At 43.9% G+C, this 129,755-nt stretch overlaps 1 protein-coding gene across 1 annotated transcript; it reads right to left on the reverse strand.

Annotated features, from left to right (window-relative positions):
• Nucleotides 1–11,292: 11,292 nt before the first annotated feature.
• LOC128726249 (poly(rC)-binding protein 3) lies at nt 11,293–118,468 on the reverse strand. Its single transcript, XM_053820046.1, has 11 exons — nt 118,022–118,468; nt 57,658–58,004; nt 37,798–37,854; nt 34,729–34,845; nt 34,501–34,597; nt 34,239–34,402; nt 29,316–29,435; nt 28,154–28,285; nt 26,188–26,281; nt 25,690–25,966; nt 11,293–12,002 (listed from the first exon to the last, which is right to left on the reverse strand). The coding sequence occupies exons 2-11, from the start codon at nt 57,736–57,738 to the stop codon at nt 11,918–11,920; spliced, it is 1,224 nt and encodes a 407-aa protein (XP_053676021.1). The 5' UTR covers nt 57,739–58,004; nt 118,022–118,468; the 3' UTR covers nt 11,293–11,917.
• Nucleotides 118,469–129,755: the final 11,287 nt, after the last annotated feature.

Here is a 129,755-nt window from a genome sequence, read left to right on the forward strand (position 1 = left end):
TCTTCGGTCTTCTGATGAGAGTTACTTCAATTTCTTCAACATCCCCTTGCCCTCAATCTGCTGAGCAGCTACATCAGGTCTATTTTTTGCATGAATTGCATATATATATATTTACTTTTTATAGATTTGTATATGTGTATATATTCAATTTCTATATATTTAATTTATCATTTTCACTAAACCCCTTCGCCATGGCCACTAGTAGGGACCCGTTTGCCCCTTTTCCTTCATTTGACACCTTCTTCTCCCTTAATTGCCCTAGACTGTATACGATAAGTATAAAACATTTCAATTAAATGTAAAGCTTCATTTCTTTCTCTCCTTTCTGTGTGGTTGCTCTTTTTGTTTTTGTCTTTTATTTGTTGTAAATCATGACGAGACTCAACCATACACGATGACTCAAAATACTGTCTCATTGCGATTTGTTGCTGTGTACATGTGTGTTGCTTTCGTTTTTTTTCTTCTTCTTATTATGTTTCCCCTCGTGTTGATCGGATTTGTACAATTTTCGCTTTTGGTGGCGAAAGTGTACGACCACGCAACGTTTGATTCAACCAAAGATTAACCTGCTCAAGTAGTAACAATGGGAGCACAGCGGTGGAGTGAAATGAAAATATACTCCACGACTTTCAATCGATCCCCGTCCAGCCGAATGGAATCCTGCAAATGGATCATGGAGAGCTTCCCGAGGATCATCGGCGATCGCACTGAGCAAGGAGGCGCAATGTGAATGTTTCATTTGATTCAAAAGTTGAGCGGAAGGAAACAATTAACGAACGTGTGTGATCGGAAGCTGCTGTTAATAGCCTACCCCCAATTGCTTTATACATTGAAACCTTGTGTTCTTCCACCGCGTTCTCCGTTATTTTATGAGTTTTCGAGTCAAGAGCCAAGAGTAAAACGTAGAGCAATCAGTCTGCTTTGCTGATTTGTTTGAAAGCAATTGAAAACGAACAACCCCAACCGACTAAATGATAGAAAAGAAAAAAAACAAACGGTGAAATAGATACGAAGTTTATTCAAATAGAACACAAAAAAATATTATAAAGGATAATGATAACACTACGCTTATATTGTTCATATGTTCTCCGCATTTCGGAGGCTTACTTACACGAAGGAGTAAAATATAATAACACAAGCAAACGAATCATTCTTAAAAAAAAAAACGCTACCGTCGAGTCCACTGAAATAATAAGCGGTAGTTAGCGTCTTGAAACTCGACATGACTGTTCGTTTCTCTACGATAAGGATATGCGATTCACGAGAAGATATTTGCCGTGTTGCTCAAGGTCAAGTGAAGCGAAGTAAAGCACCCCACATCGCATGGTTTTCTCATAGCGGTGGGAGCGAAATTTTGAAATCAATCAGTCTCATTCCCTCGTCGCGGGTGGCTTGTATTACCTTTAGCCTTTTAGTAGTTAAGATCGTTTCGGGGGAGAGAGCGGAATCTACGCGCATTCAGATTACAAATGGAGCGACATGATTTTGGCATACGATTTACCTTGGAAATGGCGTTACACCTAGTTGAATACAAACGTAATCCTAATGCCGAGGATCGAGAGATCGAACATCGGATCCCGAGCATTTTTAATCCGAAAACGTGTTTTTCTTATGCTAAACAAAATCTTCGGATAAAATGAGAGCTTTACTTTTCCACGGTCAATTCGCTCATGTATATATATATATGTATGGATGCTTTATCGATTTTGTTTTGTTTCAGAAGCATCATTTCTTAAACGACGCTTTCCTCTTCGGGATTATAGTATGTGTTTGCAAAAGGTGTCCTAATTAAATTGTATTTAATTTTATAACAAAAGATTTATAAAGAGTAACCTATTAACACAAACACTAAAGGCGTAATGTTTAATTTGGCATACATTTTTGTCACATTTCTGTTCGCTCTTGGTTGTTTTTTTTATTTCTCTTCGTTTCGTCAATGAGCAATTATACTTCTTCTGTTCTATGTGACACCTAACAGCTATAAATGGTCTGGAATGACTGTAACTTCCAATACCGCAAACGGCTCCAATGCTCTTCGACTATCTTCTTTTTTGTCTTCTACCTCCACCCCGGGAACAGTCGTAAATCTCGTCGTAGTGGGAAAGGATGGGCGGGCCAATGTAAGTTCTAAGAACATAATCGAGTCAAGCATTGTCGTTTGATGATTTTTTTTCCTTCTTTCATTCCAAAGCAATCTTACTTCATAAATCAATAAACCGAAGTTTGAAGGGCATGGCAGCTTGATCATGACCCTTGTTTTTTTTTAGCCGCACAAGTGATCGTGCACGTGTTGCTCTAGACTGTTTGGAGGAGCAGATTAGAGTGCTCTCTTGTCTATTCTAACGCGATGTAGTGTATGTAATCGACGTCCTCTCGTCAATGGGTCGCCTAATCTAGAGAGCCTGCGGTTATCATCCTAGCGCCTATATCGACTGCGGGATGATTTCTACACCTAAACTGTATGGCGCGATGTGTGTTTAAATGTGTGTCGGAAAAAACGTTCAAGCAGTTCAAACGGCGCTAACGAAGGCATTCAACAAAACGATCGTGAAAATGAAGCCGCCAAAGGATCGAGTCCTTCAAAAATTAAGCTACAATATTACAACGTTTGGAAACTAGAGCCACACACACACACATACACACGTTTTAAAAAACGATGCTTACGATCGCCTAATGCGATCAAGATTCTGCTAGCGAAAGGGCGCAACCTTTTCGTAAGTGGGTACCACCCACCGCCACGTGGTTGGATCCGCCGCGATCGGGCGTGACAATGGTGGTGAATCAAACAACTAATACACATAAAGGGACGTGGTTTAGATATGCTCGCCTGGTGGTGATTGCGCGTACGAGCCGATGTTTGGTTTTGCTGGCGATTCAGTGTTGCTTGAATGGGCATGTGTTAGGTGTGAATGAGTGTTTTTGTTTTGTTGGTTTGTCCTTGTTTTGTTGTTGTTGTTGTTGTTGGCGAATAGCAATAGTAAGTATTGCTTTGTGAGAACGGTGGATGTTCGCTTGTGTTCATGAGTTTGCTTCGTCTGCTGTTCAGCAACGGAAAGGAAAGATTTATAAGGATGCCAACAGCAGCAACGGAACGTTGTGGAAGTTTGCACATCCCTAATCGATGTACTAGTCTTGGCAAATGGTCGCAACGGGTGCCAAAATTCTGTTGTGTTCATACTAAGATATATTTGAACAACGCGCATGGAAAAAAAGGAGAATAAAAAGCTGGTGTTTTAGCATTAGAAAGCATTAACCGCAATATTAGACAACCCATTATGATGTGAATAATGCGTTTTAAGCACGAAATGCTTTATTTTTGCAAAACGCAACTCACATTTCGGTTCCGGGTTTGTTGGATAGTGTATCATTTTTGTTTTCTTCTCAATTTTAGCTAGCCCAAAACAAGCACGAATTGCCGAGGAAATAGACGCGTTTGCAAAGCGTTTACTGCGTTTGGGAACATGGCAAGAAATGCTCACGCGGCTTCAGGTTTACATTTACGCGGATGTGAAGCACAAGGAAGAGAGGCACAGTTTGATTTAAAACATTTCAAACAATCAAAAGCGATTGGAGGTGACCTGCATTCCAATCTCGTTTTGTTTTTGTTATAACAAACATAATTACCGCGATCGCTTCCAATACGGGGCGTATTCGATCGCAGTACCACCATGTATAGCAAACGTGAGTGAGAAGTTGAATTTTTTGGAACCGTGTGGAACGAAAAATGGTAAAACATTGATCTCCATGCAACATTTGCGGTTATGTACCGAGTGATGGAGGATGAATCTGTGTTGTTCAAGTGCTTTTCTTTTGTGTATCTCCAGTGTCCAGTATTTGTTTGCAACGTAACATATCATTTGCTCCCGTTCTCACGTTCTCTATCATGATTTAGCCTCGTCTCGCCACATTACGGCCACGGTCAAGATTCACACTCACTTCATCGAGATCTTTCCTTGTAAAGCAGCAGCAGCAGCAGCGGCGCTATTCATACACACTCTCTTTACCGTCCGTGTCCCACTAAGCTCTGCTCGTAATGGAGTATTTTTGTTTTATGTTCCAGTTCATCAATTTGACTTCCATCTTGTTCGTTACATCTACCACTAAAATCACAGCCCTTTATGCGTTTTTAGTGAAAAAACGAAATCAATGTAAAAATTCATCACATGTCTCACTTATAATCATCATACTTCATGAGTGTTTTGTTTTGCATCAATTGAGCGTTTTAGTGTATATGTGTTGTATGTGTTGTCTGTTATGTTGTGTCTACGCGTTTTGTTTGCCTGCTGCTCCCGAAAATCCAAAATGCTGTATAGAAATCCCTTTTGCTCTTGTTGCGAATCCTCTCTTTACTGCCCTTGCTACGAAGCACTGCAAATTCACGAACCTAATTTCAAATGCCAAAAGTTATTAACCCTTATTCTTCTACATTCTACGTTGTCTAAGCATCAGAAATAAAAAAAGAAAACAAAACACAACTTAAATTTATAAAAGTCAATAAATTTGACGAAAAACAGCCAACTTAATTGCATTAAAAGTTAAAAATACGTGACATCATTGAGCACAACGGTCCAACCGCAATATCCGCCACAAAACGTGTCTTTAACCTATATATCCCTAACCAAATGTGTTTGCTTTCCAACCCTTGCTGTTGAGGCTTTCGATGGGTTCTGCGCTCTCCGCGGTTCCGAATCGCCTGCAGTGCATTTATGCTGTACGTTTTGGGGTTCGTTTCCCTTCGCTCGCAATGTACGTGTCGAATTTGTGTGCGTGTAAGAGTATGAATGGCTGATGATGATTTTCATGAATTTTTCTTTGGTTATTGATCCCTTTGTCGAGTACCTTAACAATTTATTGTTGTCTCAAGTGTTTGTCTCCGCTTACTGCTTATGTCTGCGCGCCATTTGCTCATCGCCACCAGCAGTCGTGCGTGCTTGCTTTCTTTGCTAGCTTTTTGCCCGGTCCTACACGCTATGTAAATCTTACACGCTAATGAGATGTGTTATTACTTGCGTTAGTTACAAATCAATTCAATTACATACACGGCATGCCACGTGCTCCATTGTACCTCGGTATGCCGCACGTACGTTTGGTAATGTAAACGTTCATTCGTCGTAACAGTTGGATTGTTTGCTATGCTACCGTTTTATATGTGTGTTTGTTTGTCCCCTGTTTTGGACGACTATAGAATATGCTTACTGCAGCGCGGTACGAAATTCGCAACTGTGTTATATCGTTTATATCAATTATTAGCTATCCTGACGACACACGCACACGGACACACACATCTATCAACAGTTGTGATCGTAGAAAAAATAATAATAAAGAACTCGATATGCAAACGGCAATTGTGTCTTTTATCTTACATCATCCCATTCCCCATCCCCCGTGAGCTATTGCTTCAAGTTATACAAATTAGTTACACTATGCTATGCTATACGTATGCTGCAGCCGCAGTGACTTGTGTCTGTGAAATGTGAGATAGTATCCTTACGATTTTTCACCATCAACCGCAGGTCCTCCCGGTTTCATATGCAGTGCGATCGTACTAGCACGATGGCACGGCATGGCGCGAATGCTCTATCTTTTAGCTAAACATCGATATATGTATATTTTAACCGCACATGTACCGGCTTGTACCCAGCATTAAACGTTTGTTCTCCTATGTCAACTGTTCTTTTTTCTTTTTCTCGCAGTTGGGACGCTGCAAAGCTCTTACGATTGATTGACATGATTGGTTCCGTGCAACTTGCAGCCAAACGTGGCTTGTCGAAGAAATGTGGTCGCTAAAACTGCGGCCCTACCGTACTGAATTTCAATCATGGCGCTCACTAGGGCAACATCGTTTGTAGCTATCTTTGTGTTGTTTTTTTGTCATGCTCAATTCGATTAACTATTGCTATTTTTCTTTTAATCTGGATCCGTTGTTTTATTTTTTTGCCTGGTGCATTCACATTCATGGAACAGTAAGTGTGTGAGTGTATGTGTGTGAGTATGGGTATTTTCTCGTAAATAGTGGATTTAAAAACTGGTGCGTATTAAACAACAAATTTGACTGATACTAGCTCGCAACTTTTGTAATAATTTTGTCAAATCGGTGCGCGTGTACGAATTGCCAGAAAAAAACACTCAAGTGTACGTTTGTTATAATTATTGCTTTTCGATTAAATTCTTTCGATAGGATTATCCTGATGCATCTTCTCCACCGTTACCGTTATTTGATTCGGAAGTGGCCGTCGAACACCATGCGTTTGTGGTGCTATACCTGTTATCGCGGATTGTCAGTGTCGTGTCAGTGACCCGGTTTCTTTATTTCCTCGCGTTGCAGCACATTCAACAAAATGGAGAGAAAAAAAGGACACGATGCGAACGGAATCTACCACGTAATCTACCTACGGATTAAGATACGCTAACAATATGGCGTTTCAACTTGAGAACAAAACAGAGAACTCCGAAGCGTGAATTCACAAACGATTGAAACAAGGAAATAGCTAGAGTACAGGCAAGCGTAACAATTACCAAATGTTAACGCCGAAACGCTGCTCGAAATTGTTAAATAACCCACTGACTGATCTAAGGATCACCACAAATCAAGCTTTAAGCTTTCGATATGCTTTTACGAACTGTTCTGAGTCCTTTGCTTTCGCTGTCCTTTTGGCCACGTGATATATAGATAGAGTGTATGTGTGTACGGGAAACGTATGCATATGAGGTTAGAAAGAAAAAAAGAATGCAAAGGAAAAGAAAAAGAAAGAGAGACCGCGTGGAGGATAGCCGAAATCCGTCGGATAAGGTATATGATATGATATTATTTGTGTTTGCTTTCTTCGTGTAAAGTTTTATTAATGTTACTTCGGTTGTGTACAAGAGATTATAAAATAGGTCATTCCGTTCTGCGTGTGGGGACTTGAATCAGTAATCATGGATATGCTATATGTCGTCGGTTTTTGGATGCGACGAAGTTGAATGTTGGCAACGCGCGTTGTGATGGCCCTCTGCTTCCCCATCAATCGAGCCCACGAGTCTACGCGTCTAAATGGTTATATAAATGGTTATTACAAGGCATAAGACTTCTAGTTTTAAGATTACAACATTAAATAAATTCGTTCACTACTCTTGAGCCATTTATCGGGAAAAAGGGGAGGAGGTTTTGGGGGTATAGTGCGTGCAAACACATTAGTATAAATTCATAAATTTCAATCTAATCCAACACTAATATTATATGTATAATATACCATTTCTCTCTCTCTCTCTCTTTCTGGATTGCGTACGCTCACGCGCACATTGCATTGTCACGTTATTTCTATACTTATAGCGTTGTAACCGCCGCAAATATCATGCAGAGCGGGCACGCGTGCTTTGAGAGTAACATCGTAATTTTAACCCTGTTTTCCAGACATCGAAAATTCGACAGGTTCCGGACCTGAATGATTGTTTTCCTTGTAACACTTGATGCCGTTCCGCGCCATACTTCACACTACTTTTTTTTTAATCCGTTTTAGCTTCCTGCGTACCACCCTGAAGCATTCGACAGCAGGACGCAGTGTCCTAGTGAAGGGATTCACAGGATGATGCCCCTTCTCTTTGCTGCCACATCTACATTTAATTTGGCAGACATACCACAAACACACAATAGTATCGAAATCGAATCTCGTCTGAGCGCTCCCCACCGCACGCAGGACTGACTATTCAGCTACGAGTAAATAAAAAAAGTCATGAAAGCCTTGGCTCTAAGCATAGCAAGGTAGGCCATGTCGTTACGACGTGCTCTCAATTGAGTGTGGTGGACATTCCTCATTTTTTGCTATGCTACTACAAGCGGCGTTAACTAAAAACTGAACAGGGTTCACGAAATAGCTAAATAAACTTGTCTTTGTTTATGTCATTTTTCTAAACGAGATACGTTCCAATTCTGCCCTAGCCGAATGTCTCTTCGATTTGTGCTACTTGTCATCAACAAGAACAGGCAAGGTGAAGGGCAAGCTTGGGAGGTTCGGAGGGAGAAAGGGGAGGGGAGTGGGGTGGTCGGTATTTAAATGTGTGGTAGAAGATCTGGACAAAAGAGAGCATCGGGATCGGTATCTCGACAGATCCTCCCCCATACGCAGCCATTGAATGTCATTGAAAGTCTTAGCTTTGCTTAGCAGGCCTTGACCGTACACCGGTTACTGCGCCATTTAAGAAGAAGAAGGAGATCTGTAAGCATCGAGGGGATGAGATCACCGCATCGATGCCAGCAATAGAAAGATGCATGGTGTCATTTATTCTGGCTTGAGAAAATTGCAGAGCTTTCGGCAAGTTTCGCCATTCGGTACACCTCATTGCGAGGCAAGAAATACAAACAAAGCATTACGGTACCAGCTGCTTTGTATCATGAATCCATGAGAAATGTTGATTGCAGAGATAGATGATCTTCTACTATAAATGATCTTCGATCAGTCATATCTATGAAATTGGTGCCTGATCGAGAACATCAAATACCATTGATTTTTCAGAACGTGGTTTACTCAATTTGTGGAGCAAAAGTGGAAATGACCGACCATTCGATAAGAGCCTAAGCCATTGTATTCCACTAAAAAGCATTTCCAAGCAGGACATGGAAATGATCGGTAATGAATGAACCATCATTATTGTTTCAAAAGAAAGAAGAAGTAGTCCAATGCACTGTTCCAATATGCATCGTAGCATTTTGAAATGATATCAAGCTTGCCAAGCTACACAGGTTTTTCTCAGGCTGTACACATGATGATGAAGATCACAGGACAATGCTCAGCTGATAGAGCCATAAGCCCTCTAAGCTCGATGAAGGCATGGTTGAGTAGTGAGAATTGCTCAAAACTGTAGCATCAAGTATGGCAACTGGAGGAAAGCTATGGAGCGGCATATGGGAAAGCCTGTACGAGTGGACCTTTATCCCTATACGCAAACAAGTTCAAGTCTTTTAGCTACAGAACACTCATTTTTACATAATCAACTATTTCCCTTCTCCTTCAGAATGTTTTTTGTTTCTAACATCGTATGCGCGCATCGCTATTATCCTGGCAATTTGCTTCGCTCTAGACTACTGTATATATTTGCGGTGCAGTTCGGCGCAGAGTTTCAGTTGATTCCTCCATCATGGCGGAACGAGCTAGGGAGTTTTAGCTAAGGGATGTTGTAGTTAGTAACGGAGGGAAGGAAACACATATTTGCGCAACTGAATAATACTTCCAGTCGACTGCCGTAACCCCGCTTCCGCTCACTTGTGGCTATTTCTATTTACTTTTAATTATTTTTTGGCACTTACGTTTCATTTAAGTATTTTAAGTTTTTGCGAAAAGTCCCACATCCTCTCTTTCTCTTTCTCGCTCTCTTTTCTCTTTAACATTTCCAAAATACTACTACTCCTCGTCATTCGCACGTACTGTAACACACGTGTCGGGCTTCTCTGTTAGCTACACACCTGCTCTCTTGCAACCACGTCGGGAGCGTGCCGCTGGCCGCACGGATTAGATTGATACTGGGTTGCACAGCAAACCACAAACCGGCGGACGAAGAGATAAATATTAGAAACGTTCGATAAGGCGGCATTTGGTGCCGATAAAACATCATTCGCGATCGCGGGCATTGGAAGCATTCAACACAGAAAGAGAACGCCTTTTGTTTCGTTTGGAAATACTTAGGTGATAACGCATTGGGGAGGCTAATTAATACGAGAGTCGAAGGTCCTGTTTCTTCCCTTGCTAGCTTAGTGCGCCTCGCAATACGCAATAGACGTAACATAATGTTCTCGTTTTCAGGGGAGAAGTGATGTTTACCAACAAAAACTTTAACAATCTCAGAGCATTGCAAATGTCTTTTTTTTTGTCTTACACGTTAAACGCTAACACTATTAGCTCGTTTTGTTTTTGTTTCGTGAATAAAGCATAACAAAGTAAAATCACGAAAGTAAAAATAAAAAAAAAAACCCCTAATTCGTATCCTAATCGAGCAATTTGTTTTTAATTAATTTAATTAGTTGTACTAACAATTCTTGCTTTGCTTTTTTGTTTCAATAAAAAAAGAGAGAGTAAAACGTAAGCCGAATCACGAATAACGTTCACTTTGAACGCTTGGGAACCGTTCGATTTTTTTCGTTTGTGGTGTTTGGCGAACGACGCACAACGTCGAAATGCTCGCATGATGATGCCGGGTTCCCTCTTACGGCTTGGTTGGCTGCGTTCTGCATAAAAATTGCACGGGATATGTTTTTTGTTGTTGCCTTCATCGCGATATGGGTTATTCTTCCAACGTTTTGTTTCTCTTTTCCTTCACCCCCATTCAACAAAACGATTTTAACGATTTTCCTGATTTTTGAGCAACGTTTCAAGTGATTCATCGTATACTGTTGCTTTCGGTTGCAGCACTTGTTTCGCTACACATTTTTTTTATGCGGTAGAGACGTTCCCCTACATCCGAAACGTACGCCACATCGTTTTCTTGACAAGGATTCCCAAACCCCGTCCGCAAGCCAAATATTCACGCGATCACGGATCGAATGAGGATCATCTTTGTACACACACGCGCGCGCGCGCTACTACTACCTACGTAGCATTGCTTTGCATTTCCTAATGATACATATTACAATGTGTGTATGTGTGTGTTTGTGTATTGTTTTATATGTCTTTTCTAAATGCTTCTCGAAGCAACAACAACAAACGAAAAATTACATCACAAAATACAAAACAAAAACCTATCCGTTACTAGCGACAAACTAAAAGAACCACACAGTGAACGCCATGATCTAAAAAGGAAACCTACATAACCGCGTTGCTACTATACTCGTCGTTCCGTGTGTTACGCGCGTGTTCGTTCTCGCTTGATCGAGCATGTTTCCGAATACCGTACTACTTTAAAGCCAGCGTGAGAACCTGGAACTAAATCCCAAAGTGCTACTTTTCTATTTGCATTTGGCCCTAGGTTCAACAGTCTAATGTTTGGGATGTGGACAAAATAAACTAAAAAAGAAAGGGTAAAAAAAACATGTAAGGGAAGGCGAAACAAATCACTAAAAAACCCCTTTCTTCCTTACAATCGATCCTAGAATAATTGAACTACGTGATAGATGTAATGTAAAACTTCGCTCTCTTTTGTTCTCCCATCTCTCGGCGTCGATATGAAGAGCTTGCTTTCTTTTACTGTTCTTTTTCTCTCTCTCTCGTTTTCAACTGTCTTAACGACTGTTTCACATATTCACTAGTGGCTTAGCGCGTACGAATTCTCCTTTTACGAGAATGGGCATGGTTGGTGCGTGATCAATCACTCTTTCTCTCGATCGTACGATTTCTAGCATGCTAGCAGCCTTTTCTCGTTACGCTAATCTTTTTTTTTTGATTTTCTTCCTTAAAACCGCTTAGCTTAACTTTCGCATGTTGCCCTTAACCTGCTGCTCGTAGTAGTAGGGCGTCCAGGTCGACCGCCTGAAGACGATCGGTTCCAATCCTTGCTAGCGTGCCGCCACACAACACCATCCATCTGGTTCCTCGTTGTTGTCGGACCCTGTCCACCTTCGTTCTCCGTTCCGTCCTACGCATCCATCCCGCCGCCCATTGCATTCTCCTCGCGCTTCCCCGGTGGTGGCCGGTGGGTTGCAGCATTACTTCCGGTCCAGGTTCAGGCCGTAACGCAGAAAGGGGAAGGCGACGGTGCCGACGGCCTGCGGCATGCCGTTGTAACCGAGGCTGGCGGCCGAACCGGGTCCAGAGGCGGCTGCCGCTGCTGCTGCTGCCGCTGCCGCCGCCGCTACGGCGTTCCCGTTCCGTACGCCGGCAGCGGCCGCGGCGGCCATGCTGGATGCCGCCGCCATCGGTCGAAGGACACCACCACCGCCGCTGGTACCACCACTGCCATTGCTACCACCATCACCACTTCTAAAGCTGAGAGGGAGAAGAGAGCGAAAGTTTTAATGGATCGGCGCTTTCACGATGTGATTCGGGGTGATGTAGTGATAGCCCGGGATTGGCATTCCGGCTGTTTCCATCGAAATTCTGAAAGTAGAACGTTTAATGGGAACGTACGTGGCGTTTTGCGAAAGTAGATGTTAAGCGTGTGAGTGTGTATTTGTGTGTGTTTGTATGTGGGTGTGTTACAGGGTTTGTTTGAGCGGTTGGAATTGAGAGCGCGACAGATTTTGAATTTGGCGTGATTTGTTTGGTTTTTTTTGTTTGTTTTCGATCGGGTGGGTTTAGAAGAGTAAGAATTGAGGGAAGATATAATCGAGACGCATGTAAATATTTGCAGCAAATTTCAATGCGGGGTATTTTTTTTTTAACATGAGTGCACGTATCGGAACAAGGAAAGAAACGGACAGGTGGGACAGAGGGGACAAAGGTATATAAAAGAGAGATAATAGAAAGAAGAGAAAGAGATAGAAAGAGAGAGAGAGAGAGAAAGAGAGAGAGAAAAAGAGAAAAAATGATATTTATATATTTATATTGGTATTTATAAAATTGAAAATATTGCAAAATGGCAGCGCTCACACACACAGACTGATCACTCTCTGAATGCAAATCAGCATATCTTCGGTAATGAGGAGGTGAAGAAATCGCGAGTACTGGTTTAGCTAAGTCGTGAGGCCAGTTATGTTTCGAGAATCTTGAGGACGCGGTCGTTACGATGCGTTTTATGCGATACTAAAACGCAATTAGTTTGCAGCACGGCATATCGATATTGCTGTATTATGGTCTCTGATTCAATTTCGAGCGGTAAAACAAAAATATGTGTGTACACGAAGAAAGAAAACGCACGATCAATAACACATTTTGGCTCTTTTTCTCATACAACTAATTTGGTTTTGATTTTGGTGTATTTTTTTTTGTTAAGGAAAACGGTGAATTGTGAACGTCTATTCTTGCAAGATCGGAAAATCAAATGGATCGCAAATGGCTGCATCTATATCTATGCCTATATAGCCGTTTCTAAGAATCGAGAAAATGGTTTTAAAAAAGCTCGCTACTACAGAAACATAACAAGGGGGCGGCGCGCGCGCGCTGGCAAACGTAAGAAAAATGAGATCAAAACAAAAATGCACTGAGCACTTTGGAAGAGATTAACGGTTTGCATAGCAAGTAGAGTTTGAGAAAAAAAAAGCTATCGTCTGGGAGAGTGGAGTGGAGCATATTGGAATGCATTGTACAGAGTATTTTTATTTTTGGATTGTGTGTTGTTCCCATTAACGTACCGCTGTTGTAAAACCAAAAAAAAAAACTTCGAAAGCATTGAAACCACGAAACTACCGCGCGGCGTGTGGTACACGCACAGATACGGTACCGTGCGTAAAGAAATGGGATAAAATGTGTTGCGGCACAAAATAAAATCGTATAATAATCACCCCGAAAGTTTAACGAAGTAATAAAGTGGGAGCACCGATTTGGGTAGGTAAGAATTGCTGATATCATTGCGAAGGGGTATAGGGAAACACAAACGACTAAATAAAAGAAAAGGCGCCAAAAATTGTCGCCAGGAGTCAAAAACGCAATGTAAAAGTAAAACGCAAAAGTAAATCAACCCTAAAGGAGCTAATAGAGTGTGCCACCTAGATTTGAGCTAAAAGGAGCTTTTTAAGCACACGTACGCGCGCGCGCGCGAACACATACACACACACACATATTTATATAAATAAGTAGGGGGAAAAAAATTATGGTAGAAACAGCGCGGAAGAATGATATGACGACGACGACTGCGGTGTAAAACACGAAGGCGGGATATTATTACGATGGTTTTTTTTTTGGTATTGGCTTTTAGAGAGCGAGGGCGGGCTAGGTTTGGTCGTGGTGGTGGTCGTGATAATAGCGTTTTGGCACAAATAAACGCCTAAGGAGGACTAAGTAAGAAAAACTGTTAGAGGGTACATAATGAAAAATCAAACACACTACATTTCATACGTACTGTGGGAGGGAAAATTGAAAAAAATAAAACAGCTGAGAGCCATCTAGAAAAAAGAGGAAGTTTGTGTATGTGTGGTGGAAAAAGAACACTAATTAAGGGTATTAGTAGCAGAGAGAAGAAAGAAGGAAAAGGATTATCATAAGCAGTAAGAAAGTACAGGGATAACACAAAACTGCGAGCAGCGATATGTGGTAACAAACTAAAAAAAAAGGGTTTGAAACAAAACGCTATCAAAAATTTAGCAAGTAGGAAAGCGGAAGGAAATACGTACCAAAAAAAAAAAAAACAATAAAATAAAGGAACAACAGAACAGATTGCACATAATTGAGTTCTTACCAGAGAGGAACGGTTCGTGATTACTTTTGGTGGGGTATATCAGAGCGGTTTTTTTTGGTTTGTTGCGTGGTTGTTGGTTTGCAAATTATTGCTTTTTTTATGTCATGGTTGTTGTTTTTTTTTTCGTTTAATTTAGTTTGGCGATCGGTATTTTTGGACGGTTGGACATACGGTGGTTTTGTGGTTATATGGTTGTGGCACATTCATTGTATTGGTTGGTTGGACGAGGGATGCTGTTGGTTGCACGCTGTATAAAAATAGGGAAAAGGAAACGAAACGACACGGTATGCTTTCGCAAACATTTGTCACGTATTTGCGCGCCACACACTTTTTGGTTGCGAATTATGAAGTTAATGATGGTGGCTGGGTAATGATCAAATCATACAAAAAAGGTGTAAAACAGGCAGGTTGGTGGCACAGGACGCGTGAATGGGGCCGCGCCCGATAAGAATTTAATTGGAATATGTTATATTAGCAAAAAAAACCTGCCTTCAGTCGGCGCTTTGTACCCGGGACGATGTTGTTGTTTAAACATGCTTAGTTTCAGTACGAACAATGGCGCGACTTAGTGTTGTTATTTAACGCTAATCTTAATTTATCGACTCATGCTACCAAAAAAAAAAACAAGACCAACTGTTATTAGATAGGCGCTTTGGAACAAATTAGACACGTGATACGAACAATTATTTTACTTTCGTTCTGATGGAGCAAATTTTTCTGAACACCTGAAGCACCCCAACATCGTCGTGTTGGGCTTTTTTTTATTCATCATATAGGTTCATTGTCCATCCTCTGGAGCATAATGGATGTCGTAAGCAACTCGTTTGTTTAATGTAACGTTTGGGGAAGAAGACTATTTAATGACTCCATTCGCGGGGGTTGAGTTTGATGCAAATGTTCAACGACTTTCTCGGTTGTAATGTTGAGCGCTAATGAGGAGGGGTAAAAGGGAGCCGCATGAAAGCAGGACAAACAAACAAAAAAAAATAACAACAATCAAACAAACACACACGGGAAATGATGTTTTGATTTGCTTGCGCGTTACGGCGTTCGGCACAAAATCGGAATGATCCTACTTTTGGTGGGGCCAGCTCCGGGTTTCGGATCGTGTGTGAGGTGAGGTAGTTTTTGCTGGGTGAGAGAAAGGTGCCCCTCTTCTTCTTCTTACACGTTCGGAGTCGTTTTCCGGAGGATGTTAATCGCAGGATGTATGGTTTTTTGGATGCATGGAATTGGCTCTTTTGGTGGCGTACGGATACCGTCGTCTGCCCAGCAAACAACTCATCTCGTGCGGCGAGCTAGCTAGATAATGAAGGAGGTGTTGGTGTTATATAGCGCAGAAATGTAGGAATGTTGCTGTTTTCTGACCATGATGAGCAGGGAGCAGGAGCTTCCGGGTGGTATAGAGTTGGAATTTAGTATGGCACACAAAAGCGGCCGATCGTGAGTGGCTTGCGTGTTGGTTCAAACGAGGAAAGAGGAAAGTAAGCAGGCAAACACGGAAGGGGAGGTCGGTTTTGATGCATTTATGCCCGCTTTGGTGGTCGAATTGGCTTTTCATAGCATGGTGATGAACACGTGGATGGTGTGATGGCGATGGAAAAGGCATAGTGAGTGTTGTATAGCATTAGGTAGTGGTGTCCCTTTTCCAGTGGTGATGGATCGTGGATTAATTCTTTATCACACTACACTCGCACACTAAACACACATACACACACACTCGCGCGCACACACATACACACACGCAGACATAAGGATACGTTTACAATTTGGCCATTGGACATGTAGTAGCACTGGTGTAATATGTTGGATATTTGTCAAAAAAAGGCTTTTTTTATGTGCAAGGAGGCACGGCGGTGTGTTTGGTTGGTGTAGAAGAGGGAGAGAGAGAGAGAAAGAGAGAGTCAGAGAGAGAGAGAGAGAGCGGTTCGGAACGGTCGGAGTAGTGGTGGACTGAATGAGGAGATGACGTTTAGGATATTCCCATTTGGTTCGTTGAAGAAGGCGAATTTGCATTTTTGGTTATCCCACGCTGATGACGCCAAGGAAAAACGATGCACGCTGGACGACGAAGCTTTTGGCTGAAATTGGAGTTACATTAGTGCGCTTTGTTTTCATGTTGCTGTTGTTGTTGTTGTTGCTGTTCTCTGGAGTGATCGATGCACGCACTCGGCGTGGGGGAGAGCGAAAAAAAAAACCCCATCCTGCGAGTTTTAGTGAAGAGAAACACTTTTGTAACCCTGACCAAATAAAAGCGCGTTCGGTTTTACTCGACTTAACTCAAAATCTATCCTTTTATTTGTTATTAATTTCCTTCAGTTTTGTTGCATTTTCCATCGGTTACACATTATTATTGGAAGTCGATATTTGTGGGAGATTGGGGGGTGAAGGAAGGGAAGGGCGGGAGAAAGATGCTCACTTTAAACGTTATACAAATTTGCTTTACCGATGACCTACTTGTCTTGCTGATAGATAAGACAGTGTGAGAGGTGGTACAGCCTCCTGATCTACGCATGGATTGAGTTTACACCACACCACACCACGCATCACAATCCTTTACTGCAACGATACACACATTACATCATTTCGAACCGTAGCGGTTTCGGTTGAAACATTTACGAACTTGAGACTGAGAAAAACAGTAACTGCTGTGTGTAATACAAATACTATATGCTAGATGTCAAGAGTGTGTGATATACTTTTTTTTGGTACGCAAAAGGATAATACGTAAACGTGATCTATTACTTTACTCTAGGACTGTATATGTGTTGGCCTGGCTTAAGGTCATTTGCTTTTACAGCATTCGATTATGCGAATAGTCTTGCTGTTTGGTCAGTTATGACACACTTAGACGTATGTATGTGTTATTTGCTTACATTGGTGTGAACGTGTATGGGAGCTTAAACTGGAGTGATTTGCAAAATCAAGAGTATCGTTTGCTGATAGTTGTTGTAATCATGGACACATCTTTATAAGCTACTACTGAAACGCCTCAATGCTACCGTTTGCGCATAATATGTCCGTCTGCTCATTCTACACACTAATCGAATCTCTTATTAACGGGGGGGAAGAAGTAGAGCTAGCAGAGTAAGCAGTGTGTACTAGAGAACTTGCGAAATAAAATAAAACATTACATTTCTGTTGCTTCTTCATACACATAATGTTAAAAATAATAACGCTGGTTACATTTGTATTCATACGCTAAGTGAATGTTACAAAGTTTTCCGAGCTCATTCCCTTTTTTTTTGCAAACAATCGTGTCCTCTCATCCCTCATTTCGTTGCTAACATTTCCTGAAACATATTCTTGCCCGTACTACCCTGCGTTGCATACTTGAATATTACCTTTGCAAACTACCGCGTGATACATAAAAATATGTATCTCGCCTCATTTTGTATATGTATAGCAAATTTATGGTAGCTTTCATAGACAGCTTTTTGACAATGTATTGCGCCGCATGTCATTGTATGATTTTAACGCTGAAGAAGAAGAGCCAAATTAGCTCAACACAGCTCATCAAACTGAATTGAACGTTAATTTTACCGTAGCTGATGATTTATGCCAACAAAACATGCACTAAAAAATGTAAAAACTAAAAATTTCCATCGTTCTATCATGCAATAAATCAGATACGCAATGTTTGTATCACGGATTAGAATAGAATAAATCACAGAAAATGTTATCAACGAATCGAAATGTTACACGATGAAATGCAAACGATATGTGGTTAAAACAAGTTTGCTATTGTGTCGAGTTCCCAGCATCAATTGCATATTATAGCATCGTAATCTTTATCTTCACGTTGCTCCAATTAACACAACAAAGTTTGATTAGTCCGACGATATTAACACAAGCGCAACCGTATGTGTTCGTTTTGTGACAAGAGAAATTCTGTGGAAATTTGTACTTTTCCTCCGAGTGGTGCACATTTTCCAGATTAAATGATAGTAAGTTTAGAGAAGGGTTTCAAGTAGTATAACAAAAAAATCACGAATGGGTCTGCTCTAGATGCCTGGTAATACATAAACGATAAAGTTAGCGTGATAAAAACCGACTTTATTAGAAGCCGATACGGCAACAGCGGGGTGGCAAAATGAAGTTACGTGTAACTATTTTTTACTTAAATTTTCGTTTGTTACATGCTGCTTTTTCAGATGTCTTGCAATAGCTCGTTTAAAGTATCTAGCACACTTCCGCTGGAAAGCACAATCTGTTGCCAGTGGAACATAATGTTTGAACAACACTTTTCCGGTGCTGGATCATTTCTTATCGTCGAATACGTTCATCATTTGAAGAGAGCATAGCAAGTTACGAAGAAAACATAAGCTACATTAACTGACTATCTAACGCTGCATCGTTTGTCAGCTTAACTTAGCAGAGCGAATTCATTATTCCATCGACAATTGGATGGAGCTTTTCTAAACAAATAAACGATTCCCAAAAGGAAGTACCGTGGTTCCATTTATGCAGGCAAGATGATGATGGTAGTAATTTTGCGCGTTTAGCGTTTTAGAAGAGATTCTAATTTCGGAATTCACTTGGAATCGGTTTGTGCCTGGTAAAACCGCAGTTGATGTAATAATGTCCTCGTTGATCCCGATGGCATGGCAAATCCGAATATTTTGGCTGTGACTACTTATGTACGCCATGAAAAAGCATCGAGAATTCGGTCACTCATCAGTTGAACACGGTTCGAGAACACAGCCAACAAAAAGATGAGTGAAGAGAAATGCCAAAGTGTACCTCCTCGTGGTTTACGCTCGATAATCTCAAGATACCAATGTTGCATGCACATTTTCTGTTCAACTGGGGGAAGCACGAAAATTCCAGGCAGCGCTTAAATTGCGATGGGATACATTAACCCATTTGGCTCTGCACCGCCATGCCGGCATGCCGAATGTGACCATCGGGCCCAATTTATAGCGGATTCTGCCAGCCCAAAATAGGACACGGTATCCCCTCCAAAACGAGAACCAGAAACGCAGTTGCAAATCTAATTCAAATTGCGATCAAGAGCTGAGGCCGACGGCGACGAATGGTCGATGGGATTGGCCGATGGGACCGAATTCTATCTTTTTGCTTCATTTTACTCCCTTTTTCGCAATGCCGCGAGCCTCTGTGATCAGCGATTGTGAGGAGAAGCGAGACACACGAATGTCTTTTTCTCCCGTGCATTTGACAGACTGACTGATTGGGGCTGACTCGCGCGCGTCTTTCGTCGTCGTCGTCGTCAGGAACACTATGTGTGGTGAGTGCAAGAGTGCAAGTGCAAAATAGCTAACGCAAAAACTAACACCACTAAAAATAGCCGCAACAGTAATCTGAAATTAAAATTCGAATCGGTTCCGTGCTCGCGGGGTTTCGCGCGGTCTTGGTGTGATAGAGGGTAGAGGTACAAAAAACCTCCCCATACACGACGCGGTACAACATTGCAGCGAATCCTTCTCGCGGTTCTATGCACATTTTTGATGCTGCATTTCTCCATTCGTCGATAAGGGATGGTGGTGCATTTGGCGATCTGAGAGAGCGATAGAGAGAGCGCGCTGGGTGACATGGCTCGTCTTCGAATGTATTCTACTCCGCCTAGCAATCGTCTTCTATCTATTCATCCATCCATGGATTCCATATCCCCCCCAGGTTTTCCTTTGCTTGCCAATATCTGTGATTAAAAGAAATTACGTTTTCGGGTTCTCGACAAGAAGGTCCTCACCGCTCCGGTACACAACTCCATCAACACCGGAGTTTGTGTTTGGATCCCAGACAGACGACAAGCAGCCTATTTTTAGTGGCCGCAGCTGCTAAACTGCGAGCACGCCAGCCAGGAGAAAAAGTGACGGTACAAAACTAATGACAAATTTGCAGATGGTTTAAAATTAATCCATCGCCACAGAATCGGGTACTGCGCTGAAAAAGGGCATACACAACGCGGTTACAGCATCAATCTACCACCACCGGGATTTTCGCGTCGCTGTCTTTCGTTGAAGCGACGACCGCCGAGAGTGTGCACACACATTCGATGCAACTCTCGATGGTGCCCCGTGCTATTCCCATCCTTCGCTGCTGCTGGTGCTGCTGCTGCAGGCTCAGAGGGAAAGCGTAACCCTTTGTGCGGTTTCTGCCAACCGAGCTCGCTTGAAATATGTTTGTGTTCACGGATTGTGTCGCGTGAGGCATTCGCGAACTTTGTTGGCAATCCGCGCCAACAAGCAGGATATATTCCCTATATGTGACGAAAATAACACGCAAGAGTAAGCCAACGGGAGCCCTTTCTCTTTGCGAGATGTCTGCGATGCTGAGGGAGGCAGGTAGGTTGCAAGAACGACGATGGGAAAAGTTGTTGTTTAAGAGAGTATTGTTAAAATCAAGCTTTTTTAAAATCGTTATCGAATAAGCGCCTAAAAATAAAACATCACCATCTTCACCATTTCGCTGGGCTAGGCAGCAGCGAACGGAGAAGCACGAAATATCCTCGAAACGTTTTGCGGAAACACACATTTTTCTGTCGAAGTAGCTTTCTCTCTTTCTCCAGGCAACCATTGGCACCCGTTTTGCCGTAGGCGGGTGAAACAACGATTGCGTCAAAAATAAAATTAAAAAAAAAACCCCTGGGAAACATTCCAAAAAAGATATTCCATTTGTTTCTAAAATCGAAAGCGTATTAAGCCTGTAGTAAGTGTAGGATACATTTCTGTTGTTGCTGCTAGCATGTTTTAGAGCTTCTTTGCTCTCTTTCGACCCTAACGTAAAATTGGTTTTGATAGCCACTAACTGGGAAAAAAACATTGCGTAAAAAATAAAAAAAAACCTCCTGCCTATGCCTCATTTTGTTTGTTTGTTTGAAATAAAACTAGAATAGACTGTTAAAAAATGTCTCCCCCTTTTCCCTAATGTTGCACGAATTCATTGGACCAAAGCGTTTGGTGTGTACACATTTGCTTAGAATATTGCGGGATGGGGGGAGCGAGGATTGTGTGTAGGTTTGGGGGGGCTGGGTTGTTTTTTTTTGCACGCCACAATTTTTCATACCTTAATTCATAAAACTTAATCATTTACTTCATCATTCCATGTGACTTCAGTTCCCTGCATTAGTGCACGTGACCATAAAATGGATTTTGTGTTCAAAGTTTATATGCCTTACCGAGAGTACCGTGTGTGTGTCTATAAAACTTAATGAAAAATAGAAAAAAAAAAGTAAAAAAAATGAAACCATGCACGGTTTCCAATCGCGAAGTTTCTACAATTTGAATTCTTACGTGCGCACACACGTTTTCAATTAATCGCATTCTATCAGCTTATATCAACTCAGTCACTTACACCTTTTCTACTGCGGTGTATGACTCTACTTCTATTGAATCCTAAGTAGCAGGACTTCCCCAACTTCCCCAGGAGGTTGCGCTTATCGAGCCGTAGTGAGCCGATCTAATCTCTAAGTGAGTGTCCGCGGTGCGAGAGTGCATCCTCTCTCTCTCTCTTTCTCTCTCTTTCGCTTCCTGCACTGCGGGCGTCGTTTTTCATCTTTCCGTCGCTTATACATCATCCTCCTCCTTCACATCATGTCCTTGTGCAAGATGTGGGTAAATTCTGTCATACATTGTCTTATTTGTCAACCTTTCCCTTCCAATTAGTGTCCTGCTTCCTGCTACATGCATCCTGCGCGCGCGCGCGCCCGCACTGCTGCGGACACCCAACACACACCGAGTCTCTTCTGCTGGCCTGAATCTGTTTCCCGCCACGCGGCCCAAGAAGAAGACGATGGATGTTTAGCTTCTAGTAGGGATTGAACTTATTGCGCTCGCTTTTCTTACTGCTGTCGCCGTTCATGCTGTTGTTGGTGTTGGGAGAGCGCATACGCGTGGTCTTGGGCCGGTTAACACCGGTCGTCTGGATCGGCGCCACCGCAGCGGCCCCGCTAGACAGATTGCCAAGCAGATCAGTCAGGCTGCCGAGAGCCGATAGGCTGTTCAGCGCATTAAGTGTACCCGGCTTGGCCAGCAGCTGTGCGAGCGGAATGGCCGTGGCCAGCGGGTTCGAGACCGCAGCAGCGGCCGCATTCGCCCCAGCCGCACCTGTACCGGTGACGCCCGAGTTTGCGGCCGCCGCTGCAGCTGCGGAGGCCGCCGCGGTTAGCGTGGCCGCCGCCGATGACGGCACTATGCCGGCTGTGGCCGGTTGTGCACCGGCCACCTGCGCTGTGGCAGCGGCGGCGGCTGCTGCAGCGGCAGCGGCGCCCGCCTCGTCGCCTAAATTCGCCTTCTGAAGTTCGACGCTGTGGGAGGATAAGGAGGAAGTTTGTTAGGTTTCAGAAGAGAGAGAGAGAGAGATAGAGAGAGATAGAGAGAGAAAGAGTAGAAAGAGAAACGTGTAAAGGATATTTAGAGGCGGCGGACGGACGGACGGACGGAAGGATCAAGAGGTAGAGTTTTCGTTGCAGAAACACAGTGACAGAATGAAAGAGAGGCACAGAAGGACATGAAACCAGGTAAGACGGCGGAGTATTTTTTTTTTGTTTTTTTTTCATGATTGAGAGTAAGGATAGTGCGCATTTTCCGGGAGGATATTTGTTGTATTAGGAATGCATTAAGAAACAATACGGTGGTTATTATGCACGGTATGTGTTTCACCCTCGGATGTTAGTAACGGAGCGGAGTGGAAGGAATTGGTGCCTTTTCAGGATCAGCTCACAGACGAAAAATGCTTGGTACAATGGATGGAAAACATTCACAATCGTGTAATGAAAAATGATAACACGCTCATTGGACAGAGAGAGAGAGAGAGAGAGAGAAAGAAAAAAAAAACGTTGCCATTTCAGACGAAAAACCACTAGACACGTGCAACTGTTTTTCAAATGCGACGCAGCAGCAGCATAAGGTTTCAAACGAATCATTGTGGTTTCAAACCTTGTGTGTTTATTTTGTTAACCATTCCTTATTCGATGACGAGCTTTTAGAACATCAGCAAAAAAACACTTACTCCCTCTGTCGCATTGTGTTGTTGTACAGCACAAGGGCAGCCTAAGCGTTATTAGATGAAATTCTGAACAAATAACAGAAGTCGGATCATGGTGTACGATATAATTGCAAAACGAAAAACGAACGCGCATATGTCATGGACATTTTTGGCCACCTCAAACATGTGATTATGAATGCAATAATCAGATTGAAAACAATACATGTTATACATGTTATACATATATATATTTCAATAACTAAGCTAAAACGCGTGGAGCTGTGAAATAGCCATTCAAGGGGTTAAAAAAAACACGTCTATTATTGATGACAGTAATTATTGCTCAAACATTTTCTGGGTGTGAAAAACGCGAAACGAGCCGTAATTGCTGCATGCATAATATATGCGGAAAAATCAGTAAATAAATTGACACATATTTCACCACTTCATTTCACGTAAGAGCGAGAAAAAAAAACACGCGAAGGTTTATTAATTATTGGCGCTTTTGGTACGCAAATGCCACCAAAAGGAGGGAAATAGCTTTCACCGTACTGAAATATTTAAAACCGTGATGGGGAAACTAAAGCAACAACAAAAAAAAGCACGAGAGCAAAAAAGCTCATGCATCGATGAAAACAATACTTATTGGAAAAATTCGAATAAAAATGGATACGGAAGAATCCGATCAATCCAACATAAAATTGAATACGCGGAATCATACGGGAAGCGATTCGATTTAAATTCAATGAAAATCGTAGAAAATATTGATTATATTCTGATTCGTTACTAAACGTACTTTCAAGCCGTTATTACATCGCTTAGTTGATAGTTGTAAATTTTGTATTTTACAGCGAAATAAAATTAATAACCCCGGACTGTGGCAATTCATTAGTCATACATTTAAAACAAACCGTCTGAATATTATTTGTTAGTATACGTTTGAATGGGCAATGATCAATTACAGATTGCATCTTAAGCAGCAAGAATTGCTTTCGACTCAAAAACATAACTTATACTACACGACGGATGCAATAAAACAACATGTACATAAAATCCAGTAGCTTCCATTTCCGAACGCTACACTGTCCTCAAACCTAATTTTTACAAATGCATAATCACATTAATGAAGCGCGCCTTCACCTTTTGCCGTGATGTTGGACTTGGGATACATGAGGATGGACTTCATCTGCCTGCCATGGTTTTGTGGCAGTTGAGCGGCGGACTGGGAGGATGTATATTTTTTTCTTATCAGCGGGACGATAGTGTAATGACAAATGGGCGTGTGGAGTGTTTTCTGCCTTGGAAAGAGTGAAATTGTTGCGCTCTGGGGGGATTTGCAGCAATTTGGGATGCATTGTTTTTTTTTTCGTCTGTCGGCCCCATTTTGATGGTTTGTGGAAATAGAAGTGCTCTCTCTCTTGCTTCATATGCCGGAAGTACAGGGGAAACTGTATAAGGAAACATCATCTCGGAGGTCGGAGAAGGAAAACGTCAGCATTCAGCATTCAGCATTCAGCAGGAATTGGGAGGATGTGCATACGCGCAACCTGGCTATCGCATTTGCAGCAAGAGTCGTGCGAAGGAGCAGGTCAGCAAATTACACACACGCACGCACACACAACAACAGTAGTATCACACAGAACACGGACGGAGAAACGGACGGATAATGGACGGGCATGGGGTAGAGCATTGATAGGAGAGAAGTAATCAACCTGTAGGACACGCCTGGGCTAATAATGGTGTGGTGGTGGAGTTCAATCGATGTTCGTTCGATGATTTTCAAGAAGGATTCCGGGATTTTGGAAAGAAGTGCGTTGGTTAATGGAGTAACACAGTGGTGGCAGCAGTGTTTGGTGAGATGAAGAGAGTAGTCGTCGTCGGTCATCTTTACATTCGTGGAGTTTAAAGGGTTGGAACAAACGGGACAATTCCTACGCAACACAAGAAAAGATCATCAAGTGACGGAGTGAAATGTACAGAAAAGAAAACTAAAACAATGACTCGGCAGCAGCACACACCGTGTACCGTAAACTGCAACCTCATATTCTGAGTAAACGATGCTGAAAACTCAATGGCCGAGAGGAGAGTCGCAACAAAGCAAAGTGAGAGTTACCATCGGTGTTCGACGAGAGGGAAATCTGCTTGTACAACTAAACAACGGGGTCTGCTGCTGGGTACGTATGGTTTTGGGAGAGGGCTCGTTTAACGTTCAACGCCAAAAGAAAACCGGGACAGAAATGTCGACACAAAAACACAGAGATAACTGCTTAGCACAAGACATATAGAGACAGAGAACGCGCGCACGATGTCAAGACTCGGGAGGATGATCCACTCCTCCAGGGACTCCACTCCCAGGTTGCGGAAGCAACGAGAGTCGACAACCTAACAGCCACTAATCCCCCCCCGGAATATGCAACATCTCGCCGGATATATGTTGATCGGTAGTAACGGTAGCAATATTAGATAGAAAGACCTAAGCACATGAATTAAAAGTATGCCACCTACCTCATGTTGATCAGATACTGGGCAAGGGCCACCGAATCCGGATTGCCGGTGATCGTGATCGTCCGGTCCGTGTTGCCACTGTCCCGCTCTTCGCAGTTGGAAATGCGTATCATGGCGCCAGAAATCTGGCGGATCTCGGCAATCTTGGTGCCGCCTTTTCCGATGATGCAACCTATCAGGTCATTTGGCACGGTCATTTCATGTGATTGAGACTGTACTGGAGCTACGTTGCGGTTGTTGTTGGTTCGCAGTTGAGAACCGGCCAATGCGGCGAGAGCTGCGTAGGGTATATATTGGAAGGCATTAATTTTAGTACTAACAAGGTCGTGGCCCCTTCCCTCGATTTTATTATTCCCTCTATTTTCTGTGGTTTACAGATAAACTAGCTACGAAAGCAGCAGCCTACGTTTGGAGACATTTATGCTCGGAATTATTAACTCCAACCATGGGGCACAAATGGAGAAGTGCGTGGTATGGAACAAATGGGTAAATACTTACCAGTTGGGTTGAGTCCACCGGTGTTGGAGGGAATCGCTCCAGCCAATCCAAGAGCTGCAAGTCCTGCAAGCGGATTTTTAGCGATTCCCGAAACCTAGAATAAGATTTAAAACAACGATATATCGTCAAACGTGTTCCTTCACTCAGCACAATGCCGTTATTTAATACTTCAACGTTACGTATTAAACTCTATTCTGTGCAGATGTTAGTTTTCCATATCAGGTGGGGAAAAGTAAATTTATGAATTATGCTCAAACGCTATTTAACATTCGTTGTTGAAACCAACACCACGTTGATAATACACAGCAAATATCGAACCAATTTCAACCTACACGTTAAACACATGTTAAAGAGCGACGTCATCTGTGTTACTCTACTACTGCTAGTACGACATACATTTTAGAATCATTAACAACCGCTACACTACCATAAACTCGGTAGGGAAACATAATCGCAAATATGCAAAAAAAGGAAATACTCAAAAAACTATAAGCAGAAGCTAACTATTGATGGTGTGTGATATTAAAATTGATCGATCAAAATCTGTCACATGGATTGATGCACGAGGATTGTTTTTAAATTCAAATATTCTAATCTCTGTACAAAATATATTTCGTTGACGAGAATTCATCGTAGCATGAATAGTGCATCCTCAATATTATTACGTCTTTCGATCACTAGTAGTGTGCGCAAAAGAAAAATAAATTTAATTTAGTCATAGAATAATTGAGCTTTGCGGCCACTAACATTGGGCACAAATGCCTAGAAAAGGGAAGCTGAATGCGGTAGAAAAAACAACGAGAGCGTATGGTTGAGGCTTATTTATTTCTTGTTCTAAGCCTGCACGATTATAAGCATTTGCAACACGCTGCTGAGATGCTGTACAATGAAATATTGCAGAAACCATGAAAGCAAACAGTTGAATGAAGCAAAGTTTTCACCGAGAGTAAGTTGCATTGTGCAAACCGCGTGTCTGGTAAAAAAAAACACTATGTATGAATATAACGATACGCTACCGTCGTACAATCATGCATGAAAGTATATATAGACACATGCAAAAGCCAGGAAAAGCATTCTACATATTTCTCACACTCGCGATTACATGCGGGTACAAGCTTTCGCACAAAGTGTGTAGTAAAGTAAGCATTCGCGTAACTGAACAATTTCTAACTCCCAAAATCTTACATAACGTATTTTTACATTGGCTAAATATTACTAAAAAGGACACAATATACAAAGGAGCATAACGATGAGTTCTCAGAATGGTGACACAGTATGAATGTATAAAAAGAGAGCAAGATTGTTGGAAAAAGGGGGGGCCGAATGCAAGGATATATTTTCGCGATTCACAGCAATTCTCAGGATGGTCTAAAGGGGAGGTGGTTTAAGCTGTTCGGTCACAACGGGGAGAAACTAGTACTGCTATAATGTTAACTTCATTATCTAGGAAAATATATATATATTAGAACCCGCTAGGGCAACATAAACAGTCTAAAACAATGACGCTCTACCCGGGGGGTGGGGGCTTTTGGGGTGGACAGGGGGCATATATAATGAAACATTGAAACTCCGCTGCCAGCAATTTCTCATCCACAGCACAATTCAAGGAGCGTCTCTACATATCTACACGCAGGGATCGAATTAGGGGACAACATTCGCAAAGCGCAGGGAACAGTTACCAGTACTATTCTGTTCGATAAGAACAGGATCGCTCGGGATAATTGTTACTCAAAAAGCCAGTGGTGACGAATGAATGGGGGAGGGGGGGAAACTAAGTTTTCAAAGCACGAGTTTTGTTAACGGGCGGGTCGTCATTCGCTGGACAAGGCACGATGGAGGAGAGATAAGAGAAAGAACAGGGGGTGGGGTGGCGGCAGGTTGGTGTGTGGGGGGATTTTGCTTGGGTTTGGGTAGAGTAAGTAACTGCCAGGCAAAATCAGCACCAATCAAAAACGATTAAACTCACATCAGGTATCGGTTGTAGATGATGTGGAGGTATCGCTCCCTGTAGATGTGTTCCTTTTAGTAATGGATCGGCTAAACCGGAGATGCCCGCATGCAAGCCACCGGTAATGGCTAGTGGATATACTGTGCAGGTCTAAACGAACGATTTATGAGATAGTTATGTAGATAGAAAGATAGATAAAGAGAGAGAGAGAGAGATAGAGAGAGATACAAAAAGATAGAAAGACACGGTGTGGAACAAAGTGTGCGCAGATATTCGGAGGATGGAGGATGTTTTGCAATGAGTATTTCTTCCTGTTTCCTTGCTCGAGTTTTTTTTTTTAATTTTTCATTTTTAAGTGAATCTTACAGCGAGAAATAAAAAAAAAAACAAACATTATACTACGATAACAATCTGTTTTCCGATGCTGGGCAATGGTAACACATCCTCAACATTGTCAACAGGGCGGGCTGTGGTCAGTGGAGTGTGACAGATTTAATAAAATGTAAAGGACGAATTGAAATCAGGACAGACAAAGTGACACAGAAGAATGGCGCTATGTTACTGAGTGAAAATTAAGCATTCAAAAACAAAAAAAAAACAGTAGCCACAAGGATTAGCAACGAAATCGAACGAAAGTTCAGATGTTCATCCGTGGTGTGTGTGGTTGGCCTGTTGTTTTTTTTTTTTTCTTTCTTTCTGTCTAGTAAATATGAATTTTGATGGAGGAAAAAAAAAACAAATGAGCACAACAGAGACACGTAAGGAAAATAGCAGCAAAACACAACGGGAGAGCAAAGGAGCACAATGTTTTTTTTTTCGATCGAATCAAATATGCAAAGGCGCGATTCTTGAGCAATAAACTATTTTGTTACAATGTTTGGTGTATTAAAAAAAACCCGAAAGCAGGCGTAGCGGCATATTAAAAGTACGAAACGGTGACAAATAGCAGCAGACAAATGATAAGGCGGCAGTACTAAACGAAAACTGTAGGTACAGATAGAAAATACGATAAATTCTAAAATAAACCTCTGCTTCTGTCGGCATGACATAGAAATGGGCGTGTAAATTGAGAAAAAAGGGCCAGATCAACAACAGAGCTTCTGTGGTGGTAACAGACGAGGAAAGATTTCTACACAAAACGATCAATAATAAACCACCCCATTAAGTACACTATACATACCTCTTGTGCCGGTACGGCGTAGTTGCCCTGGATGGTGTACGCCTGACCGTTGGCCACTATTACCGGTCCATTCACCTGTGGCTTTGGCCGGTACGGAATGGTCGCACCCTTCGGTGGTGACTGCAAGGCAAATGAGGAAAGAATGAATTAGAATTGCCAGTTAGAATGGGTACATGAATCGTTTCCATTGTAGGTACGACGGCGTCCTCACAATGTAAGGAAATGGAATGAATAGAAATCCGATTGAGAAGCTCTCCCTAATGATGGTGACCGCATTCGTTAGAGACTGGCAGAAATGCTGCTGTCATTTGCAGTAAGTTGCGTTCCTATTGTTTCACCCCATTAATGTAACCCAATCGCTCATTCTGCAATGCCACGGTGTTTAGCTGATTATGGAACCGTCAATGATTCCTCCAACCCATTGCTAGGCTAAAAGACTAGGTTTTTGCAAACATATTTATTGCTTTAATTTGATAGAACGTACATTTCTCGCAAAAAAAAAACACCACGATCGAAATGCATGCCTGAAACGTGACATCAAATTATCGATTATGGGAGATTTGATTTCTTCTGCGCTCACGCACATTTGCCACCTCGCAAAGAAAATTACCTACCATTGATAATCAATTTAACAAGCAGCACGTGGTGCCAATTAGTAAAGCACATCGATACCAAAATTCACTCATCCGCCCAACCAAGAGCGCTAATCACGTGCGTTAATGCCCGAGAATATCGATGAAATATGATCGGCAAGTTTTACGCAAGGTCGCGTGATGTAATCCACGCTTGAATGGCCTTTCTTTAGCAGGTTTACTAAAGCGAGAATAAAAAAAAAACCTCCAACAGCAGTATGGCACTCCACCGAGCCGTAGGTCAACGCCAGTGGTAGCAGCTTCAAATTATGCTCGATTGTCGACCCTGCGACGTTTCCGAGAGTGTGTTAAATTTAGTGATTAATTATTCACCGGTTTCATTAGCCCGGTCAAAGGTAGCAGCAATGCACGCGGCGGCGGTGGTGTAGCAGCACCGGCTCAATTTCGAGGCCCGTGTCCTGCTCGTAAAACGTGTCCTGTAATTTTTCCTCCCATTAATTAATGTCGCTTTCCACCTTCCGGGCACAAAATTGTGTCCCGATCCGGGTGTTACCCAAACCGGGCCATTCTCTGCGTTCTGCGCGTTGCTAACGTCGAAATATGTTCGTATAGTTTTGTCCAGCAGTTGTACGACTAAAGGCTAAATTTGGCCCCGCAAAAGAGAGCTGCGCTTAAAACGGATGGATGAATACGTTTGGGGCACACACCGGTACTCCGGCAGGTTTCCACACAGGACGCTGCAGTCCTGTGATTTAAATGGTTTGCTGCTGGTCTAACAAAAGCCGCCACCGATACCAAACGACCTAAACGGTTAGAACGTCGGTAGGGGCAAGTACGAGAGAGAGAGCGCGGTAAGGGCAGATGTTGCGAATAGAATTTAATTATGACGTTTTTTTACGCTTCGCTGTTAGAAGCGAATCCTACTGATCCCAGGGCGCATTGGATAGCGCAGGGATATGAGAAGCAACGGCAGAGCAAACGAGCGGGTTTTGCCTGCTGATGGCGATGTGTAACAGCTGCAAACCACATTAAAGGGCACACGACACCCCTTTTCTGGGTGGTGGTGTTTAACATGGGCAAATGTGGTCAAAAGCTTTCTAATCGGCAAATTGAATAATATTTCTCTGTACCCCAAAATTCCATCACAAGCGCCAAAAATACCTTTCAGCTCAGCGGAGTACGACGAATCCGCTACTCGAATCTGTTTCGGTTAATTAATAAGAATGCCACATAAAAATGTGCTTCCATAATTTCAGTCAGCCTAATTGCACTGTGGTTACAATTCCGTTACGTGACACCTGTAATGTAGGAATAATTCACGAAAATGTGTGGTTTGTTCCACTCCAACATCTGTTATTAGGCATGCAGTCATGCAACTGCCTCAACCCACAAACACAGCCTTATGATAATGACAGAAAAGGGGAATTATCGGTTTAGTGTCAGGTGCAACGAGAAAAAATGCCAAAATTTCACTTGACCTGCAACAATAGTTCTTTTCCTGAAATTACCTCAATCAAACATTCGCTCATACCATCTTATTTGTTATTATATTTACCTAAGAGATTGAAATAAATTATCATACCTTAATCGATGATTTTGATGATGAATAAATCATCTTCATGAATAAACCATCAGCATCCAATACGGTCTGCCTATTAGTTTTGTATAAAAAAAAATCTACATCTCCCACAACGTTCAGCTAGTGCTAATACTTATACACCTATTACTTGATTTTGTCCATTCAGCTTGTCCACCTCGATAAATAAAAAAAAATAATGCTCTGCACTATTTGAATAAGCTGACTCTTACGAAGCCGTCATTGCGACTATTTTCATTGCACACAACATTCCATCTTATCTGGTGCAGCAGAGTTCGATTAGTTGAGACACTCAAACTATCCCTAAATCCCATTTGTTATTATAACTTCATAATCAGCTAGTGCCAGCGAAATGGAATAATTAATGCCGTTTTTTTTTATCCACCACCATTACTTCTTATTGCCAGGTGGATGGGCAAGCACAAAAATGTTCTACCGTGCGAAAAATCTTCTCACTCAAGACTTTTCCAAGGTAGCACAGCGTACCGGATGAAGTTTTTCCCATTTTTATCGGTTATTCTGCAAATAAGCTGCCTGAAATTCGATCCTGGGAGAAATCGGCGCCCAACGTAGAAAAATAACAATTAATTTGTGCGAGGTAGATTGAAACTGGTTCGCCGCTGGAGCAAAACCCAAAAAAAAACTCACCTCCCCCACGCATTGTTGTCCTTCGTCGTTTGCACGGCTATCGCGAAAATCCATCGTTACATTATTAATTATCTACCCGAGAGAGTCAAGGCAGAAGCAAGGGCGAACCGACCGTTTTCTATATACCGCTTACACGCAAAAGATCATTGAAAAGTTTTCCACCCAAGCACTTCTGCTGGATGATGTGGCAAAAGCACCGTGCACAGCAGCTGTAGTCGTAACCCAGCATCATCCCAGTAAAACTTGGAATAATCGTACCGCACCATTCGAAATTACTTCATTAAATAAATTGCGAGTTAACACTAAGCGGATTATTTCTTTCCCATTCGCTGACAAACACCGACTCTTCCTTACTAAAAGCGCTCGCTCTCCGGGAAAAAGCCTTTGCAGCCTCCACATCCCAAAAATAGAGGGAAACTGTTTCTATCCTTCGGATGATGATGGAAGATGCGCAGAATGGTCGATGGGTGATGGGGATGGAGATGCCTGCTGGCAGCGTCTATCCAGGAAATTTCAAATGAAACCAAGTGAAAGAAAGCAGATCGACGGAAAGCACCGTTCGTCTACAAAACGCTCCGGACTGATAAGCTGATGGAGGTGGATGTGAGGGAAAAACCACTCACGAAAATATCGCTGCTCGCGGGTAAAACGACCACCGTCCGTCCAGGAGAAACAATTTCTACAAAATTCGCAGCTCGTTTTTCGACCACTTACTGTTCGTTCTTTGGTCTCAATCGTTTACCGAATTCATTCGGCTTGTAAAAATTTTCTTCTTCAATCTTCAGCCAGTTGAATTGGGGAGTTTTTCGCAATGAAATGACATTTCGAAAGAATTTTACCACACTTCGTGCAAGCTGGTGGGAGGAGAGAGAACTGTATAGTCATTTATATTATCAACCAAACGAGACGAAAACATCGGGCCCTCAAGTGATGATAATACAATAACGAAGCTTAGCCAGAGGAAACGGATTTACGTTTTACAATGGTTTTAAATGGCATGAAAAAATCATATTAAAACCGGACTATGACAGAGAGAGCATTTCTGATTTTTTGCTATCATCTTCTAATAAGTTTCGATTTGTTACAGTTTTTATTAAGAAACCTATATCACATACCACAACACAGATTTCAATATGTTCTGGGAGGAAGTTCTATGATATTATATTGCATAATTTGATCCTAATATATGTTCATTAAACGAATAGAATAGATAGACAACTAATAGAATGAATTTGATCATAAAATTTGTTCATTAAACAAATATAATATAATTTTGTTATTTTAAATGCTATCACTCTAGTAAAGATCACAATCAAAAAGCGATAATGACACAAAAAATACAATTGCGGATGATAGGTTGGACTTAAATGCTCAGCACTAGTATTTTGTAAAAACGTAATAAACCTCAGAAATAAATCTCATTTTTAATTTCAGCTGCACAATATTTTTTTCCCAATTTAATAGATGAATTGCTTGCAAATTCACAAAACTAATTTAAGTATCAAAAATGTATGAAAGGGTATTGCATAAAAACTTAGAAATAACAAGCGTAAAATGAAAATAGTGCCAACATTGTCATGTATGTGGAAGCAGACGCATCTAAGTTCTATCTAAGTTTATTTTAGAAACCACATCAACGAAGATTTTTTCGTCATAGCGTTTCTCGGAAGAAATTAATCTTCTTGACAGTAGCTTGGCTTATTGTGATGCCATGGGACTGTGCGGATTTTACGAATAAACTTACTGTCGCCATACGAAATGACGAAATGCACTCGTTTGGTTGATGAATAATGACAACATCATTTAGTTGAAAAGATCGTAAGGATTACGGCATATAATTTGTCAGAAAATGACATGAAACCAACTCCAGGATTAAATCCAGGAAAAGGGCGTTAATGCATGATAAATAAAAAAGATAAATCCTCAGCTACCTATGATTAAAATAAAAACTATTTACTGTTCTCATGTAAAGCTGTATTGTGAAGTATCAAACAAATAAAAAATTGAACTTTCTCAAAACGGGTTTTTAAAGACAAATAACATAATGTTTCTATAATTATTTTTCAGCTAAAGCAAAATACTTACCTCTAGCATAACGCAGCATATGTGGTAGATACATTGCGTGATAGCTTCGGCAGAACCGCTAAGCGTAACGGCGCGTTCAGTAGAGTTTGGCAACATTTCGCTTGCAACTTGTATCGAACATCCAGTGATCTCTCGAATTTCTTTTATTTTTGAGCCACCCTTTCCTGTTACAAGAGATAGCGATTGAACGGCTCAATTAATGTTAAATTCTTTCTCTACTAAAAAAGGGGAATATTTCAGAAACAATTTAAACCATACTCACCGATGAGAGAGCCACACTGACTAGCTGGAACAATCAAACGAATTGGAATTTGTGGTTTACCCTGTGCATTTGTATTGTCTTGAAACTGTGAACACCACTGTAACAAAAAACGAAAGAGAGAAGAAATAGTTTTTAGTAACGGTACAAAAATGATAAGATTTTTTTCTTTTCAACGTACGAAGGACAAGATGTTTCGATACAAAAATGTCACACTAAGCGTCTACCTACCTCTTCAAACTTCTTCGTAATTAGTGTAAAGGCTTTGTAGATCGCACTTCTGGACCCAGAAACCGTCACGATCCGTTCCGGGCACGAGCAGTCTGATATGTTGATTTTTGCACCGGACTAAGAGATGGAATAGAAAAGTAAGAGAGCATGATGGAAAAAAAATTAGAAAACTTTATTTAATTATGGATGCTTAAAGAGCACGGACAGCGTTGAGCCGATCTTTCACCGAAAACCGAAAAGCGTCTCCAACATCATTCCGCTACTCCAGCCTACGGCAGATTTACGAAGAGCGAGAAGAACACAGAGATGTATGTCCACGGCGGCCAGCAATATCGAAGGGACGAAACTCTAAACAAATTTCGAAACGACAAAACTTTATGATTTGGCGATTTTCGGGTGTGATGGACGCGTGCGTACGGAAAACGCGCCGCCAATGTAGTCCGTGTCCGCGAGTGGTCCTTTTTCGGCGGGAAAACACACTACCACAGGCAGGACGCCCAAAAACGAGGAAACTCACTCGGTAGAAGAAGCGAGAGAAAGCAGGGAAAGAGATAAAGTCGCAGACGACTGGGGAGGTCGAAAATATCCCACAGCAAATCACATGCTTGAGTATAAAAAGGCCAAAAGTTTTCTCGTTTCCACTATGCGGTCCGCTCCCGGGCGTTTTACCCATCACGTCGTTCTTCTCGTTCCGTTCATCGTGCGCCCCGGAAGCGGACTCGGATGTTTATATTCCGGTGAAAAGTTCATGGCCAACGGCGGACTTTCTTCGCTTGAAGCTTAGGGGGCGGGTGGTACCATCCTCATGCTAACGGTGAACTGTTGGTGAATAATTTTTAAAAGATTTCCGCTTTAATTCAAGCACCATTTATTCGCAAAAGCCGCGTTAAGGCGATGAAACGATTGTCTTGAAGCGGACTGCATTAGCAAGCGACATTCACGCCGAGCCGATGGATGGTGTAACAGTTAATAAACAATGTCCTTTGAGGGCTGCAGCTTCACAGGTAAGATGAAGCATTTTCTTCGCAAAAGTTATCGAAAGTAAATCAAATTTATTACAAAAAAAATCATTCCAGTTGAAGATTTGATGATGTATTGAACAATACTCAAACGTATTCATGATTGAAAAAATCTTGAACGAGATACTCGCCATCGTCTTTTGGAGCAGCAGGAATGCCAAAAAAAACTGCAATGACAATTCTGCACCAGGTACGTCATTTCCGTTCGCGATAGGGTTTGTGACAGAGACCGCCATCAATTCAGTGCAAGAAACTAACGTTCACGATGCCATGCAGCCTCAGATAGTAGCAAACAGTCAACTTCGTTAGCGAAAGGATATGAACGGTTACACCGAAAACGGGAACAAACAGGAGAGAAACTCCTTGTGTGGTGGTTTGGAACGAGATTTTAATAATATTTCCTCGTGCTGCTATAGGTAGGGAAATGGCATTGAACGTTGCACAACGGTAATATCAGTGAAGGAGAAGCGAGTCGGACAAAGAAAGGCCTGGAATTTCGATAATGGGATTATTTCATTCCTCTTTCAAAAGAAAAGCTTTGGCCCGGCGTAGAGCATTCATTTGCTCATTGAATGAATCCATATTAGCGTTCTCCTGAGCCCGCAGGTGTAACGAGAAACCGAAGCGGAAATAGATATGCTTCCTTTCGAAGCTTCACCGTGCACACTCGGTCGCGTCGAGCATTAATACATATCACATTCCGTTGACTGCTGGCAGTACGGGTCATGTGGTTGTGTATATTACTATACCGTCTGTATTTTTTTGTGGGTTTCCCTAAGCCAACGTTCGTGCTTTCGTGCAGTATCGATGTAATGGAAGCCCCCAAACAAATAAGATGGTTGCAAATGAGCTTAACTATCGCTACTGCACCCGTCCCGGACCACTTCATTTGCCTTTTTTGGGGGCCGGGTTATGAAAGACAAGAAAACCTGACTCTTTCTATGCCAGTGATATTACAAAAGGGAGGGAAAAGAACATCCGTTCCAAAATGTCGATTCGCGTGAAGGTAGAAACATTCACAAGCAACACACTTAAGGATAGCACTGCCGTGGAATGATGCTAGTTTACGATAGCTGACAACAAGAACAAATTATGTGGCCACTAATTAGTTCCCTCATACTTAATGAAGTGTTTCTTTTGTGTGCGATTGTTTCGTCTGCGAGAACAAAAGCCTAGAGTCGTTTTTAAGAAGCATGCTCTTCTACATGCTTCTTACTACAGGCATTTTTTACGAACATCCGTCATCGTTTTTGATATAGTCGTTGCTTATGATAAAAAAAGTTTTGAAATATAAAATTTTGAGAATTAAAATGAATGGTTTTAATGGAATAGCAAAGGGCACACAAGCGAGGTGATCAAGAGAATGAATCAAATATATCAGAACGAGCGAAAGAAGTCACCTACTTGACAGAAAAAATGCACACAATTTCAAAATAAACCAGTGCACTAAATAAAAAGTGCAATAGTTAAAAAACTGGACTTTATTACATGTCATTTCTAAAAATATATCAACATTTGCACGATTCTTATAGTATAGTTTTACGATATGTAAGAAACAAACACATTCTTACATCAAATGTTTGTTCTGCCCAAAATAATCGATGGTTCGCAAAAGAAAACGAAAGAAAATAATAAAAAAAATCGCTATCGTGCGCAGAGAAACTCAAACATCGAATATCTGAAACGTGACATATGGCCTGACGGTCGGTTATTGGATCATGCCCGTGAATGCATTTTGAAAGGAAAGGAACCACCACCTCACAGTTAGAGCACAATGCGATTTGCTACACACAACTCTCCACTTTACTGCATTGTCGTCAATGGAAGCACCGATATAAAAGGGGTTCACAGACACAAAATCCTTCCTTTCAAACATTTGGAAAACTCACTCCACTTTCACGACGTACAAAAAGGAATCAAACGAAAACAGAACACCAACCAAAGTAAATCAACTGGCACAGAAACAATAGCGTAAGTGACACATAGAGCCGCGAGTGGAGGCAAACCGGGAAAAAAATCAAATTGCTTTTCGTTTCCAGTGAGTACTCACCTCTTCCCTGAATCGCTTGACGATCTCTCCTTTTTTTCCGATAATGCTGCCGACCTCCTGCGGAGAAGGAAAAAGAAAGAATGGAATGAAAACATCAATTTGAGAAGAACTCAACGTGAAGTGTATTTGCTTTACAGGTGATTGGAGCGAAATGCATTCTAAATCACAAGACACACCCATCAGAACTGATACAAACTTGCGAGATTAGATAACGAGTGATCGAAAATGTATAGCCACATATATCGAACACACTCCACGATATGCAATGCATTGCTTGTGGATAATCTTCTACACGATTTCAGTGCAATAAAATTGTATTCGACGATTCGAACAGTCAATTATCCAGATGCAACACATGATGCAGGAATGGTTGTAAGAACAATTTAATTACCCACGTGTTGCATTTGGCACCTCGTATGATTAATTATGCACAAACCATCCTTTCTTCGCCATGTGCAAATATATAGTCTCAATGAAACAGATCACGAGAGAACAGGATAATATATTGTTAAATACGTATTGCCATACAAAATAGCTTGCAATGGATTCATTCAAAGTTTGCATTATTATTATTCACACGCAATATGACTGTCTATAATATACAATTTAATCATATATTAATTAAATGTGATGAGTGAAAAAGGACCTCGAACAATCAATATCAGGTATCACGTACTATGATGAACTCGAAAGGATAAAAGTTATAGTTTTTCCAATAAAATTCAGTATTACAAATCCCAAGAGCAATTTCGATAGTAATACTTTATTTATGAGGCACTTAACAACAAACTACAAAATCTATTACAATATGAACAAGCTATATTTGATATTTGTCAAAAAGAAAAGGAAAAAAGAACAATTGTACTATGTCTGAACCGGAAACTTTTGTACACTCTTGTTAGTGAGACAAATGTAGAGTTATAAATGAACAGGCAGCTGGTCCCCCATTAATCCGTTCACCTATTTTGATAGCATGCACATGAGCAATTGTGTTTATAGTTCCGCATACAACGCAACTATCTAATTTTGAACAAACGCATTAGGCATGGTTTCGTCTGGTGCAGAGCTAATGCTACATTCGTTAGTTTTGTTGGGAAAACAGAATGCCACATTTGCCAAAAGCGCTTCCTGGTACAGTTTGTGATATTTTCACCTTCTCAACGAAGCGTGGCAGCGCAAGTGCAACAAGGTGAATAAAACATTATGCCTAACGACGATAATTTCGAAAATAGTCCTGGCTAGTCTCATGCAGACTATAACACAATTTCGTAGACTCATATGCAGCCGAACGCAGAAAACACGTTTTGGTGAATGCTTAACGAAACCTAAAGTAACTAGGGGTTTCTCAGCATTACTAATAAAACATTACTGTTATGTATGTTAAGTGAGTATAAATTATTTAAAAAAAATGACTTTACTGTTATGTCTAAAACATTTTGCAGCCGCAATGCCAATATCAGAAAAGACGTTTAGAGAATTTAAATGATAAAATCGTGTGTCATAAACTTCTAAATAGTGTATGACAAATATTTCGTTCGTATTCGCACGTAAAGATTCGTTTTATTAATAAATGATAAATGAAAAAAACATAAGGTTTGAATTTAATTAGAAATTCAAACTAAATACTATAAGCTAAATTGCAACTAAGACGTTTCTATGGCCAATTTCAACCTCTGAAACATCGCACACATATTCAACACCACGATCTGACACCTATTTATTTTGCTGTAAAAATGTAACAGATTTGTGCTAGTCTTATCTGATTGAAATTAACCTGTAATTAGGCTCAAAATCCACTATTCCAAGAGAGATTTCACGGAGAAGAATCTTGTTGCCATCAAAAAAAACTATTAATATAAACCGTTTGCAAGAGAAAAGGACGCAAAGAAAACGACAGCTTCCCCCCGCGCGATGTATCTTTTTGCTTGACACAACGCAATCATGTTCCCTAAATCGGTAAAACACTGAAAACAAAAAGTGCGCAAGTAAAACTTTCTAGCACCGGCCGGGAACGACGACAAGGTCGGTGTATAAGGTTCAGCTTTTATCTCCGGTTATTTAATTTTCAGTTATGCAAATGCTCATGTTTATTTAATGTTTTCCCTTTTATCCAGCCGTATCCGGGTTTTTTAGTCCATCTCCGCTGCCCATCTTCGCCCTGGCTAACAGTCGATCCTCGTTCGGCATTTCGGCCAAAAAGCCCAGCATCCTACCCGTTTTTGAGCCGCGAAAACCAAACAACCGTTTTTCGTTCCCGGATTTCCGCCGGGTTACACGCCAGACGCTGTGTTTTGAGGGAAATGGCGAATGGAAGGAATGGCGGTGAGTTTGCAGGAAAATTTTGCTCCGTCCATCGGTGAATGGAAGACGAAGCGAAAAAAAAACAACCTGTCCACCGGAATTGGCTATTTTCCGCTGCAAATTTTGTTTTCTTTCGTTACTTTCAGGTCGCTTAACGGTTTCCGAAATTTCCTCCATATATTTCCCTCGGCACATCTTAGTGGGTTTTCAATGGCTAAACAAGCGTCGTCGCGACCCTTACAAGCCATTCATGATGCGCCGCCGTCGAGCTTACAAGCCATTATAAGTCTATACTATTTTCAGTTTCTTTTTTTGGAGATTCTATGCTTTCGGAACCATTTTGCATCATAAACAGCAACGGATCGTAAACGCATTAAACAAGGACAACTAGTTAGTTTTTCTTTCAACTAACGACATATTGCATCCTTTTTCTTAATTTCAAATAGTTTCCTCTATCAAATCAAATCCACCACCACCAAACTTTGAACGACAGTAATTATTTGATCTTTTCACTAAAGATTTCCGCTTAGAAAAAATCGAAACCTTCACGTAAAAACAGACCGAAGAACGAATTAATCAGGCAAATCCCTTCCGCGATTAATTTCCCTACCGGCATGACTTCATTCCCCGGAAGCGCAGTATCCCCGACACCTAACTTTCGTAATAAATTTAACAAAACAAAAAAATATGTACATAAACAACGCGTTCCAACAAGGGTTTGAGAGCACACACAGAGGCACGCCGTGAACCCGTCGGCGGATCTTATGATTGTTCCGGTGCCACGAGGGCACCACAGACTGCCCGCTCATTAAGCGCTGGGGAAAGTGCGTAAAATGGCGACCATTTGCGATCGTGCAGAAAGCGCAGAATGAATGAATACTTTATGCTCAGGTTGGTTAAAATTTATTTCAATTTTCACGCAACACCGCATTCGGTAGCGTCATAATCTCAGGAGGCTGCTGGTTACTGCCGCACTAGCTGTAGGTTGCGCTGTATCCTTCCTTCTTTGCTGTTCTGTTATTCCACGGCAACCCGCCGGCGGATGGTCTGGTTTGCAAGGAAAAGCTTTATTATTTGCTCCCAACGACCTGGCTCCCTCCTGGTTGCCGTGCTGGGTTTTTATTAATGTATGATTTTTCCCCTTTGCCTAAGCTGTTGTCCTTTTCATCCGAGGAAAGCTAACACGCTTGTCCTTCCGCGATGGGGCGCGTTTACACCGTTAACCTTAACCCGAACACGCATAAAGCACGGGAAAAACTCGCGCCAAGCGCGTCATACGAACGACCCTGCGTTCCTCTGTAAGCGCACACGGCCCGCCTGTTGGACACACGATTCCCATAAATATTCACTCCGGTAATAAGCCAAACAATTTAGTATGAATTATGGCTCTCCTGTTTCTACCCTGTAGGCTTTTAATGGGAAAAATTTACTCCGCCCGCGCGCTCTGTTTTTCTCCTTTTCTCTTCCTCGAAAAACAGACACATTGTCCTTTCTACTCTTTCCACTCTTGCACGCTTTCAACAGTATCTCAATACTGAACGCATGACTACAACATCGCGCGGTGTCCTTTGGTCGCGAAAAAAAGGTGATTTCGCCGAGACGCGGTTCTACCCCCAACTGCGGTCGTGTCGACATGCTTTTTTGATGCTGAACTGTGTGTGGCTTGGTTGGCGAGTGTAATCCCTTTGGACTTCTGAATTTTTGTATCCGCCATGCTCATTTCTCTCATGCTCAACAAATTTTCTGCTATGCTGTATATATATATAAACCTCTCCCCGAGACACGATGATTAAAACAACACCAACCCCGATCTGTACAGGTGTTGGGATTTTATTTTTCACAATAAAACATAAACTCCCAGGAAGCTGCATTTTTTCTTCTTCTTCTAAACACCCAGGTGAGATGGGTTTAAAATAGGAGAGCTTGCTGGGCCATAAACGACGCTGGGGACGACGACTCTGTCTCACCGACCCAATTCAGAACCCCATCTGTCGCGTAAACCACTGGGTTGGGTTGAGTAATGCCCATAAAAAGATGCACTCCAACCGGGATGCGGCTTTATTTGTCTCCTTGCCAAACAAGAAGCACTGGACGCGCGACTAGATCAAATTAATTTCCGTCCGCGTGCCTTGATAACAGCTGCCCAGAATTCCCAACGGTTGCAGCAAAAGACGAGACGAGAGCGTTTTGTACATATTACAGACCTCGTCGTGTGACCTGCTTTTGCAAAATCATCATCACCTGTCCCGCGGCGCGTCATTAATACTGCACTTTCTTATATGCTATGCCCAATGATTCGCGCTGCAGACTTGCAACAATTGCCCAGCTTCCTAACCGCATTCGGATCATAGCAGGTGAAAATAAGACATGTGGCACAGAATGGCAATCGCCGTTAGCAGCAAACGGATGATGCGGGAAAAACAAACCAACAAAACTTCAATCAGTAACGATCGCGTGGAAAAAAACCGGTCTTTTACCGTTGTCGATAGTTTCCTCCTATGGAAGGATGCCCCAATCAGGCTCGGCGTCGTGGTGGTTTAACCGATCGCGTACATATCCGCGATGCAATGAAATTATATCTCATTTGTCGTGCTAAACACGGAATAAAGAAAAATCGTGCCATTTTTAACGAGCGCATTGAATGCAAGCTAGAAAAAGAAGAAGAAGCATTGTAACGTACTAACGTCAAGATGGTTTCCCACAGGATGGTAGTATCTAATGAAGGGTTGATTCTATATGGAGCTGTTGGGGGAAATGTGAAAACACGGAAATGATGATTCGTTGGCCTCCATGCACTATCGTGTTGAAGGATCGCGTGAGAATCGCAAGATGAAATATTGTAGAGCCGGGAAATGTGTTTATCGGCCAATAAATTGGAGTTTAATAAATTGAGCTGATAGGAAATGATCGCTAGAACACCATAGGGCGGTGGAGCATCATGCCGGAGTTACATGAAACACTTGACAGTGATTGAATTTTTAAACTGCCACATCGATACCACGTATGGAGCAAGATGCAATTGATTCTCTCTTACCAGATTGAAGCACTTTCGTCATGTTCGTTATTTTCTTCATTACCTGCAATGAGAAAAAAGAAAAGGAAATGTTATATTTACTTGTTCACCAAGGCTAATACACGGGATCAAATTTCTGAGCAAACGGGTATATCCCACACCTTCGACAGGTGTGCCCAACCTGTAGACGGAAATATATCGAGATAGATGATTTATCGTCCCTATGGCAGGCACTGTTTTCCCTCCCTTACTATACGCACAAGATCGTCTGTCTGGGGTTTATCGTACAGCTCATCGTAGGGAATATGTCGCTTCCATTCCGTCGATGGAGTAATAAATGGTATATAGGAGTGAAATTTTTATTGCTAAATTTCGTCGGCACTAGGTCGGCACCGGCGGTGTTTCGCGAGAGGTGTTGGATAAATTTAGAATAGCGTCGTGTCGTATCCAAGCTATAGCACCCCATCGCTAACGCGGCTTTTTTTTGCCCACCAACGTGGCGCACATTATGCTTCGACTCCAATCTCTGCACACTCGTCTTTTTCAACGCACGAGAACGCACACGCAGCCCTGCTACACACCTTGATGTTCCTCTAGTGGATATTTATAAACAAAACCCCTGGTTCACGTCGGCGAAAATAATTATCATTCCGCGTGCTTTGATATGTATTTAAATTCTTTTTTATATGCGTATATTTTCACCCGCTTTTCTCATACATTCTAACCCCATTTTTCTAGGAAGACTGTTCCGGCAACACACGCTCGCGGACATTTTAATAACCTTTTCGGATGCTACCACACCGCAGAACTGTGTAGTGGTTGTAAATTTTAAATGCATAAACAAACAGAGCGTCGAAAAATATGTTCCCCGTATGCGATTTAGGAAGCAAGCAATATGGAGTGGGTTGCCAGCGAAGTGTAGCTATTCAAATTATTTCGATACGTTGTTTGAGAAGCAAAAAAACATTATCAATTTTAGTAACAAAAATGACATTCATTGACTTCAGCCGCGTTTGGTTTGAATTGATTCTTTACAATTCTCTAGCAAATTTTAAATCAATTGAAGTGGGATAAAACATGTAAAGACTACTAAAAGCTATTTTAAAATGAGAACGGCTGGCAATCATAGAAAGAAGCAGAGCGAAATACTGTAAACTTAACCATGTTAGCCCGCAACAATGCGTGTAAATGTAGCCCCTAACATCTTCAGAGAAGAAATGATCAAGTGAAATGATATTCCCATTGAGTTTTACAAAGCCAATCTAAGCTTCCGCCAGCACAATGTTCAGCGCAGGGTAGCTACTGCTAATACACAATTACCGTTCCATTCATGTAATTATCAGTGCGATGATGATAGCATCTCTTTACATTGCTGCCTTAAAACGCGTGCTGCGTTACAGACGAGCAACAGTTACACTTTTGCAACTAGCATTATTATAAAAGAAGTTGTAAATACAGCATCAGGACCAGCTATCAAGTGACGCGCACCCAACTACCATGTTTACAGCGACATGAAACACCGGCGTTAATGGGCCGATTATTAATAATTTGCGTTTGGATTGGTAAATAAATTGGGCAAACTGATAAGTGAAAGCGAATACGAGTGCTACAAATTTAATAACTTGATCAGAGTTGAAAGCATTTTGATGATTCAAGCTACCAAATAAACCAATTCACACCGATTCGTTTACATACACATTGTAATAGTGGAGAGAGAACTTTTCGAACGTAATTAAAACGTGGGCCATTATTCTGATGCAACATCAATACTACGGCAAAGCCCCATCGTTACCAGCCGTTGTTAGACTAGTCCCATCTAGCGATCTCCGTAGGAATTCCAACCGACACACAGTTGCCGTTGGAATCTACTACTAAATGATAAGCTATCGGATAATTAATTACAAATCACTGAGCCATCCTGAGGGCTCAAACATTCGACCGGTGGTGTGTAACATGGTTGCATTGCTGCTGCTGCTGCTGCTCCATAATAAATAAAGGCATGGAAGCAATACCGACAGCTTTTGGTCTGTGGTTGGCTGTACATGAGGGCACCAATTTTCCGAATGATGCATTACGCCAAAACTCGTCCAGTTTCGGATGGGCTTATACAGCACAGAGAAATTCTAATTTGAATGACCGAGTTATAATTGGAAAATCATCATGCCGAATTTTGGTTCGCACCAAAACCTGAGATTGATAGTAGTTGGAAGGAATAATGACGTGAAATTACGACCACCTTTAAACGCTATGAATGAAGCTAGCTACCAGCGAAAGGTTGCACCCTTCGAACACAAATCTCGACTGCTTTTTGCTTCTATTCTCTTGCTCCAATCAATTACACGCATCGCATGGGAATCGTGAAGCGAGTTGCGCCACTTAAATTGTTCTAACACGTCAGTTTATCTCACGCTACTCGCACGGTATAGGAACATGCTTGACACTGTAAATTCAAATTAGCTCAATAGAAAAAAAAACATCAACGATTTACTCTAGCTTCAATTGAGGTGCAGTGGCACATAACACCTAAATTGTGAAGTTGTTTAAATCAACTTGCTTTCGGAGACGCTCTTAATCCATCTTCAATGGAATAACAAAAATGAACTCCACATTATTATTATTTTTTTTTTCAAAAAACGTTTCTTTTGCAGCGCTTTAATTATGGGAAACACATCAGCTGCTTGCTGAAAACCTGACTTCTTCTAACGTGCCCAGGAGGGATGATACCGAGCAACATGAAGAAAAACAACATGTTGCTGGGAAAATTATATTTCACTTTTTCGGTTCCCGAGCCTTTGAAAAACAGTTCTAGCTGCTGTTACATCACCGTGAGTGGCTTTTCAACTGTGTGGGCAGGCAGGCTGAGGGTTGGGTGGATGTTCTACGACTTCGAAGGATCGGATCCCAAAATGTGAGTCTAGCGCTCGGCGGTGGAAGTTTATCAAAAAAAGGCGATACAAGATATTCCATTGCTCCAGAGAAGCATTGTGATTGCCCTGAAGGTTGATTTGTTTTTTTTTTCAGTCGAGTTTTGCTTTGCAATGGAGATTCTGTCGAAATAAAATCGGCAACGGTGCGGTACATGCTTGAACAATTTTCAGTTTGTTCATCTATTTCGGAAGCCGGTTTCAATCGCTCCATTCTGCCCCGCAGCAAGGTGTGCAAAAAAAAAATACATCTTTGAAGACAACATGATGCCGGTCCGACGAAGCCTGACATTATACGCCCTGTTGGGCTTTTTTAGAAGTTACTTTTACACTGAACATGGAAAATAATGGCGGCAACAGGGCTCCCATCATTTAAACAAGAGCGAAAATCGTACATAAATAGATGGTTTACAAGCAAAATAGAATGATTTGTTTGAAGAAAAAACTTCATAAACTACAACAGTTAATAGCTCAATGAAAAAAACCTATTTAAATCAAAAATATAATACCGATTTTGGTTTCGTCAAATGATAGACATGATTTAAAGCAATTTTAAGCGTTAAATGCAATCTAGTGATATACCAGCACCAATAACGTATGTAAATCGTTCGTTATTAAATTAACAAGCGATGTTTTGAAGAATACTCCGGAACAAACGTTGAATTTATTAGAACCCAACAGTAAGCTGCATCTAGAAAATGTCCCGCACAAGATTCAGGCTAAAGCGCATATTAATCCAGAATAATTAGGTTTCTTCATCCTACTCACGACAGCAGCACTGCCTAAAAGTCACTCAGTTTCTCCTCGACGTTACCTCGGTGAGAGTCAAGGGACAACTTGTACACGAAAAGACCTGCTTGCTCGCATGGATCATGGACCCACTGAGCCGCAAACTAAAATACCCAGCCCGACAGCAGAACGGTACCGTTTGGTCCTGCTGATTTGCACAACTCTTCTTTGCTACGCCCAATCCCAGGTCAGACCACAAATTCTGCTGTTCATCTCACAGCTGCAAACATGCTCTGCTGCCATGTGAGATGGTTCAAAGTACCGCAAAGTGTTATCCACCCTGATTATGATGATATTAGAATTCGCACTCGGCCACTTCAAGCTCTTCAACATGAAAATGCAATAAGGTTTCGCACATCTTCTGGCGCAAAGTGGCCAACGTGCAGCACGAGGGGACACCACCAAGCGAGACCCGAATAGACGCCGAAATAAACGGATTCTAAACCGAACATTAAAGGCCACAAGTCTAATTTTCTTGACCGCACAAGCCTGCCACTCAGCCGGTAGAGAATAGACGAGAAGCATGTGATTTCGCATGTTGGCATGTAGTTAATGGCGGCCTACTTCAAATGTGGTCAGGTCGAGCAGACAAACAAACCACATTTTTAAAAGAACACCGTTGTTGTTGTTGAAAAAGTTGCTAAAATGATTTTTCTAAGATAAAACCATAAATAGCCGGGAAGTGGCACAAGTTTGAGAACGGACGATGCCACCATATCGCTGAATGGCAATATCGGAGAAATATTGTCCTCATAACAACACCGAATGGACGATTCGAAAATGCTCCATCCGAATATGCTCCAAATCGAGAGAACGGTACGCAAAGAAATCGTGCAATCAACAAAAACAATGAGGTGAAAAACGTGGAAAAAAGTTAATTAAAAAAGTTTCGATATGTAAACCGAGAAATAGCGTTTATGTGCTTCGCTATATGTACGCCATCATGCTGGGCCATGCCAAAAGCACACTTCTCTCAGCAGTGGTGCTGCTGCTGCTGTTGTGTGAGGAAAGTCCTCGCCTAGAGCACAATTCCCCTGCAGCAGCAGCAGGCAGGAACCAAACTCACCGGGAGCTATCAATGATACTCCTGGGTAAGGTAGGTGGGTGTATGATGGTGGTGTTTGTTATGTTCCGTTGCCTTATTCACGATGTGCTTCGTGGCAAACGGAACCATGCTTCTGTGCCAATGGATGCCACTCTCATCCCCAGAAACGAAGCATATGCCGACAGCAGTTGCTCTTTCCTTTGCCAAAATATCCCCATGGCAGCGAAAACCACGTGTACGGGATTCGTTTTGTCACATTTTTTTTCTTTCTCTTTTTAATATCACAACTTCCGCCGTCGCTAAGGCAACGCGCTTTCTCTCTCTCTCTCTTTCCATTTCTCCGTTTGTCTCGCCGGGTAAGAATGTTTGTTAGGTCTTACGTGGCAATGACGGGGGATACAATCGTTTGTCCAATGACGATTTTTTTTTGTGGAATCAGGTTAGCAGCCAACTTTCTCTTTTCCCAGAAATATTCTTTGCAAATGCTTTCAAACAAACGAGCATAATCTCTTTCTGCCGTTTCCAGCAATTCATACCAAAAACGAAAAGCAGCAACTTGTTTATATCTTCACATTCGACACATTCCTCCTGTGGGCATACCAGATTTTGATTATTACTTTTGACAACAGTCGTTAATGGTGTATTGGCTGATGGCGATAATTTGAGCGAAAATCCAGTTAGGTGATTATTCAATTCAATCCCGAACCCCTAACCAATAATACTGTAATTTAACTTACCAATGTACAAAATAAAATTATTTTAAAACGTATTTTTGAAGCATAGATGCATTCGACAAATTGATGCTATAAGGTTCCCTAAATGGACGAACGCCCATGTTATATTCCGCCTTTCGGCGCCCACCTGGTTATTGTTGAAGAAAATGCTTCACGTTTCGGTATTCGTGCACAGCGACAAGGGTAAGTATTTCCACACCGTCGTGGAAATACCTTGTATGGAAAAAAAGAAGCGCCCGTTCCGTGACATACCGTGAAGATTTCAACATTGGATCCCTTTCGGATCATCTCAAGACGCACCAAAGAGGAAACCAACAAAATACCAACATAACTCCCGTACAAAACCGTACTAGCTAGGCGCCATGCATGATGTAATCGTACAAATCAAGTTTTATTCGATATCAGTTGCTTCGCCACTCGGGTGGGAAGAGGAAAATCGTGAGCTGAAACTCCCTTCCTTTGAATCAGCGATGCAGCCAGCAATGCTTGCTGCGCCCTCTGCACTCGATGATCTCTTAATCGAGCTGATCAATAGGTGGACTCTGCTTGCATGTACGTTACCCGTGGGTTTGCAATCGATACAGAGGGATTTTGCTGGTTTTGACATACGTTGCACTTCGCAGATAACGTGAAGCTGCTGCTAGAGCCAGATTCGATTCTGCTAAACACGGCCCCAAAACTGGCAAGAAGCAGCAATAGCAGCAAATACGGAAGGTCGATTACGAGTCGTCCATAGGGCTCACGAACTTGCATAAACCAACATCTACACTCGTGCGAAGCAAGGCCGGATGGGCTATGTACCATCAATTATTTACATCCCAATGGAGACGTGTGCATGGGAAGACGCATCGGCATCTCATTTGTGTAATGATGGCACCCAGGAAGAAGGATGGTAAAGCGTGAAACGAAGGCAGGAAAACTAGGGTCTATGGATTGCGAGAGCATGCTTACGATAAGTGGAACAAGAACGTGAACTGGACCGCTGGATTTATGAGCCCAGTAATTCTGTGAAATCGTGTGAGCGCACTGCTTTTCCTATAATCAAATTGGTTTTGGCAGGCTCGACAGTTGAGGTAGAAGAAACAAAGCTTGCTCCTACCGGGCGGATAGCGATTAGTTTGTTGTGCACGTGCATAACAAATAAACCAACTAATTCTTAGTCCAGAAGCGTAATTTTGCTCAGCAAATATCAGTATATTAATAATTTAAATCAATCGCTGCTCTCTGACAAGGAGAACAGCAGTACAAACGAATATCGGAATACAGAATAAAAATACTGTACGATCAATATGAGCACAACTCTTTGCAATGGATATGATATCATAAGCCGGGCGATAAAAAAGGATAAGAGAATGCACAGGAAAAACGATCGTTTAGTAAATTGTTTCATCAAAAGAATGCCGTTTCGTTTCCGGAATCTGAACAAATATAGGTTAATTTTTCCGGAACATCCACAAGCCACCTGTAATGCAATGCAGCAAACAACACAGCTTTATCCGTTAGCTTAGAGCGAGTTTTCTCCAGAAAAGCAATTAGTTGATTGTTTTCGAATTGCTCTGATACAACTCCGGCCAATGGTGCTGTTTGCCCAACGGTGGGCTGTTTTGTGTTGCTCCGTGAAAGAAAAGCCCATCATCATCACGGAATCGGAAAATATCATCCTGCGAAAAGGAGCTAAAAAGGCAGACGCAGACGAAACCCACCCAAGGAAGTATTCTTGATCCCCCGTTAATGAGTGAACCAGTAGAACAGGTTAAATCATCTCAACATCATCGAACGGTTTTGCGATTGCGAACGATACGGAAAATGGGAATGAGTGCAAATTCTTTCTTTCTGCTAATTATCTTTCCAGCGTCTTTTTTTTTCTTCCTGCGAAAGAGCTCCAATCGCAGCCAGTTATGGGCTAGGCGAACGTCGACTATGAAAACACGATATCATTATTTTTCGAACCAGTTCAACAACAAATATCATGCGTTCGACACATGACATCCTGACGACGGCTAACGAACGTGGAAGGAACGATCGCGTCGCTACATATCGGGCTTACTCCCGCAAACACAGTGTGCCCAAATCAACTCAGCCAACATTTGCCTTTCAGTCTGTGAAAATGGAGGGAAACATAATCATTGCACCATCTCTCACACTCACACGCCGAACGGAAGTTGCCTTGAGTAAACCCCGGGTTGCTCGGTGATTTGTACGAAAACCAGCTGCAAAAACCAACAGGAGATAGCACATCTCATCCCAAAGGGGATGTTAAACCTGTGCTCCCCCGGGTGGCAGCATGGATCTGCACTGGAGCATGGAAATGAGCCGAACCGTTTCGTAAATGCCACCCCGCTTTTTCCGTTCTGCGCCCAACCTTCCCCCCGGTGGCTTGAAATCGATCGGAATGAACTTTTCAATTATGAGAAGAATGAATCCAATTCAATTAAGCATCGGCAAATCTCGGTGCTATCGATGTTTCCACTCGCCAGCACACTCAGTTCGCTGTTCGTCAATTTGGGCGCCGATTCTTATCAACGAAGTACAAATATTGTACATCGGAGGGTTCGCGACGCAGAATTGAACTGAGGAGGGAGGAGCTTCGGTTGTAAAAGGACATTCTCATCGATAGTACGAATCGAGCAAAATGGCGTGGAAATAGCTCGTGAATATAATTGGGGACCACAGGAGGAAGCGCTTGTTTCCAGGCGAGGAGCATTGCGATCGATAATGATTTGTCGAGACAATTTGAAATCTAAACATTTTTTCCAAACATTTGAAATCGGGAGTAACTAAATTTTAACTGATTTTTATTTATGTTTCTTTTTTAATTTTTAAATAAATTATGATATTATTAAATTCAAAAACAACGTATCTGTTAACCAAAAATACGTGATTTATACACATTAATTTGAATTGAAATAATTTTCCACCTGCAGTAACAAGTCGAGGTAAAATTTCCATAAACGTAGTAATAAGCGTGTTCGCAAGCGTGATCGATCAAAAGCTACATAGAGTAAAATTATTTAGACACTCTATAAGCAGAAACGGTAATTCGTTTATGAAATTGAATTTTTCAATTTTAATTTGCACCACCGGTTACACGACACATTAGATTTAATTACGAGCCACTCTCTCGTGTCTCTTTTCCTCTTTCGATTGTGTCCTGGCTAACAAGCAACAGGAAACGGTTTCGATCGGTAGCTTCCAGTAGCAACGTATTTAAAGTGATAACGAATCCCACCACTCTGGGGCTGTGTGACACACACGCTCACGTTCCTTAAATTGGAAAGGATTGTTGCAAAAATCACATGCCAGCTTTTCAGTAATTCAATTGACAGTGAATCCGTAAAAATGTGCCCACCTTTTAGTGAGCCAACGGAAGAGAAGTACGAAGCGGTGGTTGCGCGGCGCAAGCCTTCCACCCACTCCCATTGCGGCCGAGATTGGCGAAAGGGTGTTATTATTATATATCACACCGCACACACCACCATCGGTGCCTGCTGCTGAACAGAAATCAGTCAACGGCGGAAAAGTCATGAAACCATCACATACTCAGCTGGGAAATTTACAAAATTTAATTAAGCACATCAGCGTTTGACACGAACAAAAGTGACAGCGCCAGCGACCAGAAACAAAAGCACTACATTAAAACGCGCGCTTGGTCGTTGTAAATCGCTTGCCATTTACACATTTGTAAAAAATATCGCGTCCATACCAACATTAATGGAATTATACGAAACAACTATAGCGGCTTAGAAATTCTCACATCGTGAAATAAGCCGCTTTTTGGAATTTAGCAAGGTAAACCACAATAACAATTAGTGCAAAATCAAGCAAAAATGTTTGGCAGTAATCCTAGAGCAAATCCATTACATGGTACACATGGTTGTTTACAATTGTGTTATTGTGTTGAAGCGTCCAATGAAATATGGATAAATTTTTACGACTTCAACCTAAACAGATTTCAATTTTGAAAAAATTGAATTAAAATCTGCATGAAAATATGCGTCCTACCAATCCATTGGGAACATGTAACAATTTAAATAATTAATTTCCATTCACGACCCGGTCTCTGCTGGTGGTATTATTTTGTCACATGCAAAAACAACAAAAAAAAACAGACAAATATCCGAAGCATACGCGCTTGCAATCCTCTTAGAAAAGAGAGCAGAAAAATGTACATGTAAAACGAGGCACAACACGAGAACGGGTGTTGTAACAAACGGAGAGTTGCGTCTTACCGGTGCTGCTGCACGTGTAAAAAAGCTCAGGGAATTTAAAATGTCTGCAGGCGACAGGCCAAAGGCACGTTGTTGTTGAAAGACGGTGTTGTGTTTTTGACGTGCGCGCGCGTTTCTGTCGTTGTGACACGATGTTACTTTGCAGTGACAGGTGAACCCAGCGCGGCCCCCACCCATATTACTCTGCAGCTGCTAAACCGTCCAGATAATCAGCACTATCAATCATCTCCAAAACCGAAGAATGCCGTCGCGTAAATAAAGCATAATTATATTATACATATATTACTATCCAATTTGAACCGGCAAAATCATTCACTTGTAGCGTATTGCGAAGTGACATTTCGAAATATACGTGCTCATGAGAAACAGTGAAAATAGCAGCACTCTTCCGTGTGTGTGTGTCCTTTTGGCTTTTCGAGAGAACAAGGAGAAACCCCGAAGACAGACAGAACTCTGCAGCGTGGCGTGCAATTCAATTAATTTAATTAACCATAAATCACACCGCTCACGATTGCCTTGACACAAACTTTCACCATCATCACGGCACGTCAGCGAATGCGAACTGCACACCGGCGCCTCTCATCGTGAGCCAAAAATCTCTTCACGTAGCGGAACGATCAGCTCCACATAACACCTCGAAAAATCGGTGTGTCTCGCCCTTAGTTGGAAAGGGTGGTGGTGGTGATCGGAACATTCCACCCCGCAGGACAGCGCATTCCACTGGCATCTAATTAGAATTTACTGACCGCATCGTTGCTCAAGGAAACGCAGCAGAATAGTGGCATTTTTGCTGTGTTTTATTCGGCAACAAAAGATTTAAAACTCAAAATATCATTTCGTTCTTTCTCCCACATATATATCGCCACTCTCTGTCTCCTTCTAATGCCGCTTGTGCCACCGCATTCATTTTAAAGGTGGCATGCAAAAGTGCACATGCATTCTAAAACACCCCGAAATCGCATTCTGCACTGCACATGTCTAGACCGGGGGGTTCTAATGGGAGTATCGTTAGGGAGGACCTTTTTGGCGGCACGCCTTGACAGACAGAAGTCTTCTTTCCTCTCGACCTTTAGTTCAAGCGACGTATTAATTCAACGTCACTACGGCGGACAGTGCATGTTAAGAGACCCGAGAAATGCTACCTTCTTCGCTGCATTTAGTAAACCGAGAGAAGATCACGCTGTCTCGACGCCATTGCACATAACGATACGGGTCAAATGCCGGTCAGAAGAGCAGACTGAAGAGCAAAAGTGGTGTTTACCCTGGGCATGGCATGGAGGAAGCATTTGGTTTCATCTCTCAAGGTGCGCCACGACGTATACATATTTACTTATATGAAAACACAGCATTTTTCATCATGAGGAACGAAATAAAAACAGCTCCGCAGCAAAACGCCAGGGGGCTACTAACAGGCCACACTCCCAAACCAACGTCACACGCAGCCGGGCAGGCAAACAGAGGCATCCAAAACCCGCCGCATCAGTCATCTCGAACGCGCTAGAGTAGGGGGACTTTTTTCTGGCCATACGACTAATTAACGGAATAGTCCTTAGATTTAATTTTAGAACCAAGCCAAACCAAAGCGCATGTATTTGGCATTTCCCTTACCCGGTGATTGCAACACACGCAAAATGGTTCACCGTTGTTGGGCCGGCACACGCGGCTTTGATCCAACTAACCTTCGCCGTGGTGGTACGCCATACACTAGAGCCCGACGACGATGATGATGATGATGATGACGCTGCTGATGGTGGAAACAAAGCGACATTCGCACTTGGACCGGGTGGAAAGAAAATTTATCGTCCTACCGCAAGCGGCATTTATAAGCCGACCTACCCGCTTGTTTGGCAGCACACTATTGCACATTCATCAGCATCACCAAGTGATGATCCGTATCACAAAAACAGAAAGAAAAAAAAGGAACGTCCCAGAAGATTATCGGGCAGAGTTGCGACACCAGTGAAGTTTGGAATATGATTCATGGAGCGTGTTCCCATCTGGCAACTGAAACCGTCAGAAGCGTCTGCATCATTGGTGGCACAATTTATGGACGAATGGATGGCGCCCGATCGATGGATCAAATCGCGGAAGAAACCACGATAAAAAAAGTGGACGAAAGCGTGCGCGAATTAGTATCAGCTTTCGTTGTATCACGATCGCAATTGGTTCGCCCTACATGGGTGAGAGATTATGCTTTGCAATGTGTTTCGCAGTTTTCTAGCGCACAGTTCCCAAAGTTCCGAGGTGCCCGTTAGCGCACATCCACCGAACAATCCGATGGGGATGATGACGACTGAACGATGCTCCTCTCTCTCTCTCTCTCTCTCTGCGCAAATGCATATTTATGAAATGAAGTTTTTGTTGAAACATGCGATTGATTGCATCTCGAGCTGAGCGCTGAAGCGATTAAGCGCTGCTTGCGTCCATATTAATTTCCACACCATAAAAGGACATGTACATGTTACGACGAGCTAGTAGAAGCATGCCCATATTCAGATAGAAGCATGTTTCTTTGTGCACGATGGTAAGGAAGCTATTGCATTGATTACGAGAGTAGGATTGATCCTGGCTTCATTTGACAGGTAAAAATAAAGGATCTGAAGGATAAATTAAAGCTAGTAGATAGCAGGTGAAAGATTTGATAGACTTTCTTGTGATTAAACTGTCAAAATCACATAGAAATCATAATAGCCGCATAAATTGGCCTATTTAGAATTTCACGAGAGTATATTAGTACCATTCGAGTGTACAATTTTTGACACACACCCCTTCAGGAAGCTTAAAATGAATAAAAACAGAGAAATCTTAATACCGCCCACAGCGCAAACCTGAATCGAAATTGCATATCGTTTTCAATAACACCAGTGGCAATGTACGCAATTCAGTTCAAACATAACTTTAAAACCTCCAGCACACCCCAATCGACTGCAAATCGAAGCCGAAATATTCGCAAAACATCCAACCTGGGGAGCGCAATGTGAATGCTGGTAAAAGCATCCGACAATTTACTGCCTCTAAGCAAAAGCCAACCTGTCTTCCATCACCGAAAGCAGCAGCAGCAGCCACCCGCACATCATAATCATCATCACAGACTCCCCTAACTCGTCGGTGTTCCAGGCAGCCGGCAGGCAGGCAGGAAGGCAGAAGGGAACGACCACGACGACGTCGAGAGGAGGACCCTTTTTCTGCTCGGGGATTTCTACCTTTCAAACATGCATAAACTCTTGAGCTGAGCAATGATATACCCGCTCCCGATGCCTCACCCACGCACGAATCGACCGAAAAACGTGAGCGAGTGGATATGAAAGTGAAACAGGGACATCTCACTCTCATTTTCCAGGGGGGGTGGGGGGGGGGGGGTGGGGGAGGAGTTTCGTGTGGCCCTTGTCCTTGTTTTTTATCGTTCTTTCGATTCGCTCCCACTGCCTCATGATGGACTTCCCCTGCCCGATGGATGGATTGCAAAAGGGGCAGAAGCAAAAAAAGAAAGAAAGAAAGAAAGAAAAAAAAGGACCGGAAAAGAATCCTTTTGATGGCTCGACGATGATCATGAAAATGATGAACCTGATGATAGGAGCAGCAGCAGCAGCACCACCACCACCACAGGACTAAGGGTCTCCCCTAACCCCACACCCACCCCTTTCGTCCCTTTTCCCCTTCCACTGGGTGAGGGGACACAACTGCTCTCGTTTGCCCTCTATTGCGCCGGAATATGTATAAAACATATACACCACAGAGCTGAGAGGGAGAGAGAGAGAGAGAGAGAGAGAGAGTGGTATGATGGTAGCTCTCGCTCATTATGCTTCTCTCTCACGCTCACTCGCGTGTTCACGAGTGGCGCGGAAATCGTGAAGGACCCTCGCCGGCAAGTAAGTGCCCGAGAGCGCGGCCCCTCTGGCATGCAGGAAAAGCTAAACCGGAGGGTCCCGACGCAAGAACGAGAATCCCTGAAAGGTGGCAAAGCAGGCCGATACTCTTCGCTACTGCTGCTGCTGCTGCTTCTGCGTGCGGTACACCAAGCGCACATCTCTCGCACTACTTCAAGTGCTGTATAATTAAAGAGCCTTCTTTTTTCTGCTGGGCTGGCAGAATCTCCACAGCTGCCAAATGAAAAGAACGGAGGCTTCCCAGCGCGCACACACACACATACACACACTCAGCCACGCGCGGTGGTCGAGGATCCGGTGCAGGATACTTGCAACGCGTCCTCGACCACGCGCTTGCTGCTTCTGATGCTGCTGCTGCTTCCTGTCTGTGGCTGCTGCTGCACGCGTCCGAAGGATGGGACGGGCGATAATCGAAGGATGACTTCCTTGAAACGCTCTTTTTCCAGCATTTTTTCTATTCTGTCAGTTGTTTGCAACTTAACGCTTCGGTTCGCATGCACGAAAAAGCAAATCCATCACTTTTGCTAGCGAACAGAACAGAGCTGAATAACGTTTTAAACCTATACAAGATATGTTACGTCGTACAACACACCTGATCATGGATTCTGCCTTAATAAAACGATGCGTTTTTGCATCGACAATTTGCTTAAAATTAAAATAGACAACAGAATCATCAACTGTAATTCTCTTCCAGAAGAAATGATGGACATCATTTCGTTGCTAATTTTAAAATAACACAACAGATAAGCTGTTTTACTGTAACGATTAATATCGTATAAAAATACCTACTACAACTTTGAAACCGACCCAAACCCCTACGTGAAACAACAGCAGTGATTGAGCTGCACAAGTCAATATGGTAAATAGTTACGATTTAGAAATCAGCACGCCACCGGCGGCACAGCAACAGCAAATTACTAGCACTTGGACAAACCTACCTTTCCCTGCATGATGAGTCGAATGGTGAGGGTGACCGCCGGATCATCGGACAAGTTGATGCCCATTTTGACGTCCTCCATTTCGGCGAATGTGTCAATGGTGGTCGCTTCGAAGGAGGTTATTTTGGCTGCTTTATACACACTGCACTACGGGACAAAAAACGTTTACCGAAAGCCCGGTAAGGATGCGCGCGGTCGTCGCGAAGGGAAGCGGACAAGTTTTTACTGCACAACTTTTTTGTTTGCTTCTTTCTTTTTAATCTTTACTTCACTAACAACACTTCCACACAATCGCTCGATGCGGGGCCCTCTTTCGTGATACGTTTGAAGAACTGAGCGGGGGGTTTCTAGAAGGTTTGGGGCGAGAGTTTGGTTAGGCTTTAAAGTGAGGTGACGAAACAACGGGCAGATAATATTGGGGCGAGAAACAGGAAACTTATTCAACGAAGGTGATATATGTTGTTGATGTTCCGCTTTAACTCCACATCAAACAGCGAATATTATTATCATCATCATCACATATAATGGATGAAAAATAAAGCGATACCGGAAAAACGGGCTCAAACCGGGAGTGGGCTAAAGTTGATTAATTAAAATCATCCCTAGAAATACTAAGCTAAAGTGACTTTTCTCCTCCTGTCCAGCTTCCTTATCCTTGTGCACGTTAACGCGGCAAAGCTAGCTCAAATACGCTCCTACAACACCACAACTCATCCCGCGTCGCTCGATCCCTACACCCCTATATCATGTTTCTTTTCTAACCAACCCGGTGGTCGGCCTTCTCGTTGGGAAAAGGTACATAAAAAAGCGGTCCTAAAAATTCGACACAAAATGCCCCGAGAAAACATTCCGGAAGAGTTCGAAAGCCTTTCTCGAGTTCCCGAACGATGTCATCGCCCAAGATGGATTAAATAAATTAAAAGTAAATCCACCACCACCAACTCCACTCACACTCTCCCGCCATCTAACAAAAGTCATCGAACGGTCTAGGCCGACGAGAGGCCTAGATGGTTGACAAGTGTAGCAGAATCCCGATTTGGGTGCGTTTTCTTCCCTTCAACTTGTGGGTGGAATCGACCGGGAAGGGGATAAGTAAAAAGTTTTTTGATATTTTTTTTTCCCTGTTCACTGCTGTTGCTCTACAGATATCTGCTAGAACTTCCATTCTTTCTACCACTTAAACGATGGGCGCTCCAAACGCTTTTTTAACAGCACAGTGAGAAAAGCGCTTTTGCTTCCATTTTCCAGAGCGGAAAAACATTCCGACAGGGGGAAGGGATCAACTTCGAAAAATTCCAGTCCCATTACTACCATCATTACACGGTCAGTGACATTTACCCTCTTTTCCCCGGTAGGAAAAGCCGGGGAAAATTTGATGATGCGGAAAATTGCGCTCCAATATCATCACCAGCGCGCGCGCCGGATTACGTTATGTGTTCTTGGAGGTGTGAGCTTGCGTATATAAAAATTAAAGCAAAAATTTACAAAAACCCTCCATAAAAGTGTACCTCCTCTTAGTTTCGCGGCACGTAAAAGCAACAATTAAATGATAAAAAAAAACTTGCGAAAACAAAATGCAAGCGTCAACAGTTCCTATAACATCCTTCGTCCAACACTAATTGTTTCCTTCCGATGGAACGCACGGCTTCTTGGGGAGAAAGTTTCGCACAACAACTACGCCGAAGCAAAAGCTGGAAAATCGTTCCATCAAGGGTGGATGATATCGAAGAATTATTTTTTTTTACTCATCCATTCCCGATTCAATCATGAGATCTTTAAATGTTTCGCGAAATGTTTGTGCTGTACAGGTTTACGTTCATATGTAAACGCTCTCAATTCCAGCCCACCGTGCCCACCAATCGAGGAAGAACTTGCCGGCTATAAAACTAATTTACTTCACGCCAAACATCCTTCTCATTCCTTCCTTCCAGGCTAAACTCGAGGAGAATAAGCAGGTTTTTGAGATGATGGTGTGTTAGAGGAGCATAAAAAAAACAAATTCGTAGATGGCATCAAAATTGGGTTTAATGACAAGCAGCTGTTTGCCCGCAAGCTAACGTAGCATGCGGAGAAGAGATACGTGATTGAAGTGAGCGCTTTCGTGTGGTTGTCACGAGCAACGCGGAAACGGAGCTTTCTACACGGGGGAACTCTGGACTCGAGGGGAAAACCGGAAGCGAAAAAGCGCCACATTTCGGGATGAAACTAGATGGAAAAAGATTCAATTATGTTGCAATACGCGATGAATACTTAATTCATCTATACACCTTCGTCGAGCGCGAAAGCTCACTCTCTCTCTTTTTCACCGGACGCACGTATTTGTCTTTGGCTACTCGCTTGTTTATGCCCGAGGGGGCATTTTTTGTTTCCTTATTCTAACAGACGCTCTCCTTAAAGCACCAAATAGTCCCTAGAGCGGTGGTTCCTTGGCGGATTTGGGTTTGCTTTCGATCGGTTGGTTTTGTTTTGTAGGTGAGGCTGTGCACTTTTTGGTAAGCAGGTGTATGTTTATGGATGGCTGACGATTTTTTTTTTAGCAGGGGGCTAAAAGCACTTCCACTACAACCACTACCACCACCAGAGGCTGATATTGAGGTCGGCGGCGGCCACACCGTTGATTGTCTTGTTTGGGATGGATCGAGGGTTAATTCGTCTGGAAGAAAACGGAAAGAAAAGTACGTGTCAAAATAGGAAGGAACAGGATAAAATTTGGATTAGTATCTAATCTACAACACATTAAAACATCAATCAATTTCAAGCAAACATCCTCGAAGCTGCGGCGCACTGAACCCACCCCACCAGGGTGGAATTGCAATAAAAGAAAGGAATTTGCTACGGGGCAGTGGCAGGCACACGCAAGGTGAATTAATTCGCTCAGGTTTTGTGTAGCGGAGAAGGAACCGTCGTATCATCGCACGGGTATCGAGATAAGCTGCGATGTAATTTAATTTGTAAAAAGAAAATCCCCAACACCCAACCAATTCGCTTCCCGAGTGGTTACCGACCTGCTGTTGCTGTTGTTTGTGAAGTAGCACAAATAAATCGATATTATTTTTATATCGATTGCATACAAAATCATCTGAAAAACGATTTTATCTCGGAAGAATAATATACACGCTGAATGCATGATGGGTAATAATCGATTTCAGAATAGAAAGCCATATGAAATTTGAAAATAGAGAAACGAATGAAACAAATTAAATACATTAAAAAGTGTTTAACTCAATTCTTGTTTCACACGAAAAAAAATCCATGAAAAATACAATTGAAAACGTTCAATACCAAAGCATTGATCACACAGCGCACAACTTTCCTCGTGTGTGCATTCCCGCTCCAACACGACCGGCCGAACAGCACACTACCGAGAGCACTTGTGTTGTTTCCGCGAAGAATCGAGAGTCCTTTGGCAATAAAAAGTATAACGCACCACACATAATAGGCCATCATAAAAATTCGGCACGGCCATTGGACGACATATTGTTCGAATCGCTCGGTTTCCCGCCGTTGCGAAACATATTCCTCCCTTCATGAAACGACGTCCGGGTTCAGGAAGCATATGTGCCACCCAAACACGCTGGTGGGTAGGTGATCCACCAGCAGAAGAACCACCATCGAATGCAATGGTGGTGTGTGGCGGGTAAACGCATGCTGCTCCATTTCCCGATTTCATCGTACGCACGAATGCGTTTGCGTGTGTGTGGTGTCTTCTTTTTTTTTCTTTTGGTCCCCAGCTCAACCCAAGAACCTGTACGGCCGGATGGGAATAGGAATCGGTTAAGTTATGTGAGATCCAGTCAGCGCCGTTCCATCGCTGGTGGCGGGTCTGGTCGGGAGTTTTGCCTGGATCCGCGTACCAACCTCATGCGTACAAGGTAGCACGTGGAATGCGTGTCGCATGGCATGTGCAAAACAAAAAAAAACAAGGAACACAAACGCACACATAATCGAGACGGGGCGGCAAGTGTATAGCGACTTTCGCGGCTGAGCCAGCATCAAGTTAATACCGTTACATGAACTCACCCGACTCGGCGACTCGTAAAACCCAAAGCCAAAAAGGGAAGCACTGAGCGAGAGGAGAAACATCCCAATGTTGGGTTGGTATTGAAACGGCAGCATAGAACAGCATCAGCAACAGTCGCAAAACACGCTGGCGGCACACACGGAACGAAAAAGGGCACGAAAGGTAGCGTGAAAAAAAAAGCACCAGAGCTCGGAAAAAGAGACCAACGGAGCAAATTTCGTACCAAACCGCGGAGTGAGGACACGATTGCGACAAATGATAGTGCAGCAGCAGGGGCCACAAACAGCGGCAACAGGAAGGGCCGGGACGGTAAAGGTTTCGCGTTCTGAATTAGTTTTCTCATATCGCTGCACATGTGCAGAAAAGAAGCGTTAAAATTTGCTATACTTCACAGTGAACTCGCATAAAGCATTTCATTGGATTTACTTTAACTGTTTTAAGAATACTGTACATTAATATAAAAGATGCCGCAGAACCACACAAGTATGATGAGAAATTTAAAAAAAAAATGCGACAAATGTTTCCCAAACTCGCACATGTGGACAGCAGTTGCTACGCAGACGCATGAACTTCGATCGTGAACGACGGTAATGAGAAGAACTTGTTAAGAGAAAGGCAAAAAACGACGTCCGAAAGCTGATGCCCAACGGCAGATCCACGTGGACTGCAGAAATACGTAGTACTTGGAGAAAACAAGAGAGACAGAGCTAGTAGTACATATGTGTTTGTTCTGGGTTATGGTATGATCGAGATGATGATCGACAAAAAAGGCAACGGAAACCGAAACGTAAAAAAGCAACTTTTGCATCGTCGTATCCAGCATATGAATGCATGCATGCAGTCGAAAGGCCTCATGGAGGCGAGATCATGCTGAATAACCAAAGCCAGCAAGAGCCACAGAACTCTGAGACAATCTATTGCCTAGAATCTTGTGTGTAGACTAAATGCATTGGAAGTACGTTGTAAAGCAAAAACGTATTTAACCGGTTTTCGGACCAAAAAAATGACTTTTGCAAAAACACAACTTTAAACACGGGCTTCTAGAAGTTAATAATATCACAGAAAATAATACAATCTCCGGTACAGACAGACAGGGGAAATAAAAAGCCCGTATGACGCACAATTCGACAGTCTGTCAAAGTTTGGATTTTACATGCTCGCGTCTTTCGCGATTACATTATCGATAACATCGTGGCAGCAACTGGTCGCGAACATGATAATGGCTTTTGTAAACACAAAACGGTGGTTCACTAACCTTATCATGGGTATCGCAAATAATATCTCGGCATTCAAAATGTGTGATACCGACAAGTGATACGATCAAGCACATTGTGAACGTTTGTTAGAGATATGAGAAACGCTTGGAACATTAACGTTTTTTTATTTATACTACATATTTTACAAGCGAATTCATGCAATTGATTTTTAAATATTCTTTGTGCCATAAGCTGCATAGCATAAGCTAACAGCGAGCCATAAAGATCGTACAAAACCTTTCCAAAAGCCGGTTGGATGTAGGGGCAAGGACGGTCATAAGCCCTTTTCATTTAGTCATTTTTTTGTCGTTCGTCACTTTGAATCTCAAATATGTTAAAAATGGTTTTGAATTTTTTTTTCGAAATTGTAAAACCAAAACTAGCGAACAAAACTGTACAAAGAGATACTGATACGAAAGAGCTTTACCGTCACTGAACCGTTTTATAAGCATAAATGCCTGAAATGTGAATATGATTCGTAGAAAGTATTTTTCAACCTTTCTCCCAAGCATTTTACAATATTGACATTCACATTTACACTACTGTTATGCTATGATATTCAGAGTAGGATGCTGGAAAATTTGTCTTAATATAATAAGAAAACTGTCTTCATAGAAAAATATGATTTTTCTTTGTTTTTTTTAACATTTGTTTTTATGTTTTAATACAAAACCAAATACAAAGGTACAATTTTATGTTTAATCATTAACATGACTTTTTGTGTATTTTATTGGTTATGGTCATACCATTGAATAAATTCATATGATTGATAGATATCTTTGCTGTGTTGTAACCCTTCTGGGTTACTTTCCAGATCTAGAATAACACTCTTTTGATTCAAATTAGTATATATTTACTCGGCAGTTACAAAGATTTTACCAAGTAATAGAAGGAAAAATCTAACTATAAGAAACTACTACAACAAGATATAGATCTGCATGCTTGTAGTAATCAAATTTGCATGAGAAGGAAGCACATATTTTTGCAAGGTGAAAGTAAAGTAAAGATTTTTTCTTCTAGAAAACATAAAATCTGAATATGTTATTTTACCCTAAAATATTGATAATACGTAGTAGAAACATAGTAATTCTAAATCTAGCTACTAATAGTGAAGCTTTTGATATCTTTTGATTAATTATTTTTTCCTTATAACATTTGATAATGAAGGTCTTCTGATGTTTTTTTATTTGATAAAGAAGGTTCTATAACTTTTATTTCATACAATAATAAGAAAGGAACTCAAGTAAAAAAGTACAACGATTGCTTATAAACTGATTTTTTTATTATATACTGTCTTTAGCTTAACCGTGACTAAGAAAGGGCTAAAATAACTAGTAAAAACGTGGTAAAAATGACCAAACTTGAGTTATATACAATTTATTGACAAAGTACATTATATAATTACGTACTCAGACATTTACTATACTGTAATTTGTATGTTAAGAACAAAAATATCATTCAATTATCAAAAACGAAAAAATTTAACATGAAAGATATAAATATCCTCTTGCAAATTTTTTTTTAAGATTCAGTTTTAATTTTTTCTAGTGTTTTTGAAACGAACAAAGCGTTTATTAACATGCTTAGGATTCAAAATCTAGGCACATATCGTCGTCAATAACATGATCAACTATAGAGATTGATCCAAAATGATCCTAAAATTTGGGAAAAACTGTACACAGTGGCACCCTCTGGATGTCTAAAACATCAAATCATGCTTAGTTTTGTTACAAACGCGCTTTTGAATCTGTTTTGCCGTAGAGATTGTTGCTTAGTTATGAAAAAAAAAGCTATGACCGAGGTTTGTTCCGGACTGTCCCCCTTAGTGGGTTGGTTTATATTTTAAAACAAAAAAACTTCTTGTACACAGTGACACCTAAACAAGTGTTTAGTGCCACCGAATTCCTCCACCGGGTTTTGTAGCAACCCCCGAATCAATCACTGCACCGAGTGGAGCGGCGGGCGTGTAACAAACAACAAAAAAAGTTGAACATCCGTCATGAGTTACGCGCGATAAGAACGCAACTCGGCATTCCCTTACCAAGAGGAGAGCGAGAGCCTTTGCCTATCGCCTTTCGACACTTTGAATCCCGGGGAAATGATGTCGGCCGGCTGGAAACAAAGGAACGGACTGCATCGGAAACGGAGGCGCACAGCATGCATGCACTGAAAGCAATTGGATCACCGCGAAAGCAGCACCAGCAGGAAGGAAGAGAGAAAAACTTTACGGCAAAGAAACCCCCAACCGATTGTGGTGGGTATTTTGCTGATATCGTTCGTACGCGAAAGATTCCTGGCCCGTTAAAGTGGATCAAGCGAAAGAAGGCACATGAAACAACGGCATTCATCGTGACGGGTTTCCTTCTCGCGCGCGTGTGTCCCAAAGTTAGCGACGACAATGACCACACCACACTCCTCAAGGGGGCTCAGTTTGGTCCAAGGGGCAACCGGAATATGAGACGCACGATTGTAAGTAAAAAAAAAACGCAGGGAATAAATCCTCTTATCGCCTTATGTTTTCACTGTGTACTGTTGTGTGTGCATTGCTGCCGCCGTTACATCGACCCGTGGAAGAACCCCGTGGTAAGTGTCCCTCCTCCCCCCCCCCCCCCCCCATCTGCCTCATCACACCGGTATAGATGGCTGATTTTGGTCATGCAACTGGCTTTCTCCCCCGGTTGCCTCGTGACGTCGATCGATTCCCTTCAGCACGATCATCATCGTGAAATGTGGAGGTGCATCTGTGCTAAGCTTATGGCATTACGGACCGGATATCGGGGTATAGATGGTGCAAATCCGGGGGTTGGGCGAGGGAAACCATACTACGGTTTCCACATACGGAATTGTGAGCACAGAACAACGCTCCTCTCCTTCGCATGACCGCAACAAACAAGTGACAATCATCCAGAATGGTCCTTCCCGCTCGGTGTGGCTTCTAAAATCAATACATCCAATAGTTCCCAACAAGCACAAGGTTTCCCACTGCTGTTCGTACCTCGTTTGGCAGACCACCAACCGGCCGCTGGGGAGAATCGATTCTTTACACTATTCCCTCTGGGACTTGGAGAAAATAATCGCAAACCATTTTTCTACGTGGCACACTTTTTCCCGTTTTCCAACAATCGCGCTAACACGGTTGCACCCAAAATATGCATGCGTCCCTGCTGCATTCAACCGACGAAACGAGAAGCAACTGCACACACCTTTACAGCAGGAAAGGGATACCCCCCCCCCCACCACCACGTGTGCAATTGTCAAGCCAAAAAAGGATCTATACGAAATGTCGAACGACGGATGGGTCTTGTGATCTTTTTGTTGGTGGGCGAATATTTAAATGTTGCCCTATTCACCCGCCATCGAACCCGGTGGTGGTGGATGAACAAAACATCCAAGATGCGGTTCGATAAATGTTCATCGATAGGATGCAGCAGCGTTCTCCTTCCTGTCCCAATGCATCTTTTGACATCGCACGATCCATTGCGGTGTACAAAGAAATTGCACCGCAAAACGATAAAGTGTAATAAACATTGAGAGGGGGGGGGGGAATAATAAAATTATTTTCAAAAAAAAACAGATCAATGGGTGCAGCAGCCCGAACGGACGATCCGGCACACACGGGCGACTTTCCCAAACCGGTCACATTCCTTCCGGTCAATATCAGCGAGAGCAAAAAGGCGACATTTAGTGAGCGGGCCGGACCGACGACGTTGGCATCGATGGCAAAATCGCAGCAACCCAATTGCGGCCGCGCGGTTGCAGCAGAGACATTTAACACACACCGGGCGGCGAGTTTTCGTGAGGAAGCTGTCACAAGTGTGGAAACGTAGCAGCCCTTTTTTTTCTCCCCCATCATCGTCGCTTAGCGATTATTTCGTCGCTCAACGAATGCTCCCGCGTTTCCTGCGGCGTAAACTCCGGGGATGGCGACGAAATGAATGGCGAGATGAGACGAGAACAGCAGACGAGAAGCAGACGAACCGCGTCCGGGAGAAGAAGGTCCCCGAGAACTGATTTCTCGTGTTCGAAATGGAGAACTGTAGCGCTGGCATACGGCAGCGAGATGCACACACACACACACACACACGCATACAGCTTGCGCTGTGCCGGGCGAAGGGGTAGTAAGCCGTACAGTTGTAAACGTGTGTCGCCGCCACCGGTTTTGTGATTGATTTCCCACTGTGTTCCAACCGCACCGCTATGTGGCACACGCGACGCGCGGCCAGTTTTCTGTGTGTGCTTTTTGTTTTTTTTTTTAATTTTATTTTTCTGTTCTGCTACCTCTCCCGGTGTTGCAGGCTTACTTTTCGCTAGCACACACCATCATCGCCGAAAATTGCGATAGCACCGTGTGCGGTGCATGTGTGTGCGTACGAGAAGAAGGCCATGATGTGCGCGCCTGCCGGTTGCTTGCCGAGAGGAAAATGCGATACCATGATAGGGGAGAGTGATGCACTTACCCGAAGAAAAGAAAAGAACGTGCGTGACAGATGAACGGGTCTCCGGCTTGGAACGTTCCACCGGAAGTTGAATCCTTTCCGGTACGGCAACACGGGACCGGTGCGCCGCCAACTCGTACGGTGGTGGTGTAGAGAAAACCCCAAATCGATCGCCTTTGGGCTCGCGCGCACACACACACACACACATGGACGCATGCACGCTTGCACCTACACACAAACGCACCATGGAAACGTCAAACCGATAATAGCGGAGAAGCGCGACAATAGCAACAAAACATTTATCACTCGCAAACTCGTGCACTGTGTGACGGCACGGCCAGCAGTAGTTCTTCACGCGGCAAGAGTGAGCATAAAAACCGGCGGCACTCTACTTGGCGCAAAATAACGAAAGGAACGCAAAAAAAAACTACACACAAATTCCCTGCCTTGACTCTGACGGAAACCGCGAGCTCATGCAAACGACGGCGATGGCGAGAGAGACAGAGGCGAACGGAGAAAGAGCGAGAGATGGTGATGGGAAACCAGCAGGAGCGAAGAGATTTTTGCGGTTTCCACACACAAGCGCGCACGAAATATTTCACCAAGAAATGGCCGCACGCGTGGAGTGTGCATGTGCCGAATTTTACAAGCCGCAATGATTTGGCGCTTTAATAAGACGTGTTCTTGGTGTCTCTTCTGCTTCTTTTCTCGATACTAGAATCCAATTCGTGCGCGGTTACGCTTGGTTAAACGAACGCCGCAGCTTGTCACTACAGTTGCTGTTTTTTATCTATGCATTTTGTTCTTCCAACACTACCGACCAGAACATCAATGGCATTTTCACGCGCTGCTGGGGATCGCGCGAATGGTCTGATAAACCCCAAAGGGAAGGCACTTTTTATTGCCGAGATTTGATGCGGGAATTGATTCTTCGAACGATAGGCGATGGTGGCGGCAGAACTTCAGCTAGGATAATTGAGTTTTTGGGTTTTTTGCGCCCCAAGCTACGCCGATCGAAAGATATTTGCAAACCACTAACAGAAAACACGCGTCACTCTTGAAAGGGATTTTCGTTTCCGCTTCGGTGTCCAGGATCACGAAAATCACGGCGCAACGATTTGTACTTGGCACTACGCCCGCCGCCAACCGGGTAGAATGAAGTGCGTTGTACCGAATGGTGAAAAATCGAACCAAGTCCTAAGATGGACCACCGCCACAGGCAACGACTCACATAAATCGTAGCACCACTGGGTAATCCACACTACGAGCTGATGAGAATCTCACCGGAAAACAGCAGGAAGTGACCAATTCACAATTTACTGATGTGTAAAGTGTTTAAAAACTACTATTTTCGGGATTAATGAGAGAAATGTGGGGAAGCGTGTGTAGCTCAAAACAAAGATAATACAAAACTTAGTGGTGTACGCTCCGCGTCGGAATCAGCGGTGTATGCGCCGTGTCGGAACTAGGGCTCCGGATCGATGCATGAGAGAATGCAATCCAATCCGAGTAACGCAAAAGGAGCAAATAGCTCCAGAACCTACTCCCGGTGGAATTTTATAATACATAATATGAAAAATTATTTTCCACCTGTTATCACACAGTAACGTTCATTGTCAATAAAGCTCTGCAAAAATTAACAAGAATCTCTTGAAAGAATATTTGTAAATCAGGTTTTAAGCTATATTTCTTTAAAAAAATGATGTTATTGGTGAAACGTTAAGTATCAGCTTCAATGCTCTCGGGTAAAATACCATCAATTTCGATTCATATATGTTTACATGCCGTTGGAATCTAGCTCTATATTAATAACCTATTAAATGTTCTTTGACCTTTTATATTTATAACTTATCTGATACGAGTAATTTAAAAGCAATCAACATTGATTGTTTCTCTTTCAAAAATTCATATAACCATAAATTACAAACAAGGACTTTTTGTTGTCTTTTCACCTTCAGAATTTTTAGAATACTGTTTTGCATGCTTTTCCATGTTCTACAAAAATCAATTTGCCCATCCCTATACATGTCTGACAGTAATTTTTGCAACACACACCATCACCCTATTATATTAGTGTGTATGAAGTCCTTGACGATTCAAAAAAGTGATAAATTATCTGTTTTGGCTCTTAAGTTCAATGATCCAAGAAATTTATTTTTTTCGATGATTTTTGTAGACCTGACCATCCTTAGTAAAAATAAAACATAATATTTATGATAAGCGTGTTAACTGCTTAAGACATAATTGTACACGAATATAATAGCATAATAGCGAATGTTCGAACAAATATGAGACATAAGTGATTTACAATTTACCCCTAAACTAGTCAAAATAGTTCAACGAACTTCCAAAAACGGCTGGCGAGTAAAATTAGTTCAGGATTGAATTTCCAAAATTGTGTAACTTTTTGTTCATTTACGTTTGCTAAAATAAATTTTTGAAAATAAAAAAATTGCATTTATTAAGTTCTATGTTCACAAATTTTATGGACGCTCAATTTACATCCTTGGTTTGAATACAAACGTATTCACTAATAATTTAATGCATTATATAAGTATGTATTTCCTTATTCAATTGCGGATTAAATTTGCTTACTTTATTTACCTTTTGCTCGTTGAACAATGAGCTCGTGCTTCAATGGCATGCAACCAACCGTTTCCGTAAAATATTCTTATTCAAACAAATCGATTGAATTAATGCTTTTGTAATAAGGATTGCTTACGGTTACAAGATTTGAGTTCATCCGCGTTCCGATCGCATTTAACGAGCTTGGTAAATGACAATAACCTATTGATTGCTTGCCAACCACGTGGTCATTCAGCCACGCTTCGATTCAACTGACTGGATTTCGAATAATGCGCTTCGAACCCAGAACGATCGCTTGGAACAGCATCGGAAAGCTTCATCAATTATTGAATAATCAAGCTCACTTTAGCGTATAAGTACAATCAATATGATGATTTTCCGCTTATGTTAGCCCACAGATGACAACCGACTTCGACCTCGAGGTATAGAGAAAAATAGTCTTCGCCGTGGTTAAGCGTGATGAAAAAGAGGCGCTTTCCTGGCAGGAACGAAAGCGAAATTGCGTGTTTTTTTTTGCAACCCATGCGGTTCCCTATGGTTTACGAAACCACGAATTTCCGCCAAACCACGGTACAGTTCAATCAAGGCCCCATTCCGGCACGGTTGTTTTACCGTGGTCGCTACCTTTTCGTGCCGTGTGCTTTTATTTATGCTCCGCAAGAGGGATCACTTCGCGCAAGACTGCGAAGCACAATAGAGCGACCATTCTCATCATGGCGAACGTGCCATTCGCAAAATATTGGAGAAATTGCTGCATAAGCTTATATTTTGATCCCTTTACTTTCTTTTTCCAACCTTTTTTTCCCTCTCTCTCGACGCGTTGAACGATCGTGCAGAGACGGGTTTTTTTTGTTGCGTTCTATGCTCTTGTTCCAACGTCCAATCGGGTTGTTCACGTTCCAATCGGTACTTAGGGAAATTGAACGGTCCCAAGGAGTGAGCAGAGCCACTCACGAGATAGTACAACTTTCCACTTTGTCGAGCTTTCCGGGGTTTTGGTTGCCGCTGTTTTGGTTTCGTCTATTAAACAATCATACGCAGGAACGGTGGCGCAGGGCAAAGAACATAGGCAAAATATAGGCCAGAGAAAAAGATAGGCGGTTGATATGATAGGAAACGCAAACGAATGATATTATGAGTAAATACTCGTTGTTTAGATTTTTTTATGGCAATGTTGGTTAAGCAAACAAATCTGTATTGACGAATTCGGAGTCTGTGTTTGCTGGAGTGGAGCAAAGAAAGCTAGTGTTTTGAGAGCATGTACTTGCTGGTTCAGAAATTGAACCAAACATTTATGTTGCTTGTAAACTATTGCTAACGTGAAACCGAAAAATAGGAAGCGACTCGGCACGTGTGGATTGTGTTGATTGCCTGCATGTGATCATTTTATTCATGTCGATTTTCGACGTGCAAATGTTGTGTAAAAGTTGATTGTATGCATGTAGGTATTTCGAAGCTCGCTATTTCTTTGTTGAGGACAGTTATTTGATTGCAAACATGCCCTCTTCCAACGATTGTTAACCCTTCTTTGCATGATTTTAAATCTTGTTCCTTTCTTCCAGTCCCAACAAAAAGCGGAATGACTTGTACTAAGCCTGGTAATTCACAGAGACATTTGTTATTTAACTGTTTATTAATAACTGCGTTTTGCTGTACGCAATAGTCGCTTAGAGAGCTGCCAGCAACAACAAATTTACAGTACAAGTGTTCTGAGTACCTTTTTTTGTTAACTTAATATTATGATGGAAATGTCCATCACCATGCAAAGAAGGGTTAATATGTAATAACTACTGTTATCATAAAAAAATCGTCATATAATTCATTTGACTATTTACATCTTTACAAATTTAACGTCTGGCGTAGCTAAAATAGCTAACAAATAGCATCCTTGGAAGGCTAGTGAACCTCACGAAAGACCGAACACAATGAATTTGCTGAAGGATGCAAAAAATTTGCAATAATTCTGGAATTATTTGAATTTGCTAGATTAGTTTCGTGACAGACGAAGACGATCATCCCCCCATACATCAGGGAAACCTGTTGTACATGGGCTCGAGCAGCAAATCCGGCAAATCTAGACGAACAGAAGCAAAAGAAAAAAAATGCCATAAAATGAGCAACCTGACGCACGCCTCCTTCCAAGGTTTGGTGTGAAAAGACATCCGACCTCGCCGGTTCGTCGAACGACCGAACAAGGCAAATCGCAACAAACGAGTATCGATATCCGGATGATTAATATGTCCCTTATCCGGCAGTAATCCTCGGCAATATGTGCTCCAACCCGTGCTTCACCATTGACGAGTGGCGATGTTTAACATCGCACGGTTTTTGGGGCAGAGTGCTTCCACGAGAAGGTGGCAACGCGCGGCAAGTGCCCCATAAAACCTAATAAAAGCGAATCCGTCACCCAATCTCACCCATCCCGACGCGAATCCGGCGACCCCCGGCGTGCTAATTTATGATTCGTCTCATCCTTGCATCCTTTGAAAAGTCACGCTGCTGCCTCAAAGCGCTCAAACACGCGGGAAGTCTCGGCGAATCACGAGACCGGGTGCTGAACAAGTATATCACTGTTCTCGTGATGCCGCGCGTTTCTTTTTTCGTCCTTTATTTTTATTTTGTCCGTAACAGCGGGTGTCGCGTGTGCCCCACCAAAAGACCGAGGCCGACAGGGTTTTTCGGCGAAACGGTCGGTGACGGCGCAAGGATATCAACGCGATTTCAATTTTGTCGCCTTCTGCAGGCGCACTTTGCGAGGTTGCCGCGAGTGGAGACATCCTTGCAGTTTGCTCCCCGTCGCTGGCGATGGAGGGGGTGGGCTTAATGCGTCTTCGTGAACACAAAACGCCACGCCAACTGACGCCCGGACGACAATGCCACCGGCAAAGTGACGGATTGTGGCAGCTACGCGCAATAGACGAGCTGCTACATTTAATCAGCGCCCGGGTGTTTATTGCTATCGGTGCGCGGTGTCATCGCTTGGTTTTTTATTTCTTCTCCCGCGCTCGGGCATAATGAGCACTTAAAGTTTCAATAAAAATAAGTTTTAAAGTGCCTCCGATGGGCCATTCTGGCGAAACAAATCCGGCACCATTAAGGCGCTGGATGCCAAAGTGCAAAACGCTAAGAAGGATGCCCTCCTGTTAATGTTACCGCCGTGATGGACCCGAGACGAACGAGACATTCCTAATTTATGGCTCATTCATTAAAGATTTCGCCGGTAATGCGCAATCGCGTGCTGGTCGTGAATTAGCGGGGCGTACACACTTTTGTTTTATATATTTTATTTTACATTCCATCCTCTTTACAGCAGCTCGTGACAGATTTTCGGTGAACCTCCCTGGGGCGGGCGGGTCCTTTCGCAGGGATTCGATGTCTTTTTGCTGGCAGCCAAATCTAAGGCAACTTTTATCGCGTAAAACCCGGCCATGGGGACACCGAAAAGGATTAAAAGCACGGACACAGCGAGCTAGTGTGCAGCAGTCGTGTAATTACTGCTTTTTTTTATGAGTCCAATTATGTTTCCGTGTTCGTGAAAATGAGACAATGTTAGTGCTTCGTGTATTCCTTATTTTTTTGGGGCTTCTCGCTGATAAATTCGTGCCGGGTCAGTTTCCTTGCCTCGGGCAGGACGTGAAACCGTCATTATTATTACCGCGCTGTGTTTTTCTTGTGCCAACCTGCTGGGCTCAAACAAATGCAGAATGAAAAATCGAGTCCAAGATGTCCTGCGTTCGGTGGCGCTCTACGCATAAAGTCGCACAGTCGCAGCGATGTTTAAACATCAAACACTCTTGCACCCTTACTCGGGGAGGTTTTACAACCGCCACTCGAGACAAGAACGAGAGAGAGAGAGAGAGAGAGGAAGAAAGAAAGAAAGAGAGAGAGAGAGAGTGAGAGCGCGTGAATGATGCTGCAAAGCATGGCATGCTTGTCGCGGCAGCATCAGCGATCAACATCAATCTCCCCAAAAATTCTGACGTCTGAAGTCGTTCCACTTTTGTGCGTGGTTCGCTTCCGCCTGCTAGGACGTCGAGTCGGAGGTGTAGAATTTTTATTTCCAACAAAACCACACCACCGTGTGCTGGAAAAATGCTGTTCATGGGACGGGCAAAATAACGAAACGTGGCAAGGACCAGAAAAAGGTAGCAATAATAATATGCTTTGACATCGGATCGGCATCCAGAAGCGAACGCCGGGAGAGCGTCCATTGTGCGTCCGTTTGTTCACGCGATTCGCAAGCAGCAGCAGCAGCAACCGACCAGGATGTCCTCAATGTGTGCCCATGCCTTTCGCTTCACATTTTCTCACAATATTTTTTTTTCTCGCTCGTACCATCGCCTGGGACGCGTTTCGCGAAAGAACAACTTACAATCAAATGGTGCGACAATGGCCAGGACTGGCACGCGGGACACTCTCGCGCAAGCATCCAGAAAGCTGGGCCGGTGTTGACAATCTTCAGAATTCTTTCACACTTTTCGTGCCGATTCGTTCGGCGTTTGTGCTGGGCTGCCAGTGTCTGGCGGGGTGTGGAAAGCGCAAAGGAAAACCAAGAGAAGAAAAAAAAAAGATGTCCTGGGGAGCGAGCTGCAGGCATAAAATAAAAGCGAAATCAAACGAAAACGAAACACCCACCGTTCGTGGTTCGTGGGTGTGAGTAAAATTATTTTTCTGCATATTGAACCCATCATGGCGCTCATCGTGGAAGCATCATGATATATAGCGCCATGAGGCATGAATAAGCATACGAGACAGAAGCGTCCTTTCACGGAGCAGAGCGTCTTTATTATTGATCGGCGTCCTGCGTTTTACACAGTAATTTTAAATTATCTCATCACCTTGAAGATTTTAAACGCAGTATGCTGTAGTATCAAACCCACAGCCTTCTACGATGGCTGATGATGGCGTTTAAAACACGTCATGTTTGACATTATCTGACTCGCTGCAGTTATGATGTTTATTTTTTTTGTTTTTAGCTTAACGAGTGTGCGTTTCACTTGAACAGGTGCAGTCTCCATTCGCCAAAGTGCATGATGGGTGCCTGAGTGGGGATTTTTTCTTTCTATTGCACACCCATATTGCATACATCCAGAGAGACTTTTTACTCGTCAAATACGTCATGCGCAGAGTTGATGATGTACATTATATTCCCTGGGGGAGATGACGGGACAGCCGAGATGAACTAGGTGTGTGTGTTTGTGTGTGTGTGTGAATGATGGCTTCCAATTGTACATGTAATGTTCCGGAGCTAGGCAAATATTTAGTTAGCAACGAGGCACCGCAATGTCCTGGAAAAAGGGCTTTCAGGTAACTTTCGTTTCAGTTTCATACATCGAGGATAGTTTGACATGAAAAAACCCCCCCTTATTGTGTGTGTGCGCGTGTGTGTTGACTTTATTTCTCTATTACAGGCAGATGAAATGTTTTTAAACAGAAAATCAGTCCAGCGGCGTATGGCTGCCTCTTTTTTTCTGTATCAAAGGCAAGATTACAGCAGACCCGTGTCTGGTAAGTGCTTTTCGGGGTTTCACAAAAGGAGGATATTTGAGAAAAAGGTGGAACAAAAACGTACGCACTGGACGCACAAACACTTATTACCATCCGTAAGCGCTTCGGCATCAAATATATCACAAATCTGCCCCACGTAAGCCTCTTATCAAACAAGAAGGATACATGCGACCTTCGTTCTCTCCGCGCCCCCCCCCCCCCCCCACAGGGTCGCTGAAGTTTGCCAAATTTTGATGCCCCCTTTGCCGGAGTTAAAATATTGAACCCAATCGCTTCCAGGCCCAGGAGGACCCCATTATAGCGAGCGGAGTTGGGCGCTGATAAAGGAACACACAGAACAGGGCGGTCGACTTTGCAGAGCCTACAGGCATACAGGCGTATTACGGTTGACGACTATGGCGATGACGACGATGATGATGTTGATGTCAAAAAGTCAAAATAATAACCCCACCCGGTTTGTCGGTTGTTTGTCTCGTGTTGGATCCGGCGAAGCCCGCGGGACTATTTGCCATTTCCGTCGGTATCTAGTGGCGGGTGGTTCTGCGCTCAGGTGAAGACCGCACGCATCGCATGGCACAAAAACGATCCTCCTGCGTCCTGTGTGTCCTGAGTGCGAGTCGGTTCGGTTTCGGTTCGGTTCACTGAATCCGGTCAAATTTCTACGACCCTCCACCCGCGGTTGCCAACAGCGCTTTTTCCTGTTCATACCCAAGAGCACCTCCACGTTCCACGTTGCACCGTTGTCTATTCCGGGAGGTTGCGGTTGAAGCGTGTCTGATTAAATTTTCAACGAAACTGTCAACATAAGCTTAAATCATTAGGCCATATTGCCTTCGGAAACGATCTGTCGCTTTGCCTACGTGACAAGTGCCAGCTTATACTAATTGAAGGCTTAGCGTGGCTGCCACGAGGAACAGTTTGGTGGGTGTTACTGCGTAATGTAGCAGCTAGCGGCTGGATACATACGATGGAGCTACAAACTGGCGTCTCTGCTAGTGAACGAGAAATAAAGTTTTTTTTTCTCTCCTATTCACAGAAATGAATGCACATTTAGTAGGGTGGACTGTGGTGTGGCGTTAGTGAACCGTTTCAAATTCGAATGACACATTTCACTGATCCTCGGGCAGGATCTGACCACGGCTTCGCTTGTTTCAACTCGACCGACATGTTAATCGTGCTTTTTTTTAACATCTATTGCTGTTTTGGGTTAGAGCGAAGAGGCAGTTATTTTGTCATCTATTTGGGTTAAGAAACGATATTCAATTTCGTTTGTTTAAGTGAAGGGTCTTCACAAATAAATTTCTCCAAAAATCAAACACCTTCTGAAATGCATACTTTTAGGCGTTTTCCGCTGCTGCCTAGATGAGTGTTTGGATATTGAAAATTATACCACTTCCACCCACAGAGCACGAAAGGTAATGATAATCCTCAATCCTCTAGCAAATGCGGTATGAATTGGTGGTGGCTAGCGTTCAGCAACTGCTTATTCACGTTGAGATTTTCCCGCACACTTCTATCAAACGTCAGAGAGAGAGAGAGAGCGGTTAAACGATCGTTCGTATAATGTTCAATTAGCATATCTCATCAATATTCTTCCATCACCCGTCGGCGTAGCAGCCACAGCACAGTTGCATCCTCCGTATCCGTACCAGTACTCATTATTGGTGGCCCTCTTTTCCTATGCGCCTTAGGCTCTGGGTTTGTTGGAGTGGATTGAAAACGAACGAACGCTACGAACGAATGTTTTCTTCGAAGGAAGGTGAGGCTTTTCAGTTGTGCCAAGCAGCATGAAAGCACATGGTTTAAGGTTGGTGTGGCTGATTTCACCTGGCACTAAAGGACAGAACCCTTTGGTGGGATTGAAGGAGAGACCCAGTGGGATTTAAGCGGGGTGGGCATCATTAATGGATTTCCTGATTGGGTGGAGTTTTGCTAACGTGCTCACGGAGCTGTTATTTTCCATTACAACGAAAACGAAGAAATCTAATGGATAAAATTGGGATCATCTTATCGTACTTTCGTGCACTCATTTTGAAACAAGTTACTTTTTATAACGAACCTTTAAATTCGTTTTATTTGAAGCAGTGCATGCTAATCAATTGACTATGTTGGATTTGCTTATGAAATTCAGAATTGTTGCCCTTTTCATCATTTAAATTAGTACTCCAGCTCCAGTAGTTGTACTTCTACTTTTAGATAATAATTTTCTCTTACATTGTCAGTGGTTTATTGTTTCTCTGTTGTATGTTCGTCTGTTTTCTCCATCCACCAGAAAACCGATCGAAATTCGCGACAAGAGCGGTTGAATTTTGATTCCACCATAAGTGATTTCAAATGAATACGGAATTAAACTTTCATCACCGCCGGGGTGCCGCGGCGAGACATAAGCGCTCTTAAATCGGCAAAGCGAAGCAAAACAACACACCACGTGCGTTTCCCCATTTTAAGCGAAAAGCCACGCGTTCCGGTTGCGTTAGTTGCGTTGACGACCTTGATAAATAATTCGTCCTGGGAAGGATCCACCACGGCCGGAAAGTGGTTTTAAAATGGAGTACCTTCGCTTCGCTCACTTCCTTCAAAACGCGCGACGCACCCACCATAAAAGGATCCCAACGTCTGTGTGTGTGTTCGATCGTAAAGAAGAATGTAAACACCTCATATTTGCACGATGAGTGGGCCATTTATGGGGCAACTGTGTTACGGTCCCGCCACTGCACTGGTCCCAGGGAAATGCTTCGACACCGTACGACTTTGGGGATTTTGCTATCGCGACATCAGCGCAAACAACGCACACCCGTATTAGGTTGTTTGTGAAGTATTCGAACAATATTTCCACCAGATTGCGTCTTATCAACTCAATCTCATCACACACAAACACACTCGCACCACCGCTCGAAGCTTCAAACCCCTCCCACCAGCCGGGCAGGATCGGATCGGTGGTGGTAGCGCTTGCAAGCACCTTCAGGCAAGGATCGTCAGGTCCAAGGTGGTGTTGGATCCAAGAGGGACCGAGAATGGAATATTAATTCCGAGGACGAAACAACGGACGGGCGCTTGTTGGATGCTTCCTTGTCGTACACATTTGTTTTGTGTGTGTGTGCGCGCGTGTGTGTGAGAGCGAGAGAGAGAGCGAGAAAAAAGGACCTCGAGTCGAGGTGGGAACCCAAGAGACTAAACAACATTCTAAACCATCGTCGGGCAAATCCTCGTGCTCGTACAGGCAACTGACTCGTGACGTGCGGCAAAGATGCTCGTCTGATACCGTTCGAGCGAGCACATATTCAAATCATCACATCACGTGAAGGGAGGACGAAACTTCGGTGAAACGGAACGAAAAATGGTGCCAATGAATGTGCCGTTTCGCCGAGCTCTGGGGAGACCATATTTTTGTTATGTTCGATTTTCAACACCATTTTGCCGGGATGGCTGCAACCCGCACTACACGCGTTGAGATCCTTCCGCATAAGGGAAGCTTTGAGATGGGCAGGTTGGCCCCAGGAAGCTGCTTATATTTATCACCGATTGCACTGACAAATTTATTCCCCCCGGGGAAAGGCGAACCGGCTGGCGGGCTGAAACCGGCCGTAAAGGTGGAAAAATAAACTGACAATTGAATTAAGGCAACGCTAACGCTAACGTTTTTCTTTCCCACTCAGCTCAGGGAACCGTCGGAATTCGCCAAGTCAAATGCCAAGGGTTGGCGAAACGGGTTCGGGAGTAGGTTTATCAACCGATGGGGCCGACGGTGCGATGGAAAAAAGGGTTTTTCTCGGTATCGCTTCACGGGAGAACGAGAGCGAAGAGAGAGAGAGAAAATGAAAACCCTCCCCAGTGCAAAACGATGCCGAAGTTGGTGGCCATTGGCACCAAAAGTGCCACCAGAGGAGCATCGTTGACGTCGTCGTCGTCGTCGTCCCTGGTGGGGATCCTTCCACTATTGGGATCATTTTGGGTCGGCTTCCTTCCACGACTGCAAGCATTGTGGTTGCTCCCTTCGTGGGTGGGCGCCTGTGTGTGTGGGAGTGGGTTTTTTGGTTTCATTTTCAACCAAACCAATTTTCGTCCCCAGTTTAGTTTGTTTATTTCTGCGTCAGTTTTTTTTTGTTGTTGTCCTTTCTTCTCTTTGCTCATTATTCGGGTTCATTTTCTCTCTGGCTCGTTTCGCTAATGGTTTTTGGAGCAGCAAAAAGTACGCAACCACACCGTTGCTGAAAGCTTCCTTGGAGCCGAACTTTGAGCGTTATTTAAAGCGAACCACCTTTTTGGTGGTAAAAATAGAATTCCCTTAGGTGAACGAATGGATATTTTAAAGGGCAGCTTTCACCTGCGAATGCTCTTGCGGACACTCGAAACATCGCAAAAAGCATCTCCCAACGATACACTGTGTGGTTGTTTGAGTCTTACCGGGCCGGTAAATGCATCGTACACCCGTTGACCAATCGCGGGAAAAGTGAAAATGTAATCGTACACCCGCTCGGCTCGTTGACTTGTGTGTGCACCCTCGGGAGAAATTAGCATCGATGGCGTACCCAAAGTGCCCGAAAGAGGGGCACATGCCGAAAACGCCAATCGACAAGGATGACCAACCCAAACCTAACCGCTTTTCGGCTCTCCAGAGTTCGGTTCCATCGGACCATCCATCTATCGAATCACCCGGCCCAGGAGAGGTTTTGTTGATGAATGCATCATTCGTCCGGCACCGCGTTGGGGCCACTTTTCAATGATCATTTTTCGGTCACCCACAAGCCACCCGGAATCCCCCCGGAGGGAGGGAAAAACCGGAAGGAAAGCGGACCGGAAGGAAGGAAGGAAGGAAGGAAATGTGTTGACAGGAACCGAACCTCCACCGGTGGTTCATCGTCCCGACGGCCAATCGCCGCTCGCCGGGAAGAACGTGAGCAATTTGAAACGTCGGATAAATTACGACAATGTATCAAGAGCGTTCCCGTGTTGGGAACGTCAGCTTCCTGCCTCCTGGGGGTGGGTGGGTGGTTCGTATTTGGCCCACGGTCAGGGGGGGTGTAAACAAAATATAATAAATCTTTATTAAAGCCACCCTCTGGAGGGTTTTGGCGGAAATTACCTTTTTGCGCAGGAACAGCGTGAGTGAATCCCTTTTTGCCTGTGATGGTGGGTGTTGGCGAATCCTTGCGAGTCCTTGCGAGGTGTCCCGTGGTTTCGCACGTTTTGGTCAAACGCGGTCAAACACATGCCGCGTCATTTCGTGTCATCGGTGAAAGTTAATTAAGATGATCTTTCAGGTGGCAGCGCTGATTTACTGCGTATCGGAAACGCAAACAGACGTGAGTCCTTTTGCTACCAGGACTCCGGGAAAGGATACGCAACCAGGCGGTGAATGCGTTTAGCAGAAAAAGTTATTTCCTCATTTTCCACAGCGAAACAAAACCCACCAACCGAGCAAGGGTTTCTGGCGCATTCTGACGAACGATGAGCCTCCACCGCTGGGTGTGTTTTCTTGTTGTTTATTTTTCGGTTTTTCTCTCTCTCCAAACCATCCTGGGGTCCGTTCCCCATGCGCCCCCTCCACCGGGAAAGTAGTAATTAAAATATATGCTCGTTTGTCAGATTTCCCGACCGCAAATGAAAAGCCCCCACGGTGCCTTCAGTAGCTGATGAACAACGCCGGTACATGCTGTGGGTGGGTGTTTTTTTTTTTCGTTGCTCTCCCAGCCTCTTGTTTTTTTTTCTCGCATTCCGTCTGTTAGATGAATGTTTTAATGAGCCCTCGGACCACCACCGAAATGGCTCCAGGCTTCCAGCTGGGTGGTCGTGCGGCTTTCAGGAAGGAGAAACTTGCAAACACGGTGAAACTCGAGGCTTGTGGAGAAAATGTGCACCAAATGATGGACGGCGAATGCTTGCTCGGGCACGCGAGTCAAAGGTGGACCGGTGGATTTTTCAATTACCGGATGGGCCAGATGCATGCACGGTGGCCAGAGCTCGGGCACTTTGGTAGGGTTGCACCGTAAAACTACCATCGAGCGCATCTACGATCGGGTTTTGTTTGCCAGCAAGGTTGGGCTCGTTTGATATGAAACGTTGTTTGCTTGGGGTTTTTTTTTCGAAGAACAAACCGATTGACTGGTGTTGTTTTTGTTGAAACGATTACTCACTTATCAAACGCTTGCGGGAGCATGTTTAGAAGCAGCATGAGAAGTGTGAGAGCTTTTGTTCGAAAAAAATGGACAAAATGTTTCACCACCAAGCATCGTATTACAGGGGGTTTAATCAGCTCAAAAAATAAATAAACGCCCATAAATACAAGGTGAAATATTTTTATAATCACTCATTGTCGGGTTTTTGCGCGTCACAGCCCTCTGCCAACGCGGACAGTAATTACATTTGCAAGGGTTGACATTATCGTCGCCATTATGTTACGACGAAAAACGGAGCTTCGGAAGCTGGCAAAACTGCAGCTGGTTTCTGAATAAATCTCTTCACTTCTCTCTCTCTCTCTCTCACTCTTTTCCCTATCTCAGTTTCGCTGCTTCCCGTAAAATTGGGGTAACGAATGATTTATCTCGGATCCTGCGTCTCATTATGCACCCGCGCGGGAACCGGGTGTGTTGAGCGAAAACTTTTCGACTTTTCAATGAAAGGGGGGAGAAAAAAAGAAGCTAAATGGAGCAACATTTCTCCCGTTCCTGTCCGGCCACTGGCCGCCCGGAAGCCGGATGTGCAATGGGCGGACCACACCCATCCACGCTGAAGCCGATTCGGAACTGGTAAGCCCTTTTTCGATGGGGCATACAGGCAGAAGGCTTCACCATCGTCATCACCATCGTCGGGCACCAGGGCAGACACAGCACATCAACACCGTCGACCCGGGCAGCAACAGCAGCGATCCGGGAAGCGAATTAAAAAGATAAACTTTCCCGAAACAGGGCGCCGTGTCCTTTCGACAAAAGGGAGCTTCGAGAGCCCGAGAGAAGACCGACCGACCGACCTGTTGGAAAAAGGGATGTGTTTTTTTATTCATCTAACCAGTCTAAGCTCCATTGTCTCACTCACTCACTCACTTGCTCTTGCTCTGTCTATTAACTCATCCTGCCTTTAGTACCGCGCGAGTGAAAGGTGATCGGATTGGTGGAACTGACGTTGGATGTGAAAAAATCTCGTTACAACCCCGAGAACGACCGTCGATGAAGGAGGTCAGATCACGAACGTCCATGTGGGCTTGAACGGAAAGTTCGAGTCCGGGAATGGGAGGACGCCTTTTTTTTTTGGTTCGTTGTTGGCCCTCGCAAACTGCCCCAAGCTTGACAGCCTTTCCCACGCTCGCTTGAAGCTCGAAAAGTATCGGATTACATTACCGACTAGTGTTTGCTGTTTTGCCAGCGTGCGCTTGACGCTCGTGCAGTTATTTAAACGTGAAATATTATCATTACAAAACATAGCCCTGATTTCAAGGCCCGAATGGCTCCATTAGTTCACGCGAAAAGCCTACTGTGGTTAGAGCGAAAGTGCGACGACTCGATTCTTATTATAAGCGATGGATTATTAGACAATTTACAGCAAATACGCGCTCGGAATCGCTAATGAAACCATTTCGCGTCTACCCAATCCACTACGCACGATAGCGCGCGTTTCGTGCCCACGCCAGGGGGCGCTTTTTTTTCGCCACGGACAAAAAGGGGTGAAAAATGCAAATTAACAAACATTTGCCCGCCATGGCAGCGACGGCAGTCTGCTCGGTTGCGATGTTAGCTAATATAATTACTCCCAAATGTTAGCTCCCGGTGCGCTCGTGGTGCTGTTTCCTTTCATTACTACTCATTAGGGAGCCGTCATCATCGGTGTCGGTGTGAAGATGCTGCCACCTTGCCCAGGCTTGCAATGGAGCACCTGAGGCAGTTGGTCTCTTCTTCGCCACCCAACACCCGAAGCCCGAAGCAGTTGACTTTGGGAACACAATTAGCCAAAAACATCTGCCACGGTGCGAGTGCAACTTCCGCCCTTCGAAGCCCACTTGTGCCCTGCTTTGCCAGGAAGCCACCATTTGCCGGTAATGCGGTGGACAGCTTTCGGCTCATTTCCATAAGCCACAAATCGCTTACCGGTAGAGCGCTACCGGTAGAGTGGATAGGGTGGGTGTCGCCAGTTTTGTAAAATTTGTAATTTAATGCATGTGTATTATACCGGCCCGGGTGGAGTGAGATTTTCCCGGACGGAGCGAGAAGGCTAACGAAAACGATCCAATGCACGGAACGGCACCAGTGTGGTTAGAGCTTTGCCCCCAGCGCGCGCTATTAAAATCTGTTCAACGTGGGGTGGAGGACGACATCGAGGGCACCAAGTTTTGGGAGGTTTTCTTGGCCAGTGTTTCCGTGGCATTGTCGTGGCGGGTTTTCCCCGGCAGATTGCTATCATAGCGCGTAAGGTGTACGGCGTAAGTTTTGCGTTTGCGCGCTGCTTGAGGGTGATCGTTCTTGATTACCGTCAAACAAATGACGGGAAACCATTAGAAATTTGCTAATTTGACTGCCGTAGTCGCATGCTTTGGTCGCTGGACTCGGTATCTTCAGCGGTGGAAAGGATGTTTCTTCCTTTGAGAGCGAACGGAAGCTGGGTGTTATTTGTACTTCCGGAACTGGAATTTTCATGCTTGGCTCAGCTTCCGAATATAATACAATACTGATTTTGTAGTTGAGTTTGAGCAAACGGGAGTGAACTTCCTTGAACTAACATAATAATGGTTTTGAAGCTCGACGTGGCTGACGAGTTTTTTTTTTTCAATTAAGCCATGGCACCCACTTTTGGATGACGGCAAAAACGCTGCATTTTGAATCGCAAATTTAGAATATTTAGAGCAGCTATTATTCAGAAGTATAAAACTTATGACCAAACAGAAATGCGAAAGAGCGTGAAAAAAATCAAAAGTTTATCACAAACCTAGATTTTGAAGAAATACAGCCCGAGCCAACTTTTTCTAACACATCGTATTGTTAACAAATCGTAGTTGAGTATTTCTATCAGCTGTTGGTTTATTATTTGACGAATTTTCGTGTTGATTTTCCTACGTGTATTGGTTTTGTTAATGCTCCCATCATTCCTGTAAACTCAACGCTACTAATACTATCAAACAAAGCATTAATCAACAAAGGCTAATCTAAGTAGGCCCTGACCGATATCGATTGAAACGTCACTAAAGAAGAGCCCGTGTTTTCAAAAATGGTAATCAATATTACGCTCGTCTTCCGTTGCTGCCCATTTTGAAGATAAACCATCCAAAATTCATTCCCTTACGCTTTCTCCGCCACAATGGCGGCAAATTTACTCGCTGCAAAAGTATCGAACCATCCTCGGTAGAGTAAATAGATAATAATGATAATTGATCAGGGCACGAGCAAATAACGCAAATTTCATCACCCAAATCCGCAAGGTTCGAAAAACCCCTTGGATGGTTTACGGATTTCACGCGGGACGCGGCCAAAGTGACGGATTTACGTGCGTAATTGAAACGAAGCACCGGCAAAATGATGAATTCGAATATTCGAGGCCGCGGGGTAAACAAAAAAAACAAATCAAATAAAAGAAATGGCCCCGCGTAAGTAATCCATTAGCTCGATGTTGTTTGCAGTGGAATTAGGATGTACAATTGCAACATGCACACAAAAAAACAAACAAAAAACATCGTGTGTGTGAAAATCACAAAAAAACTCACACTCCATGCTCGCGTGGCAGAGACAAACAAAACTCTTCCTTTTATGCGCGTCGAGAAAAACGCTTCACTGTGCGAGAGGCGTTTTTCACGAGCACATTGTTGGTCAGTGCATATTGTCATAATTTTAACGTGCAGTTTGTTTTCCCCCGCCCCCTTTTTCTCTCTCTCTCTCTCGCTCTCTCTCTCTCGCTCTAAACTACACACCCACGCACATACGAGCTCGTTTCGATGAATGGCAGGCGTTGTGCGCTAAAAGCCCACAAACGAGCGGGAAAATTGTGTACGGCGAACAGCCGACGACTTTCGCTAATGGAAAATTGCATCGCACGTACAAAACCAAGCGAATGCGCCTTCTCAAAGGACAACGAGGGTGCAAACGGTTTGAGATGCTGCAAGAAATCACAAATAGCCTTTTGAGCACGAGTCGATTATACAGACCAGGCGCGGGCGCGTTTCCAAGCCCAATTGAGCAGGGAATGGGAAAACGATATTTGCCGGAAGTGACACGTGCCCAAAGGAGGTTTATCTTCTTTTCCCGTTGCAGCTGCAGTTATTGGGCTGTAATAACAAGCATTAAAGCATTCGCAAAGTGAGATTGGCAGTCGTGCATCCTTCCCGTTTCCCGTTTCACTTCACAAGTGCTGAAAGTAGGCGCGAGGCCTATGTCCGGAGTCCTGGCAAGGGCCTTGGTAGGGATACAAACACAGCACACCCACACATGCAGCGTCATGGCCGACGGTGTCCTATATGTTCGTTGGGCTCGAAGGACATGCCCGTTTCACACTTGCACGATATGACAGAGAAGTTTAGCTACGTGACTGTCCTTTGTTGTCGTCGCAACCGTCGCGCTGTGAAACTATAAACGATACACTTCTTTTCGTGAAAGCATTGCAATCTTTCAGCCGTTGTTTGCTGTTTGTACGGGAGGAACGCCGGGAGGGTTCCTTTTCCCTCGTTTTCCCAAGCGTTTCCGGTGCAGCGAGGACGTATCTATTTCCGTTCTGATATGAGGATATGAGCGCGTTCCCCATTAGCCGCCGGCGCGCTTGTTGGAAGTGTTTTTTTTTAAACTTTTTTTTTTATCTTTTTTATAGTTGCACAAAACTTCCGCGAGTGTCCTTCGGTGATGGTGAAAGAAAGAACGCTGTTATGAGGGATGTTAACGATTTCTTTTTTTTTTTATGCCACAAACCCGAAGCAGTAAGTGACGAATGTTCCATCTCGTACATGTGAAGGTTGATTTATTACGATGCTCAGTTGCGGGATATAACGTTTTAAAAATATAAATGAGATGAGATAACTCTGGATGCTGTTTCATTTTTTAATGATTTAAACTAGAACTATACGGCAAAGATATGGTGAGTATTTTGCTATAAGAAATGTGAGCTAAATTTACTCCATTTAGGACTCATGGAAAGCTTTTTTTATTACAAAAAAAATATAAACGTTTATATAAACGCCATGTTATGTATGTGCACGGATCATGTTCAGCTCTCGATTGAGGTTGTAACGATGTACCAACGAAAACATGGGCATAAAAATAATCGCCACAACTGCAACCGTAACGTTGTTACACTTTGCCAAGCCGAAGGGCATCGATTTTTGTTTTGTTTGCTTCTGAGTTGTGTGCAAGCGAAAGCAAAGTTTAAATTGTTTCGAGCTTTCCCGCGTGCACCGAACGTTGTAAAGATACTTTTTCGACATGGTAAATGTGCCTGTAAAAGTTCATCCGAGCCAATTGGTGGTGTTTTTTCGTTGTTTAGTTTCGAAAGTATTTTCCATTATTTCATGCCTATTTTGTATGAAAAAAAGCCATTGATTCATACACGCAAGCTATGTACTCGTTAAAAGTGCGCACATTAAGCGAAAAGGTGAATACGGAACGGTACTATCGGTTCAAGGTACGGTCATTGGCCGCTTGCTAGCTGAACTGAGGAACTTTAAGCATTCATGCGTAAAGGGTGCACCATTAGTCTTCCTAAAGTCGTAACCTCCTGCACCTGGGAGCAGCAGCGTCAGCGTGAACTTCGCATCTCTTCATGACTTGCAAATATAAGTTATGCAATTTATAGTTTGCAATGCACCTGGTGTTTATTTGGCAACTTTCTCCTTACGGCTGTGATAGGATTCGAAATTTGGTTCTTCCATGGTGTTGCACCACGGTACGGTGGAAGGAACCGCTTACAGTTTATGGCGGTGCGAATATCAATTGCTCCACTGGCGGTGGAGTTTTGCTGGAGAACGCTCTTGCGACATGCCAAAATGGAGCTGTGTGTGCGATGCGAACTCTCCAATGATGGTTTATCTGCCTTTGAAGTGTTACAGGCCATCTGTCAATTTACCTACCAGTGAATTTATCTCGTCAAACAAACTTGTGTCTCTTGCTAGAATAAGGCTAAAGTCTCTGTTTTTGAAAAATGTATAAACTTTTCCAGGCAGCATAGGAAAATGTCGTTTTTTGAAGTCAAAAGAATGCACAAGCATAGTGGGCTTATTGCAGCAAATTATTTAAAAATAGCTTCAAAGCTATACGTAGTGCGGTAAACTTTCAAATTTGGTTTAAAGATTTAAGCACAATAATTTACATGTTGTTAACTGTAAATATAAATTATAATTTGTATTGTTTTTTATTTTTTTAAAGTTAATAACTATACAGCCTTTATGATATGTTCATGCCAAAAACCAGGATAGTCAGTTTGACCTTTTTCCGTGTGAAACATTCATTGCTCACGGAGCATCTATTAAAAGTTTTTATTGACTTTGGTTAAAATTGAGTCCCTATACGTTTCGTCCTACGGATAAAGCTATGGAAGTTTTTATTAAACAGGAGTTGTGAATTGTTCCTTTTTCATATTTTATGTTACGAAGAATTCAATAAAGTGTAAGCCACGCCATGCAGGAGGAATCAAACCAATACCATGCACTAGCGTGGTCTTGCCTAGGATTCCCCACCATGGTTTGTTTCATTCGTCCTGGAACGAGTCGATAGTAGCAGATCATCCCAAGTGTCCCATTTTCTTTTTTTTGTCCCGTTCGTTCTACGTGTTACAAAACCACGAGCATATTCGATGAACTATGGAATCAATCCACACACATTTACTAGTACTTTTTTCTCTGCTCACTACCGAACACAACGATCGAAATAATGATGCAAGAATACAACGAAAAAGCCATTCACTGGTTGTTTTTGCCCGGTACAGTAACGAAGCATAAAGAAGTACGGCTTTTCGTTGATCTCTCTGGCGAATACTTGGATGTTCTTGCGTTATATTTCTTACTAATTCTATACTTTTTTCTCTCTCTCAAGTAGGTATCTTTGAGATTCCGCTAGGGAAGGCAAAAAAAAGTAGCTCGAGAAAAGTGAATTGAAAAGTTTACACGAGTTGCATTAATAGCTATATAATCTAAAATAAATTGAAAAATTATGGAAAATAACATAAAAAGCTATAAAAGTTTGCAGTATTGCCCAAAAAGTGGCTTATAATTGCAAAAAATGTTTACCAGAAAACTTTTTGATAGTAATATATTTTATGAATCATCTTCTGTTTATAAAAACTTTACTATTAGGGGACTAAGCAGAAAAACTTGAAGCAAAAAATGAAACTGTTGGTAGGATTTAAGGTCTATAAGCGATTTTTAATGATCACGCAGCTGGATTTGTTATTGATAAAAAATTGCTTCTATTATCCTTCTTTTAACAAATCTTGAAAGTATCGTTTTGAGAGTTAAAATTAGAGAAATGATGTAATTATAAATGTATCAAAGAACACAACATGAAAACAATTACTATATTTTAAATAGAAAAAAATTAGCGATACCGGCTGATATTTTCTATTGCTTTTAGTGCTACACCTCATAATCATAAAAATATAACAATTATTTAAGATTGATGGTAATTGTAAGAAATGGTCAGAACTTTTATAAAAAAAATAGTTTCAAATTATAATAAGTTAAAAGCAATTATTTATTCAAATATTAGGAGGATTGCAAAAATAAAAAGAAATTGTATTTAAAGATTCATTGAAACAAAAATTGACTATCAATCATAATTACAGGTTGCAAGGAAAAGTCCCTACACCCCAAGAACAACAACAACTAACTAAGAACAAGAGCACCAAGGTTTTGTTATTTCTCACAATGTGTCCCTTTTCGATTCTCCCTCCTTGGATAAAGCATTTTCCAACAAAAGCCCTACATCTCTCGTCTTCCAAGCTCTCTATCTCTCTTCATCTCTACATTTCTCCCTATCTGTATCACTCTCTCGTTCTCCCTTTACGGCTTGGTGTTGGTCCTCATTTTTCTACGTTTGATCACAGGGAAGAAGGCCCAGGGTCGGTGGGTGAATTACGAGAAAATAACGAGAGCAGAAAAAAAGCCCCTGGCAGCCCTCCTGGTGGCAGGAGATCGTACGTTGAAATTGATTATTATGAGATTTTCCCGCAGAACGCAAAAAGTGGAATGATGTATATTTGAGTGGTTTGTTCAAGGGTGCACGAGACGAACGAGTGTGCAGAAGATCGGCCGGGCAGAACCAACCAACCAACCATCGGTATCCGCTCATCCCATTCTCGTTCTTACGCCGGTTCTATGTTGGCTGATGGACTGGAAGCCGTACTCGAATCGGAATTCGGGCGAGTCTGGCATCCGAGAGGGACGTTTCGGTGTGGGATTTTCTCAGGTTTCGCCTCCATCGCACAGGGATCACAGGGTGTGTGTGTGTGTGTGTTTAGCGCGACCCACCATTCATGGTCACCTGCCCTTGGCGGCCTCTGAAACCCGCGTGTTTATCTGCTACAATTTCACGGGCTCGCTCGTTTAGTATTTCACTCATCCGGCGGATCATGCGGCTCCGACAATTGCGCTGCCACCCTTAGAATCATCATCGCGGGGCACTTCCGTGCGTGTTGTTTTTATATGTTTTTCAATTTCCCTAAGTATTCTTTTGTACGTTTTTAACGTCATATAAACTTAAGATAATTGGACGACATGATGGGGCGCGCGTTCAGCCAGAATCAACCTTTCGAGGCCGAGTTTACGACGCGTTTGGCTTACAAATTCACGGCTCGACTGATGATGTTTTTTTCTCTCCCTTTTTTGCTGTGTTTTTTTTTTGGTATTTTTACGGCTTGTTATTGTTTTTGTTTCGGTGTTTCCGCGTGAGTGGCGCGCTACGAAATTTGATGGTTTTTATGCACGCCAAATTATGATGAGGTACATCACCATCACCATGGCAACCATGGGACCTGCGCATCGTCCATAACCGGCCATGATGGGTCGCCTGAGATGGGTCGCCCTGAGAATTTTATCGCTTCCCGTTGACTTTTTCCCCCGGATTTATTTGCCTTTCACGGGTGGGGAGGAGTGTATTATTATTCGTTAGATAAGGGAAATGGAGCGTGTTATTTTTTTTTTCTTCTTCTTCCTTCAGTGAGGCGCTAAATTGCGCACGACACGCAGGTGGATCCTGTCGACATACACACACACACGCACTCCATCACAAGCCTTGCGCAGCTATTTCTTAATTAGAACAGCCGCATCCCAACCTGTGTGCCAGTGTGTGTGCGTGTGTGTGAAGAAGGGTTGCGATTAATGCCACCAGCCGGGGTTGGGTTGGGGAAATAAATGGGTACAATTTACGAGCGAGAACCGTTTGAAGTTACACATGTTTCGTGAGAGCCGGCATTAATTCAACACGCAAACGAGTGCCGTTAATAATGGTGGCGCACGGTGTGCTTTGAAGCGTGGCCAAGGATAACGCGAAATAAGTTTTGCAATCAGCTGGATGCAAATTAATCGTCACGGTGCGTCGGGGTTTGATTGTACGCGCACTCGGGAAATTATTTCGCACAAGCACTTCCACTTAAAACAATTGCGAATTCGTTACTGCGCAGTTTTGTGTGCTACCTCGAACACCTTTAGCCAATTTGCGGGGAGAGAAAAAACCCACAAAGCTGTGACGATCGGACCCACCCAAACTCACCGCACTCATCATCACTATCGCTGTGTGGCTGCCGCTGTGTGGATATTAATAAAATATTTGCCCCTCAGCATTATAGAACGTGTGCTGTCCCTGCGCTCGGAGGATCTTTCGAACGCGCTCCCACGGTCTGAACCTTTTCCTGCTCGTCCCCTCACCACGGCGTATCCTTTTAGGGACACATGCCATTAGGCTGTCACAACGCCGCTCGGAGAAAGGCAAAACTAACTCCCACTCCGCCACCAAACCGGAGACTCCGAGGTCACATCTTCGGAACGTCGTTCACACTTTTCACTGCCGGGCCAGAAGCTGTGCCGTTCCGTAGCACTCGTTCGTCACCACAGTGAAGTTTCTCATCCAGGTAGACGTTTTAAGAACACGTTTCCGGATACGTTTTTTTTTTGGTTTATGTCACTGCCACCACTTTTGAAAGGCAAGTATATAGCAATTACGGGGCCAGCGGGACGGAGAGCCGTCGTCGTCGTCGGCAGTGGGTGGTGGGAGCTGCAAAAATCCCCGCAGGTTGACAATTTCCTTCCCAGTCTAACCCCCTGTCGAGGGACGAGCGATGGAAGGGAACGAAAAAAAAAAACGCTAAAAGCTTGTCTAATTGAATTTTCTTTCCTATAATTTACCGTAAAATGATTCACTCTTACATCAGGCCCACCCGTGTCTGCGGACCGCGAAAGGATGTGAGACGAAGGTGCATAAGTCGTCTCGCTCCATCTTCGAGATTTTATCGTATCCTTTTTCAACTCCCGCGTCCCTGAGAAAAAGGCTCAAGCGGTTCGTATTCCACTCGGCCGGTACAAAATGGCGCACGCGAATGGCCCACGAATCGGACTAGCTTTCGACGAGCGCTATTATCACTTACTTACTGTCACAATGGGCTGATCCTGCGATGGGCTGATTCCTCCGGCGGGATGCCGCAGGGCAGGATGAGCGTGTAATAGTGTACGCGCACAATGCACGCGGAACGGAAGCGCAAAGAACACGTGGCCGGGTCTGAGAGCTGACCGCGCTGTTGCTGAGGCTTAATGAGAGACGCCAGTCTACGCTACTTACCGCCAATTACGCCTGCCGGGCTTGAACGGGTGCACGAGCACGCCTAAAAGAGAGCGAACGAGAAAGAGAGAGTGAGAGAGAGAGAAAAAATGAATAATAAAGCGCACCCATAAATCTCCTTCTCTATGAGCTATGGCGAGATTACGCATTATCCTCGCACCCACACACACACACACACACACACACACACACACATAAAGCCGTGCTGGAACGAAATCAGGCTAGGACGGGATGACGGGGAATAATTAGATTGGCCACTAATGCTTCTGTTCCAGTTGGCCTCAACCGACACTTCCGGCGTGCCATTCCGAATCGCACGATTAGGAAAGTTAACCACCCAAAACCGGGCTAAATTGGGAGCTTCCATTGGGGGTGGAAGAACAAAACGAAGAAGAAGAAAAAAACGCAGGTTAATTTCCGTCCAACTTAACCTTAGTCTTCACCGTGCGAGCGACGTGTTGGCGAGGGCTTGCTAAGAATGAAATTTTGTGGGTCAGGATGGGGTCCCTGCCTGATGCATTGTGTGACATCCGCGTCGATTGGAGCAGACGGGCTGAAGTGTGTGATTTTCCTTGCCCTGCCGGTGGTCCTCGCATTCCAGGCACGACCGTACGTGCTCGTCGCGACCGGCACGATATCGACCGGGTTCGTGGCGAGCAGCCACCGGGTGGGTTGATTTATATTCCGAGCATGACAGCGATCACTTTCCCTTGGTGGTGGTGGGGCAGATCAGGAGCACGGTGGCCGCAAGGTAAGTGGTCTGGGACCAAGGGACACAGGTAAAGGATATCTTGTTTGACATGTGCACGGGCGCGAACGGGAGACGGCGTTGTTTGGTTGAAGATTTTCTGACGTTCTCACAGTGAGCGCGGAAAAGCGCACGGAAAAGTGTCCATGCGGCAGTTGAAGAGAGAGCGAACATTTTATAAATATGCTGCATCAAAGGTCGGCTTTTTTGGTTTGATGAAGTAATTGTTTTTTTTTTGGATAAAAGGTGAAAGGACAATTTGAGGGGAACGTTAATCACGGTTAACGACAGATGAGGGCTAATGAGGGTTCACTAGGTCTATTCGTGGTCCTTTTGGTTCACATTTCCTTACCGAAATGAGTGTCATTGCAGATACACCAATGAAGGATTGAAATTTATTTCAATCCTGAGAGGATGTATTTGTGTGAATTCCATTCCAAGTCGTTGAATCCGTAATTAATAATTATCATAAATATACTTGAAAGCTAGGCTTTGATTGAGCATCAATTGAGTTAACGATAATGGACAGCATTACAACGAATTAGGGCTTGAGTTTTGTACGTAGGAAATATACCTATTAGCGTAAAAAGATGCATAACTGTACGAATGAATCGAAAGCATATAGTCCGCTGCCTGTTACATTATTTAAACCCTGCAGTTGCTCGGGCAATTTCGAATTCGTCTATTCTTCCTCTATTGTCTTATGCGCTGTTGTGTCTTCATTCTTTATAACCATGCATGTATTCACCGCGAATATATGTATTGGCATTTTCTTTTTTTTTAGTTAATTCGCAATTTGATCAATTAGGCCGTCACTAGAAAAACAAAAAATTAAAACTTTTCGACTCAAGAGACGAGACTGCAAAGTGTGTTGTTTGAGCGGAATCATTTGCTATAAAAAACTTCGCAAAAAACAGGGATTACTTTCACGGCAAAAATATAATTGAAAAAAGAATAGAAGAATAGAATAGAAAATAGAATAGAAAATAGAATCGAAAATATAATAGAAAATAGAATAGAAAATCGGAGCCGTTCGACTCACACCGGGGTCTGAGGCAAGGGGACGGACTCTCCTGTCTACTGTTTAACATCGCTCTGGAAGGTGTCATGAGAAGCGCGGGCTTCGACATACGGGGCACGATTTTCTCCCGATCTCTCCAATTCCTGGGCTTCGCGGATGACATTGACATCATCGGAAGGACATCTGTGGCAGTATGCGAGGCGTATGCTCGACTGAAACGCGAGGCCGCTAGGATTGGTTTGAGGATCAATGCGTCGAAGACCAAGTACCTGCTTGCCGGTGGCTCTGATCGGGATAGAGCCCGACTTGGAAGCAGAGTAGCAGTTGATGGTGACGATCTTGAGGTGGTAGAGGAGTTCTGCTACCTTGGTACGATCGTCACTTCGGACAATAATGTGAACAGCGAAATTCGAAGACGCATTGTTCAGGGAAATCGTGCCTACTATGGGCTCCATAAACTCTTGCGATCCAGAAGACTCCAGCAACACACGAAATGCACGATATATCGCACACTGATACGCCCGGTAGTCCTCTATGGCCATGAGTCTTGGACGATACGGGCGGAGGACGCCAACGCTCTCGCCATTTTCGAGCGGCGGGTGCTACGGACTATCTTTGGCGGTATTTGTGAGCAGGGCGTGTGGAGAAGGAGAATGAACCAAGAACTAGCTGAGCTGTATGGCGAGCCGGACATCCTGACGGTGGCGAAGGCCAGCAGAATTCGGTGGTTGGGGCATGTCATGAGGATGCCGGACTCATGCCCCACCAAGAAGGTGCTCGTCAGCGACCCGTTCGGCACGAGGCGCAGAGGAGCGCAGCGAGTTCGGTGGCTGGACCAAGTGGAGCAGGACCTGTCGGAGATTGGGTGCAGCCGGGGGTGGAGGAGAGCAGTCCTGGACCGAGTTTCCTGGAAACTGATTGGCAACCTGGCCATGTCAGCACGACGTGCTCAACTATGAGCGGGCCAAGAAAGAAGAAGAGAATAGAAAATAGAATAGAAAATAGAATAGAAAATAGAATAGAAAATAGAAAAGAAAATAGAATAGAAAATAGAATAGAAAATAGAATAGAAAATAGAATAGAAAATAGAATGGAAAATAGAATAGAAAATAGTATAGAAAATAGAATAGAAAATAGAATAGAAAATGATATTAAATTAACGAAGAAGTTTTAAAGTATTTTTCTGAAACACTGAACCAGTTATCATGTTTTTAGCATGAAATAAAAAAAAAGAAGAAGGAGAAAAAAATAGCTCATAGCAAGTTATTAGAGGTTTCTGCGAAAAGCCATTTCACTAGAACAAATAAGCAGTCCATTAAAGCACTTTTAGTAGGACCTCTGTAGCGGTGATGTGCGACCTGGCCTTGCCTCCCACCTACAAAGCATTTCGCCACATTTCTGCACTACTGCAGGGTGTTGGCGGATGGAACGCGTTTTGAAAAAATAAAAAAAAAACCAACCACAAACAGCACTCAATCGTAATAACTAGCCCAGAGCCGGCACAGCAGACTCGCAGTGCCAACAGGTTCGACTTTGTGCATAAATATTGACGCAGTTCAAAGTTAAATGGGAAACCCGAACGGCCAAAGCGATCTATTAAACGTTGCGGGGACGAAACCTGTCACCGAGTTTCGCATCCCTTCAAATGTGCTTTCGCTCTCTCTCTTTCTCTCTCTCTCTCTCTCTCTCTCTCTCTAGCACTCGGTGACGGTCAATATTTGGTTTGCGAGTGAAACCACGGACGCAAATAAATTTAATGATTTGCTGCCACACTCCGTGGGCTCTTTCGTTCGTCGGTTTGGTGTCCCCTGGGGAGGTAGATCGCCCAGAGTTAATGAAAGTGCCACTGCCACCGGGTACATCTGTCATCTGCGAAGCCAGTGACTGTCGAGATGCGGACGCAACCGACCGAAATCTGGTTTAACGAAAGTGCGACTGTGAGAAAGACTCCTCCACGCGCTGCTGGCATGTCGCGAACGAAAAAAGGCAGGAACGCTTTAAAATATTCATCCTTATTAGCGCGAAGGCCCGAAAGTGGGGCCTGGAAACATTTCAACAGCTTAATTTGTGCTTCGCAGAAGCCTCTCCGAACTGACTGCCTGTTCGAACTGTCAGCGGATCCATTTCTTGCCACACCACGACAGGTACGGACTTCCTGCGATATCTCTCTCTCTCTCTCTGTCGACTCGTGCACATAGTCGGCAAACAATCCTGACGGCCTGTTTGTCGGTTGCAGGACTAGAAGGGCAATGGAAAGGATGGACACACCGTGGCAGCATGGCGTGTCGTCCATTTGCGAATGTGTCGCGTTCGATAGAGGCAATCTAAAATTTATGCTGCATTAAAAGATAGAAATGACAATTTTAGTGGTCCCTCCGCCCGCTCGCGTTCTCGGCTCAATCCCGAGATTCGCTTATGGCTTATGGCGGGTTCAATGTTCAACTTTTTGCACGCCCCCGATAAGCTGTCGCACTCACACCAACCGACCGAGTCGAGCCCGAGTCGACTTCGTGTTGACTATTTCGTTCGAATGTGGGCCAAAAAGCTGCGGCGAGCGGTGGTCTGGTGTTCTGGTGCTGGGCTGTAACATAAATTGATTTTGCTTGTTTCGAGCGACAGTCTCGTTATTATTCAATTACGGACGGAAACTTTCCAGCCCGCGCGCTGTTTCAATTTCATACATTCATGCCTTTTCCACGTGACAAAACCCCGACCCCGACTCGGGTTGCTGTCGCTTCACCAGGCCGCGCTATCTTCGCGCTAGTTCCGTTTTCCTCGCGCTTGTAATGACGCTTTGTCCTCGCGAGCGTGGGAGCGAATACTACGTAAAACACACGCCTCCGAGGACGTGAGTAGCGCATGTGGTTCGATATCATCTTGCAGACCGCATCCGTCTTACGTGCTGGGTTGTCTGGGGTCTGAGTGAGGATGCGAGAAATATTTCACGAGCTGGAAAGCTTTCGCCGAGCCGCAAACTCGAACTCAATCGATGCGACAAGCCAACCTTCCGGTTCCGATCCGAACACGACACAGGCACAGATGGCCCACCAAACTATGCAAAAGTGATGCTGCCAGGACGCCCTGCTAGCCGATTTTGATAGTGTAATGCAGGAAAAGTGCTGCGACACTGGTTTTTGGCTGTGTTTTTGGGAAGTTGATAATTATTTCACCCGTTGTCGATGAGGGGAAAGTGTCTCTACTATCGCTAGGAAGGATGGAGATGATTGAAAATATGTGGCCTGTTCGAGGAACTGGCGCAAAGTGTGAGCGATACTGCGATATGTGTCGGTAGACGTGAGATTGGCGTTTTTTGGAGTGAGAGTAATTGAGTCATAAACTCAATCATGTAGGGAAATACTGTAGCAGGAATTTTACTGCAACAAATATCCATGATAAGAGGCAAATGGGTGATACTAACGAGCAAGGCTATAATAAGTAATTTGAGCAAGTCGTCCATTTTCAGAAGCTTTAAAACTTATTTCACCTTTCGTGTGGTATTGTGAATTTTTCGATAAAACACATCACAACCTAATCGTGCCTAGCAAATATTATCTGTTATTTGAATAATTGTTTCAAAAAAATAGAATATAGAAATCCAAAGCTCGATCCGGTTTACGTGCATCGTTTTTTAATGATTTTAATGCTATCTGAAGATCGATAAAAGCAAAGGGCATTTTTTAAATAATTCATCGGGCTTCCTCGCTAGCGTATTGCATAAAAGATCCATTCATCCATCCAGTAATCAGTAAAAGAAGTCGAAAAACAAAAGATGAACCATGCAGATATCGCTTAATCCATTAGTACCTCGTTTCTGGATGGGTTGAATGCAACCAATTGAATCAAGTATCATAAAAGGCAAGAATTGTCAAGCTCCTAGCCAATATTTAATCTCCAGCCCCAGAAAAAAAGCCACCTCTACCAACCCTGAAATGGTTAATTAAATCTGAAACCCAATTCATGCTTCATTGTAGCAACTCTGGGTCCAACAAGAAAAGAAAAAAAAAACAGCAAGTCACATCGCGCTCAAGGCATTGTGGTTTTGTGTGTATTTTTTTTCTTTGCTTTGCTTCCAACCAAGCCCCATTGTTTTGTTGACTTTCAAAACCTTCATCTGACCATATGCTGATTGCTTTCTGCTTCAGTCGAGTGAGTTCGGTTTCCGGGCTCCCGGTATGTGGTTTTTGTGAGATTGCTTTCACCTGGCGCAATCATTTCCATTATGGCTCGGCGCTACAACAAAGACGGCACCAGCAACGAAAGTTGCAGGAGGATCAAACCAAAAACAAAACAAAAAAGGTAACATAAAACCTTAACCATCAGTTTGTCTTTCTTTCTTTATTTTTCACTCTCTTTCGTTGCCACCGGTGAGCGATAGGTTGTGACAGGCTCGTGTCCGCGGGCGTTGTTTTCAATTTTGATTTATTTCGCTTGTCCGGTTGGTTTCTGCCGTCCGAAACCAATCTTGCGGCCGTTGCTGCCATTTACTACGCGCTGTGGTTTGAAGTCGGTTTTAAAACGCTCAAAACGCCGCGTAGGAAGCGCCACAGCCACATGAAAACTGCAAGTTGCCGTACATTTCTTAATGCATTCGCTCGGGGAATGACGTGTCGTGGGCCGGCAAAAAAAAAACACACTGAACTCGGAGCAAGCACGAGACCCTCAACAGGGCTGAAGGGAAAAAAAACTCCCCAGCAGCAGCCATTGTTGTGGTCCGGACACACCAGCCACCAGCCAGTCGAGTGACACTTCTACGCGACAGATCGTGACTGGGAGTAAAAATACAGCCTTATAAATCCTTAATGCGGCTAGAATATTGCTTGTTACAAGTCGTGCCAGCTCAGTTTAGCATTTTTGCTCCCCCCACGAGCCACGAGCTCGCGTCGCTTTTCTTTATGTTGTGCGACCGCCGGATGGACCATTACCGGGTGAAGCTTTCATTCTTTATCACCAGCGCCGTCACTATTCGTTCTCATGGCGGGCGTACTTCTATTAGCCTCTCTTGCAGCCATTTCACCTGCCTCCCAGTGGTGCTACTCACCAGTGCACCGTTTGGCACGGTACGGCAGAGATTGAAGAAACGAACCCCCCATCATTCGCCGACATCTGCCACGTTCGCCATTCAGATAGAATGCGGGCTTTAGATGAATATTATTAAAAGGCGGCGTGCGTTACCTCCATCACCCCGCTAGTAGTGGCTCATGGTGGAAGTACAAAAAAAAATCGCACACCAACCATAACGGCACATAAAAAAAAGAACCTCTTCTATTTCGTGGCGGCGCATGAAATACTAACCTGTAGCACACGAAACGCATCCTTTCATACTTCCATTTTCTTAAGAAGACACTCACACACACACACGAGCTCGCTGAAGGGAGGGCATTCTTTGCTGGGAGGAAAACGACAACGATACTTTTCTTCGCCCCTTCCATTCACAACCCACCCAACTCCCATTTCCCGCAACCACACACGAAAATGCGGAAAATGCGAAGACATTAAGCGTTCGTGATAAGAAATAATTATTATTCTTTTATGACTCCATTTCATTCTACCGCCCCGGCGTGGTGTAAGGACACGGATGCTACCCGACACGGCGTTTTGAGCCCTTCTCTCCCGGGGGCGCGTAGCATAAGGCAGCATCCGTAACGGCAGCTCGTAAAGCAACCGTCAGGGTTGGTTCTTTCGTGTACCGCGAATGGGGTAGCACCCGCTCCCAGACGCCGATAGATGTCGGCGTTTGTTTCTGCGAGCACGCAGCGCGTAATTGAATTATTGAAAAGTATTATAAATTGAATGAAATGTACACCGGGATGGAATGGCATGTGGCAAATAATTGTTATTGCAGAAGGGGAGAAGGCGCCTTCGTTTGCCAGTCGGGTTGGCATGATGCTTCAGCACAACCGGGCGCCTCCATGTGGGGAATTTGTTTTACCGCAGCACGCCGAAATCATTACATTCGCATTCGCATTCAAGAGCTTGTAACGTGTGTGCGCAAAAGATAACCGTAAAATGTTTCGAAATCGTCGGTTGTGAGATAGGAAATTTTTCGTAGCTACCTCTTATGTTGATTGTGTATTAACTGTTTTACAAAAGCGTGTAAATAGTAGTAGTAAATGTGAAACAATCCTAGCAAGTCCTTTTGTGAGCGTGCTTGATTATGCAAAGTTGCACAATCAGGTGACAGAAAGCAGCTCAAGCTTAAAAGGGCGATGTTTTTCTCACATTTTAGCTGTAGTTTTGTATAAATTACATTTTTATGAAGCTGCATAGTTTATTTTGTCAAACTGCAACACAAATTTCATTATTTATGCATAGCAAAGAGAATACTATGTCGCTTTAATGGTAATATATCACCAAATTTGATGATTATATTTATTTAATTTGTCAAACGGCAATAAAATTTTATTGATTATGCAGAACAAAGTGTGTATCAGCTCACATGTTTATTTTAATGGTAAAATATCACCAACTTTGACAGTTATATGTATCAAATGGAGACGCCTGGTTAATTGATAAAAATGTACCAAAACTTATTTTATTGTATTTTATATTTCGTATTCTTTTATTTTCGTTTTTGTCATTAAAACATCATGTGAAATATTTTGACATGTTTGGTACGTGTGAATGCGATGCATCAACAGCGCACACACTGGGCTGGAGTAATTGTTACTTTACCAAATCAATATTACAACACTGGCTCATTAATTATCCATTTTAACACGTATGTAAATTCCACACCACCAGCTTCCCTTCGTTCAAGCACTGTCCAAAATAATCGAAAAACGAGTGAGACAGAGAGCGCGTAGCTTGGGTAGGTAATCACGAGAGTAAAATTGCATTCCGTTCGATCAAAGTATGCCGCGTCGGGAAACCGGATGCTAATGTTTGTTAGCAACCGGAGGGTGACTGTCAGCAGTACAAAGGCTGATGGCAAGCGAACTGACAGCATGGTGTACGAAATAATGCATTGATCTGACGTAAAATCAATATGCGCTCCGTGGTTCATTGTGGTACACGGCGTACACCGTACAGTTTATTAAAATAGCATAACAGACGGCAGTAGCATGCCCGGCGCCTCGTTTCCATAGCGACAGAGCAATGACGGTGCAGCCATCACCAAACCAACGCCGACCTGCTGGATGCTGGATTTTGTTACTGCAATATGGGCCCCTAGCACTACTAGCTTCGCTAATCATTTGGTGCCCGCTAAGCCAGTGAAGATAATTAATCCACACTGACAAAGCGGAATCCGTTGACCTGCGATGGAGCCATACGTGGAGAGTGATGTGCAGCCTGTGGTTATGGGTCTGCTGGGTGTTTGCCTTCATTCGTTATGAATAGAACAAGCGCACGCAGCGTGTATCGTTCTGAATAATGGAAGCCTTATCGCACGATTTGTATGTGTTGTAGGTGTTATTAATGCAATCAATTTCCAGATAGTTGTCCGTAGAAACTGCTCTTTCGTGGTTTCTACAGCAAGATAAAAACACAAAAACTTCCCACTTTCAGAAAGGCACTTCATTTTCTAACTCTCCCTGCAATGCATGGTGTAGAAAAAAAAATGGCAATTTCTCGCTGGCCGCACAGGGACAGGAAAAGGATAAAAAGGATACACCTCACGCTATCCCCATTGGCATGGATTTTTAAATACGTTGCACGAGAAATAGCGCAAACGCGCTCGCTTTGTCGACTAACGGTGAGATTAGTTTTCCTCATGTGCACCCACGTTCACGAAACACGTCAACACCAGGTGCCGGTGGTCGAGTGAAGCTAGCTTGCTGAAAGCACCCGGCGGTGCTTTTTATATCGTGGAAAATGCACAACAAACGAAGCAATCGGAGACAAAATGAAGCGTATTGATGAATAAATGCAGCCCCAAACGAACGGGAACTGGATGCTTGCGGGAGAAAAAAGCGATGAATGCATCGCGTACGCTAACGTGTGTGGGTGTTGCGCGGTGTCCTCTCGCAGAGTTCCGCGGTCTGGCACGTGGAAAATGGCACACTAAAATACGCCTCATCGAACGTAAGCCGTAAGCGGTGGAAGGTCCAACCGAGATGGGGACACACATACACACAGTCACCGGCGAAACGAGAGATCTAAATTCAATTTTCTGATAATTTGATTGAGTGGTTGTTTGCAATGTTTTTAGTTTGGCGAACAATGGCTGTCAATCCCGGTTTTATCTCGGGACCTTCACTCGCATACCGCACCAAAGTGAGGTCAATCTGTGCTTTCCCCATGCATCCAGGACTCATCTCATGTGCCTATGGCTTGCAGGTGCATGTTCGGGGTTTTCTGACTTCACCTGCGCGAGGTGTGGAAAAAAAACATGTTAGCTTAATTAATAGTGTTTACATGGTGTAAAACAGGGTCCACTAGCTTCGAGCAGCTCGTTCACTTGTGATTTAAGATAGTGATGGGAAATATCAACTGCTTTAAGCTCGGATTTGATTTTGTTTGGCGATTTGGAATAATTTTTAAATTTATGTAATATTATTTAGCAGCAAAATTTTTACAAACTCGAAAATAATTAATCTTTAAAGGGGTTTTCTTCTATTCAATTCAGCATTATTTCAACGCTAGTTCCATTGAGTACCTTTACAAATATTTCACAAGAATGGATGATTGAATGCAGAATGGACAAATGATGATTTATTTCTTATTATTTGAATCTGGACGAATCGTGCAAGTTACTACTAAAACCTACTACAAACACGTAGCAACAAGCCTCTTTTGAGTATTAAACCATGATGCTACATTTGTAATGCAAAAGGTAAAATAAAAAATAGAATTTATAATAATCCACCCAACGCTGGAAAGTGCATTTGAAGGAGGATGAAAAATAAAAAAAAAACACCTACCCACACGCAAACACAAATGGGAATGCATTTTTAATTGGAGTGGTTTATTATTAATACACAAAACTAGGTACTGTCCCCAATGGTCCGTGCAATAATCGCGCTCCGTGCACACACTCACGGCCCGAAGCAAAAGCCCGTACGCCCGTGCCCACCTTTACCTTTTGCCAAGGACCAAGAGCACCAGCAAAATGCAAAATAGAAGAAAGAAACCCCAGCAGCTGCCCCTCCCTGACCCCAACAGCCGACCACTTCGCCCACACATTCAGCACATTCATTACAATGGCTGCACAGGCCCCTAAGGGAAGCTGGGAGAAGCTGACGAGCTGCGCGTTTGATAAATATGTACCGCAATTGCCAAAGCACTGCCAACCACACACACACGCATACGGGTACGTACACACACACACACACACACACACACACGCAAGGATCATGGCACAGTGGGGCGATCGGTGCGATCCCGAGAACCGTGCAGCTAAACGGTGCTGTAAGGCACGGCTATGGATGGGTGGCTAAGGGCCGCTTTCCCACACCTCCTCATCTTCCTTTCCCCCCCCCCACCTCCACGGTGCTACTGCTGTTGCACACGAGCACATATTTACCAAAACCAAACAACGGCTGAATGCACACCCGATGCTGCCTTAGTACAAAGTCGCTGGATCGAAAGGTTTCCCCTAACGATAGCGCTATCGCACTCACTCTCACTCACTCGGGTTGTACCGGGCCGAATGGTTGGAAACCGATTTTCCGATTTCCATTTCCCCCCCCCCCGCCCCCTCCTCCAATCCGGCCGGCGTCCAACCGCACAGGAAGCGAAAGACTGAGCAAACACAAGCACCAGCTCGCGGTACCCGGCTGGCACTTGGCCGCTGACATATTGCCCTTGTTGATGATGCTGTTGATGATGCTGATGATGATGGTCGCTTGCAGCACGGCTGCAACCAGGAGAGCGTGCGCGCCGGTTGAGTAGGCGATGAGAAACGCGACCGAGGACGGCCACTCGTCAGCGTGCGGTCGCCATGGCAGCCATGGGTGACTGGCGGGCGATTTTTAGACGAGCGGGTGATACGAAATGAAAATGTCCACCGGCCATGGGGAGTTTTTTTTTTGTTTTGCGACCCATCGTCGGCTCGGACGGGTAGGACGAGTCGGGGCACGTCGTCCTAAGCGTCGGAATTAAAATATCTCCTTGTCAACTTTCGTTCTAGTTTCGTGTTCGTTTGCTTTGCTTCTCGTTTTCCGGTAGTGACTTGTTTTGCTTGCGTAGTTCTGTTTCGCGTTTTTTTTTTGTTTCTATTTCGCTTGCTCTATCCCACTCACACACCAACGTGGACGTGCAGCGTCGCCTGCAGCGTGCTGTCGCGCGCGTACTATTGCTTGTACATGTACAAGGTCCTTGTCGGGCCAACCTTCAGGACACGGTGCCATCGCATGGGAGCAATCTCGTCGCAGTCACAAAACGGGCACGAACAAAAAAAAAGAACCCTGCGAGCAAAAGCTGCTACCCTGAGTCGAGCGATATTGCGTTTGTTCGTGTAGGACACGAGGGGCCATGTTTGCACCGGCCAAATGAAAACTGCCCGCCGCTGGGTTGGAGGGAACGCAAAAGAACGAAACAGCTTACAATCTTTCGTCGCATCGCACTCACTGCAATCCACTTGGCACCTTGGTGCGATACAAAAAACGGTGGACCAGCCTGCCGGAAGGTGACACCATGCAATCCATCATCGTCAGCGACCAGGCGGCTCCATCGATCTCGATTACTCGGTGCAAGTCTCGTGGAGCACGTGGAGGCCCGCGTAATGCACTTCCCCGGTTTGGATATTACGATAATATGTGCGGGATAATAATTGATAGATGCCGCTCGTACCGTTCGGCACGGAGATGCTGCCTAATGCCATCTAATGGGTACGTGAAATCTCCATTAAGCAGGCATACATTTAACAACTTAATTAACATTCAATCGCGAAGGGGATCACAGAAACACACACACAAACGCGCGCTCTCATAGAAAAAGGGACCTTCCTGGGATGGTTTGACAACACCATCAGCAAGGTGAAAGTTCACTTGCATAAAGTTGCTGACGTCGTTCGTCGTTGACACGGCTTAGCGTACGGGTCGGGCGGAGAATTCGATCCCGCCGAAGTCGTTCGAAGGCACGGATTAAACAATCATGTTGCAAACTTGTTCGTTAAGACCTTAGCGTGTTCTTGGAAAGCTGGCCCGCTTTCCGGTTGAAAACTTGCCAGCAAGCAACGAGCCGAGGGAAAGGATGCGCAGGATATAATAGTATTTCTTACGGTGCAGTGAATGGCGCAGAAGGACGGGTGCTTGGTCAGGTGAAGCCAAAAAGGACCATGATTCGAAGAAAACACACGCATAGTTAAGCTTTTAAGATGCTCTCGTGCGAGAAGCGCTCGCAAAAAGGTCCATTTCGGACGAAACAAGCACAACTCGGTTTGCTACCGGTAGGAACTTAAACTGTTCTTTTGCGGTTAAGCTGTTTCGTAGGGTTAATGAATATAAGGAATATGCCTGCTTTGCTATTGCTATATGCAAAACAAAAACTTCATCAAGGTGCATCACAGTTGAACACGATGTAAGCCAGTAATTAGTCTTGCGGATGGATTGATCCGTCCGGTCTGAAAAAAATCTTTTTATTTGGGGTGTCTTAACAAAAAGTATGCGCCAAATGAACGCTTGCATGCCAAGGAGCATGCAAAGGATGAAATTGAAGCATCCTCGAGAAAAACCTTTGACGAAATTGAGTCCTTTAAATATCTGCACCTGTAGCATGCTTTCCAAATACCCTACTTTAAGGAAGACTGTAACACTACTGAAGCATATTAAGCTTGAACCACTTCGTGAACACACCGTGTCTCACATTCAAGCAAAGAATGCAAAAATAGATGATCAATGCACAAATGTAAAGCGACACCATATATCTGCAAAACCCAAGGTAGTTACCCAAACCAAACAGCCAAATAAGTATTTATTTGCGCAAAGTAAAGTAAAAGTAGGACACCGCGCCCGCCACGGAACCATCAACACAAAACATTTCTATTATTTTGATACAGAGTTCAGTAAGTTATTAAATAAGTTGGATATATCAAAACATCTAACCATCAATACAAAACATTTGTATTAAACAAATCGGATATAGCAAAACTGTAATTGAGTATTAATAAAGAGAAATCTAACGAGTGGACAGAGACACAGTCCTATAAGCAAACCTAACGCTTCGTGTTTCTATGCAAGAGCTTTGAGTGTCCCCCTACTAAAGGTAAGGCCTCAATGTCTCCAACACTCCAGTATGTAGGAAAAACTCTTCTAGATTTCTAAAGATCACCTGGACGATCAAAACCTTCTACCGGCGAAACCTTTTTATATTACACACCAAACAATTCTTAAAAGCAAAATGACTCGCAAAAAACCGTGAGCATTAAAACATACTCCAACAGATTAGCGAAACATTGGCCAGGTTTTGTTGAACCGTTAAATGGTGTATTTAAATTCACTCCACATCCAAACACAAAACCTACCACCGGGTACGAGGGTCGACACGCTTTAAATGCCGTAAGTACCATCTCGCGCCCAACTCAGCGTGGAAACGCACCACCACAGCAAAACACTACCCACCACCACTAGCGGTACCGAGCGCGCAATCAAACATTCTTCAGGCTGTTCGCTGAAGGCCGGCCGGCCCATGAGAAAATGGCCAAGTGGTTGGCGTTTCAATTTCCGCTCGACCGAAAGGAATGTTGCTTTCATGTTGGCTCCCACCGTCAAACAACCGTGGCTTCGCGGAAGGCCATCCAAGGTGTTTTCTTGCGCGATTCAATCCTCGATGTGTGTGTGTGTGTGTGTTTGTGACCCGGCGCAAGGACGCACGCACATCAAACACGCAAGACGGTACACTCGCGAAATGGCCACGGGAAAGGATCGCCCGGTCTGCGCCGTGCGGTGTCAAGCGAAATAAAATAATATTATTTCATGGCATAATAACGATTACGTGTAAATAGGCGAGCGCTCAAACGGGCACTGCTCGCACCAGTAAATGACGATAATAGCGGTAATGACGATTGCTGTGCGACCGCTTTCGGGCACGGCACGGAATCACGTTGCAATGGTGCATCCGTGCCGCCGTAGTTGGTTTAGCCGATGAAAGGTTTACTTCCGGCGCTCGATCCAGGCAGCAACCAGACCGGGCTGGATTACACCCAGTGAGGTGGAAATATTCAGCTGTATCTTCTCCGGACCAGACCATCGGGGAACCATCGTTCCGACCAACAACAACGGTCCAACAGCGTTCCCGAGTAGCGTATGGTCGTGTGGCCTGAGCCTGAGGTCTCGTACCTTCACACTCGCGGTCACAACGAGACGTGATGGGGAGGGTTTTGTCCATGCGATTACACTTTATCATAAGAGCGTGACTAAGCGCCGGTTGAGAGCGGCGAACTTGAACAGCTTTTCGAGCTTTGCGGTGGCCAGGATTGTGTCGGGAAAGTGTCCACAACTGTGCTCCGGTGCTTAGTGCCGTCTCTGCAGCCTTGTACGTAGCCTGATTAGAGCTGACCGGTTCGGTGAGATTACACCAATTGAATTTTTCAATGTTAATTATCAGCTGCCCAGTGGCCACTGGGTGCTGCCAATCATACTGCGTGGTTTGCTCGCGTGTCTGGAAGCAGCGAGCGTGAAGAGTGGTAATTAATTAGACTCATATCGTGCCGCATGCAGTCGTGTGCAGCGAACGTGTGAAACGTGCAAACCGGTCCCACTCTCAGCTGTTCGCTAAGCACATGCAATTAATTCTCCTGTCGCTTCATTGACTATTCCATCATTAAACGCGCTGTGCTGAAGGTAAATTGAGTCATACAGACGGTGTCTCCGTGCCATTGGCTGCCAGACTCCCGTCATCGGTGCACGGACAAACTACGGCTAATCAACTGCCAATGAGATAGATGTACAATTACATCTTAATGTGGGCTAACGTGGGCCCGGGTGTCTTGTGTGGTCGTGAGTACCGGGTGCACGCGTCCGGTTATCGACAAACCAGCCGCACGTTGATGGCCGGCGCAACATTAAACATCATTAATGATAAACAAGCTAATTTCCCTGGGGCCAGGGGCGAAAAGTTACCTTACACCCGGTGGGCTGTAAATGTGTACGATACTTATTTTTACCATTTCCAGCGGCTAATGCGTACCCCAGCGCTCATGCGCTGGAAGCTGGATAAGAAGGCTTTGAAAATTTCTTTCCAATTACGTTGGTCTGTGTTTTTGCTGTGATGCTGATGGGCATTGAGTTGAATTAATGTGAAATGCGTGATGGAGCAGCTGAAGCTCTTTTTGGAGTTCGTGAATCAACAGTGAGGGCGATTTATTGTGAGGCAATTTTTCTTTTTCTACTTGTCTTATCACGATGTGATACCGAACTCCAGCTTCCTGGGTTGGCTTATATTATTCCGTGATCAAGAGGAATAATACATTTTCAATAGGTTGACCGAGTGTTCTATTATGTAATGCCAAATTAAATAGAATAGAATTAAATAGAGCCAAATTAAACTAAAAGTACTTTTTTAATAATGTTACTGGAATGTCCGACTCTTTAGTCTTATAGACTTGTGTGTTGATTGCGTGAGTTAAGTTTTCCTTCTGCTATTGCTTTTAATCTTACTTTTGTTCTCTTCGACTAACAAGTCGTGATCTATATTGGTGTCAAAATGAAGCTACCTTTTATTTAATTGTTACAGTTTGTTGATATTAACAATTTGATGTGTAATTATTTCCTGCACTTATTTTTTGTTTATACATTATTTGCTGATGAGTTATTCCTTAGTATATTATTTTTGATTGTCACCATCAATGAGAACCATATGTAATAGATTTATAGTAGCTGTTTATGCGGACATATAGGTTTTAACATTGCTGATTCTCTACATTATCATTAACTGGCAGGCTTAAAAGCCCGCGCATTTTATAGATGCGCATTGCATAGAGGACTATTTAATCATATGCGTTTCTAAAAAGAAATTAAAATATATTCCTTGTTTCTGAAAAAATGATACGGCATTGTTTTTAGTCAAAATTTAAATTTCAATTAATATTGAATTAAATATGATATTGGGATCATGATCGCATACATAAAACACCAGGCGCCTCCATTGCGTATGTTGAAATCAGTTATATTCGATGTTATATTCGATTCGATATATTATATTCGATTTGTTTGCTTACTTTCAGTAGCAAAGTTTTTTTTTCAAAATTTTAAATATGATGGCTGTAAATAGCCAGAAAAGTTTCTGAGAATTTTCTATTTATTCGAAAAAAATTTAAATATGATAAGAAAGTTTTCAGAAGCTATTATATTATAACGTATATGAGGAAAATGATTCCAACAAATAAATAAAAATTTAACATCACACTCTCCCTTTCCAAATTCTGTCTTGGCATCAAGCTTCATATTTTTCAAGCTCATATTTTTTTAAGCTTCATATTTTTCAAGCCTACGACAGGCTAATGTAAAAATTGAAATAATGTTCCATAATTTGTAAAGTTTTTCAACATGCGGCTCTACATAAATCGGTTGGAACATTCGTTTAATACCATCATAATTTGTAATTAACAAAAACACTAAAATATGTTTGATCTTGGGAGTTCAGAATGTCACACTCCTCTCGTTTCACAAGCATGCGTGTGCTTCAACTGTAGTTCAACACGAAATGATTAAGACCCTTACGCTACGGGTTGGTGATGGAGTTGGAATCATTCCAAAAGCAACACTGCATGAATTACGAACCACTGCACGGTGCAAATTAATATCATAAACTGTTGCGATCGAGCTGAAAGTAAACGATAACTGCCGACGACATCAATCAACTGTCGTTATCGGGCCCTTTACCATTGGAAAAAGGGCTCGTAGATAGGTTGCAAGCGATAGCCACATGAAACCTTCCGTGAAAACCAGCAGTATGCTCTTGTATTTCGCAGCATTCTTTACAATCTGCTCCACCCGCAGCGGACGGATGCCAATTTGCTCCATCGAGGAAACTCGGGCGGTTTTTTCTCTATATCTGTCTCTCTTTATCTCTCTCTCTCTCTTATTCGTACCTCTTCCGTGCGTGATTTCCCGTGCGTTTGAATGAAAACGCAAATTACACCGTGCGGTGAGGTGAGGATGTAAAATTCAATGAAAAATATACAATCCACTTGGTAAAAAGTCGGCACCCTCGACATCAGGGGACAAATTCACTCAATTAACTTTTTCGAAAGTGCCGTGTCGTTCCGTGCGGTGTTTATGGTGCCGAAGAGATTCGCCTCCGTCATGTTTATAGCGCGACCACAGAGAGTGGGAAGCACGATGTTTGGTCCCGGGGTTTGTTTTTTATACACATATATATTTTTTTTATCAACGCGCTGTCATCGGTTTGCTTAGGTTGTGCCACGAAATGAAACAAATTGAGCGCTAGCTGGGCTGCCGGTTATTGAAGTAGCTTGGTGCTTTGATGGGACACCAGCGAACAACGCAGATGTGCCAGCGCCAGTTTTTAGGAGGTGCTTTTTTTTGTTTGTTTCGTTCACACACACACACACCCGCGCAACCTCCATGACAATGTCAAGTATTTTGTTGTGTTAATAAATCTCCCGTTTGCGAAGGGAGCCGTTTTTATCGCTCAATTTTCCCCGAAAGCGTTCGGTGATACAACACAAATCACTTCTTGGCCTGGATTTGCTCGCGTTTCGTCCTGTTGCGTGGGAAAACGGGAACGATTAAAGGTAGCATGTGTCACCTGTTATTAACACACAATCCATCATAATGCGCTTGTGATGGTTTAAACATCCCAACTTTCGTCTTAATACCGCCGAGATTCGCAAACGATGTGACACAACTTTCTCCTAAATCGTGGGCTGAAGAATATTGGGGAAAAAAAACAATATGTGTATTTACATCTATCGCCAGACAACTGTTCTTTTATGTTTTGTTTTATGTGTGCGTGTGTGTGTGTGTGTATTCATTTTGCACACATTTGTAAAGCTGCGCGAAACTTTCAGCCCAGCGGAAGAATCAACAAACAAACAAATGAAAACTTTGACGAATTGAAAAACAAACCTCTAGCTGCTGGAATTCCATCGGTGGCGTTTCTATCGCGGTAGGTGACTTCAAAAGTGGGCGTGCGCTGACCAAAAAAGGGCCCCCGTGCCAGATTCAACCGAAGAACGAACGAACGAACGAACGAAAGAAAAAAAAAACACGCCCTACCCCAAGTGCTGCGTGGGAATTTATGCGGAAAGGGTAAATTTGTGCCTAATGCTTGTTGGTGTTTGTCTTGCTGCTAACGCTGGCAAAGCATTATTCAGCAAACATCGTATTGACGCATAATGAAACGCACATAGGACACACGAGCGTAGGGAAGGCAACAAATAAGAAGAAGAAGAAAAAAAACAACATCCCACTTACCCTCTCCCCGGGACCATTGAAGAGGGTAAATGGGTGCGTGGGTGGTGGGGCGCGTGGCACGTTTGAATAAGTCATTCCCATCCCTGATTACCGACCATTTTGGGGGCTGATGAAAAATACAGCAGGGTAACATTCAATCAGCTAACAAATTATCCGTAGGAAAGTTATTATTTTCTAAGGTTTACTTTCCCGAACGGTATCCGCATTGTAAAGTGGCGTGCTGAATGCGTGCGGGTGGCAACAAATGCGTTTTGCCCTCCACGGGGGCTATTCCCTAGACGCTCCGGCATCATTGCTAGTGGTGTGCATAAATTTGTGTGCCGCACCTTAGAGCGTGCTCTTTTTTTTTTTTGTACATTCTTGTTTCGATTTCACGCGCCCTGGAAAAGTATTGCAACCTTTTCGAGGCAGGTTAACAGTGTTTTGTTTTGTTGTTGCCAGAATTGAATCAAAACTGTGTTTTGAAGGGAAACTTGAATAAAAAAATCATGAATCCTTCAAAGGGTTTGCTAACGTCGAATTTATTTTTGAGTGCAATTCAATTGAATATAGATTAAAGGACAGCCTGACCTTTTTTCTGTACGAATTCTTTAGCTGAAACTGTTATTAGCAAATATAAAATCTTGCTATACATCACTAATAAGCAACAGCGAAATAAATAAATGTTTCTTTTGTAAGAAATAAGGCCTTCGAAGCTTAGTCTTGCACAAGAGAGACACACCCAACTGGTGGCGAAATTTAATCAACAGATATCTTTACTGCTTCGACTTGCTTCTTTTCTACACTAAGAGCTGCTTACGAGATTAGGGTTTACTGTCCGTTCCAAGCGCTAGGGTGGTACGGTACTCGATGCAGCCGGAATTTATTTTTTTCTCTCCATCTCTTCCATCTCTTCCATCTCTCACTGTTCCCGTGTATCCGTTTCTGCCGGCGTATCCTTTCAAAATCGACACAACGTTGCGCGTTGCGCGTCGAAACGGTGCGCTGAAATAAAAAAAAAAGCGAGAGATCCCGGATTCCGTGCTGCTCTACCGTTTGCCTTCCGGCTCGGTGCCTGAGATCCCTCTCCGCCTCTGCGCCCAACCGTGGACCACTCCATCGCTCCATCACCGACCATATTTTTCGTTAAAAAAGTATATTTACGCATACTGAATATTTAATGCCCCCGCAGAGGTTCCCGCCTGGCAACGGCAGCCTGGCAAACGGGCAGCCGCGCCGGGTGTGCCTTACAGCAAAAGGATCTGCTTTCTTTAGCCGAGGTTTGTCCGGACGACTTGATTCTTACGGGACGGAGCGTTCACAGTTTCCACCAGAGAATGGCCCCGGCTCTGTCTCGCGGGGACTGCCCACCTGGTTCGGTCTCTTCTTTTTTTTGCTTTTTTGTTGTTGCTCAGAAACGCACGAAAGAAGTACAGAAAGGATCCGATCTGAGAGTAGATTACGCAGCAGGGGGGAGGGCTCAACCGCCGGAGCAAAAGTCAGAGATCAGAGGCTTGGTGCTATTATTGTTGCTCTGGTGTTTGTCCTATGTTTCATGGCGAAACGGTCGAATCCTTTTAGCCGCACGTAAGGGAAACTCGCTACGGCACAATCGCACACCGGCACGGCAAGGATCGTGGGAGCAAATTTGGTTACAATTTACACTATAATTCGAAATAATAAATATCTCTCCACCGTTCGAAACCCCCCGAACCCCTGGTGGAGGATACATTTTATTCAAATTGATGCTTTGATGAAATTGAATATTCGCCCGGTACTCTCCGCAACTCCGGGCGTCAGGGTGCTTTTATATTCATGATCCCGCAGCAATATGTATGTGCCGAGTGAACGATAAAGTATGTTGCCAATGAAAGCGATGCTGCTTGGGTGGAGAAGTACATCGAGACAGTCACTAGCTTGGCTAAGCTGATGCACTTTAGCGCAGAGCGTCTAGAGTGCACAAGTTTTGACTTTATTCTTGGAGGACAAATACTTAAAACTACGCTGTAACTCATTGTTACTATCGCATCAAAGATGTAACTTATCTTTAAAAAAAACCGAAATAAATCGCAGTAGCAACGGTTGAGGCAGTAATTATCAACCAATAATTCCATGAAAAAAAACATATTTCGAATGTGATGTAACGAAAAACACTCTAAAAAACAGTGAATGAAACTACTGTAGGTAAAACCGTAGTTTTGCAATTACGTTTACAATAAAATAATTATTATCCTTACAATACCAATGATATCGATGCCATAAATCGTTGTTGGGATGCATACTTTTTTTGATTACTTCTTATACATTTTTGATACATTAATACCTTCGTTTTTTCCATTTTCTGAATCGGTTTTTTGATATATATACAAGCAGTTTTGATTGGAATTTGCTTCCAAGAAGGATTGAAATTTTCATTCAATATCAAGATGATACCGAAAGTCTTAAAATATCATTAAAACTCGCCTCACGCTAGTCGAACAGAGTATTTGCTTGTACAAATAAAAGCTTATCCCATTTTTGAATAAAATTTATTTTAACACGACAGTACAGCAATAGCTTTAATGTTTATTACCTTGTATACACTTCGACTATAATAGTTTTATTATGTCGTAATCGTAACAAACGACAAAAATGAAATGCTACAATCATTTTTACCCCTTTTGCGCCTTTGCATATCTTCTTATTCGCGGTATTTTTTAAATACAATTTTCACAAAAACCCCACAAATCAGTAGTTGCTCAAACTGCCTAACCTTGCTGAGCTTAAATGGCACGCGTCAAAAACGCGTCATGCGCCCATGCCTGATGGTGTACGACCGAGAAGTCAAATTTGTGCTCTAAGTGAAAATTCAAATTACGTAAGCCGGTGTAACGGTGGCCCACTTCGAGCGTAATTCGAGAGAGCCTATGTCGTGACAAACAAAAACGGGCCGGAGAAATTCGGTAAGGTGGCGCACAATAAGCCCGCTGGAAACGTGAGACTTATTGAAACTCCACGCTCAAGAACCATCGATGTCTAATTTGAGGCAGCCGGTGGAAAGAATCTAGCGCCGAAAGTGCCGCACCACATTTCCAGGAACCTTTTGCGCGTGATTCTGTCGTCCGGGCTTCGGATCGCGTTCACCAGAGAGTATGCAAACAAGAGCAAGAGAAGCAACAAAAAAATAGGACCTCCCCGAAGAGCGGTCGTCGCCAGGACGCAGGACGCAGGACCGTCGTCAACGTCAAAGGATGGGTTAATTTCTTCTCCGTCCGGAATTCGCACCACACCAAAGCGTGCTAATTATTCATCAACAATGGCATCGAAACTCCGAAAGTGCGTTGATCGGAGCGGTGCGGGACGATGATTTCAAAATTTTTCCACCCCCCAGATTAGCCGTAAGCCGTGAACGGGAGAAGCCTTTTCAATCAATGCTGGCTCGCTCGAGCGAGGGTTAATTATTGCGGCCCATTTCGATGGACAGTGCAGTGGCACGTTCCATTTCGTTGACGAGATGATGGGCGCTGAGAAGTTTCGTGGAAGACCATTCTTCGCCGTTTTCCGCGTGTCGGATAAAGATTCACACGCGCCGGAAGCTGCGTGAACGCGAAACAAAACCATTTTGCCAAAGTTCAGGTAACTTGGCAGCTATCCGGATTTATTGCAAAATATTGATTTACAGTGACGAAGCGAGGGTTGCGAGTGGAACGCAAACAGTTCGGGTGGAAAAAAAAAGCAAAGTCCGGATGGAAAAAGGTCAGCACACCCGTTTTACGATCCATCCCGGCATTCCCGATGGGCAAAAAAAGAGAGCGAGAGTGAGAGAGAGAGAGAGAGAGAGAGAGCGAGAGAGAGAGAAAAAAAGCGCACCCAGTTGAGCTAAAATCATCAAAGAAGCCACGTTTATCGGATCTGCCATGTGCCTCGGTGGACTTCGTCGTGAGTGTTTCATTTCGGAAAGATTTTCCTCGGTCTCGCTTTCTTAGCCTCCGCTTCCGGCTAGCTCGTCGTTTACCTTTTGCTGGGGTCCCTCGCGAGATTTGTGCCTCCTCAAAAACCCACCACCCCCACCGATCGTGCCAATGAAGTGATGTAACACACCGAGAACCGAGAAGGGAATACGGGACGGCACACGATAAGGTCGGGCAATATATATATCCTGTAGGAAAAACCGCCACCACGCGCACGGTGAAAATGGGCGAAATATTTGTGATGGGAAATTTGTGTACTCCATCACGCCGTGGCTCCTTTTCATCTTGTTGCCCCTTAAATTTGCTGTACCTTTTTCGGGCTTCCGGTGGACTTCTGGTGGTGGTTGGGGTTCTACGGATCTAAGGCATCGGCAAAGCAAAACTTCAACCGCGCCCCGGAGAACGCCCCACCGGTGGGACTGGTGGGTTGTTTTATAGACAAACCAAACGCAGCCACCAAGAAAGCTCGGAAAGTCGTTTCACAGGCTGAAGCATTCCATTTCCGCTTCATCTCGGCCAGCGTGGTTCACCTTTTCGGCCCGGTGCAAATCCGCCCGGTGGTTACGTTAACCATCCGTACCATCACCGTTCGAACACATAATCAGAACGGATCGAATCCATTGCAGAACGCGGACGGCCGCTAGGGATGGTGAACCTTTCCGGGAGGGTGGTTTCTTTGAGATGCCGTTTCACTTTGAGCATCACAGCTCCCAGCAAAAAGGATCACACCGCGCAAGGGTGCAATGTGGCTTGTAGCTGCCGGAACAACGGAAAAGTGCACGAAAAAAGCAAGAAAAAAAAAAGAGCAACGAACCAACTCGCACACTGATTGCTACTCGCTGTTTGAGCGCCTCAACTTTGGCGGCGTTTGGTTCGGCGTGCCCGGTACTTTCCCGGTTCGCATTCGTTACGCCTCGGCGGAAACGCAACGGACGGAAACGGTTCACGGCGAGACGAGAAAACAAACCGACCGACCGACCGACCGACCGACGGAGAAGCGAGGAGCGAAAATAATAATAAATCTATAAATATCACGGATTAAGGAAAGAAATTTGTTTTCTCCGATTGCGCTAGTGAGTAGTCCGTGCGCCGTGCGACCTGTGCGGATCCTTCTGCGAGGCGAATATCCTTTTTCTGCTCGGTCGTTGGAACAGCGCAATTCATTCGTTTCGTTTCTCGGTGGTTCTGCCGTCGATTTGATTACCATCCAGCGAGATTTAAGCATGACTTCACCGAATGGAACGAGGGGGAAACCTCAGCGTCGAGAAAGCCACGTCGACTGTGAACACGTTCATCAAAGGGATGGTGGTTCGCTATCCTGGCGCTAGCCGATTGGGCGGGTAGTGCATTCGTTGCCGGTGCAGGCGAGTTGTAAATCGATGACGATTTTCGACACGACTGAGGGTAAGAAAGGGCTTCCGGTGGGGTTAGCCGCTTTGAAGGATACGCAAGGATATTGCATTTTCGATCGCTAAAGAGCCTCATAATTGAATGCTCATTAGTACTGTAAATCGAGGTTGTACTTTGACGCGGTATATCTTGGGTCTGTTGGGAATTGATTTTATATCGGCATCTGAACTATTCAGCTAGCAGGATGCGTTTTTTTGTAAACCATAGCTTTATGGATTACATTTTATTATTTTTTAAAACGAGTTGAAACGAGAAGATGACAAAAAGGCAAACTATTTCATTGATTTCCAGGTGCTAGATGGTTTGGTTTAAAAAGATACTAGTCATAGAAGAACATGAGCAGTTGGTTAAAAACTTGAGGTATTCATTCGTCAATAACACAGTTTATGTACGGTCAAATGCAATTAAGAGCTCAAGCGAAAGATCTCCATCTTAAGAGGATTGTTTCCGATCGTTCCTCAATAGGGAATAGGTAATAATAAAACAAGATAATTTATTGCCCCCCGGGCTGAAAACAGTATGGTAAACCTATGATTATACAAAAAAAATGAAAAAAATACATACCTTTCAATATCGAAAGCCTCTAAGCTGGGGAAAAGTTGGTGGTACGCTGCTTTCGGTGTATTAAAGCTTCCCAAATTTAAGATCAGTAAGTATGGCTCAAAGCGACGTAAGTGTGTCCCGATTTCTTCCAACCTACGTATGTCGTCTGTCCCACTCTAGACACTGTTTAATTATTTAACAAGCTTCACTTTGCCCTCTTTTTGGGGTTTTTTTGTGTTGTTGCTTCAAGTTTGAACGTACACTAGGCAACGCACTGCACTGCGGAGCTAACCGAATTTGTCACTGCGATCAAATATTAACTCTGGTCCACTGGTTCGATTGGCGTTCGAGTTGCGTCGCACGGTTAAGCGCTATGGCAACCGTTTACATGTGTAATGGACTCGACCTGGACCGTGGTCCAAGCAACCCGAGTTTTTTTGTTCGAGTCGTGTGTCGGAAGGTCGGAAATTACACTTAACGATTCCAACGAGCCCCCGTTCAAACTTAACTTTTACAAGGCAAATGGCACAAACAAAAGCAATTCGGTGCCTTTTCCGCTGTTTATTGGCGACCGTTGGGGGATAAAATTCCTTCGCTAATGGTAATTGGTATCGCGTTAGTGTTCATTCGCCGAACTATTACACTCATTTCCACTGGAGGGTTTCTAATCGCGATAAGGGTTTCGAAATGTTCCCAGTTTTCGCGGAAAATTCCCGTAATTCGATAAAACCCACGCAACGTGAATTCAATTAACACCTTCTTCTACTTAGTATAGCTACACAAGCACTGCACAAAGAGCGTTCCTTTAGAACGAAACAGTGGACGACACCGAAAGGAGCGAATTGCATCCCAATCAATTACCGGTTGTTAACCGCCGATGGTTTTGATTTTCCGTTCGATCAAAATGCCCGCTTAAAACACACAACTCCAGACGATGGAAATCACGTGGCTGGAGCAGGACAGTAAGCACACACGCGTAGCAACGGTAAATGCAACCCGAATGCAACGATACACGCGGTATGCGAATGGAATGGGTGGATAAAAAAACCACGCAAGTAAGTGCTGCACCAGAAAGCGCGACTTCCGCTAAACCCGTACTTCGGTGAACTGATCACTTGCGCTCGAAACCGTGGTCGCGATCGAAAAGGGTACCGGGAGACGATGTAACGGGAGACTGTTGTGGTGGTGGTGGTAGTTTTTTTTTCTTTCTTTCTTTCCTCCTTCGATTGGGCTGCTGGTTGGGTTGGTTGGTTTGGCGGAATAAGAAAATTTATCAAAAGCGTTCAGCGCGCGCGTGGCCGTACGGGTCAGAACTGCACAGAAGACTGAAGCGTTCGGATCGGGCCCGAGAAGGCAATCCGCATCTCAGTCAGCACGCTAACTTCCAGCATCCAGCATCCAGGTTCGGTTTTGCTGGCAAATCCCTTCCATTCTCCACTCGCCCACCCGGGCTGCCGCCGAAACCGAAACCGTGTAACGTACTGGGCGCCTCCATCGTTTCGCTCCGGCAAAGAAGACGCCCGACGTGTTCCGTCTCGCTTGGATTCGCGCTCACCTTCCACACCACATTCGGTGGCAGACAGGCAGGCAGGCGTTCGTACGCTCGGTTCGGTTTCGTCCCGTTTCGTGTTTCAAGCGTGCTTCTTCAGACGGCTGGCACCGTCACCCACAGGAAGCCGGTTTTTCTGCCTGTTAACTTCATTTGCCCAGAACGCTACTCGCCCGGCACGGTGTGGTGTAACGCGTGCGAGCGAGATGGATGAGCATGCGGGAATGAAACAAAAAATCACCAACCATTCCGGTGTGTGTGTGGTGTGGTGTCCGTGCGCGAAAAGCTTCACTGCGAGCTTTCGCCTACTTCGGGACGCGAAAGCTCCGAACGGTGTGAGCTAACGAAACACGAACACGGAGCAGCTGTCACCGCGAGCGTGCCGAATGCAGTTGACGTCGAGCAGAGCGAGAAAACCGGAAGTCCGGGTGCGTTTCCTTCCCTCGTGGGTTCACTTTTTCACCCCCCCCCCCCCCACCCCGCCGTATGGTACCACGCGAGCGTTTGTGTTGGTGATTTCTGCTGTTACTCGCTTCGTTTGAGCTGCACGCCGTCGGCCAGGTGGACGTATCGCCTGTTCAAAATTACAGCCCAGCCTGATTACAACGTGGAACTTTCCGGTGAGAGACCACGAGAGAGAGAGAGCGAGAGATTGCTCTGGGGCTGTGACAAGAGCGAGACGGATGCTGTGATCGAGCGAACGGCGAAACAATGTTGAAGCCGGGACCGGGACCGGGACCGAATGCCCGAGTGAAGAGTTATGTGCAGCCACCACCACCACGTGGAAAAGCTGCACGCTGTACCTGTACGTTGTGCCGCTTGCGGTGGCTTGCAAGACATGCATTTCCACTTCGAGAGGCTATCCTACCATTCCTACCTATAACCCGCGCGACCTGCCCGACCCTGGGGCCGATTGTCGCTCGATGCGTTTGTGGAATGATTTCCCTTGTAAGTTATTTCAACCAAATTGTTTTGCATACGTCAACCGTCGCATACGGTGTGTGGGTGAAGACGGGTGGCCGCACGGGCTGGAACTCGAGACAGGAGACAGAGGGACTCGTAATCTAATGGTGTATGTGTGTGTGTATGTGTGTGGGTCGTGCGACGATGCACGGAAATTAACTGCGGCAAGCTAATCGATGAGCAGGAAGCTTCACCAACATGCATCGTTGATGAAGGATAAGAGCGAGAAAAAGTTCGCGAAAGTTGGTGTTTAAAACGGATTTTGGGAGGGCGCGTTAGGGTGTTTCGAGCGACGTGTCTAGCTGGGCAGGTTTAAGATCGTATGGGAAAAAATTATTTATTTTAAACAGGCAAATGGAAATTAAGTTTAAAGCATGCTTTACCGTAGTGTAACCTATGCAGTTGCTGTGGAATATATTGTTATTTTGTAGATAATTTAACCGGCTTTTAACGCGCAATATTGAAAAAAATTAATAAATATACTATGAGCAACGATTGAATAGAAAACTTTTCCAACAACCGGACAATTTATTTCATCTTTTTAAGAACTTCGCTTTAAGAAAAATGCTTGAATTATCTTTTCGATTACATTTGACGATTGAACATTTAACGCATATTTGTTTGGTTTGTAACCCACAAAAATAAAGTAATTGAATACATTGAGTAGAGTTTTCTGGTTCTTTGAACTATGATAACCTTTCTATACGTTGAAAAATTTTATGAAACAAGTTTAATACAATACTTTAGAAAATAAAAATCAAATCTCGCTGAATGCTTAAAGTATGTTTCACATGGCTCGTGGAGCAAAAATTTATATTGAAAATTAATAACGAGGCTCGTTACTCATGCTGTGAAGAAAACAATTCCATCAATTGACACCACGCAGTACGCAGGGCTGAATTCAATTAAAAGCGAACCCAGGAACACTCGCTTCAGTGCAGTAGAGTGATGGTTTGTGTTTTTTTTTTTTAGTTTGCTTTTGCATAACCCAACCACCGCACCATAACAGCTCATCGCCCTGCTCTACATTACCTTTGACCCCGGGGGGGCGAAACTTTGCAATAATATTCCACTCCGAATGCTTACCGGCGTGCTATCGATCCATATCAGTCTGACCTTTGCCACCAACCGAACCCTGGCACCCGGGCACGGGGTTGAAGCAGGTTTACATAATATTGCATTCCTAACCCATTGTACTCGCAGTCGCTGTGTAAAACAATCGCGCATCTCACAGCGTTCCACAAATCAGCGTACTCACAGGTTCAGCGGATAAGCAGCTTGCGTTCGCAGGAATTTCACCCCGTTTCTATGACCTCCCAATGCCGGGTGCCCAAAGGACCAGTCTGGCCAGACTGGCATCGCGATCACGCACCACCCACCGGGATCGATTGGTACCGAATGTTGGCAGCGCTTGGGAAAACCGTTCGCACCCGTTCGCAGCTGATAAAGAAGCGCCACCGTTCGTTGATTCAGTGGATCTGTAATGTTGCACCGTGGCCAACTGAAACCAACTCCCCTTCCGAGCGCCCGCTCGCAGGTGGGAAAATGTTATGATGAAAAGCTCAATACGGCAATAGCTCCGTTCTACAACACGCTCGCCTGACGAAACGTTGTACCGATGAATCGCCGGCCCCACCATTTTGCCGGCGCTCAGCCACTCGACTGGTGGCTCGAAAAGGGAATGCACGTGTTGGCGAGAAAAGCTTTCCCTGCATCGGAACCACCCCCCATTTCCGGGTTTTGTGGGTTTTTTACTTGGCAACCGTGCGTCCCGATGAGCCGGGTTTTTGTTGAAGGCAATGGAAGGAGCTGCAAAACGAAAAATGCATTAAAAGAAGAGAAAAGAGACAAAAAAAACCGCCACCAAGTTAAACAATGTTTTACGATGAATAGAGCGACGTATGCTTTCAAACGATAACAGCGAGCTTAGCGAGCTGGGTTGGTGGGTGGGAAATAGCTCAGTGCGCGAGTCCTGCGACGTGCTGCGGTCCCGATGGTTTGAAGGTGTTGGTGCTGGTGCAGGTGCTAAAGTGCACCACGAAAAAGGGGACATCGCATCGGGTGCCGGTGCCGGGGCGAAACGCCATAATGAAAAATGTTTGCTAGGACATCGAAAGTGAGCCGGAAGCCACTTGTGCGAGTGTGCACCATCAGTGTGTGGGTAAGGAACAAAAATATGCAACGCAATTTGCATGGAATATTATGCTGCTTGCCGTCTCGCTCTCTCACGCTCACTTGCCGTGCTTGCGGTCTTTCTCTGCTCGTATAATATCACTTCCTTTCCGTCCGATGGCACACGATGGGAAAAGGATTTTATTGATATTTAATGTATCGAAAATAGGTTTTCCCTTCCGTCTGGTGCCGTTGGCCCGCGCTCGTCGCTTCACTCAACGCGTAGCGTGGTGTGGACGGTGCGAAACGATAAAAAATGAATGCAATAGTAATAACCGATTACCGGGGGGAAGGTTGGAGCAACAACAACAAAAATACAACACCAAAAAAAGGAAGAAGCGAGATAAACGCAAAATCGAATAAAACTGCGACACCTGCGTTATGGGTGTGTGGGGTTGAAAGAGCGAGAGAGAGCGACAAAAATGAAGTGAAAAAAAAATCCATGGATGAGAGTGGGAAATATACAAACACCCCGGAACAACATAAACGGGCGGCAGATAATAGAAATAAATTCGCCCTAATAAAAGGATATGCGAGATGATTATGATGGTCGAAACAAACAAACGAAAAAAAAAAAACAGCACCAGTTTCGGCGAAGAACTCGCCAGCACCAAAACCGCAGACTCGGACTGGATTTGGCCGTTTATCCAATCTGCTCGCTCGGTCGTCCTGCCGGTTCCCTTTCGTTTTCGCCTTCCCAGCCCGATGGGTGGGTCTTAATTAAGGCATTACAAAATGAAATGCTCCAATTGACACCCATTACAAAAGGGAGCGAGGACCCCTGGTCGCCTCGATGGGCTGCCCGGTGACGAGGGAGCAAGATGTAATAATACGAATGTTAACATCCTCATCGCCCGGTTCGTACCTTCGTCAAACCCGGACCACCCGGTCGGGACACCGGGTTCGGAGAGGGCTTCTGCTCCCGTTCCGGCCACGTTTACTGCTGCCTGGTGCCACGGTTCGGTGAGAGCGGTGCGAGTGGTTACATGACCCAAATTCATCCAATCGAAGAATTTATTCAAATGAAAAGATTATGCTACTTCAGCGACCTTTGTTCCGGCGGTTTGGTCTGCCGAACCGGACGCTGCAACCCCGTCGATGTTTTCGAGCATGGCACGGTCCACTCGAACCAGCCGCGTTGGGTCGGGTCGGCCGGTTTGTAGGGCTTGAGTTTAATATCCTTGCGGCTCGGCCAAAAACGGGGGCCACCGGGTCGTAGAGATGGATCCGAAACCTGGCCGTGTACACGGACGGAGCACACGGGCACGATAAAAGGTTTTTGATTTCGTTAAAACAGTGACGATGCCGGTACCGGGTTGTGTGTTTGTGTGCGTGTGGGTGGGTATGTGTGTGGGAACCAGAACTCGAGGACGAGTGATGAGCATTGTTGTGCTGGTGGGGGGATTTTCGTTTTTTCTTTCGCTACGGCGGTGGAGGATGACAAAAAAAGGGTACTTCTAGCAGCAACACTCGACCGGCACCGTTGCCATGGAAACCGTTGTCCCGTCTAATGTATCATTTGCGTCGCACCACCATAATGATGATGGTTCTGATGAACTCGGCCTGGTAATTGATGAACTTTGCCTGGGTACCCCGGAATTCCCCGGTGCGAGTTGTCATCCGACAGGAGCGACATAGAATCTTCGCAGCCGTGGGTCGATCGATCGATCGATACGAATTTTTCAAGAATTCCCAGCTGCTGCGTATCGTTGAATGCTTTGGTTTGTTTGTTTGTTTTGGTGGCATGCGAATAATACGTATGTTTTTTCTTCAGTTATCTGAAGTCTAAATTCGCTCGTGAAATTTGTTGAAAATGATGCTGTATGCTTATCATGAAAATTAGAAAATAATTCTGATGGCTCTCGTACTGAACATAATAATTTAGAATGACACATAAAAATATCATATTATTTGTTATGTGTATCATATTTATTCTATATTGTACAAAATTTGGTGTTAAAGCACATCTTATCTATAGTGAAATGCAAATTTCTTTTGAACAGTATTTATTACAACACATAGAATAATGTTGAATAATGCTCAACAGAATCCAATCGTTGCCAGTTTATTCACGAACTATTCTTTTTTTCTATGAGCCACGTATTTAATACCATTTCAATTGAACTTTTCCCCATTGAACAATGAGAAAATTAAAAACGCGGATGAATAGGCGGATACTGATTGAAACTGCACCACTGTAATATGGGAGTGTAATGTGCTGAGCTTGAATGCGAAAATGTGGCATGCTAGCAGGATGTTTCCATTATTTTAATTTTCACATGATAACTATCCATGTCGATGAATTACTTAAAAAGCTTTTAAATAAATACAAACAGTGTGAGCTATGCTATTATGAACCTCGACATCCAATAGCTCGTATTATGTGGCAAATGCGTTCCGAAATCCGTTTAGTATGATTGAAAAAAATGTTTAAACAGTGAACCACAATAATATTACTCTTTTGCACCAAAAATCATTCCCCACCGTCTCGGCATGACTGACCTGCCCTACGGTGGGGAATTCCATTCCATGTTGTGTAAACTTCTCACCAACTCTCGCGAAACTTCCTCAGCCCAGCTCGCACTTACACGGCACCAGAATGTGTAGCTTTCATGCTTTTTTCTTTTCTTTTTTGCACCAAAATTTATGACATTTATTAAGGAATCGAACGATGAAGATTAATGGCCGTCAATTGGTCGAGCGCGGATGGTCGGGCGCAGGCAGCCAAGAGAGAGAGAGAGAGAGTGATCGTAAGTGATGGGGAAAAAGTTTGCCTACCTGCGCGAGTTTCTCGGACAGGGCCCTTTTTTGTGCCTATCATGCCACCGACCGTCTCCTGGGGGATATCGAAATCCGTGCCCCGTTTACGTACCCGGGAAAGTGCAAAAGTCTTTCACGAAATTCGATTATGTTTACTGCCATTCGTATGACACGGGACTCGCGCGGTGGTTTTCCCAACCCCAGCCACGTCAAACCAGCGGGAATCGATTGAATTTGCAGCGAACGTTTGGGTTGCTTTTTTTTTTTTGGCTCTTCTTCCTCATATTTTCCCACTTGGCCAGCTTGGCCGTGAACACACACATATGCCACACACCCACACCAAGCGAAGCGTGAGTTCGAATTCGGGTTTTTGGGGTTGAAATGTATTTGAAGCAAGTCGAGTGATTGTTTCGCGTTCGCGTTGCGATTCAATTTGTGCTAGAAGAGAACCCCGGAAAGATTTATTGCCCACCAGAGGTGGCAAAACGAAACAAACCGTTAATGTTCATCTACGGTACGTTTACCGGCCAGCGCGTTTTGGCGGTGATTTGCTCACGTGACGGTGGCACGTGCACGGCAACCCACCCTCATGTATTGATATTCGCATGCGAATAGCACCGAAGTTTGTTTCAAAAGTGGGCATCGGTAATGGCCGCAGAAAATGGCAAACTTTTGCGCGCATGCCGTCACCGGCTCGGTATCATCATCGCGTACGGTTCATCAAAAAATCATTCCCATAATATATGATATCAATCAAATTATCTACTTTCGGCCATCAATAATTGACCATTTTCTCGTCGGCTTCGCAGACGCGCGCGATTTGACAAGACCGACTATACCCCGGTTTGGTACTGCTCGGTACACAAAATGGCGCCCGTTAGCGAAAGGAGAAGTGAGAGAGAGAGAAAGAGAAAAAAAAAGAATACAGAAGCAACACAACAAGGCAAACACACACAAATAGAAATAAATCGAAGCAACCGTTTTTCTCCGCCAATAGGCAGCACGTACCACGGGCACGAGGATTCACAAAAGCCCGGGAAAATGTCATGCCAACGAAGTAGGATAAAAGTCTCTTCCACTTCGCATACGCGATGGTGCCTGTTCAGTGCCAGCGATGGCCAGAAGCAGCATATTCAAAAGCGTGTCCGTATGATACTGCCCTTGATGCGAAGTGACACGGTGAGGGAAGAAAAATAATTGCAATGATTGATGTCTTTGGAACGCTTCAATCAACAGCCACGTTTGACAGAAGTATGCAAGCGTCTGTACGGCCTTTACAATTTTCGAGCACGGGTCTACTTTTTATTCATCGGAAAAATCATACGGGGGGTGTCGATCGGCAGTCACTACTGCTGCTACTGCTGCTACTGCTGCTGCTGACGTATTATGAAGTGTACTTCACGTTGCGAGCGTCTCCGATAAAGCTAGTAGTGGTGACTTACCAGGATTACGGCACTTATTAATTTCACCGAATAACACTTCTCAACGTGCGCTAGCGATCATGCTCGTTTGCATTGGGACATTCGCAAACATGGGCACTAAATACTGACGACATTCGCTCTCTTGTGAGCGTAATCATATTGATGATTCTATTCGACCCGCTTGCACCATTATAAATTCACCCAGCGTCAGTGTAACATACCGACCTTGCTCGAGACCCAAAACAGGTTCTTTCTGACAGCTACAGCGGACACACTTCTTAACGATGGCCAATTCCATCCGCAAACGTTACGTTTTCCAAATTCCACCTCGTTACGGGTGCCATCCGACTGCTACCAGCTCTTTTTTCATTCGTACGAACCCTCGGTCACATGCAGCCGGAGGAAAATGCATCCAAACGGTTGCCTCGTGTCAGTTTGATGATTGGCAGAAAGTACCCACCCGCCGGCCAACAGCCGCTTTACTGGCACGGCTTGGCTTGGTTAATGCAATTATCAGTGCTATTAAATTATGAGTGAAAGCAAATTCAATTTCCTGCCCCCGTCCGTTTGATGGTGGAAGAATTTTAAAAGAGCCTGTAACCGGGCGCACCGGTCCGTCATTGAAACTTCCTGTTGCACAGCCACCGATGGGGGCCATTGGCAAGATGGCATGATTTTTGCAGTGCACGTTTGCAATTGCTTTGATGCTCCCGGGTTGCGAAGGGCTGTATGTGACCCCTGGACTGGCGGTCGTACCTTTCAATGTGCATCCCCATTTTTGTGCCAAGCGAATGGCCAAAGCAAAATGCGCCCGGTCAAACGGGCTCAAATGACTAACGATGTAGAAAATGTGTGCCCAGCCGGTTGCAGTATGGGTTGAAATGAGCATTAATGAGCTGGCGTGATATCAAAGGCGGGCGGCTGTTTACCATGATTAGCTCGAGAGTCTTTGAATGTGTGTGAATTCATCGGGGTTGCATTTAATTACTGTGCATTTGCTGCACGGGACCTTTCATATCAATCGGGTCATTAGTTAATGAGCATAACACAGCCATCGTCTTCGGTCTTTGGCGTTTGGGGGGAATGGGTTTTCAAACACACAATTACGCCTGGAATTGTGATAAAGATAATTGGAAAAAGGCAAGGAAAAAATTCATAGTCTTTGCCGGTTATTTAGGAAGTATTATTAATAACTATACACCCTAAAGCAGGCGATCAGTCAGTTTTTCTAACTTTCGATGCAGCTTCGGCATTAGCACTGATGTTCTACGCCATATTTTATAAAACCTTGGCTTTGAAGCATCTTGAACAACTTCACAACAGCTTGTTGATCCGAGAATATCCGCCCAGCCTATGCAAATTCACTGGAAATGCCTCCAACAGTTGACTGACAGGTTTCAAGTTGTTTTGATCATCCGTAACGCTTACATATGCACGGGCATGCCCTGTCGGGAAAGAGCATTTGTGTTTCATTTTTCAGCGCACTTTCTAACTTTCTTCCAGCCACTCCATTACTCAACCGGTAACGAAATCTGCAAACGTTTCAAATTAGCCCCATTGTTTGTGCTGGTCGAGCGAAACTCGAAATGTCCCAAATAGAAGCAGGGGCCCCCAGCAGAAGTCTTTAACTATATTTTGATGGACATGACAATGCTTTTCTCAACAGCCATGGAGCCACTAGCTAGCCCCCACACAGCCCGATTGCAAGCCCTCCCAGTAATCCCAGACCCACCGGCAGCAGGTTGACACAGCGGAGAACGGTTCGGGAAAGGACGTGGTACATACATGCATCGGGCAACGTTCTGGTGCAGCCAACAGCGCCAGAAACTCATCATCATCCCCAGCGGAAACCAGCCAGAGGAAAACCGAGATATGAAGTTTTCATATGGAAAATGGAAATGCCCAACAATCGACCAATGACACCATTGCCTTGGTGTTGGGTTGTCGCTCGCTCTCTCTCTCTCTCTCTCTCTCTCTCTCTCTCTCTCTTCAGCCAGCGTGTCCTTAGCTACCCCACAACTGAAGCCGATGAATCTGTCAGCTTTGGCCATCCGTCTGGCATCAGAATCCCACTCTCACTCCCACTGTCATTGAGCATTAATATCAACTCCGGGTGTGGTGAAGAATACACACATGTATATATAGATATTCCACAAACTAATGGAAACATTTATTTCACTTACGGGAAAACCCGAACGTGTGCGCGGATTTCTGGGCACGGTAGAAGCAGCGAACGGCTGTAGGTGGGAGCATTTCCTCCACGCCATTTGCGCGAGTTCTCGACCGCTCGATCGCACGGATGAATGCTTAAAACGATCCGCAAGCAGCGAACGTCACGAGTTGTTGCTCGCACGGCCATGCCACACCACAGACGGATGGCTGTGCGAAAAATCGAACCATCGAGCGTCCATGCGTCACCTTATAACGCACACTTCGATGTAGGATTTGTGGGTCGATCGGAGCATTTCCTTTTTCGTTTTTTTTTTCGTCCTCTTCTTGTTGTTGCTTCTATCGCTTGTCCTGCACTCTGCGGTCGCAACGAGAAAGGAAGGAAAAATGTTATGATTTTCGCATTTAGAGCTGAAACTCAGTACTCGAACGTTCGGAGATCGGATCGATTGTTGCTCGCGCGTCGGCAAAAGCGAGACACACAGCAGCTAGATACGAGACGAGAGAGAACGAGAGCGAGTGTCACTGAGTGAACGAGCGAGAAGATAGATGGATGTTTTCGTTTATGTTTTGCTTCAATTAAAACCCCTTTTCTATGCTGTCACGCAGCAGATACATTTTTCGAGAGCAAACCCCCGGCACGGAACCGAAAGCACACAGCACACAGGCAGGACAGAATCGTTACGCGCGATGGGATTTGTAGCGAGCAAAACCACGAGAGCGAGACAGAGAGAGGTGGGTTGATTAAGATTAGAGCAGGATTTCAATTTAATTGGTTCGGAATCGTTCTGCAGACACCTGAGCTTCGGTTTCGGAGCGTAATGATAGTAACAGCTTCGGTGTACGGTGTCAGCATTGGTTTGAATGTGTGCACTGGGGCCTCTGGTTTTGCGTTGTGCGGTGCAGAACAAAAACTCGAACCTAATAAGCCATAATGGAGTTATGCTGTAGAGGGCCGAGGTGGTGAGACCGGCCGACGCAAAGAAATGACAACGTTTGCTTTCTTCGGAAATCGGAAAGCTGTCAACGGAATTTACATGTTCGTGTGCACCGACCGGTTCCTGCAACAATCTCATTCGATTTCAATTAACAGGATCCTGCAGAGGACAAGTGATTACTGTTGTTCTCGCAACATCTGGCGAAGAGTTCTGGCAGCGCTGTAAATCTCGTGTACCACTCGTTCAATCAGATATTTCAATCATGTTCGATTAAGATGATGCATGTATCCAATAACGAGAAAGTTCCAGAATCCAAAAAAAGATCTCTTTCAGGAAGGAAAGTACGTTTTCAATAAACTCCTGGTTTATGGTGAACACAAGCAGAACAACACAACATGTAGTAAGTGAAGCAAATGCTTGAAAATAAATTTAAATTTGATTAGGGCTTAGCACAATTTAAGTTGTTTTTTCTGGTGTTTTTGCCATTATATTTAAGGCATTCAGTATTTATCCGTCATTCGCACAAGTTCAATCTGCGTATTGATGATTTGATGATGAACTTCGAAGTGATGCAGTTTGAATCCAGTTAAGGAATCTTCAGAAGTGACTACCTTCGCAAAGGT

This window comes from Anopheles nili, chromosome 3, assembly GCF_943737925.1.
Source record: "Anopheles nili chromosome 3, idAnoNiliSN_F5_01, whole genome shotgun sequence".
NCBI classification, from domain to species: Eukaryota; Metazoa; Arthropoda; class Insecta; order Diptera; family Culicidae; genus Anopheles; species Anopheles nili.

Bases quoted from the DNA above. Each gene is read 5' to 3' on its own strand.
- LOC128726249 (XM_053820046.1), bottom strand. From the start codon at position 57,738: ATGGAGGACGTCAAAATGGGCATCAACTTGTCCGATGATCCGGCGGTC. The intron at 34,403-34,500 runs GTGAGTATGGTT...CTCTTGTAACAG, and splicing joins TCAGTGTGGCTCTCTCATCG to GAAAGGGTGGCTCAAAAATA. The intron at 28,286-29,315 runs GTATGTATAGTG...TCGTTCGTTTAG, and splicing joins ACGCCGTACCGGCACAAGAG to ACCTGCACAGTATATCCACT.